This window comes from Arvicanthis niloticus, chromosome 17 (genome assembly GCF_011762505.2).
Source record: "Arvicanthis niloticus isolate mArvNil1 chromosome 17, mArvNil1.pat.X, whole genome shotgun sequence".
Taxonomy (NCBI): domain Eukaryota; kingdom Metazoa; phylum Chordata; class Mammalia; order Rodentia; family Muridae; genus Arvicanthis; species Arvicanthis niloticus.
In genome coordinates this window covers 36761190-36905368 of record NC_047674.1, presented here as the reverse complement: position 1 = coordinate 36905368, position 144179 = coordinate 36761190, and the positions used below count along the sequence as shown (strand labels likewise).

General features: G+C 37.5%; 1 long non-coding RNA gene across 1 annotated transcript; it reads right to left on the bottom strand.

Moving 5' to 3' along the window:
* Positions 1 to 70828: 70828 nt before the first annotated feature.
* On the bottom strand, positions 70829 to 116705 carry LOC143434792 (uncharacterized). The gene is made up of 4 exons (XR_013104552.1): positions 116609 to 116705; positions 115847 to 115907; positions 108674 to 108747; positions 70829 to 70843 (listed from the first exon to the last, which is right to left on the bottom strand). It is a non-coding gene; the product is annotated as an uncharacterized LOC143434792 (long non-coding RNA).
* Positions 116706 to 144179: the final 27474 nt, after the last annotated feature.

The following is a 144179-nucleotide window of genomic DNA, read 5'->3' as shown; positions in this document are numbered from 1 at the left end:
AAACAAAAAAGAACTCAGTCAGCTTCTGAACTTTAAACATTTACTTGATAAATTGGAAAAAGAATCACTTAACATTAATAAGCACTGGTTCTCTTAGCTGTAAAACAATGTGGGCTTAGAGAAAACTCACTGTAAAAAAATCCAGGATTCTTGGCTGACGATACATCTCTGTAGCAGAGTGAATGCCACTGTCTGTCTGTCCATGCTAGTAATAACACTTCTTATATTTTCTCACATGCTGTGATCTGATGTTTCTCTCCTATAGTTGTCAGGCCGGGGACATGAGTTTTGATTTCCATTCAACCTGCACCCTTCAGTCACATACACAGGTGGTCATGATAAATAAGCTCCAGGCCCTAGAAAGATTTACATACTAATAAGGTACTTGAAGGCCAGAGGGTGGAGCCAATTAAGCATTCCTCCTCAGCCCCTCCCCACTCTTCCCCTCCATATTTAACTCAGGTGCAGCCCGTGTTTTATGGGGGGGGCATCCAGATCCATCCACCATCCGCCATGCCAATAAACCCGTTTTGGAAACCCAAAGACTTCCTCATGTGTTGGGGCCACGCCATGAGGATCCATGGAGAGGCCTTTAGTGAGCAGCCAAGCCTAACTTCCAGCTGGAGGAACCCAGGGTGTTCCCAGCCAACAACCCACAGCATGGGATAGGGAACCCTGCAGTTCTCCAGCAGTTTTTACCTACAGCTGGCACACCAACGTGGACTATGAACACCCACAAGTCTACAAGACAGAGTCTACTGTCCTGGCAGAGTCTGCTAAGCAGGTATACTTCCCGTGAGGCTTGGTGACAGAGCTCTACCTTCACAGTGCGCACCACATGTTCCTCGTCTCCATCCTGCTGTGTGTCCAAAGACCCCAAGATGGCAGTCAATCTCAGCACATGGACCTGTCACCATGCACCCCCCCAGTCTCCATCCTGCTGCATGCCCACCTTTGTGACGGCTGGGGCCCAGAATGGAGATTCTCACCAAGAGCCCTGCACCTGCCTCTCTTACCCTGAGACATCCACCCCTGATAAAAGATGACTCGACCAACGTGGGACTCAATCACCCATGCAACCAAGCAAGTACAGTAACCTTTCTTCTGCAGGGTGCCGCCAGAGCCTGTTTCTTCTCCCCTACCCCTCATTTCTCTCGGCTGTGGGCTAGCCAGTTCCACTCCCACATGCCCTCTCGTCTTGGTCCTTCCGTGGCCTCTCAGAGGTCTGAGAGCCCGAGGGCTTGAGACCAGTCAGTCTCTGGTCACCTCCAGGCATCCCCAATCCAAGAGCTCTGCACTCCAGGGAACTTCAGACTGAGTAAAATTTCCCCCACCAAATGGGGCCCACAGTGCCCACCGGTTCGGTGTGGAACCAACTCAATAAAAGCTCCCACACTTCTGCTTCTGCCATGCTGAGCCACAGTTCCAGTCGACTGAGCTGTGACAGACCCACAAGACAACACAGACTTGCCCACGCACGAGCCTACATGTTCCCTAAAGGTGGTAGAGAACATGGGCAGAGCCAGCTCCAAGAGTGCCCCTCCCTCCCCCTGCTGCCCACAAAAAGCCTCTCCACAAAACTCCAGGACAGTGAGTAATCCCCAGCCTAGTTCACAAGACTAGGCAGGCTTCTTTTTGTCTACCCTCTCTCTTTCGCCACATGTTCCTTGCTAGTGTCTTCTCTCTAATTTTTAGCTACCACTAGCTCCTGCCTTAGTTCAAATAGACTAGGTCTCTCTCTTTCTTTCTCCATGTGTTCCTGGTCAACTTCTCTGCTTTAACTCCTCTCTCTTCCTCTTTCTCTCTGTCTCTCTCTCTCTCCACATGCTCTCCAGGTCAAGGGCAAGATGGCTAGCCTCCACTTTGCCCAACCCCCAGCTCCACTGAGAGGGCTCCTTCACAGCTAACAGTTGTCTTTCAAGTTGCAGCGCCTGCTGTGACCCTCCTTCTAAGACTCTTTCCTTAGGTGAGAGATTCCTTTTTCATTTTGAGCTCTCAGGAGTGCAGACTTTAGTCTTTGCACACTGCCTACTAACATAAGTTTCTTTCTCTCTTTCTCTCTCCTACATGTTCTCCAACTCGACAAGATGGTGGCAACTTCCTAATCTTTGCTCTCTGCCCCTCCCCCCCAGGGGTGCCTGCTAGCTTTTCAAGAGCACTGGCTTTAAACTCTAGTCCCCAGTGTTTCTCCCCCCAGGAAGTCACATAGCCTGCTAGCATAGGCTATGTAGGCTTTTCCCCCTTTTCTCTGTCATTTGTGGCCGACTGCAACTATTTAGTTCAGTCGGTTTGCCTGAAAAGCAGCGGGCCCAGGACCCTGCTTGCTCCCTTCCCTACCTCAGCCTTTCTTCCTCTTGGCTAGAAACACCAGGCCGGCCCTGGTTGCCATGTGTCTCTCCCATAGACACAGCCTTTCACTCTTTCTGACTCTTGGCTCTCCTTTCAAACCTATATGTCTCTTTCTCTAAGCTTTCTTCAAAGTTAGCCTTTTTCTCCTTCTCTATATTCAAGATATCTTTAAAAAAAAAAGGGGGGGGGGGTGAATACAGGACCTCTCTGCCAGAGCACCCAGACACCACATGGCAGAGCAAAGCCTTCCCTTCACTGCTTCTAAACCCACCATTACTGCTTCTCCACAACAGGAAGACCTGAAACACCGGTCCTGTTTTTCAAACAAAAATTTTAAACGTTTTTTTTTTTTTTCTCCCTAACAGGACCACCTAAAGCAACAATGTTCGTGTTTTTCAACCAAAACTTTTCTTGTTTTTCGTTTGTTTCCTTTTTTCTCTAACACTCGTGATCTATGTCCAAATTTTTTTTCAACTTTTAAGATTTCTTTAAGGTTCAAAAGTCATCTACTCTACTTCCACAGGTTAAATCAATATGCTGATCACCAGTTTCAGCTTTTAATTTGTAGAGTGAAAAATTATAAAGGCCATTTTATGAAATATGTGTAGATTTTTCGCCTTCCAGAACTCGTAACTGAAAATAAGATTTCAGGCCTTCACATTCCAGGTGAAGGACACTTGCTGGTTTACATTCCCCAAGCATCACCCAAGGCAGGAAGGCATTCCTGACTACAGATAAAGATGCTACCACCTAGGTGGGGCCATAGCCCTATAGCCAGAAAAAGTAAAGATAGTAATCTGAAATGGCAGGATAGGACACAATAGCATGGTGAAAAACACATTTTTGAGAAGAATGAGTGTGCAGAGTGATCTCACATGACTCTAGATCATTTGGGCTAGATTCTCTGCAATGTTCCACTGTTCTTGGTTACCCCTCCTTTGGTCTTCCCAGTGCTATGTTCAAAATTTGTAAAACAACTAATCATGTGTAAGCGTGCGAAAATGCAACCATTCATGTGCAAGCGCTCGAAAATGCCTTCCTCCCCCCCACCCCATGCTATAAAAGACCCTTTAACCCACCACTCGGGGCCAAAAACCCTGCTCTTGGAGCTAAAGAGCTTGTCGTTTTTGACCGCCGGCTCCTCCCCTAATAAACCTCTGCTGATTGCATCCAGGTATGGTTTCTTGTGATTTTTGGGTGGCCGCAATGTCCTAAGACTTGAGGAAGGGTCTCCGGAGCTTGGAGCTCTTCAAATTAACAATTAGTTTCTTTTTACAGACAAACTGTTGCTGCCTATCCCAGATACATAATTAACATGATGCTTTTCTTCTTCAGCCATCCAAAGCAGACTCAAAGGTGCCTTCTAAGACTAAATTTCCTCAAACACCTTTGCTTTTCTAGGATCTCAACAACAGACCATTATGTGCTTGCTCCCAAGTAGCCTAATGCTTGCTACATACCCTTTGCAGACATCCCCCTGCCGGGGTGCTGCTTCCCTGTTGTGATTATCCTATAGGTGCTCCCACAAGTCCAGCAGAGACAATGCCATCTCCTGGAACCTGCCTGTGACACAGCCTTCTTCCAGCCACCTCTTCTGACTGAAGACCCCAGAGATGCATGTTAAGACTCAGACATGCATGCTGAGATCCAGAGACAGGCTGAAGACTCCAGGGACACATGCCAGACCCAGAGACACTCCTACAGAAGACAGATCCAGACCTTCCAGCTACAAACAAACTCTTTTGCCAAAGTCAAATAGCTAAAAGTTACATGTTAGTAAGGAAAACATAATGTCTATTTAGATTGATCAGATGTTATTACCCTCAAACTGTACCACCTGTGTTTATTGTTTCAATGATCCCTTGCCTTCCTAACCCCCACTCCCAGCTCCCCTTACCCTTTGGCTTAATTGTGCCACACCCTATGGCCTTCATAGTGTCTTCTTTTAACCCCCTCACCCAAAATTTTCACTAAAAAGAGTGAGATTTGGGCCATAAAAAGATGGTTTGGTCTCTCCGGTAGAGCGCTGGGTTTGAGATAGCCGAGGACCCAACAGGACATTGCCTGTCAGGGACAGCATATATCTCCCTATGCTCCCAGATTCCAGACTACTCCATGTGGTCCATATCTCTCATTAACACAGAGTTGCCCCTCCTTTTATGAAAGAAAAGAGAGTGGGATGTCGGACCATGGACATGAGGTCTGATCTCCATTCAACCTGCACCCTTCAGTCACATACACAGGTGGTCATGATAAACAAGCCCCAGGCTCTAGAGAGATTTACATACTAAGAAGGTACTTGAAGGCCAGAGAGTGGAGCCAATTAAGCATTTCTCCCCAGCCCCTACCCCCTTTTCCCCTCCCTATTTAACTCAGGTCCACCCTGGGTTTTATGGGGGTGCATCCAGATCCATCAGCCATGCCAGTAAACCCATTTTGGAAACCCAAAGACTTCCTCATGTGTTGGGGCCACGCCATGAGGATCCGTGGAGAGGCCTTTAGTGAGCAGCCAGGCCTAACTTCCAGCTGGAGGAACCCAGGGTGTTCCCAGCCAAGAACCCACAGTGTGGTGTAGGGAACCCTGTTGTTCTCCAGCCATTGTTATCTACATATAGTAATGGTGACTTGCCTCTCCTGAAATATCCCTATTTCTATCAAACGGACCTTAGTCCTGTAGATGTCATTTGTCTTATTTTAACAGGTTACAATGGCAAATTTTCAAATCTATACCCCAAGTCCACACTGACATGTACACAGAGAGAGAGGTATGAATTAGTTATTTCTCTGTATTTTCTTACATGATATAGGTAACCATGCAATAACGTAGAGTAAAATACACATGAGAATCATCAAAGTTATACATTTATATATTAGTGTACATTCTTATTTATATAGTTATTTTCTTCATTTTTTTTACCCTAGGTCTATAGTGTTGTTACAAAGTGATGATTTCTTCCACACTCTTTTGAAGGTTGCATAGATTTTATGTAAAATTCCATTAATCACTGCTTTCTATTGCATAACACGTTACAATATACTTTTACCCTCAATCCTACAGAAGTCTATATTCAGATATAAAAGGAAGACAAAGAGAGCCTCCCCACTAAACAGTGTGTTTGCAATCTCTAGCTGTGATTTCAAAGACATTTCTTTGCAACAGTGTTATATCCCACTAGTTTTAATAGGAAAGGGAAAATTGGTTTACAATATAAACTTTTAAACTTTCTCTTATTTCCATGCCAATTGCTTGCCCCTCACTTGAACCCAACCATCCCCCATTTATTCAAGTGCTTTTGTACTTGTGATTCTTCATCAGAATCAAAGGAGTTTAGCTGGATGAAATTCTACTGTCATATGGGCACAGATTAAAAAGGCCACACACATAAGTGGCAGCAATTCAAAGACTTTCTAATGTGTGGTGTTTTTTTTTTTTTTTTTTTTTTTTTTTTTTCAATCTTAGCTTATTGAACCAAACCACTAAAACATTTTAGATTTCTCTCTAAATTTTGACCTTTACTTGTTCAGTTTCTTTTGTATGTGAGTCATTTTTTTTTTTTTTTGCTCAAGAAATGACATGGTCATTTGGTTCTGACAGTGACCCCTTACTGTTGCTAGTAATGTTCCTCAGCTTTTTCAGACTTTGTGCTTATGTGCAATGTATGAGTTAATGTCGTAATTATAGCCTTGTTTTGGCACTGCTGATTTCAAAACAATTTTTACATACACAAATACCATATTTAGATATCTAATTCTTGTTATTAAAGAAATAAAATAACACAAAGGACAAATAGAGGCATAAGGACAGAATTACCAACAAATAAAAGTTTTAAAAAAAATAACAAGAAACTTTGTTTAATACTTAGGATCAAGCAGCAATAGAGTTGGTAGAAAATATATGCTAAAGACATCTGCCAGAGGCATAAAGTTGGAAAACAAGGTGAATTAATGCTATGCCAGTGTTTTCAGTATGAGTGATATTTACAAAGACACCAATGATAACAAAGGTTGCTTCCTCAAATTTTAGACTTGAAGAGTATGAAAACATTGTGAGACCCAAGCTCCAATGTCAGGGTGAAAGGAAGTCACTACGGGCCAGGGGATTAAAGAGAATGTAATAAATCATAGAAAACTGGGAACTATGTGTTTATTGGCACATACACTGCAAGGCCAGCAGAAAACAGCAAGCACTCAGAGTACATGGCTCACAAAGGACCCAGCATCACAAGTGCAGACCCACACAAAGGCTGCACATAGACACACGCAGACCTACACAGGCTGAAAGCCAAAGACAAAAGGCAAGGGTGAAGGCAAATGATGCATTCTTCTGAGCTCAAGACGACGTGTATTCCTAACCACACAAGGTGGCATTTTGCTGAGAATAATTATAAAATAGACTCCATTGCCGTTTACTTTGGAGTTCCATGAACAGCCACTTTTTGTTGACTCAGAGCCCCCAAGACGTTCAGTATTAGTCATTGTGGCTCATGTCAGATATCCAGGTTAGCTTTATGTTGTCTAAACAGAAGCTGTTCGGGAATGTCTTCTGTTTCTTAACACAGCATGTTATCCCTGAGTATAGAACTCGAGTGCAAAGGTTCTTCTGAAAGCAAAGGCCGTGATATAGAAAGAGGAGCTCAGAAGAGAGAAGGGCCAGATCATCATTTCCCAGCTGTGGGCTCAAGTACACTATCCTCCTTCAATCTACATTCTTCCTTTGTGAAAGGGAGAGAGGCAGAGAAACTATAGGATGGTATTAGACATAGATTGTAATGTAAAAGCAGTGTTCAGCACCATGACTCACCAAATAAAGCCAAAAACAGCCTCAGATGCTATTAATGTTGGAGAGGTGTGAAAAGAGATTAGAAATAGTGAGGGGAAGAAATCAGGAGAAAAATGCAAGGAGCAGAACTTACATTATATGATGATCAATCATCCATGGGCTTTGGAGAAGTAGCAAGAATGCTTAAAAGCCTCTGTTTTAAAACTATTAAGTAGCAGATCCAGTTCTCATAGGCAGACTTTTCTAACTCTGACATTCTAAAAATTGTTTTCCTTTTTTAAAAAGTGTAAAAGATTTAGCTATCTTCAAGCAAAAGATGGAAGAAGAAAAAAGAATGAAAGAAAGAAAGAACAAAAAAAGAAAGAATGAAAGAAAGAAAGAAAGAAAGAAAGAAAGAAAGAAGAAAGGAGGGGGAGGGGAGAAGGGGAAAGGAAAGAAAGGAGGGGGAGAGAAGAAAGAAGGAAGAAAGGGGGAAGGAGAGAGAGAAAGAGAGGGAGGAAGAAAGAAAGAAAGAAAGAAAGAAAGAAAGAAAGAAAGAAAGAAGGAAAAAAAGAAAATGAAAGAAAAGAACAAATGAACGAACTTAGTTTCTTGTTTGGCAAGGAAGGAGCAGCTGTTGTCATTCCCTGACAAGAATAACAAAAACAAACACAGCAACTCTTAATAGATGCACCAGAAAAATGAGACCACAGATCAAATAGCAGCCCTCAAAATGCTATAACTGGATGAATGCGGAGGATATTTCTCTGTGGAAGGTAAGCCCTGAAGATTCAGAAGATCTGAGATGCTGGAGACTCCTTGTGAAAGCAGAAAACTCCAGCTGACACAGCACAGGAGTCTCCACATGCTTCAGGTTTTTGCCCTGGGTTTTGTCAGATCCAACTAGTGAATATCACAGGAGAATCTTTTGACCTTCCTCCAGGGGAAGAAGAAATTAACCATTATGAAATGTATTCTCATTAACAAGCTACCCTCACTAAGGCCTAATTGTTAGGGTTTTATCGAAGTCCAACCTGCTTGAGTGTATTTACCTTCACACGCTCTGAGCATTCTGGCTGTCTAGGAGTGGGTGACAGAGACTTAGAGGGTTTCTAATCCATATAAGACGAATGTTCAGAAGAGAAAGAAGCAGATGGATTTTGAAGCAATAATGGCTGAGAATTTCCACCACTCATGTCAGATACCTGTGGACAAAAGTGTCCAGAAAGATACACTTGTTTGACTACAGGGTGATCAAATTTTCAATGATTCTAAAGAAGGTGGAATGTTGCTGATCCAAGAACTGGTTACAAATTATCCTTGGCTATTTTGAAGTTTTACTAAATATGTGAACTAACATCTTTGTAACTATTAGGTTTGGAATCTTTGGAATCTAAACAAAGTCGTTGCTTCCACTATCCAAAAGACTAAGAATACCATCCCAAAACTTTCTAAGGCCTATGGCTGAGAATTCTTTGACATTCTGTAACCTGTTATTTTCATTGGTACATTTGCAAAGTATTTTGGTTCATAATTTTCTTTACTCTTTATTAGAAAAGTTCATTTAAAAGGACTTCATGAACTACACTGGAAGATGAAATTTCCATGGTTAACCTACATCTATCCAGTTATGGTTATTAATATTTGGTCCAGAATAAACTTTCTCTTATCCCATTTGAGGTGAGAGTTAGAGCTTTGTGGTTTGGTTTGGTTTGGTTTGGTTTGGTTTTCATTGGTCTTGTTGCTTTTATTGATACGTTTCAAGCCTTCATTTTGATTTTTCCCATCACCTAACAATAACTTTTCTTGGTGCCTTTCCTAAGTGTTATAATACAACATACATGCATACACACACAGGTACACGCACATGGACACACACACATGCACATCTGTTTATATGTATACATGTATACATTATATATGAGACAAAATCTGCATATGAGACAGAATATGTAGTTTAGATTTTTTTCTGTTATTGGGTAACCTCAGTTAGTTTTATACGATCTATTTTCCTGGAAATTTTATGATTTCTTTGGAGATGACTAATATTCCACTTATATATGTACTACATTTTCATTATCCTTTTATCTGTTGTCTGACATCTAGGTTTGTTCTATGTCCTAGCTATCATAAATAGAGCAGCAAAAGCCATGGATAAACAAAAATCTATAATGCAGAATATGAAGTTCACTGAGTATCTGAATATGTGCCCAGGAATGAATTAACTGGGTCATATAGTCATTCAATTTTTAATTTTTTAGAGGACACTCCACACTGATTTCTATAGTGGCTGTATTCATTTGCACTCAGGAATGTAACATGGCTTTTAAAAAATCACATTCAGGCACCAAGAAATAAGATATAAATGTGAACATAATATCCAAGAATTCATAGATATGATCAAAAGACCAAACTCAAAGGAGAGAAGAAGAAAATGACTTTGCAAACTAAAAAGCACAGAAAAACTGCTCAATGAAATTATAACAGAAAAGCCTCCCACATTTAGGGAAAGATAAAAACATCTGAGACAGTTAGACCCATAAACACACACGACCAGGAAAAAAAAAAGAACTTATTCAAGAGACATTATCATTAAAATTTCAAAACTACAAAATATTAAAAGTGGAAGGAGAAAATTCCAACTTACACTAATAAAAGAATCATTAACAGAAACTCTAAAAGGCAAGACAGTATGAAGTGAGGAAAACACCTAAAGCCTTGGAGGTAAAAACCTGGCATCAGAATTGTTATATCTGGTAGATGTTTCTCTTGAAAACTATGAGAAAATAATGATAGTTCAGGATAATCACAAATTAAAGTAATTCGTGTCCACTCAATTAGTATTATAGAAGATAATTAAAGTAATTCTACAAAAAGTGGAGGGAAATGGATGGTTAAAATACAAGTACACAGGAAGAAACAAATCTTATAAGAGGAAAAGAATTTATAGGAAATGTAGGAATAAGAAAATAGCAAACATGTCAGACTCAATAAATCAACAAACCCTTAGGATTAATGGAGAAGAATAGTGGGTTGGCCTAATGCTGTTTGTATTCTAATGCTAATTTGGGTCCCCCCCAAACTGCCCCAAAGACAATTTTCCACATAGAGACACTGAGGGACCCTGCCCTTAGCTAATTCTGATTGGTAAATAAAGATGCCAGCAGCTAATAGCTGGGGAAAAAAGACATAGGCAGGATTTAGGTTTCCTGAGCATGGGATCACAAGGAAGAGGAAGAAAAGGCAGGAAAAAGCCGCAATGGAAGAGGAAGAACGTGGGGGAGAGGAGAAAGGAGAGCCACCCTGGGCTAGGTGCCAAGACAACATGTCCCAGAGGGATACCTAGTTTGAGCTAAGAGAGGCCCAGATGAAACATACTAATAACTTGAGCTATGGATAGGAGATAGATTCTAACAGCATTAAGCCAAGATGGAACATAGTATATAGTCAGTGATAATTTAGGGTTATGGATCAAAGGTAGATTCTCTCAGCATGGACGGTAAGCAGTTGCCCAGCTATTGTACTGCTTACAGCATACTTAAGAATATAAAGGCTGTGTGTGTTTCATCTGGGAGCATAAATGGTCAAAGGAGGGAAGTAACCTCATATAGGGATTTTTTTAAATATATTTTTTTACTACAGAGGAGAAAGAAAGAAATGTTATTGAATAAACTAAAAATATAAGGACAATCAGCTGATATATGTAAATTTTAACCCTACAAGTAAATGACTTCAAGTGGCCAATTAAAAGATAGAAGCTAGCTAATTGAATCAAACCACAAAATCCAGCAGGGTTTGTTTAAAAGAAGCACCGAGGTGGCACAGAGTCCCACAAACTGAAGATTAAAAAAACACTGTGTACTGTGCAAGCAGAGGCAGGAACCATACAGGAGAATTTTTTACCTGTTACATATATTAATAAATTGAAGACCTATCAAGAACATACAACTATTATAAACACATACATACTAAATCTTGATGCACTTAATTGTATAAAAGCAAACATCACTAGATACAGAGGTTAGATAGGCCTTCCAGACACATACATATGCACACACACACAACAATAACTTAATCAATGAAGAACTCTGTATTACACTGTGCCATAGACCATGTGAACATTCCAGATACTACAGAGTCCTCGATCCAGCAGTAGGGTAAGACATTCTTCTCATGTATATTTATGTCTTCTTCACTGTTCTTTCATAAATCCTTGGAAAATGTGACCATTTTGCTTCTTAATGAAATTTTAGAATTTAAAAGTCTTGGTCTAGATTAATTTGGAGGACATGTTTTATGATTTGGAGATTATTTGATTTTATTGGCCATGTGAATGTTGATATATAAATTTAATTAATCAAAATGCTATTTGAAGGAATATAAGCATTATAAAGTATATTTTATATATGTTATTGTTCAGGAGCTATTAACCAAATACTACATAGAGTATTTGGGAAGATGTCTAATACATACTTTCATTTAAAGACCCTGATGTTTTGGAATATTTTGGTGTTTTGTTTTATTTTAATTGGAAGAGAAGTAAATTTGGAGTGTGTTCAAATAACAGTGCCTGAAGAGGCTTTTGGAAACAGCAGGGAGGCACTCTATCTAACCCCAATTAGTCTTGTTTCCCATAATCAGGGCAGTTCTGTTTTTCAATATTACCGCTAAAGATGGCAATAATCAAACTTAATATGGTTAGAAAGCAATTCAATAACAAATGTTTATTGTTGATAATTTTCGTTCCCTGTCACAATTTTCATAAAACCTGTCAACTCTGAAAACTATTTCAAGGAGTACGTGAGCTGCAAAGTAGGCAGGTGCATCTGAATTACACAGTAGACATGTTTCCATGAAGCAATGTGAAAGTCAGTTTTGAGCAAATTAAATTCTATTTAGGTTGCACTCCATGTGTAAACTAGTCATCAGAATAATTAAATATCTGGGTATGGACCTAAATAACTTAATTCATTTTTAAATCCATATATGAAGATTATTTTCTCTAAAAAATGTTTTTGAAGACTTGCTGTCTTATTGCTATGAAGAGACATCATGGTTTTGTGACCTATGCAACTCTAATAAAGGAAAACATTTACTTGAGGCTGGCTTACAGTTTCAGAGGTTTATACAATTATAGTCATGGCAAGACTCATGGCAGGAAACATGTAGGCAGATACGGTGCTGGAGAAGGAGCTGAGAGTTCTATATGCAGATCAGCAGGCAGCAGGAAATGAACTGGCTTTGAGCTTTTGAGATCTCAAAGCCCACCCCCAGTCATGCTTCTCCTTCAACAAAGCCACATCCATTCCAAGGCCACATCTTCTAATGGTGTCATCCCTTATGGACCAAGCATTGATACACATGAGTCTATGGGGGCCATTCCTATTCAAATGACCACACTTGTCAATAGTGTGAAGCACTGCAGCTACAAGAAAGGGCCAGTTCCTCATTTCTACAATTTTTCCATGTCCCACTTTAATGATAAAAATATATTTTTACCCATAAGTACTACAAATGGATTATCGGAGGCTAGAGAAGGGAGTGGGGAAAATTGATATTGACTATACAATATAGGCAAGTACAAGGAACTATATAGCTAAACAAATGCTAATGTTGTGTATTAAAATAGGACTAGTGCAGTTGATAATCATTACTTACTATACACATTCATCATATCATTTTATATCTAACAAAAATGTATACAATTATTATGTATCAGTTAAAATTCAAAAGAGAATGAAATGATTGGTTTGAACAAAGGAAGGAGGTACTACACGTGTTTGGGTTTTCTGCTTTGCTTTGCTTTGCTTTGCTTTGCTTTGCTTTGCTTTGCTTTGCTTTGCTTTGCTTTGCTTTGCTTTGCTTTGCTTTGCTTTGTTTTGAGACAAGGTCTCACTATGTAGCCCTGGCTGTTCTAGAACTCAATGTATAGACCTAGCTGGACTCAAATTCGCAGTGCTGGCCTTAAATGCATGTTGCACCACACACAACTAGTATGTCATCATTTGAACTGCATGTGCTTTATAAAGTTCAAAGTGAGTGTGCACAGGTGAATCTGATGCAGATCTTGCTGAGAAGGGATGAAGTAAGAAGTCAATGGAAGATGCTCTGCAAACTCTCATTATCTAGCTTTATATTCCATAACTGTGGTCCTGCTAACCATATTCCTGGAATACACACATATCAGGAAAACTGATCCATGGGATAGGACTGAGGAGTTAAGAAAAAATAAAAATCAAAGAGAAAAAAAAATCAATAGTTCAATACTTTAGCAACAACTCCCACCAGGGCTTCTATCATTGTATTCCTTGACAATACATGGAGCATATTAGTCACCCACTGTTTGCTAAATAAGTGAACCAGTTAGTGACTCCTGATAGAATTGGCGAACATAACACAAAGAGACAATGTCTACCACATAGCTACAGTAGAATCACCAACATTCACATAATTGTGGATTATCTAGTGAGGATCCTGTTTGTTTACAATTCTATTCTCCCTCATTTCTGCTTTCTGTGATTACATCGCTGAATTCCACAGACCATCTTCCTCCAGTATAGAGCTAAATATAACACATTTTTGTAGCGCGCAGCCTCGCCGATAAGGAGCACGCCACACTTCAGGATTCTTCTGACAGCATTTATTAAACAGCTCTCTTAATAGTGAGGTGGAGGAAGGACCCCTAGCTCAGAAAGCCCGCTGCTTAAATAGAGCTTTGTGAGACGTGCAGATCCCTCATTGGCTCAAATCTTTCATCCAATTGTCATACTCTGTTTTCGCGCCATGCGCAGGCGCATTCTCAAGTAAAGCTTCCGTGAAGAACCAGGAAGCAGAAGCCTGCGCCATCTTTTGGCAAATACGGCTCCTCACACATTTTATCCTGTCATATTCTATATGTACATTTATAGACACATATAGTTTATATGGTATATATCAATAGTGCACTTATGTACTCTATTATTAAAAGGTGTTGCATGTACATTTCAGTTCTGCCAAACATTCTGCCCCAGCTCATTAAACCCCAGCAGTGTCATGGGCTTTTCTGTTCACATAAGAACAAACGTTGTCTCATTAATTCATGTTTTCCAATTATATTATTAAAATTCATTTCCTAGAACATCCTAATACTACTAAGGTCAATTTATCTCTTTCATCCTAGAGTAACATATTTACTATATTAACCATCCAATTCAACATTTAGACCAATATCAGGGACCAATCGATAGACTTTAAAATGTAGTGAATAAACAGTTGTGGGAAGTTCACATGCGGAAGGTTATTTGAGAATTCAATCAAGTGAGAATGTTTGGGCTGAGGATTATGAGGAGAACATCTCATACAGAACAGTGTGAACACAAGCAGAAAAAGAACAGGGCTCAGCTTTGCCAGTGGACGTGTGTAGAATCACAGGGGTCCACTGGATTATCTTTCCGCAGCAGCGAAGGGCTTTGAACGCAGTTCTGAGATGATTACTGTTGAACGACATTGATGTGACCATGGTGACAGCTAATAGACACTCCAGGAAGGAGGTCTGTCAAGGAGGTGGTGCCATATTTGAGCTGATGTGTAATGAGAATTTAAATAGGACTAACAGTGGCGGATGGAAAGATACAAAGTTTGATCTAAGGAAGACGTGTCAAGAACCAACCATGAATTTGAGAAGAGATGGCCAGGTAATGATGCTGAGTTTTGAGCCTGGAAGAGTAGGTCCTAAAATAAGAAACCAAGAAACTGGCTGAGGATGGGCATGGGTTGATGGCTCAGAGCACAACCTTGGGAGTCACATACATTTCTGGAATGGTTAAAACAAGAGTCTGCCTAAGAGTTGTCAGGCAGGTAGCTAGAAAGCCAAAGGGCAGCAAGGCCCATGGAAGACTAGGAAGGAAATGTTGACTAAAATAAGACCTTGTGTTAGCATTTCAGAGTTTAAGCATGTGACAGCTAATAAAACATTTGCTAACAAGGCCTCATAGCCTGTGGGAAAACAAACCACTCAATAAACTGCAAAGTCTTGTACTTAAATTCCATTGTGTAGAAAATCAGGAAATAGTAAACTACATGTTACAATATAACTTAAATCAGTTGATCTGAATAAATTTGCTGTCTTAGTTTCTAATGACAGAGGGCCTGAGAGAAATGTCTTCAAAAGAGGAAAGTTTTCCTTACCATGGCTTTTGATTCTGCAGGCTTCACTATAAGCCTGTGATGAAGCAGGATCTTGTGGCATCAGGAGCAAACCTGCTCACCTCATGATGTCCTGCAAACATTAACTAGATACATTGGTCCACTGATGAAGTCACAGTTTTTAACATGCAGTAACTTCTAAAGAGCACCATCATCTAACAAGACAGCTTTTGATACATGCACCTCATGGGGCATTTCAGCTTCAAGCCATCATAATATCTTGTTCACAGATACAACCTCACAAGTTACAGGCAAAATATATTACTAAAAGTAAACTTTCCAATGCTAAATGGCCAGCCCTGAAATTACACACACAAGGATCATTATATGAACTAAACAGGTTGTGAATATGCATCTAGGAACACACACACACACACACACACACACACACACACACACATACCAATAACATTTAGAAAAAAAGAGGCCATGAATTTGAAGCAAGAGAAGGTACATGGGAAGAGTTGGAGGGTGGAAAAAGAAGGGAGGAAAATAATGTAATTATATTATAATCACAAAAATATTAAATACATATTAATGTTCACACAAAAGGAATTAAGTAAATGAGGTATTACACTGTAAAAGACTATTTAAGGAGCACCGCTGGTATAAAACAGTTTGGTGTTTAGAAAGACAGATTTTAGAAAAGTAATTTCAGTGAAAGTATGTTTGTACAATGACTCTTAAACATAGTTACTCATTTCCTCTTATGGACTGCAATCTGAAACATGTTTGCAGGTTATTGTTTGTACCCAAACTGACAGAATAAAAATTCAAACTTGAGACATAGCTAAAGCAGTATAGAGTCTGTCTGTCTGTCTGTCTCTCTCTCTCTCTCTGTGTGTGTCTCTCTCTCTGTCTCTGTCTGTCTGTCTGTCTGTCTCTCTCTCTCTCTCTTTCACACACACATACACACACACACACACAAACAGACACACACACACAGACAGCACATACAGAGAGAAAGAGTAACAGTAACGGAGACAGACAGTATGTTTAAAAATTAAATATACAAGCCACATTTACCACAGACTAAATATGCATCCCTCAGGAGAAAGGGTCCAACAGTCATCTGCAGTCATCTGATAGTTGCCCCAAATGGATTTCCTAGACAGGTGACTAAGATGGCCTTAAACCCTCCCCTCAGCTTGCTGCAACTTTTTACCTTCTTCTTCCAGACTCTAAATTCTTAGGAGGTTTTACTTTAAAGAAAACGTTCCATTGTAAGTGGTTCCCCTGCCCCCTTTGATATGTAAATCATTTTAAAAGCTTCTTGACAGTTTTACAACCTAGAAATGTCTTTCTCAAGGACCTGGGAGTCGTCCCTTTGAAATGCAATCATTAAAAAAGAAAGTGCACCAATCTGGGAGCCTCTGTAGGAGGGTAGGAACCTAGGCTCCAAGGAAGTAGGGCTCTAGATCTTAAACTACCTGATTTTACAAAGACGTTGGGAAAAAAAAGTTTACTTTTCTTTAAAGCCAATTAGGGAATGCAGGTGTCTCTTTACTCCAGTCCTCTCCTACCTCTTTCACCCAAGTGGAACCCAGTCTCTTGCAGATCTAGGAAGTCCTCCACCACTGAGCCACACTTCCCAGCCTTTTTTCACACGCAACTCTTAAAAGTTCTTTCACTTAAAAAAAAAATTGTTGAAATAAGTCTTCCTTTCATGTTTAACTAGGTGTGTATTAACTTTTGCATCAACAATTGCAGGTGTGTAACAAAAAAGAAAGGAAAAAAAATCAGAGAATAACCGAAGTAGAAATTAGTAGCCAGAGACAAGCACACACACACACACACACACACACACACACACACGTGCTGAAGAGGTGGCTCTTGGAGTAGCAGTGCTTCTTGAGAAAGCATGCAAAATGGAGCTTGAATAATCAGCAGCCACACGAAGTGCTAAGCTTGCCTATGCTCATATCTATACTCACAGCACTGGATCACAGCAACAAGCCAACCTGGAAACTCATTTGTCAGAATGCCCAGCAGAAAGACCAACACCTCCTGGTTCATGGAGAGACCTTGTCTCAAGTAAATAAGAAGGAGAGGATTAGAGAAAGGCACCTGGCATCTTCCTGTGACATTTATATTTATGTAGCACATACACGGTCCGCAGTGTGTACATACCCTTCATACTACAACTCTAACCTATCAGTTTAAACCTGCTAGAGAGCTGGAAGCCGGCTGGTGACAGTGTGGGTTCTATCTGCCCCACTCTCAGCATCTTAGCCCACTTTTTCCACTTCATCTTGCTTCTCTACATGCAAAACTGGCAGGACCAGGAAGCCACCAAGCCTGACAAGGGGATAAACAAATGAGAAAGAGAGTAGAAATTAGCTTTTGGGTATAATTAGGCACTAAGTGGGCCCAGGCTGGTGGAAGAGGACAGAGCAGTAATGCCTGTGAAGGTAGGATGCTATGCTAAAATGTCTCTCAAACTCAATATTAGCCTCTGGATCACTCTCAGGCTTTTAAAGGATTCAAAGATACTGAGACATTCTCATCCAGTGGTAGAGAAAGGGCCTTCATTGTGAGACATTTCCCTGGTTGTGAAAGAGACAGACAGGTACGATCTCATCATCTCACGCTATAATTGCTCCCAAGTTCCACAGGTCTTGGGATCTACATAGATCTACATAGGTACCAAAAATATGTGAGCATCAGAGTTTATATTTCAAGGATTTGTGGAACTGGCCATTTAAAATATTTATGGTAAAATATTTGTGGTAGAGCTTGTAACCTTACAAATTATAGCAGTACCACTTCTAAAATTAAAACGTCCATGAGTTATTGAAAGGCTGTAACTATAGGCTATAACAGCAAAGCCCCTATGTATGGAAGTGCCACAAAATTTTTTTGTTGTTTACTGAAATGGAATTTAACCAAGAAAAATTAATTGACTTTGCTTAATATTTGACATATACATCAATATTTATCACACAGTATTTTAAGACTCTAATGAGAATTATAGTTTTATATGTGCAAATATGTAACATTTTCATGTTCTTTCAGAGTGTCTACTGAACCTTAAAATTCACCTAAAATCACAAACTGAAAATTCTTATGCCAAGTCACTTGGACTGATGGGTTCATATTAGAAGCCATGGCTATAGAATTGTGATACTTTGGGTTAGACTGGTGGTTCAATAGTACTTTGATCTCTAAAACTCACATAGTGGCTCATAATTGCCTTTAATACCAGTTTCTGAGGATCCAATGCCCTCTTCTGAAATCTTATTTGACCTCCATTAGACCATGGTATGTACACACACACACACACACACACACACACACACAAAATCAGTGGCAGCAGGCATAACACCCACATACATAGGATTTTTTTTTTTTTAACTTTGTATGCTTACAAAGAAGGACTTCATTGGGGAAAGAGGAAAAGCTTAGAGAGGGTAATGAAGGGAGTGTGAAAAATCATATATATTCAAAATTTCCAAAGACTAAAATAACTTATACTTCCAAACCGAAATTTTTAAAGCTGCATTGAATGTTTAATACATATCAATGTTACTTTTATCAATAAATGCTTATTATTAACTCTGGCTCTTATTTACTTAAATAAAATGCAATCAGAACAGATTAATATGACTTTTTTATATGCAGGTTTTTCTATATTTCAATGGCATATTTTATTAGAACTACCTCTCATAAGAGCACTGCATGAGTCTAGATTTGCCTTGTTGAAATAATATTATTATTATTTAAATCTAAAAGCAAATAAGCTAAATGGAACAGCTCTGTGCAGTAAGCGTCGAATGCTTTCTGTCCTCGATTCTGCCTTTCTCTGTCAACTGTTAACCTATCAAGCCAATGCATTATTTATTTCAATATTGTGTGAAAACTCTTTTAACCTAGTGCATGAACCACTCGAAGAAAGAAGTCTCAGGCTTTTTGTAGGGATTTAGAAGTATCTTTAATTTATGAGTCACTCAATAGAACATGACTTACAAACCAGCTCTGAAATGACAGGACAGAATATAGCAAGCATATGAACTTGACGGCACATGGCTATAACAGTAAAGTATAAATGCTGTAAATGTTTCAGAGCATAGTTTATTATATAAGTCACTAAATATGAATTGCATTCAATCTTTAATAACTTGGAAGAAGACATTCTAAAGCTGGGTCCAACTGATGATTGAGAAAATGACTATTGCCTACGTAAGCAGCATATCTTTTGCTGCTATGAGCTAATTTGAAAATAAAAAGTAGTATTAAAATGTTTACTTAAAAATAAATGCCTTTATAGTCTGGGTCCTCTGTATCCCCGTGCAGCAAGCTCATAAGGATGCACATAAACAGAATTCGTGAGTCTCTTTCTTCCCGGACTGCACATGACTGATGAGCACCAACCTTCAGTCTTCGAAATATGATTGTTTTGTTTCTTTTGAAATGCATGCGTGTGAGTTTTGCCATCAACTACGTAAGGGGTTTAACATTTTTGATACTCTAATAGGTTACCTGTGGGGCAATTTGTCCTTTCCCACGTATTTGCTCCTCTACTTTGAAATAATTTGCAAAAATGGATTCAGCATTCATGAACAAATTTGAGCCATTTAAATCACTTAACCATGTTTAAAATGCCTAAAAGGGCATTTTAGCAATCCAGGGAGCTGAGAAACTTTGAACATTAAATTTCAAGTGAGAATTTATACTGCATGTTGAGGAAAGAAAAAAAAAAAACAGACTAGATTGGCGGTATTTATCTCCCAGTAGCAGAGACATCCATGTTTAAGTGGTGGATTCAGAATGTCTGATTTTTTTTATTTTTATGTTAAAAACAAGAGCAAGAAAAGGGTGGGGTGTTGCTTTTTTATATAAAATGTCAGGACTGGCAGATGACTGGGAAATTGGGAGGCAATTGCGCATTGCAAGAGAAACAAAATAAAACACACAGCAAAAGACGCAAACATAATAGTTTAAAGCCATAAGCAAAGTGATTTTCTGGGCTTTTTCATTTTTAATAGTATATAGAATTGGGAGATATTTTCTTGGGGGGAAAAATGTCCTTTATTTTTATCCACTAAAACAGGTCACAGCCAAAGCAATAGCAGCCCCTGGGGATTTGTCTACTCTGGATCACGTTTTTTTGCTATACTGCCACTCAACAGTCTCTTGGGGAAGGCTGTAGACATAGCTGCTGAGTGCTTGCCTACTGCTAAAGTTGGTACTTGAATTTAAATCTAACAGAGTCAAGCTGGTGTTGGTGCCAAAAAGTTGCTTTGCCTTTCTTATCCAATGACCAACCAAATAATTGAAGTAGAAGTTAGTAATAAAGCAGTGGGGCTATGATGACCATCAAGTTCTGGTTTTGTCTTTTATGGCTGTCACTGTCACAGCACAGTATATGGAAGTCATTTGCTCAAGGGAGTTCCCTAGACTGTGAATAGAGAAAATGTGGGTTTTTTTTTTTTTTTTCTGTCTGTAAAGCATTGGTTTTATTCATAAAAAGCTGGACATTTCAGCCACAACATTAGGATAACAGAGCCGAAAGTTTCCTGAGGTTGTTGCCTTCTCACCTCCTGGAATTTGTCAACCTCTTAAAAGCTTCCCAACAAGTGTAAATAAAATATCTAATAAAAAAATAAAAAAATAAAAACATCTGCATTAAAAAAAAAAAAAAAGATTCCCAACAAATGAATACAAAGACTTGAGCTTCATTTGTATCCTTGCAGTTTAAAAGTGCCCCATAACTTAACACCAAATTCTTTTGCTTTAAAACCAATATATTATATGAAAGGGCACTTAAAAAGTAGCAAAAAAAGGAAAACAGATGTTTCACTTTTCAATTCAAGGCTGGTTTCCTTTGAGTTGTTTGCCTCTTGTCTTTTCTTTATTCTGTTGTTTCTTTTATAGTTTTATTCCTGGGCATCTTGGTTCAATTCAATTTCATGTCACAAATATTTACTGAGTATTTGTATTTTATGTTATCAGATATTTAAGGAAAGTCTATTGAGAAATACCAGCTTGGCGGGCCAATATCAATTTTTACATATATTCTGGCTCAAACAAAACCATCATTTATCTTGTCTCAGTTTGCAGCACTAACTAATTGATGTTGAAAAGAAATGAAAGGATGATAAAACTTGAGTCCATATGGAGTCGAGTTATACTAAAAATCCTTAGAAAGAAAGAATAGAATAGATAGAATAGGCTTTTTTTTTTTTAACTCTCTCTGGGAGACTTGGGAGAGAAGTAGCATGGAGAGCAGCAGTGGAGATGAAAAGAATCCATTCTGAGCCCACCGCAGCACCAATTCAGAATTCTGGAACCCAGTCAGACAGCTGCTAATAGGTCACGGGAGAAGAGATGAGAGACTGCACAAAACTCTTTAGGTGCACTTTCTGAAAACGAGCTATTTGACAAGCAGTACCAATCAGAAAGTCTCCTCGTGCAATGTGTTACTTTGCAGATATTCTCTGTGGTGTCTTTGAAAAGGCATATGCATAACCTATGGAAATGTGTGATCTTTGAGAATTAGAGGTAAACCATCTGACCACATCCCAGGAGGCAAATTACAGGACCAACATCAAGGGTGGAACACTGGCTCTGAAGCAATCTTTGTATTGCCTAATATGTGAATTTGAATAGCAAGAGAAAGAAGGCTCAGTGTTTAGAAATTACTTCAGGAAGAACTTGACAGGTGAGTAGGATTAGAAGGGTCCCTTGTCTTGCATTTAGGGATGGCTACCAAAAGAGATTACTGATAGTGCCAGAGAAAGCAAAGTAAATCTGGAGTGATATCACCATCTTTCTGCATAAAGGGATTCCCAGCTGAATATTCACCAGTTTTCTATTAGATATTTCCCATGCACTGGTATTGGGATGTGATAGGGCATTGAAAACCAGCAGTATGCCCTGACACCATTCCGAAAGCACCTACTCTTCTTACAGAGACTGGAGAAAGAAGATTCACCACCTGTTTATTCATTTGTGGAGTGGAGTCTTATGATTGATTGGTTGAATGCCTCAAGTGATCCTTTATTGTTTCCAGCTGCACCAGCCATAGGCAATTCTGGGGAGGAGTGGACCCGAGACTTGAATGAATAAACTCAGGCATCATTGTGCAGAAGGAACTTGGAAATCCCCTTTCATTTAGTCTTATCTTTATTTTTATGGCACTAATTAAATTTAACCAATTTAAAATGCATAGCATTCTTCTAGGCATTATGAGAGACAAGGTTGAGCAAGAGCTAATTTCTATCTCTAGTTCTCAAGATGTATGAGGCACTGCATACACAGGATTGATGAATGTCATATATTTTGCAGTAGATTTAAACAAAGCAAAGGGATTCACACACCAGGTACCTGGGTTTGCATGACCTTGATAATTAGAGACAACTTTTGGCAGCCATATTTTACAGCTTTCTAGCTCACTCCTTCTCTAGAATTTCTTCAACAGTACCTGTCAGAGTATAGCTCTTAAAGCTTTGCTTGAAATACTCTCTGATGAAATGATAAACCTTGACAGATCTGGTCAGAGGAGAAGTAACTATTAAATCTCTACATTAGAAAATGTTATTGATATTTGAAGCTATCATTAGAATGACTTAAATACAGAATATGGTCATGTTTAATGTGATCAATGATATATGAACCATGAATACTATTTTATACTTGTAATGTATATTACATTACAAATTAATTAATTAGTACTTAATATACTGTTAAACACTATATAAGCTTGTTCAAAGTGGACTCTGCAAGTGACGAGGGTTTTCCTGTCCCATGCTCCAGTGTTTTATTTATTGTCTAAGGACAAGCTGTCCTTCCCAGCTTTCTGAAGGACCGAGAAAAGAACAGCCTCCAAATATAAGTATTTCCTTGAAGTAAACTAAAGGAGAAAATACTTCCAGTGGAGGTTGCTATTGTTTATTTCATGTTATGGAAATGTCTACCATGGGAAAAAGACCCTAGAAGTTCATCCCTGCAGAGAAGCTGCATTGTGCTGAGAACTCTCACCAGGGACTCCAGAATGACTGCTCCTGCTGGATGATTGCATATGTCCTATTTGATGCTATTACCACTGCTGCTACTTATTCTTTTACTTGGAAACCTCATGGAAAGAGATATTCTGCACCATTAGCAGCGCTCTCAAACATGAATAGCTCACTACTTCCATAGAAGGTTTCCCCAGTCCATTTCTGCTGGATATTTAGTCCCCAATTTGACAATGCTTTACCATCTATCTGTTGCTTCCCTTGACCTGTCATTTAACTATCTATTCTTTTGTTTTGACATATACTTACTAAACTTATGCATTCAAACCCCAAAAGATCATTACTGTAGGCCATTCCCTGAACTACATAGAATACTTCAACAAAGTGATATTTTATTAAAATTTGGAACTAATATCCAACTCAATATCCAAGCATACTAAAATAAAATAAGAAAAAACAAGTTGACTTTCTCTCTATGTAATATTGTTTCATAATTATTCCTTTCCTAAAGTATGTTTTGTATGCTTATATAAAGAGAAAAAAAGATACAAAGCTATGAATTTTAAACTCAGGTTTATTGGGATTAACGTTTAATAAGGCTATACAACCCAATAACAGCAGTCCACTTTCTTAGAGAGAAATTATTATTGCTTGTGATGGTTTGTATGTGTTCAGCCCAGGAAGTTGCACTACAAGAAGGTGTGGCCTGTTTGAGTAGGTGTGTCCCCGTGAGTGTGGGTTTTAATAACCTAGTCCTAGCTGCCTGGAAGTGAGTATTTTGCTAGCAGCCTTCAGATGAAGATGTAGAACTCTCAACTCTTCCTGTACCATACCTGCTTGGATGCTGCCATGCTCCCACCTCGATGATACTGGACTGAATCTCTGAACCTATGAGCCAGCTCCAATTAAATGTTGTTCTTATAAGAGTTGCCTTAATCATGGTGTCTGTTCACAACAGTAGAACCCTAACTAGACATTGCTTTCATTCTAACCATTATTCTTTAATATTACTCTAAGTAACATGCTGAATTAACATTTTAACTCAGCAGATACATCAATGCTTTTATTGACAAATATAAAATTTGAAAAATAACAAATTATATACAATTTCAAAATATTGCTAAATAAAACACTCCAAAAGTTTGTACATAAGTGATTTATTTAAAAAATTACACAGCTTAAATGTGTACATACATAAACACACAATTATTTAAAGAAAAAAATAGGTTCATGGTCTTGTAATGGATTAACAAGCATTTTTTCAGCAAAGCAAGGGAAAGAGTTTTTCTCAATGGCTTGATAATAAGCTCATCTAAAGCTTTCAAGACTCGTCTAACAGTAACAAAAATGGAAACACAATGGGAAAGACACTACTTTTAACATTTGTTATATAACATGATAAATGAAATGATTATACTAAAGTCAATGACATACCACATAGTTTTAACTGTGGTCCAGGAAGGCAGTAATGGAACTGTAGCCATTATAGGATCCAAGAGCAATCACATTCTTGTTGTAATGTTAGTGTAAATAAAGCTATTCTGTTGCTAGGCATATTAAAGCATAGAGAATACATTTATTTATAGAATTTAGCATAATAATAATCAAATAATTATTCATAACTAATGGATCTACAATTCTATACAATTTAAATTTTAGCTATGTGTTCCTGCTTATTAAATACTAATTTATGGGATAGACAGATGGATCAGTAGATAAAAGCACATAATGATCTTCCATAAAATGATGAAATTGCTTAAAAACACATTCCTGAGAATGCATCCCCCTCTTTAAGAAACAGACAGAATGGCAGAAAGATTTACATTTGGTTTGTGTTTTTATTCCAGAAGGGAACCTTAAGAACTAAATTTACTATGGCATGCTAATTTGAGATCAACATTCTATATTATTGGATCAATAAAGTTTGCTATGAAAATATTGAAGCCTATCTAAGAGTAGTTATCATTTATGACTACTTTTGTGTTATAATTTGAAAATATACTTTGTCTTTTACTAATTACTGCAAATTCTTTGTTTGTAAAATTAAATAGTTTTTTTTACCACAATTATATTCAGAAATATATTGCTGATACTTTCGTAAAACCCAAAGACATTTTCTGATATTTTTAGCTATTCTGTAATTGCAAAGTTTACATTGCACATTGTCAAATGATTTGAAGTTGACATTGGACAACCATATATGTGTATATTTGGGATCCTGTGCAGCTGAAGTCTGCAAACATGAGTTAAAAACAGGCAGATTGAGTGAGCCACAGACAGGACATATAAGAGGATCACAAAAGACTGAGTTTAAACCATGTTCAGGATGACTTTTGTAATTCCTAATTTATAATTAAACATCTATAGTTATTTCATCTAATTGGTTTCTTTGCTTTGTGAATATTGGCTTAATCCATTTTCTATTGTTATATTTTATTTTGGGGAGCTCTATTATTGTATTTGTAATTTCAATTCTCTCAAGCTATATATAGTTTGAACACTCATGGGAAATAAGTTTTTGCTCATTGTACTTCTCAATCCCCCACTCCTACCTGATTAGTCGGTTGTTTTAAATCATTTGTTGTCATTCCCAACTTGTTCTTCCTCTTGGTGGGCTTTTCAACTCAGTACAGCACTATCACTTTGCTTAGTACAACGAGCTTTCACTCACTGTGTACTTTATGAAAACACTCTCTTGGAGTTAGTTTAGTTATTTGTTCTTATCTGATGTGAATATCGTCTCTCCTTATTCATAAAACCTTTTTAAAAAATAGAATTACTCTCTCTTGCTTTGTGAAAGAATAATTTTCAAGGTGGCATATAAATTTAACCGTATCAAAGACTTTTGTTTATCAATTAATGAGGAAGCTTGAAACATTGTCCATCCTGTTCAAAGGAAATTTTAAATAACCAAATCCTGGTCGAAGTGTTAAAGAAGCATTTTTCTAAAGTCTAGTCATAATTCCAGTTTCATTCTAGCTCTTTATTTTCTTTCAAGATATTTGAAAACTTTAATGCATAGCTATTCCAAAATGTATTAACATGCCTGAGGGTACCACTATTAACATACCTTAAGCTATAAGCAGGATTCTTTTAGATGTACATAATATCAGAATCAGAGTATTGGCATTTGGACTCATCAGAAGTAAAACTGTTGATATATTGATGTTATGAGAAGTAGTATTAAACTGTGCATTGAATTTTTTTCTTTCTTTTTTTTTGTTTTTTTTTGTTGTTTGTTTGTTTGTTTGTTTTTTCGAGACAGGGTTTCTCTGTGTATCCCTGGCTGTCCTGGAACTCACTCTGTAGACCAGGATGGCCTCGAACTCAGAAATCCGCCTGCCTCTGCCTCCCAAGTGCTGGGATTAAAGGCGTGCGCCATCAACACCTGGCGAATTTTTTTTCTTTCTATGAACAAAAGAGCAACGGGACTGTTATAAATTCCTTTACTGATGCAATAGAATAGGTAGCACACACTAAGCATGTTGATGTCATGCTAAGGAATACTAGCTACTAGTTGAAAAACACCTATTCAGTTTTCCAAGTTGCTACTTAAATCTGTCACTATGAAAACATGACTTGAGATACTGACTAGTAGAGAACATATAGTTTCTAAAACGTTGGTACTTGGTAATTACAACAATCAAGAAAATAATCTTATCACCTTAGGAAAAATAATTAAGAATATCTGTGACTAATTAGATGTTTGGAAAATCTGTACTCTGAATGTTTTAGAGTTTCTATTACTCCGAAGAAACATTGTGACAAAAAAATGGAAGTTGAGGAGTTTATTGAGCTTACACTTCTACATTGCTGTACATCAGCAAAGGAAGTCAGGATAGAAATTCAAACAGCACAGAATCCTAGAGGCAGGAGTTGATGCAGAAGCCATAGATGGGTGCTACTTACTGGCTTGCTCCTCATGGCTTGCTTAGTCTGCTTTCTTATAAAACTCGATCCACCCCCATTGATCACTAGTTGAAAAATGTCTTACAGCTGAATCTCATGGAGACATTTCCTCAACCTAGGCTCTTTCCTCTCTGATGTCTCTAGCTTGTCTTAAGTTGACACACACAAAACCAGCTAGTACAAGTGACCCCTTATCAACTTGACACACAAACATATATTAAGCCACAACCCTTCCTTTCTTATTTATACCCAAGATCTCACCTTAAAACATAAATACATTTAGAAGTCCCACAATTTTTACAAATTCGAACACATTAAAATTTCAGTCTCTTTAAAATATCTAATCCCTTTTAAAATCCAAAGTCTTTTAAATTTAAAAATCTTTCAACTGTAGGATCCAATAAAGTGTATCCTTACTTCAAGAGAGAAAAAATCAGGGCACAGTCACAATCAAAGCAAATCAAAATCAAGCCCATCCAATGTCTAAGATTCACTTGTGTTCTTTTGGACTCCTCCACAGGGATTGAGTCACTTCTCCAACTCTTCCTTTTGTAGCACACACAGCTTATCTAGACTCTGGGTGGCTACACTCCACTGCTGTTGCTGTTCTTGGTAATCATCCCATTGTACCAGCATCTCCAAAACACTGAGGTCTTCTGCTACAACTAGGTTGCACTTTCAGCAATAGCCTCTCATATGCTCTCTTCATGATGCCAACATCAACTTCTTTGCATGACCCCTTCAGTCCTAGGCCTTCAACTTCCTCTGAGGTTGCCTTTCCTGGCTTCTCACAGTGCCAAGCCTCAGATGTTCTCCAAGACCCCTTTATGCTTTCAAAACTAGTACCACCTGTATAACTCTTATACTTTGCCAAGTTCAGCTCCCAGCATGAGGTACAATCTTGGCTATCTGGAACACAGCTTCTTTGATCTCTTACAAAACATTTCCCAGAAATTTTCACCTCAACGATGCTGGCCTATTCTTAATCACCACTAATTTCTTAGCTCCAGTTAACCAGCATCATTGTCCTGCTAATGCAAAGGTTTCACTTTAGTAGTTCCAGTATCTTGTTAATCACAGCTGATTCTTCAGACACAGCTAACCAGAACCACAAAATTAAAGTAAATCAAAGTAGCAAATGGCCTTGATATAGTCTTTAATCTTCCTTCTGAAATGTCACAAGCTGGGCCTCCATCTTGGGCAGTGTTCTCAACATTCTTATTTTAGAAGCTCCTACACAACATCCCACTGAGGTCTCAACACTCAATGGTTCTTCTATCTAAAATTCTAACACCCTTCCACAATCCTCCTGAAAACATGGACAGATCTGTTACAACAATATCCCCACTCCAACTTCTGTATTAGTGAGGGTTCTCTAGAATTATAGAACTTATGAAATACGTCTTGATGGATAGATAGATAGATAGATAGGTAGATAGATAGATAGATGTGATATGATATAGATATAAATGGGATAAAGAGATAGAGATAGAGGTATAATGAATGACTTACAGGCTGCAGTCCAACTAAGCTAACAATGGCCAGCTATGAATGGGAAGTCCAAGAATCTAGTAGTTGTTCAGTCCTACGAAGCTGGGTGTTTCAGCTGGTCGTCCATATAAGCTGTACTTATGAAGAAGTAAATTCCTATGAGTGTACAGACAGAGTGCAAGCAGGTAAAGAATGAACAACCCCTTCCATTGTCCTTAATTAGGCCTCTAGCAGAAAGCATTGTCCAGATTAAGGGTGCCTCAAGATCTGGAGTATAGGTGTGTCTCAATCTGGATTGAAAAAGTGTGTCATCCCATCTCAAGGTCTGGATAGAAAGCTTGCTTCTTGCAGCCTCAAATCCAGATCAAAGACATGATGTCTTCCTGCCTCAAGATCTAGATCATAGATGTGACCTCCTTTCTGGATTGTAGTTGATTCCACATATAGTCAAGTTGACAACCAAGAATAGCCATTACACTCCACTGTAAGTTTTAAAGATTTTTGATGCTTTCTGGTGATATTCATATGGATATAAATGAAGTTGATTGCATGTGGTATAAATAAAAATGTGTCGATATTTAAAAGATACATCCATGTTTGTTATATTTCTCACTGTTGTGACAACGTATCCAACAGAAACAACTTAAGAGAAGGAAATGTTATTTTGGCTTATGAATTATGAAGGAATGCAATCCATCATGTCTGGAAGGCCTAGAAGTAGGAGCATAAAGCAGCTGTTCACATTGCATCCACCATCAGAAAGCAGAGAGAGAGAGAGAGAGAGAGAGAGAGAGAGAGAGAGAGAGAGAGAGAGAGGTTACTCAGATCATTCCTGGGAAATCACTGGGCTTTCATGCACCTTTCATCTCTTTTTGTTCTCTGGTACCCCACTAATAGCATGATGTCTCTTACATGCATGATGGGTCTTTTATTTACTGTTAAGCCAGTCTGAGGACACTTTCAGAGACAGACCCAGATGTATGACTCCTAGCCAATTCCAGACCCATTCAATTTGACAGAAACATTAACCCTAAAATTTAAAGATCTAATGCTTTTTAAATTATCAAAAATACTACAAAACCATCTATGGACAAAATAAAAATAAGTCTTCAAGGTATAAAACACATTGGTAGACTATCAGTGTAGCAGAGTGTGGAATGGCCATTAATGTGGATTCTGCTTCCAAACTCCTACTAAAGCTTAAGGATCATAAGAACTTGGCCAGCTTGTCTAGACTGTTAAAATTGTCCTTCCTCTCTGTGACAGTCTGGGTTTCACAGAGTTCAACCAAAGCAGCCATTCCCAGCAGATACATAGTAAACACGAGAATGCCATGTTTAACATTTAAAATATTGACAAAGTCAATAGGATGATAATGATTTTTATCAGTTTTGTTTTGAAGGCATAACTCCACAATATATCAATATATGTCTTATAGGCTAACCCACAGTGACATTTAAAATGAATTAATCTATAAACATTTGAAAATAAATCTGTTTAAATTCCAATTCAGCCTGGTATGTTGATAATCACCTATAGTCCTAGAAAATGGGAGACTGAAGCAAAAAGACTGCCATGAGTTCAAGACCAGCCTGGAACACACAGAGAGCTCAAGATCCACTTGAACTAAATAGGGAGACCTTGTCTTTAAAAATATCAATTAACCAAAACATATGTCATGTATTTAATAATCTTATTAGGCTTCTCAATAGATTTTAAGTATAAAAATGGATCATTGCTTTAATAAATTTTCATCTTAATACATGCATAGCACAGTCCTACTTATGTCAATTTTAGCCATCAATGTATCTTTGTACCTCTAGGGTGCTCACCAAACATAAAGCTAGACACTTCTCAGGATGATCATATCAGACAGATTTAAAATGGTTTTATTAGTACTTGCTGAATTTTCTGAGTACAATACTATATAATATATGGTATTCATAAATACACATTTACAAAAGCCACTAAGAATAAAATAAAACATAAAGGTAAATGATATGTAAAAATGTTTAAAATGTATAGATACCTATAAGGTCAGTATACACACACACACACACACACACACACACACACGCACACGCACATATACACACACACACATATACACACACACATTTGTGTGTATTTTTATAATCTGCGTGGTTTCTGGATGAGTTTTAATTCAATTGAAAGAATATCTATAAGCTTATGAAACTGATGTCCAAAATTCATTTTAAGTGAAAGAGTAATATGGAAAACATTTTACAATTATTCTTAAATTCATAATGAAAGTCTAATCTTAGAAATGAAATCAAGATATGCAGATATTCATAAAAGCAGAGAAAGAAGGTTCAAAACCTTCCTCAAAGTGAGACCACAAAGAATGAGTTTGGAGGAAAGACAGTAATTCTCAAGTTTCTCTTTGTATCTTCTCTATTCTTTCAGTTTTATATTAAGGACTCATATGATTTAGTGATTATCATAGAAGTAATTTTAACAAACATGAAATAAAAGAGAATAGTTAGATTTCCGTTCAATAATTCTTATTATACAACTGAATATTTAAAAGACATTATTCATTATAGAATTTAATTAGTAAATAATAAAATTTGTTCTGGTAGTTGCTCTCACAACACTATATGACTACTCTTCATCTCCCCAAAAAAATGAAATCACAAAATTTTCAGGAATATGAATGGATTTAAAACATAGTATATTAAGTAAGACCACACAATCTCAGAAAGAAAAAGAAAACTATGTGTTGTTTCTTACATACATAATTTGGCCAATAATATATCTACATATGTAAACAAATATACTATGAGAACAAAATAACATGAAGAAAGAAAAGAGGACTGGGGGCTGGAAAGATAGCTCAGTGGTTAAGAGCACTGGCTGCTCTTCAGACGTCCTGAGTTCAATTCCCAGAAACCACATGGTGGCTCACAACCATCTGTAATGGGATCTGATGCCCTTTTCTGTCTGTCATGCTGGCATACATGCAAATAGAACATTTGTGTAAATAAATAAATCTTTAAAAAGAAAAGAGGACTGGATAACTGTAGAGGCGAGGAAAGACAATAACCAGATGCTAGGAAGGATGTGAAGCTGATTGTTTTTCTAGTTCTAAATCTCATGGAATTTTCATTTTTGGTAGGTCCATAAAATACATTTTATAATAAAAATACAAAATACAACATAACTCCAGAGCTTCTATTTCAAATGGCTAGCCCAAATATATCGAAGTTGATTGAGTTGTACAGTCTTTAGGTCTGGTTATCTTTTGGTGTCTTTGTATGTTTGTGTGTTTGTGTGTGTGTGTGTGTAGTTGTGTGTGTTTTTGTGTGTGTGTGTTTACGTGTGTGTGTGTGCTTACATGTTTAACTTGTAATTTGTTTTTCTATATATATATAATAAAGTTTTTAAAAAAATTAAAGGTCAACAAATTAGAAAAGAGCTAGTAATGTGGCTGAGGTGTAAACGTGCTTGCTATGAAACCCGAAGACCTGAATTCAATCCTTGGAATACACACAGTGAAAGAAGAGTAGTCACTCCTCTAAGTTCTCTTTGACCTCCACTTGTGGACTATGCTAGCCAGGTTTTGTGTCAATTTTACACAAGTGAATTCTTTTAGAAGAGAACCACAGTTGAAAAAAGTGCCCGGATAAGATTGGCCTGTGGGCAAACTTGTACAAGACTTTCTTGATTGATGATTGATGTGGATAAATGCTTCCCACAGAGTGTAATGCCACCCCTGGTCTGGTGTCTTGTTTGGGTGGTACTAGAAACAAGACTGAGCAAGATATGGGGAGCAAACCAGTAAGCATCATTTCTCCAAGGCCTCTGCATCAGCTTCTGGTGCTGTGGAATCTAAATATCAATACTTAGAAGAATAAAATGAGGTCTTTATCAAACAATTCCAAATGTATGAAGGTCTCTATATAAGTCTTGATACTCTTAAATTACTACAGGTATGCAGGGTGCTCTCTTCAACATATGTGCACATAGAGGCTTTATCAATAAGATCTGAGAGGTACAGAAAATAAGACCAACACTTGACAAATGGGACTCCATGAAGGTCAAAAGCTTCTGCAATGTAGTTAAGTGAAAAAGTGGACAAAAGAATAGAAAAAAAAAACTTTGAAAAGAATATAAAATAGCTAAATATCTGACAGAGAATTAGTACTAAAATATATAAAGAATATACTTGCAAAAGCAAAAATAAAATAACAACAAAAAAAATAGCCAACCCAGTTAAAAAATAGTCTGTGGAAGCCAGAGAGAAAGTTTGGAAGTGAAGAGTCCAGGTTCCTCCTCCAGAGAACATAGATTAGTACTCAGACAGTTATAATCCCAGTCCTGGTGATCTGATGCTCTCTTCCAGCCTCCATGGTTATTGCACACATGTAATGTACAGACATACATGCAGGCAAAACATTTATACATGTAAAGTAAAAATAAAAGCTAAAAGTACATTTAAAAAAATGGTCTGTGGGATTGAGCAGAAGTTTCTCAGAAGAATGGGTACATATGCCTAGGCACACTTCAAAAGTATCCAACATCCTTAGTTACCAGGGAGAGTCAAAATAAATCTACACTGAGATTTCATCTCACTCCAGCCAGAGTGGCTAGCAACAAGAAGACAAAATGAGAACAAATTATGTCATCGTTGTGAGGAAAGAGAAGCCCTTTATACACATTTAGTGAGAGTCTAAACTAGAACAGCTGCTTTGAAAATCATTTGGAAGTTTTCTTTAAATATAATTTTAAAAACACAGAAATAAAACAAATTACCATGTTATCCAGTGAAACCCAAAGACTTTATATCCTACTACAGATATACTTGAAGATTCATATTCATGGCTGCTCTAGTCACAATAGGTACAAAATGAAATCAGTTTAATGGCCAGCAACGGATGAATGTATAATGAAAATGTGGGACACATACACAACAAAATTTGTGTTTGCCTGTCAAGCAAAATAAAATAATGATATTTGCAGGTGAATGATTGGGACTGAAAAATACATTGAGGGTAATGATCAAGGCCTAGGAAAATAAATGATGTGTGCTCTCTCTGATAGGTGGAACTTAGCTTTGATCATTTAGTTCTATTTGTTTAAGTCAGTTCTTTTTGTTCAGTTCTATTTGAAGCCGTGAGACTAGGACGATGTTGGGGTGGAGTGACAAGACATTGGGGAGGGTGATACATGAGCAAAAGTGAGATGCAAAGGCGACATAGTGGGTTGAGAATGTTTCAGTCGGAAGGGCTTAGGGGAATGAGGATGATGGGAAGGCAGTCGTGAGGATTAGTCAAACCAGTGTGTTTATGAAAAAGCCATATGAAAACCTGGAGTGTTGTAACCCTAATAAAATAGATACCATCCCTAGATAATGCTGCCCCTAGAAACAATGGCTTACTAAACAGAATCCCTGGTCCTAGGTATGAGATGTTTCCACAGGAGCCGCAGAAGCTCTTCAAACAACTCACAATTCATTTATTTGTTGCAATAAATCTAATAACGCTATTAAAATTCTGTCATAGCTCCCTAAGAAAGGATTATGCTTGTTGATGGAATGTTATTCAGTAAAATATTCATTGACATTAATTACTAATTGTCATTTGTTAGGAGGATGATTTGGGGAAACAATTTCCCTCACATGGTTCTTGGGGAAGGCAGGCTCACAATAAAATACTAATAAGGACATTCTCAAAATATTTTTTTTTACTAATTATAACACAGATATCAGTTCATTCATCCCTATCACGATGGGGTCATCAATCTACACTACTTGTTTGAGCTTTTCTCTTGAGATCTATTTTTAAAATGTATATATATATATACATATACATATATATATATATACATATATATATATATATATATATATATATATATATATCCACCCAAACATTGAAAGAAAAAAAAGGCACATCTGAAACTTGTGTGGCCTGAAATTTAAATTGTTCTACTACATTAAATGTTGAGCTAAAATATAGTTTAATACTATCCTGTGTCATTGAAAATGCATGTAGGTACGTCAATTTATTTGAAAATGTAATGATATAAGCAATTTTATTTGATCAAAGAGCCATTTGGTTAAAACTCAAATCTTGCTTAATTGTTTGATAAAAATATTTGAGTAAAAAGCAAAATGTTATGGCCACTAGGAACTTATAGCTATCAATAGAGCCAAGAAAAAGATGTTAATGTTAAATAGACTTTTCTGGGAGTTATAAATTCTCTAAAGAAGTTCAAACGAGTTCATACTTCATAATTAGGATATAGAAGACAAGTGAACTGGCTAAGCGTGATAGTCCCATCTTCAGGAAATTACTGATCAAGAAGGTAGAGTAATCAAGAAATGAAAACTCTGTATCAGTACTACAGTCTAGCAATAATGGCCTCAGAGTTCCATGTCAACGAGTAATACCATTTTGTAAAGTAAATTTGTACCTAAGAGGACAATAAGATACAGTATTTTGACCACTAGGGATTTTGGTTAACCACTGAAGGTTATGTAAATACATGAAGAAAAGTCTTTCTGTATAACATTCATTACAAAAGAATATGAATGAATGAATTGTCATCAACCTAAAGGTATAAACATGCAGGCAGGGGTATCAGAGTATGCATTTTTAATGTGCTCCTTCAGTCTCTGTGACTTCATGTGTATGTCAGTCATGGAGAGGGCCTTGCTTTCTTGGTATCCCCAATCTCCTCTGGCTCTTACATCCTTTCTGCCTCCTCTTCCACAGTGTCCCCTGAGCCTCAGGGAGATGGATTTGATGGAGATATCCCTATTAGGGCTGAGGGTTCCACGGCGTCTTACTCTCTACATAATGTCTAGCTATGGCTCTCTATTTGTTCTTAACTGCTACAGGAAAAAGCTTCTCTAATGATGGCTGAGCAAGGCAATGATCTATGAATATAGAATGTCATTAGGAGTAATTGTGGTGCTACATTTTTTTTTTTTTTTTTACAATAGTTGTGTTTTGTTTTACTCTAGGTCCCTGGTTTGTCTAGTCTCAGATTCTTGGTCATCAAACAGTATTGGGTATGTTTTCCATCTCATAGAGTGGGCCTTAAGTCTTTGTAACATTTAGCTTCTACAATTCAATTGCAATCCAAAATAAATAAACTCCTAACAGTTGAATTTCATAGTTTATTTAATAAAGGAGACTGACAGTCACTTTAATGAAGGGGTGCTTTAAAACATCAGCTGTGTTGAAGAGAGAATTGTGGAGCAAGGGAAAGTTACAGAGCATCCTGGCTCATTCTAGAAAAACCTGGAAAGTTCTGTGCAAAGTGAGTAGCCAAGAACCTACATGGCCAGGAGTGGGAGGGCGGGAATCGGGAAAAGGGGGACAGACAACGCAGAGGCATGAACTCCAACAGAAGGAAGAAACTGTGGAAATACTTTGTGGTAGAAAGAATGTTGTCTGCTCTTATTGCAATGTTAAGGATTTTTTGGGATCACTTTCACATCCAACAAGACATCTCAGTGGCTTGGGGTAGACCTCTATCAGGGATATATGAAACAAGAGTTGAAAAAAAGTTGTAGCCAATTGAGTACCACTTAAATATTTCTTGCTTTCTCGTCATTATCTAGGAAAAACATTTAGAGTTAAATGGTCTTCTTGCTTACCTCTTTTTGGTTATTTAATCCATATTGCCAACAAGTCTCCTTTTAAAACTTTTAAAATATTTTTTATTTTATGTGTGTGGGTGATTTTACCTGCATGTATGTTTGTGCACCACATAAATACAGTGCCCATGAAGGCCAGAAGAAAGCAAAAGATCTACTAGAGTTACCTGAGCTGGTGAGCCACTGTGTGTATGCTGAGAATCTAACTGAGATACCCTGTTAGAGCAGCCAGTAGTGCTCTTAACATCTAACCAACCACTCTAGTCCCTAGACAAGACCTTTGGAGTGTGAATTGAGGAAAGTTTCTGCATAAAATCCTGGTAAATTAGTTTCCTGTTTAGGTTTTGGTTTTTATGCCATATTTAAGACTTTCTTGAAAATAATAGAATTGGTGAGAAGTCATTTTTTTATACGTTTATCTAAAGTAAACATATAAAGGGTACTTATATTTTTAGAATTTTGTTACAAGATAAAATTTTATATTTTGTTAGGTCACATTTCCTCCTGCTCAATTCATCTTGTGTCCGTAAGACAGAAGACAGTAGCAGAATGAACTCAAATAAGCCTCTTGTTGTGATGAGGTCAATTCAGTATCAGGATAGAAAGTTCTTCTTAAATGAAATGGAGCAGAGATCACAATCCTGTGGGTACATTGTAATTCATGCTCATGCACAGTTTGTCTTTCATTTCAACGAATTTTGAAAGGGATCACATAGAGAGAACTGCTGGTTTTCACAAGAACTATTCTCTTCTGGGAAAGTTCAGGGGGAAAAAAGTCTTGCTTTATGTATATGCTTAAAGTTTCTGAAGTTTAGATTTTCCTAGCACTTTTAGTGTCTGTTCTATGTATCTGTTCTATACAAAAGCTGAGTTTTAGTGCAACATTTCATTTTCTAAAGAACCCCAAGGGCCGTTCATCCAGTTGATTTACGATGTCATCTGCATCCTGTGTAGCCTCTTCCATTTTCCATAGATGCTACCATAGAGCCAACAGTAGTTCCTCAAGATTTATGAAGAAACTGTAAAGGTATCTATATCTATTGCAAATACATGTTATCATCTAACCATGCATATTGATTATTAAACACACGGCAATAAAAAAAAAAAAAAAAAGCATGTGTGACAAGAAATACATTTTCACCTGATCCACACATCCTTACCGGCCATGTGACACATAAGTGTGTCAAGGACAGCTACACTAAAGTTGGAAGTGTCTGATAGTGAGGTAGCAAAAAATCCTAGTTAGTACTACTAAACCTAAATTTATATCAGATAAAATCATGACAAGCCTTTATAAATAAAATTTAATTTTAAAAGCACTGTGAATAGACTGGTTTCTCTGTCCTATTGATCTCTAATTTTTAGGAAATTGTGTGGAGATGTGTAAATAAAGGCTGATCACTTTTATTCATTGTGATGAGCCCATTTTTCTCAGTTGTATGACTGAGGAAATGGAATCTAAAGTTTATTAGAATGCAAAACTGGACTGACATTATTGCTAAAGTGATGGGAGAAAATTTAAGGCTATAGAAAGTATTGATGATTGGCTCCTTTAAACAAAGATACTTACTAGTAACCTACAGAAAATAAAGAGAACTAATAATAATTACATCAGAATTCATCCTTAACTTGTGAGAGATTTCTCAGAAATTCTGCTCAGTGTCATTTTCTGTTCCTGGCCACTTTCCCACACTCTCTGAGTCTCTTGTTTGTCCTCTGCAGTTGCTGACCTCCAAGGTCATTGTGGAAGAATGTCCATTGTGTATTTCCAGCTGTAGTTTTGAGAATAACATTAAATGTCACATGTTTTAGTTTTCTGAAATACATAGAAGATTTCACATTTCCTGTTAGTAACATTCAATAAATTACAGATCTTATGTCATAGGTCTTGATGCAAAAAAGCTGTACAATAATGAGAATTTTTACTTTTTGGGTTTTATGATTTTTAATTGAATACTTTCTTACACAGTATTGTTTGATCATGTCTCTCTTCCTCCAATTCCTCCTAGATCTTCTTGCCTTCCAGACACCAACTTTATGTTCTTTATCTCTCTGTCTTTTAAAACAAACTAACAAAACAAAACAGGAAACACACAAAGCCCAAAAACAAAATGTAGAAACAAAAGACTAAGAAGTACCCAAATCAAGAAAAATGAGATAAAAACTACAAAATATCATTGAACTCTTGTTGTGTTGGCCAAATACTCATGGACATGGGGCCTGCCAGTGAGACTTCAGTAGAGAAAACTACATTTTCTTTTGCCAGAGGGTATCAATTACAGAAACCCTCTTGGTTAGGGATTTGAGGGTTTCCTCTCAGTGCTTGGACACCATCTGGCTTGAACTTGTGAAGGTCATGTGTGTGCTTCTACAGTCTCAGATTTCATGACTTTAGAAGTGTCAGCTATGGGTTGAGTCTTAAATCCAATGGATTTAAGTCTCATGGACTGAGTCTTAAATCCAATCAGAAATTAGTTAGTTACTCCTATATCCTTTGTGTCACTATCACACCAGTGTATCTTGCAGACAGGTCACTGCTGTAGGCTGTATGGTTTGTAGTCGGATTTATCATGCCTTTCTCCTGTGATAGCATGCAGAGTAACTTCCAGTACCATGAAAGCTAGTAAGAAGTGGTGAAGCACATAGTTAAATACCAGTTCAACTTTTCTATGTTTAACTAAATATGTTATTATTAAATGCTGTCTTCATCCATGAAGCCTGACCACCAAATTGTAGAAAGCAATTCATAGTCTTGACAAGACCATGTGATGTTCTGGGGCTTCAATGAAGTCTGGTTTGCCAATGACTGAACTAGATGTAACCTCTTCCTGGTATTGGGTATTTTACCTGGTGGCATAATATGTTTAGTTGGGGCATTGTTTTCCTTATTATTCAGTGACTCCATTTAGATTCTACACACACACACACACACAGAGTACATTTCAATATGTTTTTTGATGTTTTTTTAAACTTAGTTTTCCCTCCACATATTCATCCCTTCACTCTTTGCTTTGAACCCCCTCCCCATTTAACTCTCTTATTCTGGTTTCCCCTTGGTCTCCCTAAAGCAATATATTTTATTTTATTTCCTCTTTGTTCTTTCCTCCTCACTACTCTCTTCCTGGTACCTCTGTGCTGACTTGGATTGTAGGACACATATCAAAGGCTTAAAGCCAACATCTACATATAATATAAAACATACAATATCTGTCTTTGGGATTTGATTCACTTCACTTTAAGTGATGAGTTTTTCTAGCCCCATTTATTACCTGTGGATTTCATTTTTTGAACAGCTGAATAACATTCCTTGTGTGAATGCACATTTTCCACTCATCAGCTGATGAACTTCTAGTCTGTTTTTCATTTCTGGCTAATTATGAATGGAAAAGCAATAAATGTGAATGAGCAAGTACCTCTGTAGCAGAACTGTAGTTCCTTGGGTATATCCATTCCCAAAAGTGGTAGAGTTGGATCTTAAAGTAGATGATTCCCAGCTTTCTGAGGAACTTCCACACTGATTTCTATATTGAAAATACAAGTTTCCATTCCCAGCAGCAGTGGCCATTCTGACTCCTTTAAAATGAAATCTTAAAGTTGTTTTAATTTGCATTTCCTCAATTCCTAACCATGTTGAACATTTTTAGATGTTTCTCAGCAATTTGTTGTCCATTTTCTGAGAAATCATTGTGATGCTCTATACAGCGTTTTAAAACTGAATTTTTGTTTGTTTTCTTAATTTCAGTTATTTAATTTATTTGTATATTTTAGATACTTACATTTTATCAAAGGATAATTAATAAATATATCTTCCTGTTCTGTAAGCTTCTATTAGCCTTTGCTCAAATGATAGTGTCTATACAGAAGTGTTTTAGTATCATGAAGTAACATATGCAGAAAGTCCTTTTCCTTGCCAGTAAGGTCAAGTCTTTTCCCCAATTTCTCGTTTATTAGATTCAGTGTATCTGGGCTTAAGTTGAGATTCTTGATCCATTTGGAATTGAATTTTTTTTACAGAGTGATTTATAAAAGATCAATTTTCATTCTTTTACATGCAGCCGTCCACTTTGACTAGCAACATGTGTTGATAATGATCAGCTCTCTTTTTTTTCCAGTGTTTATTTCTGGCTTAAATGTCAAAAATCAGTTGTCCACTGGTGTGTACATTTATTTCTGGATGATTAATTCAACTTCATCAATGAATGTGTCAGTTTTTGTGCCAATACCATTTTGCTATGGCTCTATGGTACAACCTAAAATCAGGTATGTACATAGCTCCAGCAGCTCTTTTATTATTCAGGATTGTTTAAGCAACCTTGAGGAGTGTGTGTGTGTGTGTGTGTGTGTGTGTGTGTGTATGTGTGTTCATATGAAACTGGAAATTATCCCTTTAAGATCTATGAAGAATTGCATTGGAATTTCGATGGAAATCGAATTAAATCTGTACATTGCTTTCAGTAGGATGGCCATTATTCCTATATTAATCCTACTGATCTATGAGCATGGAGGAAATCTTTTTATCTTTAGATATCTTCTATTTCTTTTTTTGATGTCTTAAAGTCTTTATCATACAATCCTTACATTTGCTTGGTTAGAGTTATGTCAATATATTTTGTATTATTTGAGGCTATTGTAAAAGCTATGGTTTTTTTGTTGTTGTTATTGTTTACTTTTTCAGACTATTTGTCACTGCATGTAGAAAAGCAACTGAATTTTGTGAGTTAATTTTGTATGCAGTACAATTTTGTAATTCTACTTTGCTGAAAGTGTTTATTATTTGTAGGAGTTTCCCAGTGGAATTCTTGGGGTACTTATGTATACCATCATATCATCTACAAATAAAGGCACTTTGACTTCTTCCATCCCAATTTATATCCCCTTAATCACTTATGTTGTCTTCAACTCTTCTAATTAAGAATTCAAGTACTATACTGAGTAGTTATGGGGAGGTAGAAAGTGGACAACTTTGTCTTGTTTCCAGTTTTAAAAAAAATTTCTTTGACTTTCCATTTAATTGATGTTGGCTATGGACTTGCTCTAAATTGCCTTTATTGTATCTACGTATCTCCCTTGTATTTGTAATCTCTCTAAGAATTTTTATCATGAGGGGGTGTTACATTTTTCAAAGGCCTTTTCTGTATCTAATGAGATAATCATGTGTCTTTTTTTTCTTTCAGTTTGTTTATATAATGGATTACATTTACTGATTTATGTACGGTGAACCAAACTTGCATCTCTGGGATGAAACCTACTTGACTACAGTAGATGATTTATTTGATATGTTCTTGTATTCCATTTGAGTATTTTTTGAGAACTTTTCTATGTATGTTCATAAGGAAATTTTATCTGCAATTCTCTTTCTTTGTTGGCTCTATATGTGTTTTATTTTTAAACATTATAATAGTGCTGTCATAAAAAAAAAGTGTTAGGCAATGTTTTTTCCCCCACTCACTTTTGTAGAATAATTTCAGGAGTGTTAGCACTAATTCTTCTTTGAAGGTTGGTAGCATTTGCCCTGAGTTCATACATCCTTTGGCTTCTTTTGCTTGGAAAACAAGGATTGCTTCTATTTCATTAGCATTTACTGATCTGTTTAAATTGCTTCTTTGATCTTGATTTAACTTTAGTAGGTCATATATATCAAGAAACTCACTCATTTCTCTTAAGTATTTCAATTTGGTAAAGTATGTGAACTTTCACTTTTTGAAGCAAGGTATGACTTTTGAACTGTTCTAAACCTAAAAGATATTGAATTTATTACTAAAACATTGTTCTCATATCAATATAGTAAGTTTGGCAGGATTTTCATTTTTGAAAGCTCAATCTTCATCTCTTTAATATTAATTTCTGTAATATTTCTATTAATCCCTCCATCTGATATTTCTTAAATACAGAAAAACTAGACATTAATGTGATGAGACTATAATAGTCAATTCATCGTGATGTACATAAATGCAAGGACCTAAGCTATCCTTCATTGTATGCATATCTACACTTCATATGTAACATATCAATGTATAGCAAATATCAGTACTAACTAGAGAGTATTTTGAAACATAATGTATTACATTTTCACATTAAATATTTGTATTAAAATGCAATTATCTATTGAAATCAAAGTTTGTTCCATTACATAATGATGAAAGAAATGTCAAAATGTACCTATTAATTTATATGTTGGTAGTCTTAGTATTGTCCACAGTGGATGGACAGAGCCCTCTGCTGTTCTTTAACACTGTCTCTATGACGTATATAGCTTGATAAACAAGAACGGTAATTATCAACTTTCTGCTTAATAATGCAGAAATAAAATGATACTTTCTAAGCAAAAACACTTTTATGATTATAAATACACAGTATATGTCCTGAATAATATGACAGTGGACACTACTAGACAACTTTTGATGTCTAAAACATATATTGAAGTGACGGTTTGATGACACAATTTCACATTTGTTTCTCTTAATTGTAAATAAGTTAAAATTGTCCAAATATAATGGCTATTGACAATGTTGCTGCAGGAAAAGCTAATATCTGTAATGTTTCATCTTCTGGTTTATTGATGAGAGCAAAGAGTAGAGGGGTAGTTGACCTTCCATTTTTAAGAAAAGGGAAATGCACAACTGTCAGGCACATCTATAACAAGGAGTGTGAAATGAATTTCATGATGAAGAACTATTAGAAGAGAGAATTTGACAGCAAAGAGAAACAGATGTAGGGAACCCCGTGCACTGATGATATATTATATGGGAATTCAGAGATCATAAACTTCAAGTTATAAGATGTTCAATTATCAGCAAACCACCAGGTATTACTTTCACTTCTAGTGCAAAGAAACAGATAAATAAAAACAGAAGGCATGAAGTAACATGATAGATACATAAAAACAGAAGGCATGAAGTTTGAACAGTAGCAGTACATGCTGTAGAAAGCTTTGAACATTATTCATATTTGTGAATTGGAGATTTCTATATTATCCAGAAATTACTATTGACTGAGCATGGTACTGTTCATCTGTAATATTACCACTCTGGGAAGCTGAAGCAGGAGAATTGTCTCAAATTAGAGGTCATTTTTGGGTGCCTGGTGAGATCCAGTCTCAAAACCGAAACCAAATGTACAAATGATTATCGATTAAGTTGATATTTTTATGATTTAAGAGCATACAACAAAGACCTTCCAATTTTAGCAACTTCCTCTCACATAGGTCTAAACTGTGTATAGTCTCAGGTTTAAGACAAGATTTTGACAGATATACAAGAAGGAAATAGGAAGCAAATGAAAAATATAGGCAAATTGAATATATAAGAATCTGGGTAGAAACCTCCTAATTGATGGATTCAGAGAACACATTGCCATGCAGGACATTTACAGTTAAGAGACATCACAAGTAGCAAATTAAGATCCACAAGTTTCAAGGAAGTAGTTTTCATTAAATGATAGTCTAATGCTCGAGTTGATATTTCACCTATTTACCAGCCTGTTTTTGTGAACCCCAAATCTCTCCATCAGTGGTCTCTCTCATTATTACTATATATTTGATGCCTCCCTTCAAGTGACTCCCTAGAACTACATTTTACTGTAAAAACAATGTTTAAAGACTGAATTTTCTTAATTAACTTCTTAAAATAATTCAGAGCATCTTCAGAACGTAGACTTGTTTGTAGAAGTAAGAAATACACCACTACTGAACTTTTAAAAACAAAGCTAAATGGAGCTCTGCTAACTCCCTCCTTAACAAATTGCACATGACTACATCAAAGCACTGAATTAAAGAGCAGAACAGGCTGAGATCAATTCTTTTACAATTTACCATCTTTGAACTATTCTCTATATAACAGAATTTAGTTATGAAAGACTTTTAAGGCTCTCAAAAGATTTACTAAAAATTTTAATTGAAACTTGTTTCCATGACAGGTACTGGTTTTTAGCCAATGTGCTTGAACTCAATAAATGCTAGACAAAGACTTTTAATACTTTAGACAATTTATTATAATGCTATCATGAGCCAATAAATTCTTGTTTTATGGTATTTAATATAGAATTGTGGCCTAGTCCTTCTCCACTGTTAATTTTATAATAGCTCGTCTAGGTTACAAAGACTGAAAACATGAGAAGTTTTGAGGATAAAGCCCTGTAGCAATTACTATAAAATAGGAAATCACTGGCCTTGTGATTCTCAAGTATCTAGTTATACTTTGTGATTTGAATAAAAATTGATTAAACTCTCACAATTCATAATATGAAGGCTTCCTGTCATTGCAGTGGATCAAGAGGAAACCAATCACTCCCTGAGATTATCTGTCCCTTCTTGCAAAGTCATAAAATAGCAAAGAGCCATTCATTCTCTTCTGGTGATGTAAGCTGGATGGCACTCATGCCTTGCGACAAGTAGAGATTAGCGTGGAGGGTATTCCAGCTCTCCAATTCCCTTGGCAAGTAATATCATAAACTGCAACAGAGATATAATTCCAACTTGACATAGACTCTGTAGAAGAGAAAGTGAACTCTTAGGACAATTATAGAAAGAAATCACTCATGGACAATTCTGTGAATTGCAAGCAAAAAAGCTGTATAGACCCATCCTGATTCAAAGAAAAGGCATAGGACACATAAAAGCAGAACTCCTGGGTATAGGGATGTATGAAACACAAGATCTTCACTGTATCCTCAAAGGTACCTGTTTGTACCTTTGTTTGAGATAGAAAGATAATAGCATTCATTTTTCTACCTCACCATCTTTTATGAATAGTGTCTGTGATATCTAATATTGGCTTTCAACTTGACTACACATGGAATCAACTAAAACGTAAGCCACAGGGCATTCTTATGGGGTCATTTTTTTAAATCAGATTATTAGAAACAGGAAGACATACCCAAATTGTGAGCCACCTTCTGGCTCACAATTTAGATAAACAGACATGGAAAAAGAAAACTTTGCTTTTTGACTGCATGCCCTCATTCTCTATGGCAACTTCATCTATCCAGTTGCTGCAGCATTTGTCTGTATTAGAAATTCTTGAGTTTAAGATGTAGAAAGAATGCTAGCAGCACTGAGAGAATCCTACAAGCATGTGGGGCCAGAATAGTACTACTCAAACATCCAACCTCAGGAGAAACTAGTGAATTCTAAGCCTCTGAAGTGTCAGACAGCCACGGTTGGACTATGTAGACAACATCCTGTAAGCCAATCTAAAAATCCCTTGTACACACACACATACACACACACACACACACACACACATACACACACACACACACACACACACACACACACACACACACACACTTTTCATTCTATTAGTTCTGGTCTTTCAGAGCAGTTGTTCTCAACCTGTGGATCACAAACCATTAAGAAGCCAAAGGACCTTTTCACAGGGGTCGCCTAAGACCATCATAAAACACAGATATTTACATTTCAATTCATAACACTAGCAAAATTACAGTTATGAAGTAGCAACAAATAATTTTATGGTTTGATATTATCACAACATGAGGAACTGTATTAAAGGGTAACAGCGTTGGGAAGATTGAGAATTGCCGCTTTAGACAAAAATGCATAGAAAAGCACCCACTATCCTTAAATATATAGAAGTTCTAGTATCTTTTACTATACATATATCTTGTGCCCAATGCATAAGTTACTACTTTTCAATGCATAGCACCTCATTAAAATATTTAACAAGGGTGTAGTTGACTAGGATGACTAGCTTGATCACCCTTGGGTGAAAATGTCTGAGAGACTCCTGAGACTCCTTGCTAGTTAGGGTTGACTCTTTTAGAGTTTTATAAATGGGAAAGTGAAGCTGGGCAGCACACCTTTAATCCCAGCACTTTGGAGGCAGAGGCAGGCAGATTTCTGAGTTTGAGGCCAGCCTGGTCTACAGAGTGAGTTCCAGGACAGCCAGGGCTATACAGAGAAACCCTATCTCAAAAACAACAACAACGAAAAAAATAAATAAATAAATGGAAAAGTGATAAACGGTTTGAGGCCAGGCTCTGAGACATGCACAGAATTATATAGAGTCATGGACTCTGGGTACAAGCCTTCTCTGTAATATGATAAAGAGATTGAGTTCCATGCCAGCAACAGAGAACTGTTCAGATGATTATATGGTAAAAATATGTGTGTGTTGTTTAAGTCAATGAGAAACACAGCATGTTGTTTACAAGAATATGCTAAAACTTCATCTGCATAATAAAAATGTCACTCATTTCACTGTGTCCTTTAAAGGCTACCTAATGACAGCATTTATTTTATGCTTGTATGACAAGCATCATGATAAATGTTCTTACTCACAATCTCACTAACAATATTTTAAAGATGTAGTTACCTTTTTATATGTTTTTAAGTGAGAGAGAACTTAAAGCATTAGGAGATGAAGTAATTTGTCAAGGTCATGTAATTGCCATGTGATTTTTAATATATCCAAACTTTATTACCCTCCCGGTCTACCCTCCAACTGTTCCACATCCCATATCTTCTTCCCGCTTCCTGTCTCCATGAGGATGTCCCCATTCCCCACTCTACCAGATCTCCCCTCTCCCTGGGGCCTCCAGTCTTTTGAGGGTTAGCTGCATCTTCTCTGACTAAACCCAGACCCAGAAGTCCTCTGCTGTATATGTGTTGGGAGCCTCATATCAGCTGGTGTATGCTGCCTGGTGGGTGGTCCAGTGTCTGAGAGATCCCAGGGGTCTAGGTTAATTGAGATTGCTGGTCCTCCTACAGGATTGCCCTCCTCCTCAGCTTCTTCCAGCTTTCCCCTAATTCCACCACAAGGGTCAGCAGCTTCTGTCCATTGGTTGGTGCAAATATCTGCATCTGACTCTTTCAGCTGCTTGTTGTGGAGGGCAGTCATGATAGATCCCTTTTTGTGAGTGCTTCATAACCTCAGTAAAAAATGTCAGGCCTTGGGTCCTCCCTTTGAGCTGGATCCCACTTTGGGCCTGTTCCTGAACCTTCTTTTCCTCAGACTCCTCTCCATTTCCATCCCTGCAGTTCTTTCAGACAGGAACAATTATGGATCAGAATGTTGACTATGGGATGGCAACCCCCTCCCTCACTTGATTCCTTGTCTTTCTGTTGGAGGTGGGCTCTGTAACTCCACTCTCCCTACGGTTGGGCATTTCATCTAAGGTTTCTCCCTTTGAGTTTTGAGAGTCTCTCACCTCGCAGGTCTCTGGTGCATTCTAGAGGGTTCCCCAAACCTCTTACCTCCTGAGGTTACCAGTTTCCATTCTTTCTGCTGGCCCTCAGGGCTTCAGTCCTGACTTTGCTGGTGACATATGAATATCTCTACTTACCCAGATAAGGCAGTGGTGACAGATCAAAGAAATTATTTCATTCAAGTCGAGTTTAGTGAACCAATACTTTAATCTGGATTATATACAAAAGGATACCTTAGGAGTAACTTACAGGATTCTAGATGACCCCAGACATAACATGGGAATGCCTACTCCACTCCGATGTGGGTACCATCAGAAAAGCTTTTATCACTGAAGTCACCAGCATAATTTGAAGGTAGGTCCACCCCAGCACAAAGCTTATTGCTCATACAAACTTCAGAGCAGTTTGTCCTAAAGTGTCCTGTGACTTTCTTGTGGTTTCAAGATCCACTATATCCTTTCAGCAAGGAACATTTCAATCTGTAGGAAACGATCAACAATCACATCTGACACTTGATAGATTTCCTGCCTCTCACATTGTTTCTCCCAACTCTTCAGCATCCCTGAGATTTGCAGAGAGTAATATAGGTGTTTCAGTGGACACCCTGCCATAGTGCCAGAAAAAGAGTCACTTTTTCTCAGCAGATTCTTTCTTACATCACCAGTGCTAATGGCAGCAGTAATCTATGGATATAAACACAAATGTTTGGAAGACAATTTAACAGTCAGATCACGTTCACCTAACTACACATTAACAGTAGCCACCCACATAAGTCTAAGTCTTCCCCCAGCAAAAAGCTTATCCCTAATATATGCATGCAACAACAGTTAATGAAGGGTGTATAATGACTCTTAGGGGTACAGGTGGAGAGGACTGATTGGCCATAATACAATATCTCATTATCATATGGGCATGGAAAAGAGTGAGTCCTATGCAGCATTTGCAGGAAGAAGATAGATAGATAGATAGATAGATAGATAGATAGATAGATCCCTAATATATGCATGCAACAACAGTTAATGAAGAGGCCACAAATTTGAAGGAGGGCAGAGAGAAGGGTAAATGAAAGGAGGGAGGAGGGCAAAGGGAGAAATGTTGTAACTAGAATCTCAATAAGAAAAAAAATCACTTAATAATTGTTATAACATATTGGAAAGAAAGTGGAATCAGAATGTCATTTAGCAATTCTGGAATTTAGAAGGCATATTCTTATGTATGCTACAAAATGTGTAGGTATGATAAGCTTACTGAACGGGTATGTGTTGAAGATGCTTATGAATTATTATATACTGAAATTCAAAAATGCTAATGTATTAACATGAGAAAAATACATTACATTCTATTGCTTAAAACTCACCAGACTGTAATTGTTAGGTGCAATAAAAAAGCACTTAGAAAGGATATTTTTCATTTCCTGAGGATGACATAGGTCAAAAGTGTTCAATCATAGACATACTTTCTGAACTCCAGAAAGGCAGAAAAACATAACAGTTTCATTTCCAGCTAATTATAAAAAGGGTTTTACACTAAATGCAAGGTTAGTACATTCATTTAGCTGTGTGTTGCCTCTGAAATCACTGACTTTGATGGAATACATTTAAGTTAGTCATCACCCAGAAACAGAACTGAGAATTATGACCCGCAGTAATATTTGATTATTACTTGAGATAATATTTGCCTTAAAACGCCACGTGGAGGTTGCTCAGAACTTTTCTGAGTGCTTGTTTAAAGGGTTTTCATTACCAGATTTAACAATCAGGGGAGAGGAAATTTTATTATATGTTACGATTTTGTTAACACATCATGAGAAAGAGAAATTATATTTTCAAACTATTACTTTAATGATAAAAATATTTATGTGACCTTATAAATGCAAGTTTATTTTTCTAAAATGTTTCAATGTAAGAGCTAAGAGTTCCATTAATGGTCAGAAGGGTCCAGTGGCTTTATTGTCTATGAAAGAATTGTCCCACCTGGAGGAAAGGGAGCCAGCTTACGGCCATGTTGTATTATCATTTTTCTTACCGCTGTGACAAATTCTTGCCAAAAGCTATCTATGGAGAAATTCCATCACAGCAGGGAAGCAAAGTGGCAAGAATATGAGGTAGCTGGACAACTGGTCACATTTCATTTTCAGTCTGGAAACAGAGGCATGAATGTCTGTAACCAGCTCATTCTCTTACCTTTCTTCAAGACCATAGCCTACTGGATGGTGTTACCCACAATTAGAATGGCCCTTCCCTACTAAGTTAATCTCTTTGGAAATAACCTGGACAGACATGCTTAAAAGTAAGTCACCTTGGTGATTCTAAATCCAGTCCAATTAATAGTGAAAATTAACCATCACAGTTGAAGCCATGTGATTCAAGAAAAATAGAAAACACATAATCACAGTGTACTTTGATACTCTTTTCTATACCTCCTTCACACTCTAAGATTTTATGAATGGCATGCTGGTACAGTCACTGTGCCTCATTCTGTGACCCACTACACATTAAAAAGTCACTGGCTGCTTTTCTAATGCACAAGCCCATAAAGCTCTGTATACTTTCTTTAAAAAAGGAAACAAAATGTCCAAATTATTTGACTTTCCTTTCCTAAAACTAATCTGAAGCATTTCTTCTCATGAAAACAATCACAATTAGTTCTCTAGTCATTGTAAAATTAATGATCTTTGCTGGCACATAACCAGTTCTCTGATCTGCATGGCACATGGGATTCTCACTGAAACCCAACTCAAACTGTAACAGTATAAGCAGAAACCCTACAACTAGGAGAGCATTGTCTGTATTCATAGACTGTAGACAGAGTTTGTATGAGCAAAAGGATTTATTTTTTCCTTGAATTTCATATGAATTGGTTCTCCACTTGATCATTTATGAAAAGAAAAGTAAAGCATAAATTTATAAATTTATTGTCTCCCTGTTTCTGTTTAACATCCATCAATGTATTCTTTTTTTTAAAAGTACTTTTTAATATAAATATAACGAACAAAGGGCAGAGCATCAAATTTGAGTCTAATTGTAAACCTTGATTCATAGGACTGATATATTCAGCATTGTTGTAGCTTCTGTTGCAACACAGAATATTTTTAAATGCTCAAAAAAATTCCAAATGAGGAAACTAAATGTCAGGAATTGAGGGACTATGAATATAAGCTTATAAAAATAAAGCAAATATATAAATTTTAAGATTTTTTAAAAAAGCTATTTAAATGACAAAATTCACAACTACTGGACGTTTAAACCAAAGACACAAAAATCAAAACACAACATCATCTAGAAGAGGCAACACTGCCACAAAATGTATGCATGTACTATTCAAGATACTAAATGATTACGGCTCCCAGAATTGAAATAGGAAGCCCTTTAAGACAACTGACTGAAATACTACAAATGAAGGGCGTTATAGGTAGGAAGTAATTATTTTTGGCTGAATCTATTTTAGTTGTCATGTATTGGAAATGAATACTAACATAAAATGTCAGCAGGAGGAAACAAGTGTGTGTGGGAAACAGGAAAGCATTGGTAAGGACACCAGACTTGCACAGACTGCATGAGAACAACTCCATCCAAATTCAAGTCCACCTAGTTACCAGTTGTCTGATGTTGCAAATTTCACTTAAAATTTTCAAATATCAATTTGCTTATAAGAATGGGAAAAATAGTACTATATAGCTTAATTTGCTGGGCTAATGTGAGCATAAAATCAAATAAGATAATTCATAAAATAGAGCCACCCAAAACTAAAACACCCCAAACATTATCATCACATACTACTATGCCTTTACCCTCCACACACTGAACAGATTTTTCAGAGGGAAAAAATAAACAAACAAACAACAACAAAACCCAATAAAGACATTCATCTGTAATGTTGAAGCTAAAAGCCCTTCCCAAAGAGAGACATAATCAATGTCTACTTTTTTAGGTTCCAGTGGCAAACTCATACTTTATTCAACCAGAGTTCTTTTTTTATAAACTGAACAGTTCCCAGTTCTTAACTCACTCTGCAGCTGACATAATTTGGAAGATCCTCACTATCCAAAATATTCGCCACATATTTTATTGAATATTTCACCCACCATATACTGTCACAGACACAAGAAAATTATACTCAGTAGTACCTCAGTGACTTAAAAATACTCAAAAATTGAGATTAAAATACATTAAGAAAAGAACACATTCACTTCTCTCGGTTGTTAGATCATTTGGATTGAGGTTATAATTAACTAAATTCCGAGGTCTTTTTACATAAAGTGCCTGAAATTATTTACATTGCTCAGTCACACTGCCAGTTTTTTACCATCCTTGTGATATGTAAACATCCTCAGGAGATTTAAGACATTAAGTGACGTTCTCAATCACTCACGGTGTGCAGTCAATTTCCTCCTTCCTTATAATTTTCTCCTAACCCCTGGCTGAGAGCAGCATGAGAAACAAATTGGAGTTTCCAGAAATGGAGTGGATGACTTTTTAACTTACGAAAGTACCTACAAAGTCATGTCTGAACACAGCTCACAGTCCAGGGGTCAGAGTAAATGAATGTACTGGGCAATGGAGTAAGAAGAGGAACAGGAAAAAGCTAAGGGCATTTGAACAAATGTTATATTTTCTCCATATTTATGTCTTTTCCTTGTTCATAGATTTTAGTAAACATTAATTAGCTATGGCCAGATACTATTACATTCTATATTTTCAAAGAATGTGGAAATGTGACTTTGCTTACTCAGGTAGAATTATAAGAAATAAGTGAATGAAAATAGTTTATTGGTGCTAGAAGTATTTCATGCAAAATAGAGGGCAGAAATAAACTAGACTGTTGTATGAGATGAATGATCCAGAAGAGGAGATAAAGCCATGGACAAGTGTTCATGAATATTGATGCAAGTATGAATATCAATATGAGTTCACATACATGTATAAATATAAACCTTCCTTAGTTGAACAAAAGAACTCAGGGTAAATAATTACAACATATTTCAAAAGATGTTACCAAATCTAAGTATTACAACTTTTTCTCCATGACAAGAAGCCAGATACCCACCACTTAAACAGATTCCATAAGTGCTTCCTCCTCACAGGCCAGCAGCCCTGCTCCTGATCAAATATTTGTAGGATGATCTGTCTCCCTATATATGCTTGGTTTCCTCCCAGTTGGATACAGTGGGAAAGATCTTCATAGCCTACAAGATAGGGAATGCAATGTTACCATTAGTGGCTATCATATAATCTCATATCCACATCCATATTATCTAAGAAGCCCCACTTTTAGTTCTATAACACTCACATTACCATTTGAGTCCATTAAACAGTGACCTGAATGTTCTCCTATAATGTACTTAAGTGATCTACCTTGGTCTACTATGAACTACATACTATCTTTCCATGTAGCACAAAACACACCCACCTCTCCCTGCCTCTGAGGCTCCATCAACCACTGCCTTATTTAGGGTTTTACTGCTGTGAAAAGACACCATGACCAAGGCAACTCTTATAAGGACATTTAATTGAGGCTGGCTTACAGGTTCAGAGGTTCTGTCCATTCTCAAGGCGGGAACATGGAAGCATCTAGGCAGGCATGGTGCAGGAGGAGCTGAGAGTGCTACATCTTCATCTGAAGGTTGCTAGCAGAATACTGGCTTCTAGGCAGCTAGGATGAGGGTCTGAAAGCCCACACTCACAAAGACAAACCCAAGGCCACAACTATTCAAACAGGGCCATGCCTTCTAATAGTGCCACTCCCTGGGCTAAGCATATACAAACCATCACATTTCACTCCCTGGCTCCCCATCGGTTTGTTTAAACATATGAGTCTATGGGGGCCATACCTAAACATAGCATAATGCAAAATATATTTAGTCCGACTTCAAACATCTCCATAGTCTATAGCAGTCTCAACAATGTTAGAAGTCCAAAGTTCAAGTCTCTTCTGAGGTTCATCCAGTCAGTTAACTGTAATCTCCAAAGCAAGACAAGAAACTAGCTGAGTGAACTCCAAACTCTGAATTTCCATGTCTGATGTCAAAGCAGTTTTCAGATCTCTAACTCCTTTTTTGTCTTTGATGGCTGCAACAGACTTTTTTCTCCTGGACTGGTTCCACTCCCTGTTAGCAGCTTTCCTCAGCAGATAGCCCACTGCTCTGGCATTTCAAACATCTTGGGGTCTCCAAGGCAACTTCAATGTTACAGCTTCTTGTTTCAGTGTCTGAGATCCACACATGATCTTCTGGGCTTCTCCAAAGGGCTCTACCCTCTGTAGCACTCTAAGCCAGGGTGTGGATCACTCCACAGCTGCTGCTGTTCTTGGGAATCATCACATGGCACTAGCATCTCCAATACACTGTTGTCTTCTGCTACAACTAAGATTCACAAATAGCCTCTCATAGGCACCTCTTCATGGTGCCAATCCCCAAGTCCTTTGCATGACCTTTTCAGTCCTGGGCCATCAACTGCAACTGAGGCTGCACCTTCACCAATGGCCTTCCATGGCCTCCCACAATGTCAAGCCTCAACAGTTCTTCATGACCCCTTCATGACTTCAAAACTAATACCATCTGGGTGATTCTTAAACATTACCAAGTACTTCTGCAGCACAAGGTACAACCTTGGCAATCTCTGGAACATAGCTATATTGTGCTCTCATAAAACACTTTCCAGATCTCACCTCAGTGATTCTGGTTTCTTCTTAATCACCGTTAATTTCTTAACTCCAGCTAACCAGCATCAATTGTCCCAGTAGTCTCCTCCTCTTGACCATTAAACCATAAAACACATGGCTGAAGCTGCCCAAGTTCTGCTGCTTGCTGGGGATGGAAGGTCTCACCCTTGTTCTATTACATCATCACCAGCTTTCTATTGATCAAGTCCTTCACTGCCTAAGCTTAGCTGTCCTGGAACATGATCTGTAGACTGACTTTTAACTCAGAGAGAGTGTCTCCTAAGAACTTGGATTAAAGGTATGGTCCACCAAGCCTTGACTTAAACTTTTCTTCACCTAGATCTTGCTATATTCTAGGCTGGCCTTGAACCTAGAGATCTGCTTGTCATTGCCACCTGTGATTAAGGCTTGCATTACCTTGCCTGGACCTAAACTTAGCTCCGTGGGATCTTGCCCCAAGGTCACTACTTCCTTAATTCAATTTAATATTCTTGAACACAGGATTCAGCTCAATTTTACTTCTTAGTGCTCCTTTACTACTCAAACCATATGTTTTACATATTAACTTTCTAAGCTTGCTATGCTTGTTCAAAATGCTCTCCATAAAACTTAACCAGAGAACAAAGTCTATGGTGGCCATTTCTGAGACTTCCTTTGTCAATGTAATTAATATAAATCACTTTAACCTAGCCTGAGCTAGACTGTTCAGAGAAGGGCAAAAAGCAGCCACACTCTTGACAAAAATACCACAAAAACAGTCTCTAGGCTACATATTAAAATTCTCCACTAAAACCTCTTTGGCTAAGTCCACATAGCACAAATCATTCTCAGTAACAAAGTTTTTTATGGCCCAACTAGGATAGCCCATTAAACCCCACTTAAAGCATTTTACTGCTTTCCAAATCTAAAGTTCCCAAATCCACATTTTTCCAAGCAAAAGCATAGGCCTATCCCAGCAATACTCCAGTCACTCACTGGTACCAACTTCTGTCTTAGTTAGGGTATTACTGCTGCGAACAAACACTGTGACCAAGGCAACTCTTATAAGGACACCATTTAATTGGTGCTGGCTTATAGGTTCAGAGATTCAGTCCATTATCGTTACAACAGGAACATGGCAGCATCCATGCAGAAATGGTACAGGAGGAATTGAGAGTTCTACATCTTCATCTGAAGGCTCCTGGCAGAATACTGGCTTCTAGGCAGCTAGGATAAGGGTCTGAAAGCCCAAAACTCTACAGTGACACACCTACTCCAACAGGGCCACACCTTCTGATATTGACACTCCCTGAACTGAGTGCATGCAAACCACCACAATCACTCCCCCAGGCTTCCACACTTCAGATTATAATGCTTTGTCAAGTGGTTTCTAAAATCAATTAGTATAAGTAAAATTATCATCTGTCATATAGTCACCTATATGATATATAATAAGGTGCTATGAGAATAAAAATGTTTGATTCAAAAGTATTATTTAAAATATAGATCATAGTTGGTGATTGGAATACTAAAATGTTAGAGATGAAATAGACAGACCCATGCAATTAAATTTGTGACACAACATCACAAAAAAGCATATATATGTGATAAGTCAGATGTAATGAAATATTAATTGTGGGACCTTGGTGGATATGTTACTGTTTATACTCTAAAATTTAACATTTAATAATGTTTAAAACTCCCCAAAATAAAAAACTAAGGACAAATAACTGATCACTGTTAAGCTTAAAATTATCACTCAGGTGGAAGTTTAAACACTTCTGCAGAAAATAATTTCCATACTGTGAGGTACTGATTCTATGAGCAATGAGAGTTCAGAGAAATCGACAGGAACTGACAGATGATGGGGAGCCCATGTTGGAATTTGAAGGATGTAGCATATTACAAGATGACATAGAAGATGGAGAGCTTTCTCAAGTGTGAATGACAGCGTGAGCAAACACAAGGAGAAGGCACAGAAATGCAGGTGTTCAAGAAAGAAATAACCAACGCTGTGAGGATACTCAGTAATAACATCGGTTAAGCTGTATCTGGACTGCTACTATAGATAGAAAAATACTTAGACACTCTCCTTTATATGTTGGTAGTATTTGAATAAAAATGTGGATATAGTGTTTACAAACAAAATTGTCACATAGTCATGTAACATAAGTAATCAGATGAGCGTAGCAATAAAGGGTGCTGCAAAGCCCATATTAAAGTTACACAGAATGCAGTGCAATTGGATGAAAACACTTGGGCCCTCATTTAACACCATGATTATACTGTACTGTAGAAATCAGACACTGTGTTTACAAAAACTGTTCAAATAGCTCATTTCCTGGTATGACATGTAATATCACTTGTTTCAAAATGACAATAAATCAATGGAACTTATTGGAAAGTAGGATTTGCCTGATAATAAAAAATAACTTATCAAGAATATGTGTGTGTGTGCCTACACATACATATACACATAAATATATGTAACAACAAAAACAAAATCAAAGAAAAAGAAGCAAGCACTTGGGGGTGGGGTGGGGAGCCGACAGAAGGCGGATATCATCCTTGCAGCCATCTTGAACCATATACCCTGATAGGAGATTTGAGTACAATAGCCTACAACAGCTGAGCACATTCTGATAACATCTTGCTTTAGATACCCAGGATCTTCCCTTGGGTGTGTGAGACTTAAAGCTGTGATTTAGAGCCGAGGCTTAAGGGTGTGACTTAGAGATCAGATTTAGAGACAAGCCTTAAAGGCATGACTTAAAGGCGTGACGTAGAGGTGTGGCTTAGAAGTGAGACATATAAAAGGCGAGAGGCAGACAGAAGAGTTCAGTACAACTTACAGTACAACTTGGAACTGGGAATTAGGTTAGAGAGTACAAGTTACAGTACAACTTGGAGTAGGAATTAGGCATTGAGGAAGAAGGATTATTAGGTATTAGGCACTTGGAAGAAGAGCACTTGAGAGTTGGAGCTGGAAGAATTATTAGGTATTAGGCACTTGGCACTTAGAGAGTACAACTTGGAATTAGACATTAGGCACTTAGCACTTGGAAGAAGTAACTTGGAACCTGGAGGCACTAGGGACTAGGAACTAGGGACTAGGAATTCAAGACTTGGGACTTGGACTAGGAAGAGAGACTGAAGAATAAACAGGATAGAATCACTCTCTGTCTGGTCTCCATTCCTCACGTCCATCCTCACTCTCTCTCTTGCTGAACCCTGACCCACAGACTGGAGCAGCTTGGGGCAGTGCAGATTTTAACAATTTAGCCCCCAAGGCTTTGGCAATGCGGGTCCAACATTGACAGAGGGGTCCGTGACATTTTGGCCCTCAAGCGTGGGGCAGCTTGGGCCGAAACAGGGGGATATGTGAGGTGGTTCACAGGAGAATAGCTGAAAAAAAATGGAGAAAGAAAAGAAAAGGAAGAAGGTAAATAATTCCATTTCAATTTAAAACATACATAAGAAGAAAGGTGTGAGAAAGCACAAAAATGATGGCATACCCTGGAGTTCAGGCCACTCTCTTCAAAGATAATTTAAAATAGTTCTCACTATCATTTAAAATTTAGACCAAGGAGACAATACATGGAGAAGACCAGTTTATGATTTAGACTACACCTTGAGTAAGGTAGGGCAATGACTTTGAAGGAACTACCCATGAAGATCTAATTCATAAGGACAGTCAGTTTTTCTGAAAAAGTGCCTTAAACTTCATAGAAATAAGTAAGATGAGAGTAGCACCAGTGTACACTATGTTGGATCTTGAAAACCAACTGAGCGAAATCTAATGAAAGGACATTTACTCACATTGGAACAAAATTGTTTTAAATAATTTACAAGTATCTTTATGTTACCATAAACACTTGATATTTATGCAATGAACTTACTACATCACATTTTCAAAGCTCAACTCAAAGCAGATACAGAAACTCATAAGAAGAAATTTGTATATAAATGTAATAGGAATGTATAATCACAAATAAACATGCTGAGAGATGCTGTATATATCATATCATAGGAAAGATATCAAAGATGCAAAGCTACAGAACAATACTAAAGTATATAAAAGGAAAAATGCAATCTGAACTGCAAGGCACAGAGCTCATATAGAAGGAAACATATTTCATCAGAAACAGTCAGGAGAGAGTGGTAAGATTTTCCCCTAATAAATAAACATTACAAGAAACCAATCACTGGGCAAATAGGTGGGACTCCTGGAGGGGAAGAAGAAGAGGGACACAGGAGAAATGAATGGACTTTTGGACAGCAGGAGCAAGGGAAGCAGACAGAGAGTTTCCACTCTGCCCACTTTTATTCAGTAGAGTACTTGAAGTATTGTCAAGCACAATAAGAAAAGAGAGAAGCTGAAATACTGCTTTTCACAAATGATATGATTCTGTAATTACAACACCCTACAGACCCCCCCCCGAAAACCCTTATGTCTAATCAATACTTTTAGTACAGTTGCAACATGTAAAATTACAACACACAATTTAGTAGCTTTTCTTCTTACCAAAACTAAACTTGCTGAGAAATAAATTAAGAAACACATCCATTCACAACAGCAAACAATAAGAAAGAAGGCAGGCAGGCAGGCAGGAAAAAAAAAAGGAAGGAAAGGAAGGAAGGAAGGAAGGAAGGAAGGAAGGAAGGAAGGAAGGAAGGAAGGAAGGAAAGAAGGAAGGAAGAAAGGGAGGGAGGGAGGGAGAGAGGGAGGGAGGGAGGGAGGGAGGGAGGGAGGGAGGGAGGGAGGGAGGGAGGGAGGAAGGGAAGGAGGAAGGGAGGGAAGGAGGAAGGGAGGAAGGAAGGAAGGAAAAGAATAACCCTAAACATATCCCATTCACAGTAGCAAATAAATCAACAGATAGATAGATAGATAGATAGATAGATAGATAGATACATACATACATACATACATACATACATACATAGATAAACAAAAAATAAAAAATAAATAAATAAATAAATAATAAACAAAGTACTTAAGAATAAACCTAACCAAGGAAGTGAAAGATCTTTACCACAACAGTTTTAAGACACTAATAAAGAAATCAAAAAACATAGCTGTCTTAGTTAGGGTTTTAGTACTGTGAACGGACACCATGACCAGTTAATGTTTTATAAAGAACAATATTTTATTGGGGTTGCCTTTATAGGTTCAGAGGTTCAGTCCATTATCATCAAGTCTGGAGCATGGCAGCATCCAGGTAGGCATGGTGCAGGCAGAGCAGAGAGTTCTCCATCTTCATCTGCTATCAGAATACTGGCTCCCAGGAAGCTGGGACAAGGGTCTTAAAGCCCACAGCCACAAGACCACGCCTACTCCAACAAGGCTACACCTCCCATCAGTGCCATTCAATAGTAAATAATGGATAGTTCTGGGCTGGAAGAAATAATATTATAAACACAGTTATATTACCATAAGCAATCTGTCATTTGAGAGACTTGCCAGTGTAGATGAGTAGAAAGGCATCTACACAAAGAACTATAGACAAATAAGAAATACTGAAAGTAGGAGAAATTGTCTTTCTTACCAAATGGTCAGCCATAAAAGCATACATACAAGTAACATTATAAGGGTAAAGTTAATTGTAATTGGGAATGCATCCTTGTCAGAATGGCAATCATCAAAAACAAATGACCACAATGTTGATGAGGATGTAGAGTGAGGAAATATTGTCCACCACTGTTGAGAGCATAAAGTATCTCAGCCACTATGAAAACCATCATGGAAATTATGGAAATTTCTTAGTAAATATATACAACTACAATATGGCCCAGTTCCACATTCTTGGGAATGTACTCAAGAGATGCTAGCAAAGAGATAGTTCCATGCTCTGTTTTGCTGTTATTTTTAAAAAAAAATAGCAAGAAAACTCATTCAGTCTAGATTCTTATCAGTAAGGAATGGATAATGAAAATACGGTATATTGTATATACAATAGGTGATTCCTCAGAAAATTGGACTCAGCTATACCACTCCTGGGCATATACCCAGAAGATGTTCCAACATATAACAAGAACATATGCTTCACTATGCTCATAGCAGCCTTATTTATAATAGCCAGAAGCTGGAAAGAACCCAGATGCTCTTCAACAGAGGAATAGATTAAAAAAAAAAAAAGGTGGTACATTTACACAATGGAATATTACTCAGCTATTAAAAACAGTGAATTCATGAAATTCTTAGGCAAATGGATGGAACTAGAAAATATCATCCTGAGTGAGGTAACCCAATCACAAAAGAATACACATGGTATGCACTCACTGATAAGTGGATATTAGCCCTAAAGTTCAGAATACCCAAGATACAACATACAGGCCACATGAATCTCATGAAGAAGGAAGACCAAAGTGTGGGTGCTAGGTCCTTCTTAGAAGGAGTAAAAAATACTCAAGGGAGCAAATATGGAGACAAAGTGTGGGACAGAAAATGAAGGAGGGGTCATCTGGAGACTGTTCCATTTGGGTATCCATCCCATATGCAGTCATCAAAGGCAGACACTGATGTGGTTGCCAGGAAGTGCATGCTGACCGGAGCCTGATATAGCTGTCTCCTTAGAGGTCTGCCAGAGCAAGATATATACAGAGACAAATCCTCACAGCTAACCATTGAACTGATCATGGGGTTCCCAATGGAGGAGTGAGAGACAGACTGAAGGAGCTGAAAGGGTTTGTGGCCCCATAAGGAGAGCAACAACACCAACCATCCAGAGCTCCCAGGGTCTAAACCACCAGTCTGGGAGGGACCCATGGCTCCAGCTGTATATGTAGAAGAGGTTGGCCTTGTTGGCCATAGGTGGGAGAGGGCGTCCTTGGTCCAGTGAAGGCTGGATGCCCCAGTGTGGGGGAATTCACGGGTGGGGAAGTGGGAGTAAACATGTGGGTGGCGGCACATCTTCGAAGAAGCAGGAGGAGGGGGTATGGGGTAGAGGATTCCTGGGTGGGGGAGAAATGGAGAAAGGGGATCACATCTGAAATGTAAATAAAGTATCCAATAAAAAGTTTATTCAGCCATTAAAAATTATAAAAGTTTTTAAGTATTCATAGTTCAGTACTACTCTTTTTCTTAAAGAAGCTGAAACATATTTTGAATATACTATTTTCATAAACAAGGAGTAGTTTTTCCTAATGTAAATAGAAAGACAACAAACTCTGCTGCATTTACATCTCTTTTCATGAAGACAGAAAAATAGTTTAGACCCTTTCAACTCAAATTTATTCTTCAGAATGAAACTTAGATGTAGACAAGGTATGGCACAAGGTAGAATGTGTCATTTCACCCCATCACCAGATGTTTACAGCAGTGTCTTTTCTTTTTCTTCTTCTTTTTCTTTTTCTTTTTCTTTTTCTTTTTCTTTTTGTTTTTCTTGGGTATTATATTTACATTTCAGATTTTATCGCCTTACCCCACTTCCCTCCTCCACCCAGAAACCTCCTATCCCCTCTCCCCCTCCTCATGCTTCTATGAGGCTGTGCCCCCACCTACCCCCACCCCCACTACCCCCTGCCCACCCTCATATTCCCCCCCACACTCTGTGTTTGTCCTTCATGGGGCCAAGAATCTTCTCTACCACCTATGCCCCAAAAGGCCATCATCCCCTACATATACAGCTATAGTCATGGTTCCCTCCCTATGTGCACCCAGGCTGGTGGTTTAGACCCTGGAGAGCTCTGGTTGGTTGGTATTGTTGCTCTCCGCATGGGGTCATAAACCCTTTCTGTTCCTTCAGTCTTCTCTCTAACTTCTCCATTGTGAAACCCTTGATCATATCAGTGGTTAGCTGTGAGCATTCGTCTCTGTATATATCTTGCTCTGGCAGACTTCTAAGGAGACAGCTATATCAGGCTCCAGTCAGCATGCACTTCCAGCCATCCACATCAGTGTCTAGCTTAGGTGACTATGCATGGGATGGATACCCTGGTGGAATGGTCTCCTGATGGCCCCTCCTTCATTTTCTGTTCCACATTTTGTTTCCATATTTGCTCCCTTGAGTATTTTTGTTACTCCTTCTAAGTAGGACTGAGGCATCCACACTTGGTCTTTCTTCTTCATGAGCTTCATGTGGTCTTCCAGTTGAGTCTTCGCTATTCCAAGCTTTGGGCTAACATCCACTTATCAGTGAGTAAATACCACGTGTGTTCTTTTGTGATTTGGTTAACTCACTCAGGATGATAATTTCTAGATCCATCCATTTATCTAAGAATTTCTCGAATTCATTATTTTTAATAGCTGAGTAATACTCCATTGTGTAAATGTACCACATTTTTTGTAACCACATTTTTTGTATCCATTCCTCGGTTGAGGGACATCTGGGTTCTTTCCAGCTACTGGCTATTATAGATAAGGCTGCTATGAACATAGTGGAGCATATGTCCTTGTTATACGTTGGAGCATCTTCTGGGTGTATGCCCAGGAGTGGTATAGCTGGAACCTCAGGTAATGTTATGTCCAGTTTTCTGAGGAACTTCCAGGCTGATTTTCAGAGTGGTTGTACCAGCTTGCAATCTTCCACCAACAATGGAATCGTGTTTCTCTTTCTCAGCATCCTTGCCAGCAACTACTATCACCAGAGTTTTTAATCTTAGCCATTCTGACTGGTGTGAGGTGGTATCTCAGGATTGTTTTGATTTGCATTTCCCTGATGACTAAGGATGTTGAGCATTTCTTAAGGTGCTTCTTGGCCATTCGAGTTTCCTCTGTTGAGAGTTCTTTGTTTAGCTCTGTACCCCATTTTTAATAGGGTTATTTGGTTGTCTGGAGTATAATTTCTTGAGTTCTTTGTATATCTTGGATATCAGCCCTCTATCGGATGTAGGATTGGTAAAGATCTTTTTCCAATCGGTTGATGGCCGTTTTGTCTTATTGACAATGTCATTTGCCTGACAGAAGCTTTGCAATTTTATGAGGTCCCATTTGTCAATTCTTGATCTTAGAGCATAAGCCATTGGTGTTCTGTTCAGGAACTTTTCCCCTGTGCGTAGGTATTCAAGGGTCTTTCCTACCTTCTCTTCTATTAGTTTCAGTGTATCTGGTTTTAAGTGAAGATCTTTTATGCACTTGGATTTGAGCTTTGTACAAGGAGATAAAAATGGATTAATTTGCATCCTTCTACATGTTGACCTCCAGTTGAACCAGCACCATTTGCTGAAAATGCTGTCCTTTTTCCACAGGATGGTTTTAGCTCCTTTGTCAAAGATCAAGTGATCATAGGTGTGTGGGTTCATTTCTGGATCTTCAATTCTATTCCATTGATCTTCCTGCCTGTCTCTGTACCAATACCATGCAGTTTTTATTACTATTGCCCTGTAGTATAGGTTGAGGTCAGGGATGGTGATTCCCCCAGAAGTTCTTTTATTGTTGAGAATAGTTTTCGCTATCCTGGGTTTTTTGTTATTCCAAATGCATTTGCAAATTGCTCTTTCTATCTCTATGAAGAATTGATTTGGAATTTTGATGGGGATTGCATTGAATCTATAAATTGCTTTTGGCAAGACAGCAATTTTTACTAAATTAATCCTGCCGATCCAGGAGCATGGGAGATCTTTCCATCTTCTGAGATCTTCTTCAATTTCTTTCTTCAGAAACTTGAAGTTCTTGTCATACAGATCTTTCACTTGCTTGGTTAGATTCACTCCAAGGTATTTTATATTATTTGTAACTATTGTGAAGAGTGTCAATTCCCTAATTTCTTTCTCAGCCTGTTTATCCTTTGAATAGAGGAAGGCTACTGATTTATTTGAGTTGATTTTATATCCAGCCATTTTGCTGAAGTTGTTTATCAGGTTTAGGAGTTCTCTGGTGGAACTTTTAGGGTCACTCAAGTATACTTTCATATCATCTGCAAATAGTGAAATTTTGACTTCTTCCTTTCCTATTTATATCCCTTTGACTTCCTTTTGTTGTCTAATCGCTCTAGCTAGGACTTCCAGTACTATATTATATAGGTAAGGTGAGAGTGGGCAGCCTTGTCTAGTCCCTGATCTTAGTGGGATTGCGTCCAGTTTCTCTCCATTTAGTTTGATGTTGGCTACTGGCTTGCTGTATATTGCTTTTACTATGTTTAGGTATGGGCCTTGAATTCCTGATCTTTCCAAGACTTTTAACATGAAGAGATGGTGAATTTTGTCAAATGCTTTCTCAGCATCTAGTGAGATGATTATGTGATTTTTTTTTTTTAGTTTATTTATGTAGTGGATTACATTGATGGATTTCTGAATATTGAACTGTCCCTGCATTCCTGGGATAAAGCCTACTTGATCATGATTGATAATTGTTTTGATGTGTTGTTGGATTCGGTTTGCGAGAATTTTATTGAGTATTTTTGCATCAATATTCATAAAAGAGATTGGTCTGTAGTTTTCTTTCTTTGTTGGGTCTTTGTAAGGTTTAGGTATGAGCGTAATTGTAGCTTCATAGAACAAATTGGGTATTGTTCCTTCTCTTTCTATTCTGTGGAATATCTCGAAGAGAACTGGTATTAGGTCTTCCCGGAATGTCTGATAGAATTCTGCACTAAAACCATTTGGACCTGGACTTTTTTAGTGGGGAGGCTTTTAATGACTGCTGCTATTTCTTTAGGAGATATGTGACTATTTAGATGGTTTATCTGCTCCTGTTTTAATTTTTATACTTGGTATCTGTCTAGAAAATTGTCCATTTCATCCAGATTTTTAAATATTGTTGAGTATAGGCCTTTGTAGTAGGATCTGACAATTTTTTAAATTTCCTCTGTTTCTGTTGTTATGTCTCCCTTTTCAGTTCTGATTTTATTAATTTGAATGCTGTCTCTGCGCCCTTTGGTTAGTCTGGCTAAGGGTTTGTCTATCTTGTTGATTTTCTCAAAGAACCAGCTCCTGGTTTTGTTGTTATTTTGTATAGTTCTTTCTGTTTCTACTTGGTTGATTTCAGCCCTGAGTTTGATTATTTCCTGCCATCTACTCCTCTTGGGTATATTAGCTTCTCTTTGTTCTAACACTTTCAGGTGTGCTGTCAGGTTATTAATGTATGCTCTTTCCATTTTCCTTTTGTGGGCACTTAGAGCTATGAGTTTACCTCTTAGTACTGCTTTCATGGAGTCCCACAAGTTTTGATACGATGTGTCCTCATTTTCATTAAATTCTAAAAAGTCTTTAATTTCTTTCTTTATTCCTTCCTTGAACAAGTCATTATTGAGTAGAGCATTGTTCAGTTTCCACGTGTATGTGGGCTTTCCATTGTTTTTGTTCACATTAAAGATGAGTCTTAGTCCATGGTGGTCTGATAGGGTACAAGGGATAATTTCAATCTTTTTGTATCTGTTGAGGCCTGTTTTGTGACCAAATATATGGTCTATTTTGGAGAAGGTACCATGAGGTGCTGAGAAGAAGGTATATTCTTTTGTTTTAGGATGAAATGTTCTATAGATGTCAGTTAAGTCCAATTGGTTCATAACTTCTGTTAGTTTCATTGTGTCTCAGTTTAGTTTTTGTTTCCATGATCTGTCCATAGCTGAGAGTGGGGTGTTGAAATCTCCCACTATTATTGTGTGAGGTGCAATATATGCTTTAAACTTTAGTAAAATTTTTTTATGTATGTGGGTGCCCTTACATTTGGGGCATAGATGTTCAGAATTGTGAGTTCCTCTTGGTACATTTTTCCTTTGATGAATATGAAGTATCCTTCTTTATCTTTTTTGATTACTTTTGGTTGAAAATTGATTTTATTTGATATTAGAATCACTACTCCAGCTTGTTTCTTGGGATCATTTGCTTGGAAGATTGTTTTCCATCCTTTTACTCTGAGGTACTGTTTGTCTATTTCACAGAGGTGTGTTTCCTGTATGCAGCAAAATTCTGGGTCGTGTTTATGTATCCAGTCTGATAGTCTATGTCTTTTTATTGGAGAATTGAGTCCATTGATATTAAGAGATATTAAGGAAAAATGAATGTTGTTTCCTGTTATTTTTGTTATTGGCGGTAGAGTTATGTTTATGTAGCTATCTTCTTTTAGGGTTATTGGAAGATTACTTTCTCGCTTTTTCTAGGTTGTAGTTTCCCTCCTTGTGTTGTAGTTTTCTACCAATTATCCTTTGAAGTGCTGGATTTGTGGTAAGATATTGTGTAAATTTGGATTTGTCATGGAATATTTTGGTTTCTCCATCAATATTGATTGAGAGTTTTGCTGGGTATAGTAGTCTGGGCTGGCATTTGTGTTCTCTTAGGGTCTGTATGATATCAGTCCAGGATCTTCTGGCTTTTATAGACTCTGGTGAGAAGTCTGGTGTAATTCTTACAGGTGTGCCTTTATATGTTACTTTACCTTTTTCCCTTACTGCTTTTAGTATTTTTTTCTTCGTTTTGTACATTTGATGTTTTGATTATTATGTGGCGGGAGGTATTTCTTTTCTGGTCTAAACTATTTGGAGTTCTGTAGGCTTCTTGTATATTTATGGACATCTCTTTCTGTAGGTTAGGGACGTTTTCCTCTATAATTTTGTTGAGGATATTTACTGCTCCTTTAAGTTGGGAGTCCTCCCCCTCATCTATACCTATTATCCTTAGGTTTGGCCTTCTCATTGTGTCTTGGATTTCCTGTATGTTTTGGGTTAGTAGCTTTTTGCATTTTACATTTTCTTTGACAGTTGTGTCAATGTTTTCCATGGTATCTTCTGCACATGAGATTCTCTCTTCCATCCCTTGTATTCTGTTGGTGATACTTGTGTCTATGACTGCTGATCTTTTTCCTAGGTTTTCTATCTCCAGGGTAGTCTCCCTTTGTGATTTCTTTATTGTTTCTACATCCATTTTTAGATCTTGGATGGTTTTTTTTTTTTAATTCCTTCACCTGTTTGGTTGTTTTTTCTTGCAATTCATTAAAGAATTTTTGTGTTTCCTCTTTAAGGGCTTCTATCTGTCTACCTGTGTTCTCCTTAAATTCTTTGATAGTGTTATTTATGTCCTTCTTAAAGTCCTCTATCATCATGAGAAGTGATTTTAATTCTGAATCCTGCTTTTCCATTGTGATGGGGTGTTCAGGGCTTGCTATGATGGGGGAACTGGGTTCCGATAATGTCATGTAACTTTGGATTCTGTTGCTTATGTTCTTGCACTTGTCTTTCGCCATCTGGTTAACTCTAATGCTACCTGTACTCCTCGCTGTCTCTGACTGAAGCTTCCCTTTCCAGTTATCTTGCTTGTGTCTGATCTCCTCGGGGTCCAGATGTCTCTGTAATCTTCTCCAGCTGTTCTGAGTACAGTGGTACCTCTAGGATGACTCAGGATATGGTGTCTCCTAGGTAGCAGACCAGTTAGGTGTCTACTGTTCTGGGTGTAATGCCTCCTCTAGGATGTCTCAGGCTAATGTGTCCACTGCTCTGAGTGCAGTGGCTCCTCTAGGATGTCTCGGGATATGTTGTCTGTCGCTCTGAGTTCAGTTGTTCCTCTGCCGCTCTGGGTTCAGTGGTACCTTTGCCACTCTGGGTTCAATGGACCCTCTAGGATGTCTTGGGAGTAATCCAGTGTTCACAGGAGCAGACTGGGCAGGAGTCTGCGCCAGGCCTCAGATCCAGGAGAGGGGTAGAAGGGGAGTGCTATTACACAGGGACAGGGTTTGGGGGTCTGCTGGAATCTGAGCGCTCCCTGCACCCAGCTATGGGCATAGGGCAGTACGTGTGTCTTCTTACCTACTGCCCTGGGTTCAGTGGACCCTCTAGGATGTCTTAAGAGGAATCTGGTGTCCACAGGCGCAGACCAGGCAGGGGTCTGCCTCAGGCCTCCCAGCAGTTTCTTTTCTATATCTGCTGATGGACTTAGATATACTGATGGCTGGAGATGATAGATGACAGATGGACAGGGAAGTGAGGATAGATACACAGTAGATAGATAGATAGATAGATAGATAGATAGATAGATACATAGATACATAGATACATAGATACATAGATGATAGATGATAGATGGATAGACAGACAGATAGATAGATGATAAGATGATAGATAGATAGATAGATAGATAGATAGATAGATAGATATGTAGATACATAAGATACGTAGATCATAGGTATATGATGATAGATGAATAAATAGATGGTAGATACACAAATATGTGATAGATGATAGATACATAGATAAAGAGATGATAGAGAGATTAGATAGATAGATAGATAGATAGATAGATAGATAGGGCTAGGGAATGGACAGACACATGCTTTACTTTATATGTGAACTTAACATCTCACTTGAGGAATTCACCACCCATCACCCCTTTGCCATTTTGATATGGAAGAAGTGGAATGTAGTTCTTCAGTTGTGAGTGTTTACTACTGAGCAGTCAAGAGTAAAATTAGACAGCCAATTGCAAGGAACGATACTATTTCTAAAATGCATTACAAACCTGCAAATGAATGAACATATATGCATATATGTATGCCCTATTTATTTGATATTCAGCTATTGTTAATAAAGCACTATCTTGATTAGTAAAATAAAAATGATTTTAAAATGTCCCAACTACTTCAAAATATTCACATTCAACCTTTTAAAGTTCTCAAATGCAAAAAAAAAAAAAAAAAAAAAAAAAAAAAAAAAAAAAAAAAAAATGTTTTGGGCTGTTAAAAAGTAGAGATTAGGCAGAATTTCATTATCATTTAGTAAGTTTGCTTTTAGATACTTTGTTTTAGTGCATTTTAAAAAGAGATTACTTTACCTCTGGCCAAAGATGCTCACCTAGGCATAGACCTGATTCATTCTCCCTCTAAAACTTGCTGGAATAGGAGAAGGGCTTCCTTGGGTGCTCTCACAGGGAGCTGACTGTGTTGAGATTTCCTTTGCAGTGTGTGGATTAGAATTCAAAGGGATTCTTCTGCTAAATATGTCAGTGTTCTACACAAAGCTGATCCCTACAAACTAAAAAAAAAAATCTAAATTTATTCCTTACCTTATTTCACATTTTCAGGAGTTATTTCTATCATTTGGTTTATAATCTCACCTCTCTGGTCTTAACTGTTCACTTCTATCTTTTATTTTCTTCTTCATCTGGAAGCTAAATCAGCTAAACAGTTTGGCACAGTAAATCGCATGTCCTCACTGTGGAGTTCTATCTTGGTTTTGGAAGTAAAAAGTCATATTCTATTAGCAATAGTGAAAGAGGAAAAACAAGCTCTATCTCACTAGCAGGAGGAGAATGTTAAGTACTCTACTATATGTATGATGAGTCTCAAAGAAAAAAAGGCCAAATATATGTCCATAGCTACATTAAGTAACAAATAGGGCTTCATGGGATTATCTAGCTAGAATTGATGCTGAGTTGAAAGACAGAGCTACAAACACATACCCACAGACATCCTGTACTTTATGTGTGAGCTCATGTTCCACTTGAAGAATTCAACTCCCCGTAGCCATTTTGATATTAGTTTTCACTGTATTTCTAACCAGAAAAAAAAGCAACTGCTTTGTATTATTTGGAGGTAACATGAATGGGAAGAAAGCCAGTAAGGATTCAACTTTTAAAATATCTAAAAGCAAACCAAATGAAGCTAATTCACAGTTATTTAATGGTCATGTTTTCAATAAATGAAGCACATGTATGATTAAATGTAGAAAATTAAATGACAGAATTAAAAGAGTATGCATATGGGTATAATTTTGTAGTAGAACTCTTGACTAGCATGAACAATGCCGTTTTAATTGGATATTTTACTTACTTACTTTTCAAATCCCCTCTCCCGGTTTCCCCTCTGCAAACCTCCTATCCCATTCCCCCTCTCCCTGCTTCAGTGCTGGTGCTCCCCCACTCACCTACCCACTCCTGCCTGACCGCCCTAGCATTTCTCTACATTAGGGCATCAAGTCTTCACAGGACCAAGGGCCTCCCCTCCCATTGGTGCCAGATAAGGCCCCTTCAGCTCCTTCAGTCCTTCCCCTAACTCTCCTTTGGGGTCCCTGTGCTCAGTTTGGGGTCACAGTTGGCTGTGAGCATCCACATCTGTATTGGTCAAGATCTGGCAGAGACTCTCAGTAGACAGCTGTATCAGATTCCTGTCAGCAAGCACTTCTTGGCATCCGCAATAGTGTCTGGGTTTGGTATCTGCACTTGGGATAGATCCCCAGGTAGGGTAGTCTCTGGATGGCCTTTCCTTCAGTCTCTGCTCTACCCTTTGCCCCTGTTTTTCCTTTAGACAGGAGCAATTTTGAGTTAAAATTTTGGAAATGGGTGGGTGGCCCCATCCCTCAATTGGGGTGTGGGGGGATGCCTAACCTCTGGATAGGTTCTCCCTCCCCTTTGTGGGGTATATTAGCTAAATGCCATTTTCATGGGTTCCTGGGAGGCTCTTGCTTTCCTAGCATCTGGAACTTTCTGGTTGCTAACCCCAGTTGCCCATCTCCCATTGCTATACACCTCTGATCAATTTCCTGACCATCTCCTCCATCTCCTCCCATACCTGATTCTGCCCCTCTTTTTCCCCCTCTCCCTCTTCTCTTACTCCCAAGTCTCTCCTACCCTCTACTATCCTTGATTATTGTGTTCCCTCTTCTAAGTAGGACTGAAGCATCCACTCTTTGGTCTTCCTTCCTCTTGAGCCTCATGTGTTTCGTGAGTTGTATCATGGGTATTCCATGATCTTTGCCTAATATCCATAAATAGGTGAGTACATACCATGTGTGGTCTTTTGTGACTGAGTTACCTCACTCAGGATGATATTTTCTTGATCCATCCATTTGCCTGAGAATTTCATGAAGTCATTGTTTTAAATAGCTCATCATTGCAAACTAATAAAGAAGATAAAAGAGATGTGTTTTTAAACAACTATGGTTTAAAAGGTGATTTTTTTTTTCAAAAAGATGTTTTAATCATATGTATATGTGTGTGGTTATGTACACATAAGTGTGGGTGCCTTCAGAGACCAGAAGAGGACATCAATTTCCTGGATCTAGAGTTAAATAAACTTGTGAACCATTGGACATGGGTACTTTGAACTGAACCTCTAGATATCTGCAAGAGCAGTTCATTCTCTTAAACACTGAGTCATCTGTATAGCCAGAGCAAGTATTGTTTGTTTGTTTGTTTGTCTGTTTTGATGGGAAAAGTCTTTGAAAACAGTTAAATACTGTGCTAGCTGGTTGACACAAGCTATAGTTATCTGAGAGGAGGGAACCTCAATTGACAAAATGATTCCTTATGATCAAGCTGTAGTCAAGCCTAAAGATCATTTTCTTAATAGTGGTTGATGGAGGATGGTCAAGCCCAGTGATTGATGGGAGAAGGCCTATCCCATTGTGTAAGGTGCCATCCCTGGATTGGTGGCCCTGAATTTTATAAGAAAGCAGGTTGAGCAAGCCATGAAGAGCAAGCCAGTAAGCAACACCCCTTCATGGCTTCTGTATCAGCTCCTGCCTCCAAATTCCTGTTCTGTTTGGATTCCTATCCTGACTTCCTTTGATGATGAACAATAATGCAGGCTTGTAAGCCAAATAAGTCCTGCTGTCCCCAAGTTTCTTTTGGTCATTATGTTACATTATAGCCATCATAATCCTAACCGGAGCAATTACTATTTTGAAAAAAAGAGAGTGATATGAAATATTTATATTTGCAGGGCTTTAAGGACCTCACTACTAAAACTGTACCTCATACCCACGACTGATGAAACCGTACCTGGGTCCAGAGGCTGCAAAAGGTATTTGTAAAATCTTTTATAACAACAACAGACAAGAGGTTTACTGTCTGTTGGTCATTTGTATATTTTTATAGGAAGAGTACTGGGAGCATGTCAGAACTACTGTTTCTATTTCTATGTCCCCATTAGTTATCCATCTCCAAGTTCCTGTAAAGAAGCAGGCAGGATAGAGTGTGCTAGCTTAGCGTACAACCAACTTTCTGAATCTACAGCAAAGCCAACCTAAAATGTACAACAGTGGACTGCAACAAAGCCCAAAAGTAATTTCAGGGCCCACTCTTCCCCTCTCCCTCTGATAGGGAAATAGTTCTGAAGGAATTGCCAAAGACAATTGAGAGTCAAGAGAGTAAAGGCCATATAGGTGGCAGAACCTTTATATACTAAAAAAAAATCTTACCTTTGTTCTTAGCATCTGCTTCAATGTGATGCCAATGTGAATGTTGTGGAAGTGGCAGAAGAGGTAAGCATGTTCTATAAGGGCCATGCAATCTAGATGTCCACATGCTATTCAAGATGGACCCCAGTGGAAATCCATACTTCCTCGTACATTCTAAATAGTGCATATCTATTCATAAGTCCTGAGGTCCTGAGCCCTATTGTAGTGGGGTTTCTATTACACATGATGCTAATTTCATGCCAATATCATCTCTTCCAGGAGTCCTAAACTTTTCTACAAGCAGTTGATGGTTTCAACATCTTTAATTGATGAGTTATTAGGTAGAGATGATATTTTATCATTTAAAATATTTTTAGCATCATATATGGGGCTCTACTTGGCTAACTTAATGACAACATTGTTTTATTTCTATGTATTAACTAGCCAGGTCATTTATTGTATTCATTTGTGTAATTACTATAATTCTGAGACCAACATCACTATATCCTCATTGTATCAATGACAAAACAGAACACCAATATTGCAAAATATTTGATCACACAGTGATCCCAAAAATTGTTGTTTAACTGTAAAAACCTGTTTCTAGTGGTGGGGTGGCTCATTCTTAGCACACACCTTTAATCCCTCTGACTGAAATAAAGACGTGCCCTTACCACTCACCTTTAATCCAAAACAATGAAGGTAAAGTTAGTTTGTAGAAGGAAGCACCCATGTTTGAAGGTGATGTCTAATTGAGTGGCAGACAAAGTGATGAATCAGAGAAAGATTTGACAGCATAGACTATGCCCAACTCTCAGAAGAGACAGGATAGGGAAGCTACTTAAGAGAGTAGTGGAGAGAAAGGAGAGAAAACTTTTACAGGGCAGTTAGTAACAAATAAGACCAGCATTCTCATATTCTTATTTTTATAATTATAAGGCAATTTCCCCTCTAACTCATCACTATATTAAATCATGTGCTCAGTGAACTTTCTAAAGGACAGAAGTTTTTGTAACAGATTTTTCTTTCTTTTTTTTTTCTCATGTATGCTGGTATTTTAAAAACTAAAAGAAAATAATGTACAGGAAAGTTGGCTAGTTTTAAATGCATGAAAACACAGGTAATGCATGGAAAGACTGAAAAATCTAAAACATAAGAAAAGAGAAATGATCATGTTTGCTATAGATTCCATCAGAGATATAAGCCTAATATATTTTTTTCTTTAGATAGCAGCTTGCATCTGGATCCATTAAGCTTCCTAATTGACATGGGGACAGCAGACATTTCAAAGTAAGGAAAATAAAATAGAAGCAATGGCATTTTTATTCCTAATCATTACTTTCTAAGTTTCTTCAGTTTTTACTGCATGCAGGGAAGTTGACACACACCTCATTTTGTTATTGCTTTCTGAACATGTAACAGGCAACTTTGGGGCTTTATGATTTATTGCTTTAAACACTTTTAGTGCCATCTCTGCATCCTCATATCCAGGGTGGGATCAAAGGCATATTTAAAGGAAAACATTTTCTGGATTTCCTTTGTAAAGGGCAAAGCACTTACCATTTTGTCATTCAATGCACTTACTTACCTTTTGCCTCACTGTGTAATGAACAGCACTTAGACCTGCTTTTCAGACCTCCTCAATATGGGCAAACACAATTTTTCTGATCTCAACCAACTTCTACATTTTGATGCTTCACATTTTTGACTTTCCAGTAGCCTGGAGCCATTTTAATCTATGTTCTTTTTAAAAGCTTTGTGGTTTTCATATGTATCATATACAGTGTGTGTGTGTGTGTGTGTGTGTGTGTGTGTGTGTGTGTCTGTGTGTGTGTCTGTGTGTATGTGTGTGTATGTGTGTATGTGTGTGAGAGAGAGAAAGAGAGAGAGAATGAGAAAGACAGAAAAAGAGACAGAGACAAAGAGAGCACAGCAAAAGTACATACTATGATGGAACTACCTAAAACTGTACCATACTTAAAGAACAAAATCCCAGGCACCACTCTAACTCCAAGGGACCAGTATGCTCAGGGACACAGTCACCCAGAATCACAGATTCAGTGCACATGCTTAGTAAATGTCCATAGCAGAATTTACAATGTATCCAAGTGCCTCCTCCCAGGGCTAGTATAAATTTCTTCTATTTACTTTTCATGGAAATCAGTATGGCTGTAGATTCTAATATTTAAGCTTAAATTTTGTATATTTTTCTCATTTTTACATATAACATATTGTAAAATTCCTACACGTTAATATAAAAATATCTGACAAGTCATAAAATTTATCCATTTATAATAACCAAAAAATAATACTTAGAAATAAATTCAAACAAAAAGCTGAAATATCTCTACAATTCAAGCTATAAAATAGTAGTGAAAGAAAATAAAAAAGATACAAATTTATGGGTAAAGTTCCCATTTTCATGGAATAAAAGCATTAGTATTTAGATTTCTAGTTTACTAAAAATGTAAAAAATGACAGTATAAAATTCTTATCAGAATACTAATAATGTTGCTCATTAGACTAGCCAAGTTTTTTTTCTTAAAATGTAAGCAGAACCACAAAGGATACCAACCAGTCAAAGAAATCTTGAGTGAAAGAAGCAAGTTGGATACACCACAGTTTGTACTAGCCAAAACAGCAAAGCACTGGCATAAAAATAGACCCATAGACCAGTATACTGAACAAGTAGTCCAGAAATAAAACCACGATTTTAAGGCTGATGGATGTTTAACAAAAGTTCTAGGGACAGTGGAGAAATGATGGTTTCTACAATAAAAAACCATTTGGGAAAAATTGGATTTCCACACACACATAAGAATTAAATTCAACTCTTGAGTCTTGGTATATAAAAGCTAACTCAAAAATGGGTCAACATCTTAAACAGAAGACCTCAATCCACAGTGCCTTATTTTTAAGCCATTGGAGTAGGTACTTGTCATTTGGAACAATGTGTAGGAAACTGGAGAGCACTGTACTCAGTACCATTTCAGAAAGTATTACATTACATTACTTGTGGGTCTTTGAAGCTGATTTCACAGAAACAGAGATAACAGTGGTTCCCAGAAGCATGTCTGGTTGGAGAAAGAGAGAATGTCTTAGGATTTTTATTGCTGTGAGAGGCACCATGACCAAGGCAACTCTTGGAAAAGACAATGTTTAACTGTAGCTGGCTTACAGGTTCAGAGATTCAGTCCATTATCATCAAGGTGGAAGCATGGCAGCTTCCATGCAGGCATGGTGCAGGAGGAGCTGAGAGTTCTACATCTTCATCTGACTGTAGCTAGGAGAAAACTGATTCTTCTGCACTGGGTGCAGCTTCAAAGCCCACCCCCACACCCACAGCGACACAGTGCCTTCAACAAGGCCACAATTCCTAACAGTACCACTTCCTATTGGCCAAGCATATTCAAACCACCACAAAGAGTAATTTTGGTTCACAGATATAGAATTACCATTACATTATAAGAATAAATTGTAGAGATCGGTTGTATATACTTTGTGACAATATCCTGCATTCTTGAGAATTATCTCTCCACATAAAAATAGCCATAGGAGATCATGTACTTAGCAAGTAGCAAAACTTTAACATTCAGAAAAAATATACAGTAAAAAAATTCCATGCTGTACATAAGTACATAATATATAAGTAACTTTAAAGAAAAATAGTAAAACATTGAAAAACAGGACAAAGTTAAAAAAAAATTTTTTTTGGAAAACATCTTAAAACTACAGAAAACAAAACTAATGTTTTAAAACCAGCAGACTCATTCCAAATATTGCAAGGCATAAAAATTCCACCTAGTATTTCTTTGGAGCCATTTTTACAGTTCACCAACTTTCATCAGATTGAAAACTTTCAGAAGCGATGAGTCCTCAGAGACACAGAGCAAATGAAAATGTGTTTCCACCACAATGCTGCATCTCTAATACATTTCAGTGAGTTCTTCTGCTCGCCCACCTTCTCATGGCAACTTACTCTGGGGCTTCTTCAATCTATCACAAACTTTAAATGAGCAGAACGAGCAGAAACTAAGAAAATTTTCATGCAGATACCCAAATATATCTGGTTTGAACTTAACAATTTACACACTTGTAATTGTCAAATAAAAACTCTAGCGTCAAAATAGACCTCCTAACTTAGAACATCTGATGAGACATTGCCAATTAAGAAAACTTGGCCAGCTCGATGTTACCATATGCCTACCTAGCCTTCTTCTCTTCTGTTTTAGATCAACTAGTTGATATTGCAAGCCCCAAGTAGAAAATACATAAAATATAACTGTAGAACTTAAAAAAAACTTAAAAGCATAAATGTGATTGTTTTATACCTCCGATTCTTAATCTAAAACATATTACCAAGGTGGGGATAAGAACACCTTAAATAACCTAAAAAGAATATCTCTACTAACATTTTCCCTATAAAAGGTATGCATAACTACAATACTGAATGTAATCCTATTCAAGAATTCTTTCCCTTATATTTTTCCAGTGCTTTGGGGTTTGATAAAATACATGTAAATCTGAGACCCTACTATAGTGATATGAAATTTAAATTCTATAATCAGATTCTTAAAACTTTAGTTAATGCCAAGTAATAAAGTATATCTGATTTTTATTGATCAATTGAAGTGAATAAATAACAAGAACATTTGAAATTGTGAAACAACCTAGAATAACAAAATATGTAACTTTTCAAGCTCTTTTCCCCCTCACACCTTAGGTCCTGCCTCACAACATGAAGTTGATGTAGCTATGTCCTAAGTAAATTCCATGACAACAATCTTTACTATTAAAACAATGACATATTTGTGCTCCTGTTAAAATATATTTTAACACCAACAACATATTTTTAATCCCAGTTAGTTTCCAATATGTTTGCAAAAATTCAAAAAAAAAAAAAAAAAAAAAAAAAAAAACACTCAAAATTTCTTGCCAGAAAAAAAAACAGTGAAAGTAAGAGTTTTCTCCAGATATTTTAATTAAAGTCAAATTTCCTAAGCTTCTTCTTGCACTATTACTTTTAGTATCTTTAACAAGTACTTATAGTTTTACTCTTCAAACTTTTCTTCAAGTTCAGGACCATCCCCTAGCTATCTCCACATCATACTTGCTCCCATCTTCAAGAGTACCACTGACTTCTCACAAAAACTTCTGAACTCTAAACTGTGTAGCATCTTTCTCTTGCAACTGGCTCAGTCTGGCTTCCATGATTGTTATCTGAGGTCCATGATTGTTTGGATACGTAAGAGACCACGATGGAGTGACAGTAGCATCCATAATTTGGGCATCAGAGTTATTTTTCTACCTAGGCTGTTCATCTGGTTGCTGGGAGGGCATTTGTAAGTAAAAATGGCGTTGCTTTGAGCAAGAAGTAGTTGTTTCTTCTGAGGTTTAATTTCCTCGCCTGTAAAGTGGGGAAAGTCATTTTTTCCAATAATGGAGATTAAACTTAGAACTCTGCCAATGCTATGTAAGACCTCTTCCACTGATCTACGTCTTTGTCTCACCAGAGTTTCTTAAAAAAAAAAAAAAATTATGTTATTTTGCCTAGGCTGGTTTCCATCTGATGATCTTCCCTTCTGATCTCCCAAGGAGCTGATATTGCCAATCTATGCCACTGAACCTGCAGTGTGTAATAATTCATATTTTATAAAATTGGTTGCTGATGATCATATCTTTAAAGCTGTGGTTTCAGTTCTCAAAGTGGAGTACACAATCAATTAAAATACTTGTTATTATTAAGGGGGCATTTGAAATTTCATCTCAAATGTAAAAAAAAATGGACAATACTTGCAATTTCATATGGCTTAATAGTATAGTTTCATCTCCCAATAATTAGAAGGGTAGTGCCATGTTGTTTTATGTAACTTTATATTACATAAGATATATTAAAAGGATAAAACAAAGATTAAAACCAACATCCCCTGTGGAAGTACTTTAATGTCAAAGTCTTTTGTTACAGATTTGACTCTGAAATGTTTCCGACAGGCTCATTTGTTAAAGATCTTGTGACGGGCTTAAGAGACTGGATTCTGAGGACTCCAATCTCATCAATGGGTTATGATAAAACAATGTCATCACTGGGAGGTGTTCAAACAGGAAGTGGGACCAGTACAGAGAACTTCAGTCCCAGGTGACATGTTCCACAAAGATATGCCTTTCAGATCCTTCTTTTTATTTATTTATTTTTTTTACGTCAGATTCTTGTCTCTCTTTTTGGCATCTCATCTTTCGGGAGGTGATCATTATCCTTCACCACATTCCCGCGGCTGTGACGGGACACTGAGCCTCATCGTAGGCTAATAGTAGTAGGAAAAGCTAAACTCAGGCTGAAACTACTGCCAAAAATAAATCCCTCGACCTTTGACCTTGCTTACATAAGGAGTAGCCCACAAGACATAGCACACTGTTCGGTATGGAGGATGTGGGGAAAAAAAAAAGATATTTCATTGTGACTCTGGAATTTGTTTCACAATTAGGTTTATGTGGACTTTTCAGATGAAGTGGCAGATAAGCATCTAGGAGATCATATTTGTCTCAAAATACTAAATTAAAATATTTGATACTTTATTCCAATGTGATAAGACTATTAATAAAGCTTTTGGCTATTAAAAACTTGAATTAGCTAGTTATAATACTATAAACAGTATTATTGTTTTTATGATGAAAGATGTTCCATCTTGCTATTTTATATACATAATACCATAGCATAAGCAATATATCCTAGATCCATTGCTTTTAAAAGTCTATTCAGCTAAGGCTTATCTATATTGGACTTCCACAAAAATATCAATAGATTAATAGGTCAAATTTAATACTTTTAATAAGTGTTCAAAACCACAGTTGTATCTATCTATTAAAAAGAATGAAAGAAATTTCTATATTTGCAGAAAATGGCAATGACCCTCAGTTATTAAGCCACAAATGATAGGCATTCAAAAATTAACCAAAGAAACCCACCAAAAATCTATTATGTGCTACTCCAGGTTAAGGACAAACTATTGAATTCTCCATGTGGATATCTACATGACTCCACCAATGCCCCATAGCAAATCAAGACTTATCAAAACCAACCAGCTGTTCTCCAATTGATCTCAGGAGATTTCACTCCTGTTAAATGCGCTGTAGTCTTTCTGACAAGAAAACACATAACCAACTGTCAGTCGGTCTCAAATGTCTCAGGCAACTCTATGGTTGCTATTCCATCAACAAGAAAGAGCTTTCTATTTCTGAAAACTCTAGAAATGTCAGCAATATACACTCTTCCTCCTCGGAAGCTGAATCAGGCCAGATCGCCATCAAAAGGAGTTCCTATTTCTCCATTAGCAACTGTCACAGTAACAGTTAAACTAAGTAAAGCTTTAAGATTGTCAGCCAAATAAATAAATATTATATTTTTAAAAATACTTGTGTAAATCAAGGTAACTAACTGATTCATTGACTACCTCGCTTGTCATCCAGATATTTTGGAAGTTAAATAGATTAAAATAAATAACCAAACAACTGAAAAATGTTTTGTTCTGTGAAACAGATGCTAGGAATAAGAACTAATCTCATTTCATTGATAGAAAATGAGGGAACATGTCTCTGATGATTTTCCTTATTCTTGAGAATTTTATATACGTGTACAATGAAATATGGTCATATCTACCCACCATGTGCTCCCTCCAACTCCTCTCATGTTACCACAACCAACCACCTCCCAATATTATGTCATTTTATTATTACTGTTATTACTATGATGATGATGATGATGATGATGATGATGATGATGATGATGACGACTATAACCCACGTAGTCCAGTTGGCCACAATTGTTACATATACAACACTGCCTCTACACTCCAAGGCTCAAGAAACGTCAGAGAAGAGGGTTGGAAAAACAGTAAAGCCAGAGAGAGGATCAGGACATGTTCTGAGATTGTGTCTCCTGATTACTTTCATATAGTTTAAGTCATCATTTACATCAGTCATTTGATCACAAACATATCTGACTACATTTTTACTGCTAATTCAACTTTATTCAAATTTAAACTTTACTGGGGTTCCCAAATTAGAATTTGAGTGTTTATACTATTAATGGTTCCACACAGTTTTAGAAAGTGCCACATTTCAACCCATCTGAATCCATGAAATATTATTCAATAAAGCAATCTATAATGAATATATAACCTAATTACTGATTTTAAAATGGGGTGAAAACTCAGAAATAATGAAAGATGGGAAGGTCATGCAAATCCATAGCAACCTACGATGTCATCCGCATATGCATATATGATCATTGTTTAGTGCTGCCCAATGATTCTCATTCCTTGATTATGATCCTGTAAGGTTGGCCCAAAAGAGATCACATTAATCAAAGCCTTACCTCTTCATTAGAAATATTTCATATTTCTCATATTCTGGGCCTATCTTTTCTCTGTGAACATTTTCTATTTTACATTTCTTAATGTAACTAAAAGCAATCCATCTTGGTTGAAAATAGCAATTCTGCAATAGAACGAGTTGTACATTTTTGTGATACGAACTCAAATACATTACATTTGTCTGAATTGCTATTAATATTCATGACATTTTTGCACTATTTGTTTCCTAGATTGTAGTTAATGCCATTCCCACTTTTCTTCTAAATGTAGCTGAGTAAAAAGCCTAAATTGCTATTTTGTGAAGTGCGCTGAAGTGTTAATGTGCAATGTGGTTAAAAATGACTAATGAAAAAGTTAATAGGGCCTTTTTCCACAGTCTGCTTCCCAAGATGCTCCATCACACGCTGCATTCCTGATGCTCTTCTTGGATTCAGGCGTTACCAAGATATATGTATCATGATCGTCCTTGTAAAATCCATAGGCTAGAGTATCACGAAGAAGGCAATATGAAACCAAATTTCAAAACTCCAATCATCCTGTTACCGATTCAATGGTCTGACTTCATATCAACTGAGTCTCTGCCTCAGCTTCTGAGTGCTTTTTCCTACCTAACACCCCAACATGTCCTGCATCACAAATGGATAGAATTGATTTTATATTTAGATTGCCTTGAATTCAAACTCTAATTTTGACACTGTTCTGAGTAGTCTTCTATAAGACTACTCAAATTTCTTTATCTACACAATTTAGTTAGTAATTATTACAGCATATATTATGATGATGTAGGCAAAACATTAACATCACACTAATTCACTCCTGTAGGAGGCTTACATAATCTCCTATACCACGCCTTACAAGCAAAGCAGGCTCTAGCTTTGTTACTGAAATGCCTAAGAATCTCTTAAACAGCCTCCTACCTCTTCTTCCCCAATGGGACACTTGGTACTCGCCCTCAGTTCACTTGTCTCATTTTTCTGTCCCTCTCAACAGTCCCTTTGCCTTAATTCTAACCTTCTCCAAGACCTCCAAATTAATATTACTACATTTATTTTTTAAAAAACTGACTTTTTAAGATTGATGGAAAAATACATCATTATCTCCATGGATTCTAAGAAAGTTCAAAATTATTATTATTTTAAATATACATCTAGCCATTTTCACACTCTATGATTTGAATAGCTAAAATTCTTGTTTGAAGAGAAAAATATACTACATTTGGTGGTACTTAGAAAAAACTACTGAATATATAAATAATATTCAGGAAACTTGCAAACACTGAGATATTTGCTCTTTCTTATATGTTATTATTCAAACATGAATCATTGTTAATGAATAAATTTACTTTGCTTTAATTTTTTAAAGACTGAATTAAAAACAAGTCAGATTTCAATTGCCAACACAGAGACTCATTTGGAGGACTTTAGATCCTTCATGACCTGAGCTGCAGCTGCATGATCAGATTTCTCTCCCTTGTTCCAGTTTCACAGCCAATATGGTCCTATCATCTTTAAGAGCTTGAGTGTATGCAGATTCCTGTTCTAGATCAGCAGGAAACCAACAACTACTCCTATAATATACCGATCTAGCATGCTTCTCACCTTTCATCACTATGTCATGACCAGGATTTGTGGAGAAGATCAGACTGACTGTGTAAGATCTGTCAAGAACACTTGTTTGGTTATTACAAAGAGAATATGTATAAATCTGAATTTTAGTTCAGAATGTTTTCATATGTGTGTGTATGTATATAAACATAATTGTCTGCATATATGCAAATATGCACATATGTGTATATATAGGCATATATACACACAAATATATATACATGTGTATATATAGCACATATGCCGACAAATATGTGTATACACATGGGCACAAATATATACATACATACATATACATACATGCACATATATACACATATAAAACACTGTCCCACCTATTCCTTCTTCACAAGTTTTGTAACTGTAACTGTTTTTGTTCTCATGATGTGAGATCCTGGCTTGATAATCCTGCCTCTTCTGACTCCTACCCAGTATCACACAGATATTACAGTCTTTTCTATGTTTTGGAGTCACCTCGGTGGCTTCTGGCCACTGTGTTCCATTCCATGCTTACAAGAGATAATTAACCTAGAATGTAACCAGAGCGCGGAAAAGGAATCCCTCAGCTAGGTGGTTCCAGTATGGACACAAGCTTGGTGGCAACTGAGCACAAGTTAAGCAGAATCAGGCCAGGCTGCTCGGGGGCCAGAAAGAACACGTGCAAGTCTTTTGTCTTCTTGAGCTTTGCCTCTTTTGCCTGTGAAGTAGATTTTTCTAGAGACTGATGTAAAACTGGTTCTTTCTAATAACTCATTAATCACTTAGAACCTTGTAGCAATACTGGTAGCCACCACTTTTTCTTGTCCTTGCAACTATGTATCTAATATTTTCAGTTTAATTTACTTTTTCTTGTTTATTTATTTCTTTAGTTATTCTGACACACAGTCTCACTTTGGAGGCCATATTACTCTCACTTGGGTATTATTCCCCCTGCCTCAGCACTGGATTACAAGCATGGACTACCACGCTTTAAATGGGTCAACATTTAGCTGGCTTTAATATATCTCTCAATGGACCCCTAGATCTGGTCTAACACTGAACTAGAAGATGCTTCGGTATACCATTAGGTATTAAAGGCACAAGTAATGATAAACACTGGGGTTCTAGATCCACTTTTATGTCTACTCTCTCTGAAGAATTGGTGTTGACTGATACTCAGTTCATCACTGTTTCAGATGAGCTCAGCCACAGATGAACCGAGCCATGCTGCAAGAACATTTGAAATAGTACTACATTCTGATTTCTTTCTCAGTTATTTCACAGTTGAATATTTATTAAGTCCTAATTTTTTGACTGTCGGTCTACTCACAATTCAATATAAATATGTTCTAATTCCTTCTGCCTTCTAATTATATTAGAATTATTAAATTTATATATCTAATATATGACTCATGATCTTTAAGACCTAGAAAACTTAATTTGTACTATTCTTAATCATTTAACTTATTTTCATTGACTCTCAGCCTTTGGCTAAGATCAAGTGTAAATTCACTTACTTGTCAATCATTTTTTAATAAATTAACCTGTGAAGTGTTTCTAATGTTAATTTAAATACATAAAAATGTATGACAATTTATGAAGGCTTTATAGCCAAGTTACCTCCATTTAAAAAATAATTGAAATCTTTGATATTTTTTAATTTAATTAACATAATAGTTGTTACTTGCTTATAAACTTAGTAATATTTTGTACCAAATGAAAATATAAAAGGATCCCTTGAACATTTATCTAAATTTTGTAGAAAAAAATTCTTGGTACTTTCTCTTTCATCTAACGTGTAAAGGTAAAATATCATCTCTTTCAAGAATTTAGCAGGAAACATTGAATTCTGAACCTATTAGGGTGAAAGGATCCTATCTTACCTAAAGGAAATAGCATTAATATAAATGGGAACAAATCTTAGGACTGTTTTGACTTGTTGTATGAAAACTAGAAAGAAGTAATCAAAATTTTTAAATGGGAAAATATTTAGATAATTATTTCTCCAAAGATGACATATAGATAGCTGTGATATAATAAGAAATTGTAATTCATTCCTTGACCCCAGTTACTGGCACAAAACATTTAAAATTCTTGATGGTCATTAGTCATGAAATTACTAGGTGGCTTTGTTACAATGTCTGGAGTCTTATCTCAAGTTTCTGACATAAAAGCAGCCAAGACTCCCTGGAGGAGGGATGTGCTGGAGATTGAACCAGTCTTCAATAGCCAGTGCGTTAATCATCTCTCCAGGACGGAAATTCCATTGAAACTCCAGACAATAGTTTCCAAAGTTCTCCTGGTTTAGAGAACATGTTGAGAGCCAGAGAGGTTGGTGAGCCAGAGCTGGAAAGGGGCTCTATAGGCTTTGCCCAAGAGTCTGCCTCTATATCTCTTCTAATTGACTGCTCTGTAATAGCATGCATTATAGTTAACAAGGGAAAACAATTTCCCTGAATACTGCATCTGAATACAGGAAAACCCCAGCTACAATTAGCCATGTCAGACAGAAGTGTGAGTACCGGCGAGTGTTCTATGAATGGAGAAGTTGTGGTGGAATGTGGACTAATTCTGGGTGCGTTGTATAAAGTTGAGTGAAACTGTAGGACTTTCAGCCAGTGTCCCCAGAAAAATCAGAGACTACTCAGCACAGAAATTGCAATTGTTGAAATTGTTTTAAGTATATAAGAGCAGTTTTATCCCTTTAATAGCCCTCAAAACACAAAGAGATAATAAAAATCACTAGTCATTTGGTAAGTGTAAGTCAAAACCACATGGTGTACCATGTAACAGCTTCTGAAATAGCAATAATGTCTTAATGTAAAATTTAAAATATGGGTAGAAATGTTGAGAAATGATTACTCCTAATGATTCCTGGCAAAAATATAAAGTGGTATGGTCACTCCTGGAAGCAATGTGATGGTTGTCCATAGAACTAAACACAGAACTGCTACATGGCTCATCAATTCCACTCTTCAATATGAATGCAAAAGATGGAAATTGAAGGCACAAATGTACTGGTATGCCACTGTTTTCCAGAAGGACCGTTCACTGTAGTGAAAACCACGGACAACACAAGACTCTCCGCAAATGTATTACGGTCATACACGTAGATGCCAAGGACCCAAAGAAGGGATGATGTTCTGATAAATTCCACAATGTGGATGAACCTTACAATCTCCATACTGAGAGAAGTCCCCTACAACTTCATATTTATTATTAAACACTAGAAGAGGTAAATTCATAGGAACAGAAATTAGATTAGAGATTATAAGGCAACAACAGAATATAAAAATTTCTTATTATTTAACACTTCCATTTGAGGTAAAGAAAACACTAAGAAATAGACAATGTTGACATTTTTATAACACAATAAAAGCATCTAATGCCACTGAGCTGCACACTTGGAAATAGGTTAATTTTACATGTGTGTGTGTGTGCATGCACACATGTGGGTGTATGAGATGTGTGTGTGTGAGAGAGAGGGTTTGTGTGCTTGTATGTGTGTGAATGTGTGTGTGAGAGAGAAAGGGTGTATGCATGTATGTGTGAAAGTATGTATGTGTGCATGTGTCTATGTGAGTGTCTGTGTGTGTGTCTGTGTGCATGAGTGTTATGAGAGATTGCATGTGTATAGCATGTATGTGTGAGTGTGTGCATGTGTGTGAGTGTGTGTCCATGTGTGTATGTCTGCATAAGTGTGTGTGTGAGTGTGTGTGTGCATGTGTGTGTGCATGTGTGTGTGAGTATGTGTGCATAAGTGTGCGTGTGTGTGTGTGTGCGTGTGTGTGTGTGTATAAAGCTAAATGCGATAACCTATGTCTCATGAGTGGACTTAGGATATCTAAGTGGGAAAAGTGAGGCATAGGCTATCATAAGCTATTGTACACTATGTATACCTCCTTTGATTCTCACAAGGCTTTTCAAGAAGAATAAAAAGAGAGAAAATGGGCTGGAGAGATGGCTCAGTGGTTAAGAGCACTGACTACTCTCTCACAGGTCCTGAGTTCAATTCCCAGCAACCACATGGTGGCTCACAATCATCTGTAATGGGATATGATTTACTCTTCTAGTGTGTGTCTGAAGATAGCTACAGTGTACTCATATAAATAGAAAATAAATAAACCTTTAAAAGAGAGAGAGGAATAGGGAGAAAATGGTTTTAAAAGTATAAAATCATCCAAACTCATTTTTCATAAATTATTGCCAGTAGGGGTAGAAACCCAAACAGTTTGAATGACAGATGATTTAGAAGCATTCCTGTAAAATTCAGAGGATTTGTTTTTAGTAATTATGTTTGTAGAACTTTAGCCTATAAAACCGTCTATTTTAATACTATTCATAGCCAAAAAATCCAAAAAAAAAAAGAATCTATAAAGAGAATGCAGAGATAAATAGAAAATCTCCAAGTAGTGATAGACCAGTGTTTAAGTTAGATTGATGAAGTCATAAGGAATTGTATGTATGTGAATAAGAAACAGGCAGATAGGCAAGTATTGGCTTAAGGTAGGATGAAGTACATAGATATAGCAAGTTAAATTTAACATAAATGTAAAAACTTTTAAATGTACCCATTATAGAAAAAAATGCCATCCCTCGTATCATTCCTCGTATATGTAACAAGACCTATGACTTATCCAGCGGATAAAAAGGAATCTGCTTTCACTTTGTAGGATTTTTCTAGGATTGGAGCGGTAACTCAACAGTTAACAGCATGGGCTGGAATTCAGAGGACACAGTGATATATTTCTAGCACCCAGTCCAGTGACTCAAAACAGCCTGTAACTTCAGCTCCAGAGCATCCAGTGTCTTCCATGGGTACTCTCACACACAAGCCATAAAACACACTTGTTGGCCCCATTTTGACCTTGGTTTGGGCCTTGTGGATAAACCCGAACTTGTCGTTTGAGACCTGTTTTAGTCACTTCCATATGGGAGTGACTCAACAAGACCTGTTTAATCCTGCCTCTGCTCAGCTATTGCTGATGTAGAGCTTTGCCATTGGCCCTGTCAGTCACCCATAGCCTCTGTCACCCTTCCCCGCCCCCTACTTCAGCTCACTCCTTCAAAACCCCTCCTCCCTATGCTCCTATGCTCCGAGTTTACATAAACAAAAGGTTGTTACAGAAAGTTGAGTTCCTGCCTCGACAAGACTCCCAGCCTGGTGTGTTTCTTTGGACCACCGACACTCACTATCCCGCTAAGCTCCAGAGAGACCTGGCAGAACTGGGACCTCTCTCCTCTGGCCTGGACCTGCTGGCTGCAAGGAGCCGACACACATGCATGCACCACACCTAAATAATTTTTACAGAAGTAAACCAGTTTTACTTCACAACATGCATTGTTGGCATTGTTGTTTTAAGGTGCTGGGTTCAAATCCAGGGTGTTGTGCGTGCCAGACAAATATGGTTTTCAACAGTTTCTGCCTGCCAAGATTTCGAAGAGTCCTTTATTGTTAGGACCTGTTTTGTGTGTTTTAAGATGTTTAGCAGTATTTCTGACTTCCGCCTACTAAATGTCAGTACATTCGCATGCTCTATTTTGACAAACAAACATGTTTGCAGACATCACCCAGGGCAAAACTGCCGATCTAGAAACGATCCTCTGAGCAAATTAAAAGACAGGGCAAAACCCAGTACTTGGCATAAGAACAAGGATCATCGATGGTTACCTCTGTGAGAAAAGAATAAGCATCCTCTGGAGGATGGGCAGCAGTGTTGGCAGGGGGTGAAAACTCAAGGGGTGACATAAACTTTCATCCGGATGCAGGATTCCAACTGACGCTGGAAGTTGTTCACGGTCTTTAAATGTGGATTCTCTGGGTAGGGAGAATGGCATGTGTGCCACCAATCTTTCATCTAATATTCCTCCATTCTAAACGTGATTTACTATGTTCTGTATTTATGTTCCGCACTTGTGCAACTGTCTTTTATTTTATTCTTCTGGCATACTGTGAATGAAACCATGCTGTATTCTGACATTTGGGGAGGACAGGACATTAAAGAGCAAAGGAGTGTAACTTACTTATGCTAGGTGCTAGAAAGAAAAAAAAAAAGTCTTCATAGCCTTTCACTTCAATCTCCCAGATGAATCCCTTATATTTAATATCCTTAAAGCAGCCAGTACGTGCTTATGTGTATGTTTGTCAGTCATCACTTTAAGTCCTCCTAGGTTCTGACCAATGTTTACAAACAACAGGAAGTGTTTCTCAGTTCAGAAAATTGCTAAATGAGAATACTAAAGAAGCCTACAGAATTATATTTTCTCATTTGTAGAAACTGCTTTTTTCTCCCCTTTATATTTTCACACTGTAATGAAGACTTTCTTTACTCACTCCAACATGTGATACCCAGGAAATCTCTGACACAGAGAACTACTATAGCTTTCCACAATTCCACCATCAAGACCTCTCACACAAGTGCACACACACACACACACACACACACACACACATATGTAACTAATTTTTTGCATGTGTATTTTTCTCAACAACATTAAGGCTCTAACACTGATTTACACATAATGCAACCCACACTGGAAACGTTACATTTGATATCAAAATGACCTATAGTAGAGAATGTGAACCGTTGAATACTTTTTACCATTTGTTTTCCGGGCACTACTGAACATACATTCACCGTCAAAGGCCTAGCGCTAGCAAATGATAAATGTAATCCCCTTTGCACAGCAACCTAGGAGAAAGCTTTTATTATGCTATCTGAATGGCAGTAAATGCAAATACCAGCTTTTAGACGTTTATAATGGGTTTGGTTGACCATATCCATGTTCCTTATTAAATTAGACTAGCCCTGTAAACTTCTGGAAGAGGGAAGTACGCGACTACTTTGTGATCTGATTCTGTGCCCTCTCCACAAGTGAATTTCCTGTCGAGCCCACACCATTTAGATTATCGGCAAGTGTCTCCGTTCTCCTTCATGGCTGAGTTCCGCTTTCATTATTGAACACCACTGGTATTCAAACATTTGCCTCTTATTTTTCACACTGTTTCATTTGTTATAAAGGATGATTTTTTTTTTTTTCTGTATTTGTTTCACTCGGCTAAACCTTTGATAGCTTAAAGCAATAGAAATGAATTCACTCACTTTTCTAGAAGCCGGAAGCCTGTGTGTGTTTGTAAGCCACACACCTTCCATCAGCTGGGAAGAAATGTCCATTATCTACAGCATCCTTTAGCATTCCTTGACTTATCATATCTCCTAGTATCTGCCCCTTGCTCCCCTGTGAGTCTCAAGTCTCTCTTGTCCTGTGGCCCTGTCTTACATGAACACATGTGATGCCGTTTAAGGACACAATCAGCCTGATATCCTCACTTCAAACTTAGTAGTAACATTCACAAAGAGACATTTGAAAAGCAAAAAGGCCACATTTACACATTCTAAGGATTATGATGTTAGGATATACGGGCGGCTCCATTTTTAAAACATGTATTGCCTATCAGCATATTGAGAACCAAAAACCTTAAAAAAAATCCAGTTTCAATTGACAGATCACTCCAAGATGTTCACAGATTTACAATACTTAGATGGTTCTTAAAACATTGGTTCTTTCACAAAAAAAAAAGTTAATGTAAAATATATTAGGTATACATAAAATAAAAGGAAAGCCAAAAAGAAATACATAAACCAAAAAGCTAAATATATAAGATGACATCACTTTCCTGGAAAATGTTGTCCTGAGCCCAGCCAAGTTTAAAAACTATATTACATCTATAGATTTATTTACTTTCTTAAAGTAATTAAATGTAAATTATACTTTCAGATGAGATCATATGCACACACACAAACACATACACACAGACACACACACAGACACACACACACACATGCACACACCTAATCACAATCCACACATGTTCTCAAATGGCAAAAATTTGGTACCAATATTCAGCAATCATATTGGGGAGTTGGCTGTGTCACAGATCCTTTAATATTCACATTATATCTCATGCAAAATAATTGTGCTCTATGCAATATGGAGAAAATATAAGGGCTTAGAAGAAGATTGCAGTGACTTGGCCAAAGTCACACATTATTAACTAGACATGTCAGATTTGAGTCTGTCCTCAGAAGATCTTGACTGACTGCTCACTATTCCTCGGTAACTATCAGATGTGCAAGAGAATCATTCTTTTACACAGAAAGACAGATCTGCCCTGGGCTTTGGAAATGACAGATAACACATATAGGGAGAGAGAAAGGTCCATCTGACATGAGTGGTTCACAGAAAAGCCTTCTTCTTCACTGACTTTAGTTAAGAACACACCGATTTCATTTGCATTATCCATCACACATGGCTCTCGCTGCAAAGGTTGCTAAAGAGAATCAGGCAGGGACAGTGAGGAGCCGGAGGCAAGGGAGAAGCAGAGTTAGAAAACAAAAATGAAGTACTGTAATAGGACCTGATGTACCCATTACTTTCCTGATGGTTGCAACAAAATGCCAGACAAAAATAACTTAAGAAAGGAATGGTTTGTTTGTTTTAGGGCAGCGTCTTCCTCTGTGTGATGTCATAGTGACACACAGTGAAGCATCTGTTGACCTTGCATCTATACAGAAAGCACCAAAAGATAGATGCTGCTGTTGAATCCCCCCCCTTTTTTTTTTCATTTTTCCTCCTTTGTTCATCCCATGGACTGTTTCTGTTCATATTTAAAGTGGGGCTTCCCACCTCAGTTAACCTAACCAAGAAACTACCTCAGAAGCATTCCAGAGTTTTGTTTCCACCACAATTCTCTAGATGTTGTTAAGTTGATGGTGGAAATTAACCAATGTCCCTGTTTATCAGGACTCGGGAGACTAGAATTAAATGGGATCCTGTGTTACACTTATATGATGTTCTGAACACCTCCAGATCCTTCATATACACTACATAGAGTCCTACAACTACAGAACACATACATTCTTAAATTTGCTCCCAAAGTTCTGCTAGACCTTGTGATTCTGTTCTAGCAACTTTCCTAGAGGCTTGCCACCACTATAGCACCAAAAGCATACCCTTCTCTTTGTTTTCTTATGTGCTATCAACAAGGTCTCAAAGGGGCAATTGCATGGAAGTCTATAGATTTTGCTTTCTGCTCATTTGCTCTACTCATACTGGAGTCTAGTACTAGCAATAGGCACTGTACTGTTGGGGAAAATGCAGGCAGAAGTTAATAGTTGGGAAACGTTAGCATTCAGGAAAGAAAAGAGGGAAGGCACAGGAACAAAGCAGATTTTAAAAAGGTTATGACTCAGGATGTAGTACAGAGGAGATTCTTGGCATTAGAAGAATTAGCTGAGTGTCAACGACAAAAATCCTTTTGAAGGAAAATGAAAAGCTTTTTTTTTAACGTCCCTTAAGCCAAAGAATGAGTTGTTTGCTGCCATAAAAAGGCAGATCTGCTGTTTCGATTAGCAATACCTTAACAATGGTATCATTTCAAGTTTTAGAGTCTTGGTATAGTACCACAGCCGTAACGACAGATTTTGGAAATTATAACTTACAGCTTCAGAATCCAACTCTGAAATTCATAGATAACATGATCTTGAATGTAATAGGCCTGCCTCAACTTCCTCAACTTTAAATTGAAAAAATATTTCTATTTACCTCACGGTGATACTACCTTAGTCAGGCAATTCCTCTCTACCTATAACGGTTCCTTATATGGCAAATGAGGGAACCATCTCTTTTGATTCAAAAGCTTTTTTATTCCTTTGCAACTAAGTTTATTTCCCTAAAAACTTAATTTATGTGATGCTGTATTTTTCTTGCTGTTTAACCTCACGGTAAATGTTACTATACTCTGGCCGTGTCCTGAGACAACATAAATGAACCAACGCTGATTTGAGACTTTATAGATCCTGTTGTGATTTGTTTTCTGCACCAGGTACTGTAAGAGATTCAGATCACCTCAGTGGCTTTTTTTTTTCTTCATTAGTGATGTGGTGGTCTTGTTCTACTTGTAGGACTTTATGTAACATCTGGAAAAATTCCAAACAATTTTAGGGAATTGTGGGAGGTTTTTTTTTTGTTTGTTTTGTTTTGTTCTGTTTTTGTTTTTTGTTTTTGAGGAGCTCTTCTAGCAATGTTTTTTTTTTCTATTTCAAGAGTGTAGAACAAAGAATTTTTCTCGCCACCATGATCATTTATTCAATTAAATTCCTCGAAGTGTTTAAATTAGAAATGATATCATAAAATCCTCACTAAGAAAATGGACTTCAAATTAAAGACTGGATAGTAATTGTCTCAGTCAATAAGCCTAGACAGTAGATATTGGCCAATTTTATTTATTTTTTTGTTTATTTGTTTGCTTGTTGTTTGTTTAGTAGTAGTAGTTGAATTTCTAAGCATTTTTCTATCTAAATTACTTCCAAATTGAAAGTTTGCTTGAGGTAAGAACTAAAACTGACTTTTTATCTTATCTTTTAAGATAGATTAAAGATGAGAAAGCCATGTTTGGAACATTGTATGAAGTCAGAGGAAGAGCAGTATAAAACCCAGAAGCCATAAAGAAAATATTACATCTCAAAATTGGAAATAGATGTTCTTCATCACATAGAATGAATTAAGGTGAAACACAGATCACTTAACCAGTGCAGTAGCTTGCAAGGAAGTATGAATCCAAAGAGGTTATGATCTGAAGCTGAGGCTCAGCTTGCTGACCACACTCAGTCATTTTACACACACACACACATAAGATGTAGACTGGGTAGAATATTTATAGATTGATAGCCTAAGCTAGAAGAATGCTTCTGAAATTTGAATCTCTTAACATCTTTAATCTACTTGTTCTTACTAATTTTAAAGAAAAGCCAGAATTGCTGCATGATCCAATCAACTAAATAATAAAATATTATCTGGGTTTTACATAAATTTTAGTTAAAAACCCACCAGGAAAACCAATTCTCATCACATAGAAACCATGGTAAATACTCAGCAAGGGACCTCTCTACTTTCTGTTTAGTGTCAGAAAATGTTACAGATAAATTTCTCTGTGAAACATGGCTTAAAAATTGACAGGAACATGCACCTCCTCTTTGTAAAGATCACATCATAAGTTCACTTGCAACTTAGTGGCAAATCTCTACATCGGAACCATCAGAACTGCTTGATGGTTAAATTTAATCTGTTCCTTATCTGACTGTATTTTTCCACATGGTCTTTCAACTTGGAAAACGCCATTCTTTCAAAAACTGTATGCATATGAGGTTCAGTGTTGGAGAAGAGGGGCTAAGGAGACAATAAATATACATTTCATGTTTTTTAGATTTTATTTTATATGTATGAATATTTTCCCTGCACTTATGTATGTTTACTGCATGCATACCCGGTGCCTTCAGAGGTCAGAAGATGTCTAATCCTCTGGAATTAAAGATGGTTGTCAGCCACTGTATGGATGTTGGAAACCAAATCTAGATCCTCTGAAAAAACAAAAAGTACCCTTAACTGCTCTCCTGTCTTTTCAGCTCCCCCAAACCAATGTTTTTAACTCCTTTATTATGATGAATTACTCAGAGGATTTTAGACAAATATGCACCATGACTCATCAGTCAAACTGAGCAAGTTAAATTTCAGAAGTGAAGGCTAAAATCAAATGTGATTTGTTATTTGTAAACTGAACATGCATAAGTTTTAAACGAGAAAATTACTGGAATCCGCATTCTCCATCACAGTGTATTGATTCAACACAGAGCATGTGGTAATATAATTACAGGAGTCTCTCTGCTGAATGCCCAAATGAGGTGCTGCTAACAGTGTCACGGGACTCCTGTTAGTTTCTCCATGCCTTTGTTCTAAGGGAATGATTAAAGCTACTAAGAGATGCTCAAGAAACTCAGTAAACTGAAGAGAAACCACTAGTTTTTAAGAATCAGCTCTCAAGAAGGAAAAAAAAAGGAGGTATATGATTGGTACCTCTTTGGTTCCCACCCACCACAATCAACTGAAAGCCATAATACGGAATCTTCAATAGCAACCATAGATAAGTGAACGATGCTAGAAGAGGAGAGAATGGGGTTGGGAGAAGGGAGCTACCTGCATGCATGTTTCAGTTTATATAGCTGCAAAGGTCATCATTATGTGCTTACCAAGTTTTAAAAAAGTTTAAAAGGCTGGGAAGTCTGTGCTATTACATATGAGGACACCACCGGGAGACAAAATCTGCACACATGAATTCAGAAAAAAAAAAAAAAAAAAAAGCACTATTCACGATGGCTAGGTGGATGTTCCCTTAATGACTGTTCTGGTTAATCAAGGGCATAAGTGAGCTCAGGCTTCAGCAAGCGCTAGGGAACGGTAGCCTTTTTTTTTTTTTTTTTGTACAGCACGCTTCACAAGAAAATGTCTTAGTTTTCCCTGTAACTTATTAAATGTGTTCAAGGTTCTACCCACCCCCATTTAGACTAGTTCAAAGGATCTAATATCAAAGATGACTCCATGACTGTAGACCAGAGGTTGAAAGTATTAATGACACTCATTTATTAAAGGTCACATAATGATCCAGAACAAGCTATTTGTATCCAGGCTGCCCAACTCCTAGGTGTTCCATAGAAAAGGGATCCCTCAGGATGCCAGTCACATGGTGGTGTGGCTTTTGTTTGACAAAGCACCTGGCCTGGGTCTTTTCTGCTTGATTATGGCTTTTCATCCTTCTGTCAATTAGGCTGTACTAAGTTACTCTGACAACCAGAGAAAATAAAGCCTGGTTGATCATATATTTAACAGTTCCTTCGATTTACGCACACAGCAAGGACAATCACATTTGATATGTGTGCTGTTAAGGAGAGCTGTTTATCTCTAAACAGTTTCATCTAAATTTCTAACATATAATCTTCGGAATATATTTTCTAGGGTTTCCCTTGTTACAAACAAGGAGCTAAAACAATCACAGTATCAATTAAATCCTAAGTTGGTCTTTGTAGGGACCATATGCTACTCAGCACTTCTGTTTCTGCTATGTACCTTTACTGCCATCTGCTGATGGAGCGTCTCTGGACTGATTCTCCAACCCAGCTATTCTTATAGATATTGCACTACTCAGCAACATCTAGTTAACCATGGCTGGAGATCAGCACTCTTAACAACTGAGCATATTCTATCACAATCCTAAATGCAGCCCAAGATCCTCTTCAAATGAATATCTCAAAAGCAGCACTTACTGTGAATGCTATTATCTTTGGAGCAACTGATGTACATGCATTGGGTAAACATTAATGCTATTTATTATTGGCTAGAAATTCAATAGTTATTAATCTGGAAATCCACTTAACTGCTGTCTTTGATGCCAATGAACATCATAGAGAACTGGTTTTTCATTTAATTTCAGAAGTCTATTTCTGGGAGAGAGAGAGAGAGAGAGAGAGAGAGACAGAGAGAGAGACAGAGAGACAGAGAGACAGAGAGACAGAGAGACAGAGAGACAGAGAGACAGAGAGAGAGACCTGGAAAGAGGAAAGTGGGAAGGAAAGAACAGAGAGAAGAATAAAAAGATGAAAGACAGAAGGATGAAAGAGGGCATGAAGAACAAAGAAGAGCAAAGCTAGAGAACTGTATGAACTTGGTAGGAAGGTGGGGAAAGAAAGGAGAGGGAGAAAAGAAACTTCCTACCAAACTTAAACTCAAACACAGCCTAATCCAAAATAAACAAGCTAACATCATAGCTAGGAAACAATTCAGTCTAACAGAGAGCATTTACATTTCTCACTTGTGAACACATTCAGTGGCAGCACCCATTTCTCAATATTCTCTGCAGACAATTGATACTGTTTTAACCTGACTTCATACTGCAGGTGTCTGTAAATTATGTTCTTCACATTATCCATAAAGTACTGCAATATCCCTTCAAAGTGTTTTAATTTCATTATGATTTAATGTCAATGACTTATATAGTTTCAAGATGTCACAACTCAACAAAGGTACCTGAGAGACAAAGTAATCCATGTCCTGTTTCTATCTAAGAGCCACTTCATTTCTGGGCTTTTGAAATAGACCAAAAGAAAACACAACACAGATATATTCAGATGCTTTTAGCACAAAATAAGCCTGGGATAGGGGGAAAAAAAACAAAGAAGTCAACCCTTCAAACAGTTAAACTTGAAATGTAAAAGATGCTTCCAAGTGAGTTTCTTATTTTTCTTCACTGTGCTTCACACAAATTAAAGACAACTTTCAATTTACATGGCCCTTCAGAGGCAAGGACTAAGTCTTTTCTTTTTGTATTTTTGAATCGAAAAATGTGGATATTCATCTAGATGACTCCATGACATTACACTTTGACATGCCTATTCAGTGTCAAACACATACGTATGATAAGATAAAAATCACAACTCAAAACACAAAAGCCAGCTCAAAGCTCGAGAAATATCTCCCCAGATGAATAAATACACACAGAAAAAAACATGACCTAAAGCTACAGGCTTGCCAAGATACATATCTAGAAATATGGAATCTAAGCTCTTAAAAGCTTTTGTGATGTTGTCCAAAAATATATCTATATATAGATCATAATTTTATATATTATATACATTTAGAGAGTGAAAACCTGACAGATGATGTGATAGCTCTAATAGCTAGAAAGATGATGGATTGAGAGACACATGATAAGTAGATAGATAATAGATTGACAAATGAAAGATGACAAAAAGGTAGGCTACAGGAAGATAAAAATATAAATAGATGATAGATAAATAGATAGATCAATAGATAGATATAGATGATAGATAGAGATATTTAGATAAATAGATAGATAGATGATAGATAGATAGATAGATAGATAGATAGATAGATAGATAGATAATAAAGAGAGAAATAGAGATAGAGTTGATAGAAAGGTAGATTGAGAGACAGGAGAGAAAGAGAGAGTCATAGATTAGTAGGCAGGTATTGCTGGTAGAGATGCTGAGTCAGGTGCTAACCAGGAAGAGAGCAGGATGTATTCAAAGTGTAAGAATCCAAAATGTACCAAAATATGCTCCCACCTCTCTGAATGGAATAGTGGATATCTTTAATAACATGATGGAACTAAACTACCAGCAAACCATGGTCCGAGATTTTAGACAGTGTTCTTATTATGCTGTCAGGGGTTACCATGGTAGAGGAACATGGGAGGACAACAGGAGTGAGAACAGATAAACAAAAATACTTTGAATTCAAAATTAAACTTCTGAGGGTAGTATCAGCACTCACAAAGGAGTCCTGGAGGAACTGTGATAAAAAACATAGTGAAAAATAAATTTCTTTAGGAAAAATATATAATGGGGGGGGAATGTTCAAAATCTTGGAATAAAATTATTCATAGAAATTTACTACTTGGGAATTGGGAACTGGCCCCACAGGTAAAAGCATTTACTAAAAAGGAGGACCTGTGTTTTAGTCCCTTGAATCCACAAAAGTCACATATAGGGACAGGACAAATAACCCAGCTGCTTTTTTTCAGGAACCGGGTTTGATTCTCAGAGCCCACAAAGAGGCTAACAAGTATATAACACCATTCTAGGAGATCTGACATCCTAGTCTGGCCTCCATACTGCACAGACACACATGTTGGCAAAATATTCAAATATAAAATAAAAATATTTTTTAAAAGTCAGATACGATACAATAGTGTGCATCTGTAATCCCCTTCTCCTTACTGGAAGATAAGATACATATACAATAGTGTGTGAATCTGTAATCCCCTTCCTTATCATTTTATATATTATATACATTTAGAGAGTGAAAAATTGACACATATATACAGATGAGAATACATATCCAATAGTATGTGAATCTGTAATCCCCTTCTTCCTGCTAGAAGATGAGATACAGAGGAAGAGGACTCATCAGAAGCTCACAGGGCAGCTGGTCTCAAATATTCATTAACTACAATGAAGGTTTTCTCAGGGTGAAACTTGAAGATGGACAATGGACATGAGGTTATTCTCTGCATTGTGGCACACATATGCTTTTGTTCACACATACACAGAAAGAAAAAGAGAGAGAGAACTGAAGTTGAAGGCTAACATAAACTCTAGTCTGGAGATAGTTGAGGAAGTTAATGATGCCTGAGAAGAATATAAAACAGAAAAATTAAGTTATTTTTATTTTGTTTGGTGTGTGTGTGTGTGTGTGTGTGTGTGTGTGTGTTAGAAATTTAAAGGAAAAATTATAGGTTACTGAAATCGCTAATATAAACTGTAGAATGAATAGATAGATAGATAGATAGATAGATAAGTAGATAGATAGATATCTCCAAAGGTATTATGTCAGGTGATTCAGTTGAGAAATTTCAGAAACTGAAGGAGTATATGACTGTTGAGATCAAATACTAGGTAGAATATAGCAATTAATCCATACCTACCCTCATTGTCACAAAAAAATACTGGATCTTAAAGCTGCCAGAGAATTGAAGTAAATGGCTTCAAACCAAAGGGAGATGGCACAAAAATCAGACTATTTTTAAGTTCTAAAAGCACATTAAAATTCTAGGTATAGTTATACCACCATAGAGAGGTGAAATGAAGCATGATATGACTAATAGTTGACTATCTATGAATACAAGTCATATTAAAATATCATTAGTGAGAAAATATTCATCTATCTGAAAAATATGTATGTGTACCTACTTAACTACATATGCAAGTACCCATGAAGACCAGAGGAGAGTATCAGGTCCCCTGAGCTAAAGTAATGGGTGGTAATGAAGCCATCTGATATGGGGGCTAGAATTGTACCCAGGTCTTCTCCAAGAGCTGCAAGTGCTTTTAACCACTGAGTCATTTTCCCAATCAACAGATTTTTTTTTCTTAAGAGGTAAAATTTAAAAGTATCATACTTCATGGGGAAAATGCAAATTAAAACGACTCTGATATTCCAACTTATATTCATCAGAATGGCTAAGATCAAAAACTCAAGGAATAGCACATGCTGGTGACATTATGAAACAAAGGGGACACTCCTCCATTGCTGCTGGGAGTGCAAACATGTACAACCTCTGGAAATCAATTTGGCAATTTCTTAGAAAATTGGAAATAGTTCTACCTCAAGAGCTAACTATACCACTCCTAAATATATATATACAAAAGATGCTCTACCATTCCACAAAGACACTTGCTCAAATATGTTCATAGCAGCCTTATTTATAATAGCCAGAAACTGGGAACAACCCAGATGTCCCTCAACTGAAGAATGGAAAAGAAAATGTCATTCATTTACATGAATGAATACCCTTAAACAAGAATATCATGAATTTTGCAGACAATTGAGTGGAACTAGGAAATATCATCCTGAGTGAGGTAACCTAGACCCAAAAGGACAAGCATGGAATGTACTCACTTATAAGTGGATATTAGACATAAAGTACAGGATAACCAGGCTATAATCAACAGACCCAAAGAAGCCAAATAACAAGGAGGGCCCAAGATAGTATGGTTAAATCTTTCTTAGAAGGAGAAACTAGATAGTAGACGTCAGTGGAAGGAGGGAACTAAGTAAGAGAGGGGATGGGGAAGAGAGCAGAGAGGGAGGATCAGATGTAGGGAAAGCAGGGGAAAGGCCATGTAGTCGTGGCTGGCCTCTACTTCTCTACTCTCTTTCTCTGCCTCTCTCTGCCTCTACTACCCTCTTAACTCCCCTCCCTATGACCTGAATAAACTCTATTCTATAAAAAAAAATAAATAAAAGCTGGATAGCATTATTAAATCATATGAAACCTTTGGCTTAATTAATCAATCCATTCTTCACTTTTTACATTTTGTGTTTTGGGGGACCCTGAACTTTTAACTTGAATAAAGTTTTTACAAACAAATTGTCATTTCCAGATCAAAACATCTCTGCCTATAATGTTTGACATACCTCAGGATTACAGAGATGAAGAACGAAAATGTCCACACCATTGAGAACATGTCAATTTTATCAAGTATGTGTTTTAAACATAATATAACTCGAGTGTTTGATTTGAATTTCATTACAAGCACTATTAGTAGAAGCAGATGAACACTTCAACATAATTGTGTAATTTATTTTCATAAAAATCTCTTCAGAGATCCCTGTCTAGTCAGCAAATAATTGCTTTATCATGGATTTTAATATTAGCATTGAATGATTTATGTACATTAAAAGAGTGTGATTCTCACTAGCCATTTATGAGCTGAGAGTGGTTATCTCCCTTCTGTGAAGGGAAGAAAGGTTAAGTGGTTTTGCCTAAGATCACTCAGATTGTCAATGGATATTTCAAAATATGATCCTGGAGCCTTTAATTCATTAGACTCAGTTGACCTCCACCATTTCTTGAAAGACATAAAGGTCATACAGTTAGATAAGCCCCTCGAAGATTTATGTGAAATGATGTCTAATTTGTTTCTAGAGAATTTTTCCTTCATACAACACAATTTCATCTACAAACAAACATAGATTACTATAATGATAAATGTAAGGTTCCCCCCTGTGGAAGAGACCGATAGAACTCAAATATAAATTTCCAAAAGACGTGATTGATTGAACTAAGAGACAATAAATGAATCATTGAAAATAACTTATTGAAAAGTAGGAGAAAGTGAAGAAATCAGAGAGCTCCTTTTGTAAAACCCCAGATTTTTTAACAAGCTCTAAATGCAACAAAAGAGATGCCATTTGTTAATGAGTAGTGTGTATCTCCTGAATGTCATCCCTTCCAGCTACAGCATAACTTACGACTACGTGTTACCATGGCTGCAGTAACAATGCAAGTGCTTTCATGGGTCCTTGTAGTAGAGGATTCACACAAATGAAAAACTTCAAGAATGTTCAATGCTGAACAAATAAGAATTAGAATTGACCTCCATCAGCTAGAGCGAAGGGTAATAAAGAGACTTGAGGCAATGCAGTCATTGTTCAAGTCTCATTTAGGCAATGATGTTGTTGAGACACCAGAGCTGCAATTTCCTTGTTATATAGATGCAGATACTTGACATTTTCCTTTGGAACTTAGTGTTCTCTCGATCCCTTCTTTCTTGATGTTCCCTGATCCTCAATGGAGAAGTTGTGTCATGGTTATTCTCTGAATTTTCACTATTTGTGGATTTCTATCATGGTCTCTGACTGTCATAAAAAAAAAAAAAAAAAAGAACCTTCCTTGATCAGAGCTGAGAGCTACACTTATCTGTGAACACAAGGGCGAATATTTAGAATGAAGTTAGAAATTATATTGATTTAGGAAAGTAGCAGCAGTATGTTTTTCTCCTCATTCCAGGACCTCACCAGCCACAGGTGCTGACTGATTTTACTGCACCAAACTCTCTAATTGACAGGGACCTAATTCTAATTAGACAGGTGTTAGTTACCTCCAGGATATAAGTCCCATTCTTTCACCTTTGTGGACATCTGCTTAATGGTTCATAGTCATTACATCTGGCGGGACTATTAGTGGCTTTTCTCCTGGACTACTGGTGGCTTTTCTCCCTTGGGAGTTTGCATAGCATCTTCTTGTACCATTCAAACTAGTCCTCAGGCAGGAAGCTTCCAGGTCAAATCCAGCTCTATTCTAACAAGTCCTGGTTCCCAGGTCTGTCTCCAACAATAGGGTCTTACCTTCAATATCTGGGAGATAACCCAGTGCAAAAGTAACAGCCTGAATTGTTTTGGGAGTCTTTTGAAGTCTGACCAACAACTTGAAAGGGAGTTTCCCATGTTTAGCACTGGGGTTCTGTTAAGCAGTCTATGGCTCTTGGAAGATCTTTACCACCTCCAGCTGACTTGTCAAGAAGGGTCCCACCAGTAAATGAAGAGCTACAGGCAATTAATGACTGCCAAGAAAAGGAAAATCTTTTTCCCCATGAATGGGGCCCCTGATTGATTGTTCAGTACCAAATGGTCCACTCTTAACACTAGATGTACTCAGCAGGTTTTCTCCTGACCCCTGTGTGTGTGTGTGTGTGTGTGTGTGTGTGTGTGTGTGTGTGTGTGTGTGTGCTTGCATGCAACAATAATAATTAAAAAATAAGAAGACATGGGTTTGAAAGAAGGGGGGACGACATAGGTGAAGTTTAACGAGGAGAAAGAAATTATAGAAATACTGTTTTAATGTATTAAATTCTCAAAATGTAATTAAATAATTTATTGGTAAGCTTATATGAGACTTGTATTTATTTCTACATAAAGAACAGATTCATCTTAGTACCTCTGTGTTTTAGAGGACAGACAACAGTGTGGAGATTCAGATTCACATTTTTTCCCACTCTACTAAGTCTACAATGTTATTTAAATAGAATATATGTATATATTACATATACAACAATAATAAAATTGACTTTTAAAGAGAAGAGTGATTCTTTCAATTCCAGAAACGATTCCTGTGTATTACTCAGGATTTTCTAGAGTAGCAGAACCAAGAGAATGGATATATAGACATATATTATGAATTTATTAATTCAGTTTACATTAAAATAGTAGCAACAGCTGACTCACATAGGAGATGCTGAGAAACTGGCAGCTGCTCAGTCCGTGAGGCTTGGTGCCTCAGCAGCCTCACTGTAGTGTTGAAACTGGGGGCATCCTTAGAGAACTACTGGTCTTTAGTCCAGAATAGAAGCCTGGAAACACTGCATCTGATACCAGTGGAGGAGTAAATAGTGAAACAACTCTACAGCAAGAGGGAAGGCCGAACACACAGATGAGAATAATGTCCCTTCCGATATAACCTTTTATTATCTGGTCTTCTATCAGAAAGTGCCACCTACAATGAGAATGGTTCTTCCCACATCAATAAAGACCATCAGCTCACCTCCTCTCCTACAGCTCCCTACTCCGAAGATTGTAATTTGTAGCAAGTTGATATTAAAACTAACTGTGGGATGGTGCTTTCCCGAAAAGCCCCAACTCTTAACATTAAAATTCTTCAATCCTAGGAAAATTGATCAAAAATAAAACTAAAACTCAAGTATGTTTATGCACAAAATTTAGGCAATACAAATAAAGAAAAATAAGAATTAACACTGTCTATTCTCTCAGTCTGCACAGTCACCATCAACACAGTAAATGCATTTCTGATACCTCCATTAAACAAAATTTAAAACAATTCATGTGTTGTTGCTACATGTGGCAAGCACTCAAGTAGTAATCACTTAAATTCTCTTTGAAATTCTAAATAGTTTTAAAAGAATGCCAAGGACTTTAAGGTGTCAACTCTTCCCATCTCATTCTTTCTAGAAAAGACTGATAAATTGTCAATTGTGTACCAACCATTTCCGTCATTGTACAAATTCCCTTAACCTTTCATGTTATCTCTGAAACACAGCATCAACTGTTACATTAGCAGCATGCTATGCGAGCTCTGATAACGGTATCTTGGTGTAATCTCACTGCTCCGGGATATGTAGCCTTTCGTTTCTTATCCTATTTCTATTTCCCTTTGTAGGCCAGAAGGGGAAATTTCTACCTAGGGAGTTTAGCATCATTTAACACTGATATTACTGGTCCAACAGCCTTCCAGACATTTGTAAGGCCACATATCAACTCTAGTTAGCACTTAACACTTATCAATATCTATTTATGCACATAAAGCTCTTTTTTGGAATGTGAGAGGTTTTCAACTTTTTGGAAAGTATTTCAAATCCTGATTGAAAGTCAGAGTCAGGAGAAAAAGAAAATGAAATGTAGTATATGTAGTACAAGGGAAGAAATATATCTTCATCTAAAAATGTCCACACTTGGTTGGGGCCATATTTCAGGATCATTGTGATCTATAAAATGCTTCTTTCACTGAAGAAGTAGTTGCTATCAATGTGTGAAGTTACTATGTTCTTGCCATAAACACATACAATAGTGGTTTCTTCTATTTTAGTTCTATCTACATCACTACTGGCTAGTAGTGCCAAGTTTCCCTATATGGCTGAAATATCTGCAGATAGAAATTTGAAATGGGGATGACACAGAGACCTCCAGTACCATTAAGGAAGGAACATAAATGTACAGTTCCAAACACCAGCTTTGCCCTTGGAACTTCAAAAAATATTAAATTAACCAATTAAGTATATATAATTTTATATAACATGTATGTGTATGTAATTTTATGACACTAAAATATTATTAAATTTGAGAATTATATAATTTTCCTGAACTTAAATATATTGTACATGACTTTTAAATGATAGCTGAAGAACAGAAAATGTTAGTAACTATTAAATATATATTTATCATAAATGCATTAAATATTAAGTCATAAATATTTTACAATGGAAAAGCTGGTTATTCTATAGGATGTGGCAGTTCTTGTGTATAGATATTAAAAAGTCCATTCTCAGTTTTTCAGGTGCCAATCAGCCAGGGAAGATTTGTTTGAAACATTGAAAGAACCCAAGTTAAAACAGGGCAAGTTTCAGAGACCAGGTTATTTGCCAAAATCTTTTTATTCTAATGATGTGGTTGGTTGTCAGGTTCTAATATGACTTCATTGCAAAAAAAATTTAAGATAAAAGAACTTCTGGTACATTCGATCATCACAGAGACTTAATCTGTGTAATTAGAACTCCCAAGTGCTAATTTTGATTCACACTGATGCTGGCAGCATGAGCTGTTCTAATGAATTACAAATTCCACTTTATTCCGTTTGTCCCACATAGATATCTTCATTGCATGTATATGAACTCCCAAATAAGACAGGAGTGGATATTAAGCATTAGCACATACACACTTTCCAATGTGTATAGTCGTACACGTTGTCTCATTTGATATATGAGAATCCAAGAAAACAGCTGTTATCCCTTTGACAGAACTCCAGTACTGAGTAACAGACTCTTCCAAAGCTTTACTGTGGTTAAGAAAAGACATTAATCTCAGGCTTTCTGATTCTCTGGGCTTCTTGTCGCTTTTATCAGACACTGGACTACTTTGCCCTCACCATGCCAGCAGGCTTGAGGCTGATGGAGTGGATTCTTAAGGTAAGAAAAAAAATGTGATTTTGTGTTTTATAAAGTCATGCTGAGATTGGCAAACATTACACCTAAGAATTGGAACACTTGGGTGACAAAACATAGATACATGAAACACCCAATGTTTTGTTAAAAAAAAAAAGTGTAAAACATTTGATTATGATCACATTTTATTAGAGTTATCCTCATCTATTTTATATTGAAAGTGACATAGTTTTCTATAAATATTCTATAATATTTCTATAAAATATTATTAATAATATTTCTACATATTCTTCTGTAAACCTAGAATAAATGAATACTATATTTAATAGGTAGATGTCAACAGTCCAATGTAATTTTTTTGGTTATTTTATTTATTTATATTTCAAATGTCGCCCTCCCCAGTTTCCCCTCCACAAACCCCTTATCCCATCCCTCTTCCCCCCTGCTTCTATGAGGGAGTCCCCCCATCCACTGACTCCCGCCTCACCACCTTAGCATTCCCCTACACTAGGGCATCAAGCCTCCACAGGATCAAGGGACTACTCTCCCACTAATGCCAGATAAAGCCATCCTCTGCTACATATGCAGCTGGAGCCATGGGTCCCTCCATGTGTATTCTCTGGTTGGTCGTTTAGTCCCTGGGAGCTCTGGGGGGTCTGGTTGGTTGATATTTTTCTTCTTCCTATGGGGTTGCATGCCTCTTCAGCTCCTTCAGTCTTTGCCCTAACTCCTCCACTGGGGTCTCTATGCTCAGTATGATAGATGATTGACTGCGAGCATCTGCATCTGTATTGGTCAGGCTCTGACAGAGCCTTTCAGGGTACAGGTAAGTCTCTTTGACATAGATTGCCTTGTCCTCCACTGTGGCTGTATAAAATCCTGTCCACAGCACTGAACAAAACATCCTCACAGAGAGGCCAACATGTGAAAGCAGATGTTTGAGCCAAAATGAAAATAATTTGGATAATTTCAGTGTGGTAAACAAAGAATATATTGCAGGCTCTCAAGAGTCCCAGTGACAATTGGCTGCTGACTCAGTGGAGACAGTAGTGAGTTTCTAAAACTCTTACTTTTTATGTCCCATGTAAGCTGAGAACCCCATAGTCAGTTAGTTACTGCTGCCTCTAACATGAGTTAACCTCAACTCTCAGCTCAGTCACCCTTTCAGAGTCTGTGTGTAAGGGGAGTCTCTCCAGTGAGACCCAAACCCCAGGGATATGTAATAAACAAACCAGCCTGAATGTAAGGTCACTCCATTTACTGCTTTTCAATATTACAGTGACTCAAAATCTAGGTATTTCATAGATAACATACTTTTATCTATTCTTCCCAGTCAGCCACACAACAGCAAAAGTGTACAAGCAATAATCTGTAGTGTGCCGTGTTGCCAAGCTGTGGTGTTTGCTAGGTTGAGTGTGGATTTTGACTTAACAGCATTTCCAATTTTCGATGGGCTTTTTGGAACATAGCCCCTTGTACGTCAAGAAGTACCAGTAAAAGCCTCCTAAAGCCAGTTTTTAACACATGCCCTCTTCCTTTTAAGTTTGTACAGGGCCTTCTCTCAGGAAGGAGACCTGCAGTGGAATCCTATAGTGAATTCTCTTTTGTTACTTCAATGACAGAATGAGTGAAGCGAAAATAGAAACAAATGGACTATTGTGAAGCAGTATTATTTAACTTTAAGAGCCATGGGCTTTGACATAAACTATCAAAAGAAGATTCTAGCATGCGTCCAGCTCACTGATACTCTGTATTTGCCCATGTGCCTATCTTTGCAAAAACCATCATGTTTTTGTATATTTCCATGATGTTACCTAGAGACCTTCACTTGCACTTGAGAGACTGACTTTAGTACTTCTAGGAAATTAGGTCTGCCAACCTCCTTTTGTGGTTTGAATATGGCGTCCCCCAAAGACTCATGTAGTAAATGCTTGGTCCCCAGTAGATGGTGCCTTTATAATACCTCAGGATATAAGTCCTGGAGGGAGGAAGGAAGCCACAGTTACCTTTTATGTCTCTTTCTCCAGTTCCTGGCTGCCCTGATAAGACAATTGTGCCTGCTTCTAACACAAAGGTCTATTTACTTAAGACAGAATTGAGAGTATAAACCAAAACTAAATGTTGAATCAAGTTATCATAGTTTTTAACCCCAGAACTGTGAGATGCTGAGGCATAGGGCATTGCCCCAAGTTCAGTGTCAAGGCTGGGATACATAGGAAGTTTAGGACTAGCCTTGACTATATTAAATCTTGTCTCAAAATGAGAGGCTCTCTGACCTGATTGAGGCCCACACTTAAAATAAACAGATATGGGGGTGCACATCCAAAATCCAGCACTCCTACATCAATATATAAGGTGCAGGTATTAAATACTGCCCAGAACATTAAAGAGCCAACTCGCCTGGAATACAACATTTCACAGGAGCAGAAACAAAAAGGCCTGTAGTGATTTTCTTTACATAAGGGAATCTATCCAATACTCTGATGTTTACATATAATCCAAAAGGAAAAAGCAATAAAAACAACTTCCTACCAAGTAATCCGTGCTCCTTATTATTGTACACATTCACTTCCTCCTCACAGGTCTATTTATTTCCTTGGATTGTTAAGGTCCACATACATCCTCCCCAATAACGAGAAACTCTACAAAACAAAGGCACAATCACGCTTGTCGGATGTAGTTATATTATCTTGATGACTGTGCCTTGATCGTCCGCATCCTTTCTCTGTGCTCTTATCTTGTAAGATCACATCCTGATGTCAGACTCTATTCTCCATAGTCTGATTCACGAGGAGTTATTAGAAAAGACCTGCTTTAAAGACCTGTCTCCTTAGGAATGATTATACACACAAAAAGCAGCTCTTGGATAATTGAGAGTCTGGGGAAAGAAGTCAACCATTTTAATGGTTATCTATGTGCAGTCAGCGGCGGTTGATTTCTCTCTTTTTTTTTTTTTTTTCAGACATTTCAGGGCTCCAGGCAAGCTCAGGCCTTGTATCCAAAGAAACACGAAATTTATCTACTTCCATTGTTTGAATGTTTATGGTCTAATAAATCATAAGTCATCCTATAGCCTTTCCTTCATATCTGCCTACTCATGACAAAAGAAGAGGATGTTATCCCATCCTCTATCAGTTTTGTGCAAAAGTAGCAGAGTTGTCAGAACAGTAGAAAGTTCCCTGTGATCAAAACTAAGATAGAAAAGGTCCTCAGTAAGAAAGGAGCTTCTGATGTACTGAGTTTGAAAGTTCATGATGGAGCCTACAGTGTGTATTAGTGTTACACTTAGCAAGGGAGAGTTGATGCTACCTATCTGGTAAAAAAAAAGGATTGCAAATAGTTTGTTGGAGTCACAAATACAAGATGAGTTAAGATGTGAGGAAGAAAGAATAGGAAAACAGACAGACTCCAGTGATCTATGAGAGTTCTGTTGGTATGCCTTGAAAGTTGTCTCTGGCCCTCCCCTTTACAAATCCAAAGATCGCCGCTCTTTGAGATGTGAGGGGTAACTTCTTGGAGAAAAGAATCGAAAAAGTGTCCCTAGGAGCAGAAATTGATGTATAAACAAAAACAAAAAGAGTTCAAATGTAGGTGACTTTGACCTTCTAGAGTTCATGGTAACACACTGATAGACCCAAGATAAAGCTGGCTGTGCTTCTGAGGGCTGATTCTTAACCACCCACTCTGTTGTAGTGTACAGGTTAAATGAGATGGAGAGGTACAAATCCTTACCTCTTACTGAACTCCTAACCTAATTGTTTGGTTCCAGCTTTCAAATTCTTCCTCTGTTAGCCCGTTCTTCATGCCTGCCAAATACCAGAAAGAATTTTGAAGAAGGAAAGATTGATTTTGGCTTATGAGTTCAGAGGTTGTGGTCAGCTGGAGTCACTATTTCTGGTCCAGGGTGAGGCAGAAGGTTGGGGCTGAAGCTATGGAGCACTCACAAAAAAGGAACCTAACATGACTGCCCTCCAAAAGACCCAACAAGCAGCTGAAAGAGTCAGATGCAGATATGTGCACCCAACCAATCGACCAAACCTGCTGACCCCTGTGGATGAATTAGAGGAAAGCTGGAAGAAGCTGAGGTGGAGGGCAATCCTGTAGGAGGACCAGCAGTCTCAATTAACCTGGAACCCTGAGATCTCTCAAACACTGGACCACCAACCAGGCAGCATACACGAGCTGATATGAGGCCCCCAACACATATACAGCAGAGGACTGCTGGGTCTGAGTTCAGTCAGAAAAGATACACCTAACACTCAAGAGACTGGAGGCCCCAGGGAGTTTGCAGATCTAGTGGGGCAGGGTATGGGAGTGGGGACATCCTTATAAAGACAGGAGGTGGGGAGGAAGTATGAGATGTGGAACAGCAGAAGGGTAGAATAGAAGGGGAATAAAATCTGGAGTGTAAAACAATAAAAAAAATAAGAGATTAAAAATAAAACACCAGGAATATCACCACAGCAGCAGGAAAAGTCGATCAAGTCATCAGCAAAAAGTATCTTTCCAAGTTTTCCCACCTCCTCCAATGAGCCCCCTACCTTCTACTTTCTGCCACCTCCTAGGAGATCCAAGGAACCCATCAAGGGACTAAATCTTTTATGAAGTCAAAGCCCACATGACATAATCACTTCACAAAAGGCTTACTTTGTGCAGTGCTGCTTTGGGAACAAAGAGGTCAGTGACAAGACATTCACTGGGGACATTCAGTGTCTATGTCTTTGCATTTGTGAAGAGTATATTCTGCTCAGTTGCATCTAATCCGAATGTAAATATTTTTAAGACATCAACTCCCAGAGCTCAGAGTTCAGAGAAAGTGGATTTGGGGATCCAAAACCACACCTGTACATGCGTCTACAGACTGTGTGCCTAGCTGGTCTCTCCCTCGGCAGCTCAGTAAAATGTCCACTTTAAGACTCCAATTCTCATTAACACAGTTCACCTATACCATGGCGACAATTCCGTTACATATGTTTCTAAAGGTGCAGTGCGAAGGAGCCCTCGAGAAGCAGTTTCAAGCGGGCAACTGATTTCTCTCATTTTGTCTGATGAGAATAAGCTGTGCATTGAGCGCTGGAGGTGAGAAGTGAATTTCCTTGGCTCTCTGCTCGCTTTACTCTGTACTTCACAGAGGTACATTTCACTGCACAGAAGGGATCCCTGAGAGTTTTATACAATGTGGCCACTTAATGTCAGCAGCATCTGAAACTGAGCTGACAAAAACAGCAAACTGTGGGAGAATTCAGCAATGCTGGAGTTCAGAGAAAGCATCTTAGTCTCCAGCATGATGCCTAAGGGATTTCCAAGGGCAATCTGCGTTCCATCCTCTGTCCATCTTGTATGCAGACACTGGAGCGACTAAGGTGAATTCAGTTCTGTGTTGATATTCAAGTGAGGGCTAAGTAAGGCTCTACTTTACCCAATCTGTTTGTTCGACAAATTGTCTAACAAAACAAGTTGCCTGATGCTGGCCAACACATTCTGGACTCTTTTTGTCACCTCAGAATAAGGGCCCTTTTTTATCTGACTGTTAGAATGAAAAAAAAAAAAAAAAAAAAAACCCAGAGTAAACTCAGCAATTCCACCCTGTATTCACATCTGTTTGTGTATTTTTTGGAGAGAGAAAGGTAATGTCTGATTTTCCAAGCACCATATCTAAGAAACATATATTTTGTTCATATTTTAGGGTACTTAAATGTCGGGAGCCATCTTGAATAGGCTAAGGCTAGCAGGTGGCCTTCCTGAAGGTGGCCCACCATTTTTACATGGTCTTCAATCGGTGAGCTCAATGCCAAGTTTCAAAGAGACTTCATCTTAGAATTGCTTCTTGCATCTGATATGCCTTTCCTTGTCATTATTAAATTAACATAATAATCCTTGGGCCTTAGCACACCGTATTGATCAAATTCCCTGCAGATCAACATAAAGAGTATCTTTCATGAATTAATGCTGTTTACATGAATGAATAATTCTACAGAATTTGTGATTTGTTTCAAATAATTTTAAGAAGAAAATTTCAAGAGACGGTCTTAGTTGCTTTGCTAGAAAGATGTAATAAAGTTAGAATTGAGAGTAGAATGTGCCCACTCCTCAGCATAGTAAGTAAAGACTGCATAATAAGAAATACAATGCACTTTCATAATTACACTAAAAGGAGAAATAGGCTTGGGACAAATTTGTGTTCAAGAAAAATTATATAGGTCCACGGATAAAGTCACAGGTATGCACTTTGATAAGGCAAGACCAGATAAAAGCTGTTGCCTTGAAATTATAATAAGCATATTAAAATGAAACACTGCTTTGAACTTAATGTCAACATCCTTCTGTAACTCCCATTTTATGTAACATTTATCTCTGAGGTAATTTTCTAAAGAACTTTCTGTCTAAGGAGGTATAAAAAAAGCCATAGAAAAGAAAAAGTTCTTTATTGAATGGTTTGGCTTGAGGGGCTCTGCCCCATCCATTCATGCATCCATCCATCCATCTATCCACCCATATGTATATATCTATTTGTCCACATGTATGTGTATAGGTGTATATCTATGTATGTAAGCATGCATGAATACTTATGGAGTGGATGAGACATGTGGTTGGTCCCAACAAAAATGTGAATGTTTAATGTGTAAATGAGAATGTGAATAAAATATAGAGGTATGGATGAATGTATATGGATCTGTGTATTCACCTGTATAAAGCATCTTAATTATTTTCCTTTCCTTCCTCTCTGCTTAACAAAGAGTTAACCAGCCTAGCCAGAGAGGCTTCCTCTGGCTACCTGGACAAAAAACAAAAGGAGCAACAGCAATAATCTTTTACCTAATCACCCCACTATTAACAACAAGTGTCAGTAGACGCAGAGACCTGCAGTTTCTGCCCTCAGAGTAACTTAAAGTCAAGTTAGGTATGATAGAATACAACCCTACTCTTTCTCAAGACCAAGTCTTACTTACCCCTGCACTCTTCCCCCTCACCTGCTGCAGAGAGGACCCAGCCCAGAGCTAAGCTCCAGACACTTGAAATACAATACCATTGCACTAATTTGTTAGGGTTTCTATAACAAAGTAATGCAAAAAGAAAGGCTTAAACTATAAAGTGTATTGTAATTTTTTCAAGTCTGGAAGCTAAAAGTCCAAAACCTTTTAGCTTCTAAAGGCTATGTCTGTTTATTTCCTTTGATGGCTACAAGGAGAAATCTATTCAATATCTCATATCTAGTTTCTCTTGGTTGACTAGCAACCATTCACATTCTCTCCTTCACAGACACATCACCCAGAGAACTGCCTTTCTGTACAGTCTGTGTCTCAACTTTCTCCTTTCACAAGGGCATCGGTCATATTAAATTAGAGTACTATGAAACTCCAATATTGCTTCATCTTCACTAATTATATTTCTAATGATAATTTTCAGTGGTTACATTTCAATGTGTCCATGATTAAAATGTTAATATGTAATTTTAAGGGGGACTTAACTCGATCGCTGATCATAATTATTTAACATGACTTTATATTTGGTCAGTTATCACTAGATCCACCACACATCACCTGATAACATTATATATTAAGAGGTTTTGTTGTGCTTTTTTTTAAAACTGGCTGATTTTGAATTAATCTTCCTTTTTCTAACTCTGAAAATATTAGTCATAACAATGAGCCATACTAATGGGTTCGTGGGCTACATTCAATATGTCCAAGTAAGAGACGAAGTTCTCACTATTGATAAAGCGTGACTATAAAGGACATTGAGACCCATCATGTTCATTGTCGGGACCTTAGTTAGAGCCACAATGGCATTTGGATCGGCATCAGCATTAGCCCCCATATTGCGTGACTCCAAATCCTAAACGCAGCGGAAGCCAGCAGCACCGTTTACTGGGTGATTAAAATGAAATGTCTCGAACTTTTGCATTTTCATGTTCACCACTCGGGTGATGTGCACAAGAGGAAATACTGATTTGCTCTGAGAAATAGATGTAACAATAAGCACAGTGACAAGAGATTCCCAGACTGAGAATAACTATGTGTCTTCAGATTCATTCCAATCCACTACTGTTTGTATGTGGGAAATATTGTCCGTTGGTAACTCTGTTGAAGCGTTTGTTACTATTTATTTTGTTGGTTTTACTTAGAAAACTCTGTTTAGATATCTAATACTAAAAATGAAGAAATAGTTACATATAGCTCTAGAGCTTTTTTCTTTTTCTTGCAATTCTACAGACTTTCCCTCCTTGAAGAAAAAAAAAAATCATACTTTATAAACTTAATGAGACCATTATTAAAAATCACTTTTTGTTTTGTTAATATGTCCTAAATGAAATGCATCAACATTGGGAAAGCTTTATTTGGACACTGCTGACCACATTCTCAGATTTCTTCCATCCTCAGAGAAATCATTATTTCAGGATTAAAATCAGGGCAGAGTAGAAGCTAAAATGTGCACAGATTTTACAAATTCAAGAAAAAATGACCAAAAACCATAAAAATATGATCTTTACTAACTTCTGTGTTTTCACAGGACAAGCTGCAAAGCAGTTAATAATGACATTATAAAAGTAAGCCTCTGTACATTATGAAGAAAAATGAAAGAAAAAGTCATGAGAAAAACTCAATATACGCTGTAACGAATGGTTACAAGGTTTCCTATTTGCCTTCCCTAATTATAGAACTAAGGTCATTCTCTTTCTACCTGCAATTTAACAATATATTGATGACCTAGATGTGGTTTTGAGCAGAATTATAATCAGATGTTCTAATGAAAACGCATCGCCACTCACATAGAGAAATTCTTAAATATCAAAATTATTTGTAAGAAATACAAAAAAAAATAGGTGAGCCTGCTAAATTATGTTGTTACCAGTTTTATATTTCTAAAAAAGTGAGAGTACTATCCTTTATTATTAGATGTTTAATAATTTAAAGATAAAATGACAAGATATCAGAGATTTGGTTTAACATTTTTGTCTCGGCAGGAAACGAATGGAATCTGGATGAACTAAGACTAGAATTAAGAAAAGTACTTAAAGATATAAAATAGGAAAGGACAGACTCACCAAACTACTATGTTTGCTTTACATCTGTGCTGTGTAGTTTTATGTCAACTTGACACAAGCTAAAGTCATATGAGGGGAGGGAACCTCAATTAAGAAAAATGCCTCTGTAAGATACAGCTGCACACAAGCCTGGAGGGCATTTGCTTCATTAGCAATTGATAGAGGGTTCAACCCACACCTGGGCTGGTGGTCCTGGGTGTCAGAGAATGGGCAAAACAATGACCCACAGTGAACAATGTCTTAGGGAATTGTGAGAGAGGCTCCAGGAAAAAGGCAGAGGGTCTTTTACCTCAGGAGCATTTTGTCCCTGTTCTTGGATGTGATTCCTGTGACAAACATTTGCATTCATTTTATAAGACCTGCTTGTTCTTGCTGGATGTCAGAATACAGTTATAGAATACACTCTGGTCAGTGTACCCTGAATCTGAATATGGCTTTCTGTTGTGCTTTCATGCTTTTCCGGATATAATCTATACACCATGCCAGGCAATTGTGTTAAAATTGGTCTGTCCCAAGAGAGTTCAGGGAAAGGGCTGCTCTGTTAATATTTAATATGTGCTTCCTTGTGTTTATTTGCATGGTTTTTCTGAACTCAAACAACCTTCTTTGGATCATAACTTTCTTTATTTCCTTTGTATATAAAAGTCCACTAAGACTGAAGTAAGATTGTCTACAGGATTAAACCAGAGTGCACCCCATTCTTTCAGGTCCCAAGTCCAGCAGATAAGTTATGCATGGGTGGATGAAAGTTAATAAGTGGAGCCAGAATCAGGAACCTGAATGAAAAGATACAAGAGGATGTGAGGACACCTGCAGAGGATGCAAGCGAGTATTAAAATGGAGAAAGAATGAAGATAACACATAAATGTGTCTATGAGGGGAGACAGGAGAGATGCCCAGAGGGCCAGGAGAATGAAGACAAATATGCAGCAGTGAGGGGTGGGTGGCGGGGAAGGGGACCTCTAGAACATTCCAGACACCAGGAATGTAAGAGGCTCCCAGGACCTAATGGGGATGACCTTAGCTGAAATACTCAAGAGTAGGGAGATGGAACCTAAAGACCACCTCCAGTAGTTAGACATGGCCCCCCAGTTGAGGCAGGGGCCCACCTACCCTTCATCAAAATTCTTGACCCAGAATTGTTCCTGTCTAAAGGAAATGCAGGGAAAAAAAAGCAGAGCCTGAAAGAAAGGTCATCCAGAGACCAGCCCAACTTTGGATCCATCCCATGTAGAGGCACCAAACCTGACACTATTACTGATGCCATGTTGTACTTGCAGATAGGAGACTTGCATGGCTATCCTCTGAAAGGTTCTACCAGCAGCTGACTGAGACAGATGCAGATACTTACAGCCAACCATTGGACTGTGGTTGGAGACTCCTATGGAAGGGTTAGGGGAAGGACTGAAGGAGGTAAAGAGGATTGCAACCCCATAGGAAGAACAACAGTATCAACTAACTGGATCTCACAGAGCTCCCAGAGGCTAACCCACCAACCAAAGAGAATACATGGGCTAGTCCATGGTCTCCACTACGTATGTAGCGCAGGACTGCTTTGTCTGGTCTCAGTGGGAAAGGATGCACTTAATCCCATAAAAACTTGATGCCCCAGGGAAGGGGAATGCTAGTGGGAGTTAGGTAGGAGTGGGTAGTGGGAGCACACTCTCAGAAGCAAAGGGGAAGTGGAAGGGGTGAAGAACTCATGAAGGGGGACCAGGAAGGGGACAACATTTGGAATGTAAATAAATAAAATAATTAATATAAAATAATTTTTAAAAATTTAAAAGATGAGATCTGAAAGTGATCATTATAATATATCTGACCTTGATGAAGCACATGGAAGATTTGGGGAAACCTACCTGACAAGGCCCTTAGAGAAACTTTCAGTCTGTGAGGACAGGACAGCCACTGACTGACAACCTACAAAAATTGAAGCTGTTAGATCTTCAACAACAACAACAAAAAAGATGTGCAACCTGATGCCCATCTTCACTGCACTTTGTAAAATTATCATGCATATGGCATTTGAAGATTGGGATGCCATACCTTGGCTCATGATCCATGAAGCTATTAGATATAGTTTATTTTCTGCTAAGTTCACTATAATATTTTCTTTCAGCAATAGGAAGGCAACACACTCTGACATACTAGAAAGATATCATAATATTCAACTCAGAGAGGTTAATTTGGGGTTAGTTTTATTTTAGAAAATTACTATTTTGAGATATGTAAGCCAAATCAACACCAACCAAATTAAATCTGTATGCTTCAATTAAAGAACCTCACATTCATTTTAACCTTGGTTATTCAATAGATATTTTAAAAACAAGTTAATCATCATTATCCTAATAGGATAAAAAGAATTCCCCAATTATTCATACTATATATTCATTATCTTATATTTACTTCAACAAACATTGCCCAAAAGTAAACTATTTGTCCACATGATGAAAAAAATGCTGTATTAAACACAAGAGTTTTCAGTGTGTTTTGCAAGTTAGCATCAGTGAGCTTTCCAGCAGCAAGTGCCTGTTGGTCTTCTGTCAACCATATTATGTACTCTGGCCTTTCTTACCTATTTCTGATTCTCCAAGTATAAATAGTGCCTCATAAAAACCCACCTGAATGTCAAATGAGTTGGGCATGCACTGAGTCCTTTTAGATCACATATGCCTTTTATTGCTGTGCACCCATGAGGAAAACATTTCTTTAATATCCTGTGGAAAAAAAATATCCTCAATTTTAATTACTAACACCTGACATCGATATGATAGCCCTTGTATTACTGCATCCAGACCATGTTGGTTCATGACAATGATGACTTCCTTTCAAACTCTTCTCTTGGGTATCCCAATACAATAGAATTATAAAGTCCCCAAATTGAGTAAAATAAATACTTTCTCAGTAGGATCAATGAAAGCCCTGAGTAGACAAAAGTTTAGGATAAGAACACTTGGAGAAGTTGGGGAAGGAGTGAATATAAGCAAAATGCAATATTTTAAATTCTTATATATATGTACAAATACATATGAATGTATATATGTGTATGTGTATATGTATATGAAAATATAGCTATGAGTCCATAGGAAAAACAATCAGAATAAGAATGTTGTCTTTCACTCTTCCTTCTTTTGTGTAAAATCTAATACTAATCACAAATAGAGAATTCTAGCAGTCTGTACAATAACCTCAAAGAAGAAAGACTGGAGGCCAGGAGGGAAATGGCTCAGTCAGTCAAGTAACTGTAGCTCAAGAACAAGGACCTCAGCCCAGATCCCCAGGACCCATGTAACTAATTGGAGATGACAGTATGCTCCTGTAAGGGCAATGCTGGAGCTCAGATCATAAGGACATGGGCAGATCCACAAAGCTCACTGGCCAGACAGCCTAGATAAATTATTGATTAATCTAGCTTCAGGTTCAGTGAAAGGCTTTGCCTCCAAAACAAAAATGATCAAAAAAAAAGATGATGCCAAATATTGACCTACACAGACATATATCCACATTTACACATACACCAATAAGTACATACATACAAGTACATGCACACACGACATCTCATCTACCACACACACACACACCATATATATACAACAAAAATAAGAAAATAAGAAAAATTGAATATAAGAACATAGACTCCTGGTGAAGCTATAAGAAAATCTGGTCCATCAAGAAAAAAAATGGACCAAAATAGAAATCAAAGTGTCACTACTACGAATACTGCCTCCCCCTAACAGATACACACCCTTGCTGGGAAACAATTGCTCTCCTCAAGAACAATGCTGAAGGCTGAAAGCTAACTCCATTCTGACTTGGTCAAGTTGGATCTCCCTTCCCAAAAGTCCTTGGTAATTCATTTCCATCTATACTCCAGGCTAAACCAGAGCTTCCTTTCCTCTCTGTTTGCCTCAATTATGGTAGTGAATATCGGAGATAATCAACGTATAAAGAAAGGCTGTTTATACTCATGTTTTTGTAGACCCCTTCCGTTCTCATTTGGCCCTATACTTTGGTGTTCATAGCAAGTCAGCAAACTATGACAAGTAGTGTCCAGGGGGTCAAACCTGCTGACACCCTAATCTCAGAACCAAAGAGAGAGAGAAGAGGAAACAGCCCTTTCGTTCACTTCAAGTGCTCATCCCAAAAAACTAACCGTAAGGTGATATTAAAAAAAAAAAAAAAAAAGACACTATTATAGAAGTATGCTATAAACAGGAACAGAACCATGAATGAAATCAGTGTTAGACACTGGGGTGCATACAAAAGTTACAATGGAGACTTCTAAGTGAAGTCATCACAGAATTTCAGAGTTTGGTTGCATTAGTTCAATATTTTTAAGTGCTACTCATGTACCATCTATGAAAGCAATCCGCTTGCAGGAAGACATATTTCAGGTTGAACAGAGTTAAGGGGAACAGAGCCTCAGCTGCACTCCTCAGAAAATGTCATTCTGCTTTGACCACCATCGCGTGCTCCTGGACAGGGTCCAGTCTTTTTCGTTTCACTATAAATCTGTGCTAGAATTTCCAAACCCCTGCGGTTGCTCACTTCAGAGAAGCCCAAATTGCATGTAGTGAAATTCAGTTTAGAAAGTGATACAGAAGAGTTATTCTGAGCCTTCGAGTCTCCGCGGACCTTGAACAAGCTGTTTCTAAAAGGGCGCGGGAAGGTTAGCAAATTAAACAGATAATGTTTAAATCACTTTCTCCTTTCTGCACCAGGTGTTCTAAAATAGGTTAAACAATAATTTAAAAGAAGCACCGGGTTTGGGAGGATGAGTTATATGGCCACTGCCCTCAAACTTTATCACTGACGTATGCTAAAGAATTATAGACACTAACTTTAAGCTTTAATCTTACCAGAAGCTAAGTGTGCATGGGTGTGTTCTGTCACAAACTGAAGTCAGTAATTACTGCATGTGAAAGGGTACATTTTCTGTACCACTGACTACTCCAAAGGTTTGATTCCTCACTAACACACACCATTTTCTGATTTAATTTGGTTTCCATTATTGCGGTGAACACCATGACCAGTGACACTACTTCACAGGTAGTAGTCCATAATTGAGGAACTGAAGCAGAAGCCTTGGAAGGATGCTGCTTACTGGCATGCTCTCATACTCACATTCTACCTCTCTTACACAACTCAGGCCCGCCTGACTAGGAATGGTACCGCCCACAGTGGATTGGGAGCAAATACATATATCACTGCTATTCAACCAAAGAAATGAAGATTACATTGCCATTTCACCTAATTAAGCAATCTTCCGGAAAAAAAAAAAAATGTTTCTTACGCTAAGGAACAAACATCCTTCTCAGTAGCCTATGTGAAGAGAAGTCAACTTTGGTTTCGTCTGATCTTTTAAGGATGTTCCCCCTGTTACCATACGGTATATGTGTATTTGTGATTTTTTTTGTTCAAAGGAAACTGTAATTTTTTTCCATTTATTGCAGCATTCAGTGTATAATTCATTTAGCACTTCAAAATGAAGTAGGGAGGAGTCATTCGACCTGATAGTCTGATCACCAGGCCCTCACAAAGGAGAGTCAAGACACCGACACCGTGTCTCGGCCTTTCTGCTTGTTCTGTAACAAGTTACAGAACCCCACAGAATCTTTTCTTGTCATCACTCTCCTTTCCTAGTGTCATGTAGCTAGATATGCCTGCCCACTGAGATCTTGTAGATACTTTTCTGTATCCAGACCGGATTAGCCCTGATCCATTTCAGCAGGCTCAGCCATTCTCCCAAACACAAAGGGGAGGGGCCTATTTCTGAGCATTTTATTGCCATGCATCTAAACAAATAACATCCTCAGAGGTATTAACCCTTCTTAGTTTTGTTTCGTTCTGACGGTTGAAAGCATCTTTGAATTGTTTGTAGAAATTGTCACTTGTAAGATTACACTGGATTGGATTTGGTTAGCAGGCTCAGTGGGCACTCACTCTGCACATGGAAAGTTTTGCTCCTCAAGGACCTTTTCTTCAGAAAGTGCCCACGCTGGAAGCCTTCCTACAGAAGGGATTTTTAGTAAGAGAAGGCGGGTTCCTCCATGTTGGAAGCTGCTTCAACTGCAGTGGGAAGTATGCCAGTGTCTTCAGAACTCTGCCCCATTGTCACTTGCTGGGACCACCGGATATCAAGAGAAGAGAGGCCAGAACCGGGTTCACTGACAGGCTAGTCGTGAAACTTCTCTGAGAGTCCAGCACAAAGACACTGACTTTGTAGGAAGATTTGAAGTAATTCACTTTTAAGAGACCACAAGCCCCTATGTATGATACAGCTTCAGCTTACCTTCAAACCTGCCATATCTGCAAAACCTGTAAAGAGGATTTAAGTGGCCCTTCTCAGGTGTATATTAGTCATGTGAAATAAATCAAAAATAGAGTATGACATAGCATATAAATAAAGGGAGATAAAATGGGTCTCCAAACCTCTCATTTGTATGCAGCCTGCTCTTAAGGGAGAGAGGAAAATCCAACCTTATTTCTATTAAACCATTAAAGCGCATATGACTTTACAACTTTTCCTATCGTTCACCTTGTGTTCACTAATTTAGAACTTAGGCATTTATCTGTACAGTCCACTCATTAAAATCTGTTTGAACTTTATGAAATTGAAGTCTAAACGGAGTTTTTTTTCCTTCTTTCACTGTGGTCAAACGTGTCTGTAAGATCTCTGTACTTTCCATTAATAAACACCATGTATGTTCCATTAAGGTTCACATATTAAAATATACGCTCCACTTTAAGCCTTGTATTTCACATCTAGTTTAGTAGTCATGTCTCCTATCAGATTTGACAAGGCCTCAAGTCTCAGATTAGAGTGAAGAAGAGTCTGTATGGATTCCTTCTTTCTTCCTTTCTGTCCCTTTTCTACCTCTAGTTGAGAGTAACCCAGGCCAGAAGAGATGTTCTGAGCTCATGCAAATATTTTCATGATTTTAGATAGTACATCTACATAGCTTAGCTAGCCTCAAGTTCTGGATCCTTCTGCCTCCATCTTTCTCAACCCCACTTTCAGGATAACAAACACATTCTGCCACACTTAGCTTCAAAGATTTTCTTACTGACAGGTACAATCATGTCTCTGTATCAACAAGCTTTGCTCTCTCTGCAACAGAATGTCTTATTATACATGTGGCCTTACACAAGATTGATCTGAGAGGCCACACCGTGATCCAGTTGCCAAGCATGAAAGATTCTTCAGTTTACTCCTCTTAGTCTAATGCCCCACAGCCCCTTGATTGATGGAATTTTTTCCTTAGACATCAGAGCTGATTTATTCTGCTCTTATGCATAACTTAAGGTGCCCTCGCCCTTGCACATGGCATTTTGTGACCTATAAGCTGTAGTCACCCACAGAGAGAAAAGCAAACCTCAACTATGGCAGAGCTTCACACAAGCAATTCCTCGAGTCGTTCCTAGTGAAAAACAGGAAAGGGTCCTAATCCTTCAAGTTGCCGTGTGATTTGTTGCAATTTCTCCTACCTTTCTCTATATTTTTGCATTATACATAATATATATACATTTCCATTCTTTTGTAATAATAGACCCAAAAAAATCATAGAAGCTTCAAGCCCCTTCAAATCTAGATTCCACCTCAGAGAAATCTCAGATCAGAGACAATCTCATAAGACAGGATTATGACAACCCAATGTCAATGTCTAAGTTACATTTTTAAAGTCATAAATATAACTTAAATATAATTTCAATAATCGTGTGCCAAATATCTTTTTTTTTTTTTTTTTGGTTGTCAGTGAAGAAGCCAGCGTGAAGGTAATGCTAGATCCTTTAAGAGAATTCAAGAGAGGATAAATTGACACTGAAAAAAAAAAATGCTGATACCAGACCCACTAAATTAGAGACAAGACTGGTTAGTAATTTTTGTAAAAAGGAAGAGAAACACAGTGGGAAATAACTCTCACAGCTCTACAGCCCCCAAAAAGCATCAACTTGAAAAACATCCATTGATGAAAATGCCTACATTTGAACAAAGGAAGTAGGGAAGGTATCAAGGAACACACTGAAGAGGACAGAGAGGTAAATTTCAAACGACCTGCACCATTTCTCCACCTACCCCCAGACAGCATAGCAAAGAAGTAATGTCTACCTAGTGAAGAAGAGAGGAACAAGAACAGACCTTTTCCCAGGAGCCTGATTTTGAGTCTATCTCAGACAGCATAGGCTAAACTCACACGATGCCAGAATCCAGATTATTACCTACTGAGTCGCTGGACTTGTACTGGTACCCAGTGGTATCTCACAGCTACAGAAAGACAAGCTCATGTCCTGGCCCTGGGTGTGACTACATGGGCCTTTACATCACAGCTACAGAAAGACATCAGTGGCTATATGGATTACAGTCCATCATGAGACCAGCCTTGGTGGTTAAGGGACTCTAGCCTAACAACACAGTCTCAGCCACAAACATCCTAAGCTTCAATGCCTATTAATATTGCACCAACCACACTAGTCATGGCCTTTGGGAACAGCAGAATTTTCTAAACAGCCGTTCTGCTAAAGCAGTGGTTCTCAAGCTGTAGGTCCTGATTTCCACAGGGATCGCATGTCAGATATTTACATAATGATTCATCACGGTAGAAAAATCACACGTATGAAATAGCAGTGGAATAATATTATGGTTGGGGGTCACCACAACATGAGAAAGTGCATGAGAGGGTCACAGCATTGGGAAGGCTGAGAACCACTGTGCTAAAAAACAAACAACAAAGAACAGGCTAAGATAAAGATAAAGCCGAGGCTGGAATAAAGCCTACTGAATAAATACACGATTCTTCAAACAGATCACTAGTAAGTGACCTAAAGACTTGGAGATAAGATTCAGCTGACTATAATTAGAAATTAGTCTATATATTTTTTAACCTTGCTGGTCCTCTGCCTATATATGATAATTTTCACCTTTATGGTTTTTGTGGGATTCCTGTGCGTACAGATGTGTCTCTGTGTCTATATGTGCTTCTTATGCTTCTTCCTTGGTAAAAAAAAAAACGGTCAAGTGACAGAATTTTATAAATTTCCAGATGCATGTAGATCAAAGGTCTCCAATTACCTTCACTGCAAATAAATCTACTTCACAACATTGTCAGACTCTCAAAGTTCAAAGCAGAGAAATTAATCTGATTTTTTAAAGGGCCAAAAGCTTGACTAGATAGCTCTCAAAGAGAAGTTATACAAGCACCATACAGATTATAGTAGGCCTATAATTCAAATATTCTAAAAGCATAGGCAGGAAGATTACCACAAGTTTAAGGTACTCTTAGTCTACATAGAACATTCCAGGCTGCACAGGTCTACATATTAAGACTATGTTCGAAAGACAAAAGGAAAAATAGAGCAAACAAATGGGCAAGAAGTATTTTTGAAATGTTCAACATCTTAAAAATCAGATAAATGACAATATAAACCACAATAAAAACTCAGTGATGCCGCTTCCAAGATGTCTTCATCCCTGGACTTCAAGGTGACAATGATGCACTTTTTTTATGGAGGGAAGTTAAGATCACTAACATTCCTGCAATTAGGTAGCCACGTACCCATGTTTCCTAAGTACACTTAATAAACTCATTAATTCACACACACACAAACACATACACAAACATACACACATACAAACACACACACACACAAACACACACACACACACAAACACACACACACACACACAAACACCAATGAGGTGGCACCTCAATACAGTAAGAATAGCTATAGATAAAAACACTAAAGATAGCATACTAGCAAGGACTTGGAGAAATGAACACCTGTTCATTATTACAAGCAAAGTGAATTAGCAAATCACTATGGGAAACAGTGTGTTAAAGATGCTTTAAAAGGATTCAAAGTGAAACTACTGTGTGCTCTTGCAATCCAATTGTAGCAATGTATCCAAATAAATTGAATCAGTACCTGGAAGAGACATCTGCACTCCCATGATCAACAAAATACTATTTAATAAGCAAAATAATCTACTTGAGTACCCATCAACTGATTAATGAAGAAAGATGGCATTGTATATAGAGATCATTGAAAACTATTCTGCAAGGCCAGGTCTCAAGGCCCACCCCGTCACCTCAAAACACCAACAAAGAGAACACAATTCTGTCATTTCTTGCAATGTGAAAAATTCTAGTGGATATATTAAGTCAAAGAAGCCAGGAACAGAGAAAGAAATACTTCCGACTTTATTTATACTGTGAATCTTAAGAGAGCTGATCTCATAGCATAACAAAACAGCTATCGGCAGAGTCTGTGTAAGTCGGGGGAATACAAGGTATTGCAATGTGTGTATGATGTCACAGCTAGCTAGGAGGAATAAGATTTGATATACCATTACACAGAACTGTCCTTATACTTAATAATGTTGGATTATGTGTTTCAAAATAGCCATAAGAGAGAATCTTAAATGTTTCACTCTAAGGAAATTATAAATATTTAAAATAAGAAATAGGCCAAATATTTATTTAGTTTTGTGCAATTTATAGTATTTCAATACATACTGTACCCATAAATAAGCATAGGTGTTAATTAAAACTAAAAATATGGAATACTAAATATTGATCCAGTTGAAGACACAGTCTTACAGATTGGTGGTTCTTGACCTGTGGGTCATGACCCCTTTGGAGGTCAAATATCAAATATTCTGTAAATCAGATATTTATATTAAAATTCACAACAATAGCAACATTACAATTATAAAGCAATGAAATAATTTGATGGTTGGTAATCCCTACAACACAAAGCACTGTATTAAAAGGTCAAAGCATTGGAAAAATTGTGCAAACCCCTGAATAATTATATAGTCAATGAGCAAGCTTGTTAAATATATACTCTCAAGTTACAGTAGAGAACCATTTATCTAATTTCTATTTTAAGAATGTCTAAGTACTACTCATTTTTACATTACCAAGAACCAAGCTTTGTGTCCCTACCCAGCTACATTTTCAAAATGCTCAACAAGGAAAAACTAATCATAAGTAAAACAGGACCTTAAAAAAATAGACCAATTTTAATCTTGTAAGTATGTGGAAGTTTTAAATTTTCCCCTTCTCAATGATGTCTATGAATGATCTAACAATAGACATTGGATTGACAAGGAATAAAAATAATTCTATTGAGTGCTTAAACAGATGAGCCACACACACTCTGTGTGAGAGCTTAACATGAAAAAGCTGGCTGAACCTTGTATAAACTTAAAACAGGGATGGAGAGTTTGAACCTCTGGAAGAAGAGACACAGTGCGATACAGGATGTAGAAGTTGCCATTGTAAACATTCTCTGGTATCTGATTAGTCGTCGAGGGTGGGGCTGAAGCTCTCCAATTCAGCTGCTACTCTTCAATAAGAAGTGTAGCAAGACACCATTTGTATTGATAAATCCATATTCTTCAGACAAATGGATAAAAGGCAGAGATGTTTCTGTATCTATTCCTTAAGTGTCTTCAGCTCAACAATTTTGCATTTTTTGTCTCCAAGCTATGATGTGAAGCAAAGACATAAAGCCTATATAAAAAAAAAAAAAAAAAAAAAAAAAAAAAGGAGAGACACAGGCTTATGTTAGATCAGATAAAATGCAACAAAATACTTCAGGATTTGAACTCTTTACACTTGATTTCCATGATCTCCATGTCTGGAAATTATTTTTATGGAGGTCTGTTGAGTGAAAGTAGCACAGGTCCTTAAGATCATTCATCTGCTACCTATATCCTACCAGGAGCACTTGCAGAACCTCTGCTTTCTTAAGCAGTGGAGTGAGCATGGGAATCAGAAATATCAGGAGGTGAAATGGTCTGTGTACTCTTCTGCATACAACCATCTCAAATTTGTAAAATGTTGAGGGATAAAGAAACAAATGTGTTTTGTTTTCATTTATACATACAAAATGCAGTCTTCAGAAAAGAAAAAAAAACAGATCTTAAAATCTCTGCTACTTATCATTTTTATTTCATTTCTTTTCTCCCTCTGTAAGTGCCAGATGTGAAAATGGATTGATATGGGGGCATCCATTCTTACTTGGAGAGAGTGACTGAAGTCGCAGTGTTTCTAGTAGCTTACAAAAGTGGATCACATATTTGGAAAGCATAACTCTTACCAATGTAAGTGTCACAGGGCTCGTGGTAAAGCACAAATGCAGTTTAAATTGATTTTCTAGCCACTTTTAGCACTGCCTGCCTTGTGTGCAGCAACAAGGGGTGAACGTGTGCTCTTACAGGGTAGACAGCATCTGCAAATCGGTTTCATTCATTCACGATTACACAGATAGCTACATTTCAATGAGACCTAATAATATGGAAAAAATAGTGTCATGTAAGCCAATATTTTTTAATTCTCTAAGATTTAAATTTTCAGTTTGACCATTGGAGATGGGGGGAAATCATCATCAGATTCTGCACATTTTTTATGCTGCAGTTATGCACCAAGGTCAAACAAGCAAGGGGGAAAAAAAATCTCATCTTCAATTTTCTCTACCCTTAGGTAATAATACATGGAGAACTCATTTACCCTGATTGATCTTTCTGGGCATAGGAGACCTCTGCAGCTTAAATCCCATCTGGACACCATCTTTTTTCTCTTCTTATACAATGCTGGCAGGCCATGGCTCTGGTTCCCCCTCCCATTCGTGTTCCCTCGCTCTTCTTGTCTCCTCTCTTCCCCTCTCTCTCCCTCCTCCAAGGATCAAATGAAATATGAACTGCTATCATATTTTCCCACCCTTCAGAAAACTACTTATTAGTGGTTTTCGGTGGTGAGCAATGCGTTTAAAGCCTGTTTATTTTGTAATAGAGGCATCCGTTCTTGTTTTGAGTACGTGCATCTTACTGTTGGCAGACTGCATTTGTGCAGGGGAGGAATGGTTGCACAAGTGTACTAATCACTATGATTTTTATGTATAATTAGACGTACCACTGTTAAAGCTGCACGAGACCCTCTGCAAAGGAAGTAAAAGGAAGGCAGAGTTTAAGCTGGAAGCAAGTGAGACAGATTCAAAACCCTTTGGCTTCCTGTTTAAAACAGGGGGTTAAATTTAAGAAGGAAATGATCCAACTTTTTTTAAAAGAAAACTCAGCAATAGACAAAGGTCCCCAACCTTACATTCTGTGCCTGGCCCATTTGCTAGTGTACCATGTACCTTAGCAAAATTGCTGAACCTTTTATTCTACGGAAATGAAGGAAAAATTGCTTCCACCTGCCTGTCTAGCCTCCAGTGATTTGAAGTCAAATGTTAGAACTTGCTAAAAGCTTGGTATATGCCGGCTACAGGAGCAAACTCTGGAAAATAAATTCAAGTATTATTTATTCTTGTTAAAAGAAAGAAGTGACTCCAAGGGTGTATTTATTGTCCAGATGTTAACACTGCTAATTGCAATTCACTTAGCAGTAATTAGGTTCTGTCTCTGTTTCAGAGATGGTATTGTAGCATTGGTCTAGCAATTCTATATCTGAGAAGAGTATTTGAAAATATCTTTCAGAATACATCTTAAGTTTCTATTTCAAGTCTGACGAAGTAAGGACCACATGAGTTACCAATTGTGTTGGTGCAAAAATTGCAATAGAGATTGCCTGGATCCCAGAGGCTGGAGCAGTCAGACAGCTGATCTGCTCCCCTGAGGAAACTGCATCCAGAGGCACCCTAGAGAGGTCATGGACCACAGAGCTGCAGAGCAGGGGACACCTTATCCTGAAGCTTCCTAGAGGAGCAACTACACTCAGAGCAGCAAACACCTAGCTGGTCTACTACCGTGGAGACACCATATTCTGAGATATCCTAGAGGAGCCACTGTACCCAGAAAAGCTGGAGCTCAGGATCATAGAGACATCCGGACGCCAAGGAGTTCTGACACAACTCAAACAAATCAGTAGCCTTCTTATACGCAAAAGATAAACAGGCTGAGAAAGAAATTAGAGAAATGACACCCTTCACAATAGTTGCAAATAATATAAAATATCTTGGAGTGAATCTAACTAAGCAAGTGAAAGATCTGTATGTCAAGAACTTCAAGTCTCTGAAGAAAGAAAACGAAGAAGATCTCAGAAGATGGAAAGATCTCCCATGCTCCTGGATTGGCAGGATTAATATAGTAAAAATGGCCATCTTGCCAAAAGCAATCTATAGATTCAATGCAATCCCCATCAAAATTCCAAATCAATTTTTCATAGAGATAGAAAGAGCAATTTGCAAATTTATTTGGAACAACAAAAAACCCAGGATATCGAGAAGTATTCTCAACAACAAAAGAACTTCTGGGGGAATCACCATCCCTGACCTCAACCTATACTACAGAGCAATAGTAATAAAAACTGCATGGTATTGGTACAGAGACAGGCATGAAGATCAATGGAATAGAACTGAAGAACCAGAAATGAGCCCACATACCTATGGTCACTTGATCTTTGACAAAGGAGCTAAAACCATCCAGTGGAAAACGGACAGCATTTTCAGCAAATGGTGCTGGTTCAACTGGAGGTCAACATGTAGATGGATGCAAATCAATCCATTCTTATTTCCTTGTACAAAACTCAAATCCAAGTGGATAAAAGACCTTCACTTAAAACCAGATACACTGAAACTAATTGAAGAGAAGGTGGGGAAGACTCTTGAGTACCTAGGCACAGGGGAAAAGTTCCTGAACAGAACACCAATGGTTTATGCTCTAAGATCAAGAATTGACAAATGGGAACTCATAAAATTGCAAAGCTTCTGTAAGGCAAAGGACACTGTCAATAAGACAAAACGGCAACCAACAGATTGGGAAAAGATCATTACCAATCCTACATCCAATAGAGGGGTAATATCCGAGATATGCAAAGAACTCAAGAAATTATACTCCAGACAACCAAATAACCCTATTTAAAAATGGGGTACAGAGCTAAACAAAGAATTCTCAACAGAGGAAACTCGAATGGCCGAGAAGCACCTTAAGAAATGCTCAACATCCTTAGTCATCAGGGAAATGCAAATCAAAACAACACTGAGATACCACCTCACACCAATCAGAATGGATAAGATCAAAAACTCAGGTGATAGTAGATGCTGGCGAGGATGTGGAGAAAGAGGAACACTCCTCCATTGTTGGTGGGATTGCAAGCTGGTACAACCACTCTGGAAATCAGTCTGGCGGTTCCTCCGAAAACTGGATATAGCATTACCTGAGGATCCAGCTATACCACTCCTCGGCATATACCCAGAAGATGCTCCAACATATAACAAAGACATATGCTCCACTATGTTCATAGCAGCCTTATTTATAATAGCCAGAAGCTGGAAAGAACCAAGATGTCACTCAACAGAGGAATGGATACAAAATATGTGGTACATTTACACAATGGAGTATTACTCAGCTATTAAAAATAATGAATTCGAGAAATTTTTAGGTAAATGGATGGATCTAGAAATTATCATCCTGAGTGAGTTAACCCAATCACAAAAGAACACACATAATATTTACTCACTGTTAAGCGTATGCTAGCCCAAAAGCTTGGAATAGCAAAGACTCAACCCACAGACCACATGAAGCTCATGAAGAAGGAGGACCAAGAGGGGATGCCTCAGTTCTACTTAGAACGATTAACAAAAATATTCTAGGGAGCAAATATGGAAACAAAACATGGAACAAAAACTGAAGAAGTAGCCATCTGGATACCATTCCACCTGGATATCCATCCCATGTACAGTCACCTAAGCTAGACACTGATGTGGATGGACAGCATGGAAGTGCATGCTGTCAAGAACATGATATAGCTGTCTCCTTAGAGGTCTGCCAGAGACTGACACATTCAGAGGACGATGCTCATAGCTAACCACTGATATGATCAAGTGTTTCCCAATGGAGAAATTAGAGAGAAGACTGAAGGAGCAGAAAGGGTTTGTGACCCCAGGAGAAAAGCAACAATACCAAACAACCAGAGCCCCCTAGGGCCTAAACCACCAACCTGGGAGGATATAGGGAGGGACCCATGACTCCAGCAGTATATGTAGGAGAGGATGTCTTTGTCAGGCATAGGTGGGAGAGAAGATTCTTGGTCCCATGAAAAATGAACACAGAGTGGGGGGGGGTGTTAGTGGGAAGGGGGTAGTGAGGCCACGGGGGGTACGTGGGGGCACAGCCTCATAGAAGCATGAGGAGGGGGGATGGGATAAGGGGTTCCTGGGTGGTGGAGGGAATGGGATAAGGGGATAAAATTTGAAACATAAATATTATAACCAATTTAAAAAAGGGGAAAAAAGAAAAGTTGTTAGAACCAACATCTATAATAAAATTTCAGCCCTCTTTAAAAATTTATCTTATACTAAAACTTGTTTTGATAATTGTACATTGCAGAATACACAGCCTTGGTGTATCTACTCATCAAGCAAACTGAGCAGACCTGCTCAAACCTCCAATGTCCTGGAATTCCATCTGGATGCAGTGAAGACACAGTGTCAGAGGCTTATCAATTTACTCTTCCCCCCACCCCTCTTCTAATATCTCAACACCCATAATCAGCTTGAAGAAGTCAATGAAGAGTCAGCGCCCCTATTCCCTGGGCTTGGGGACTAAAGTGGTTAATATTGGGCTGTCTTTCTAGGGGAAAGTAGTGGTTTTGTTGGAACAGGGAGGATTAGCTAGGATTTATTGCATAGCCATAACCTATTTGTAAAAATATATATATAATTGTTATTAAGATGAAGTTATAATTTCTTAAATGGTACAAAATTTACTTTGATTTCAAATTTAAAGTTTTCATTGGTATGAGCTTCTTATTGATATAAAAGTGAGATGAATATTGATACTCTCATGGGCATTGTGCCTGTATAACACATTTAGGAACACAAGGCTTAGACCCAGTCCTTCTTTAACTTTTTAAACTGATTTGAGATGGTTAGCCTGTGAGTTCAGGGACTATAGCAAATTCATGGCTTGGAATTTATTGTTAGGGTGTTTTCTATATTTTATTTAGAAATAGCTGAGAGGAGTTAACAGACAACAGTCCAGATTACCTTACAGGGATAGTTGGTTTTCAAAATGTCAGATGTCCACAGAACTGACGCTACAAATATTTATATATTAGTGTTCATTTTGATTAGAGACATGTTTGCTCCTGACAGCTTCCTGCCTTGGATTCTAAGAAGAAATTGAGCATCTTTGGAGTTACTCCAGCTGTGGGGAGACAGCCACTAGGCAAGAATTGCCTCTTTCTATCTACAGACAAATTACTGTCCAGAAAAGGACACACTTGCAGAATAGTCGACTGATTATATCTGCCTAGACAGAGTAATCAGCCCTTAATAATTCTGCAGCACTAAGGTCTGTCAGATGATTCTGGGCCAGAAGGTTGAAGATTGGATGCTCCAACGTTTTGTAGTATAGGAACTGTCCATATGTTCAGTGGTCTCTATAAATTGGCTAAGTTTTAGAAGCTATGCTTTGTGCTTCCCATAATTTCAGTTGACGCAGTCATTCTAGATTTCTGATGGGGTTGAAAACCTATAGTCTCATAGACAATCCTGGCTATTCACTTTGAGAGAAAAGATCTGAGTGGATGGTTTTCAGCTGACATTCATTCTAAAGCCAAGAAAAAAGCCAGGTTCAGAACTAAGTGTCTTAGTTAGGAGAGATGACAGAGGTTCTGGTTAGTCAACAAAATGATGGACTGGGTATTAGGACTATCTCATACCTCACTGACACAAATAGGCATAATTATGTTCTAATTGTATTTAGAGAGAAAAGTTTTATTTTAACAGGAAGGGTGATATGTAGGAAGAGCTAAGGGGGAAGGAGTACCGAGAGGAAGAGAAGGAGTAAGGAGAGGAGAAGAAGAAGGAGAGGAGAAGCTAGGTGATGAGAGAGAGAAAGAGAGAGAAAGAGCAGGGGGCATGAAGGCAGATGTTCACGTGTCTCCACCAGTCAAAGATAGTTGATATATCTAGGTTGGGTATCGGGATACACTTCTGATTGAGCAATACCAAACTTATAAAGCCTTTGATTAACATTTTTTAAAAATTGTATAAAAGCAAAAAGGAAAAGGGGGCATGGGATAAGGGTTTTCTAGGGAGGGGAAATGGGGAAAGGGGATGGCATCTGAAATGTAAATAAAATATCCAATAAAATAAATAAATAAATAAATATCGCAATAGAGGCAAGATAAAGCACACTTCTCCGTTTTTCAATCCTGTTGTAAATTCTGAAATGCCCAGCAAATTCACAGTTCACTACTAGTAAAAAGTCACCTTTGTAAATTAAATAATGTGGTAACTGCCCTCAGCAGTTCTGACCTGAAAATTTACACTCATAGCTATATATAAACGTTATGCATTCATTGATGCAGCTTGGTCTAGTAGACAAGAGCTCTGTCGTTGACCTGTCCTCATATGCAAGCATTAGCCAGCTCTGGATCTCACTCCCATCCTCTGTGTCATAGGCTGTAAGCTAGGTTGGGGTTTCCAAACTATCTTTTTGGGAGACACTAATAAGCATTTTCCTTTAATAAAAAAAATAAAAGATGAAAGGGGAGAAACGTTCCCAGGACAAATGAGTAAATCCCACCTGCCCTTGCTCCTGTCTTGATGTCTCACAGTGTCTTTCAGCATCTTAAAGAAGTTGTGGGCTTTTAAAGTTTAATCTTACTTAGAAGCTTAAGTACACTTCAACCTGCTCCCCCATAAAACACCAGGGAGGACGTTTTGTCCAGGTGTGACTGTTAACGCAGATCACAGTCTTAGAAACGGTGTGAAAATACTGGCACAGAATAGATACAAGATCCGTGTAACATTTGTCCTTTGATAGACACATCCATCCTACAACATAGGAAAAGCCTTTTGAGTTAAGTAAACTTTAGTACCAAGAATTCTTTCTTCACACTTGATTCTAGCTGTAATAGGCTCTAACCTATGCTTTCTTCTCCTCTCTCTCCTAGCCTAATACAAACTATGGCAAACGCAACTTTAAGGCAATAAGAAGGGCTAAAATATTCATTTTGACGTGGGAAGTATTTTGGGTGGCAGACTTATGAGATAGGATTGTCCCAGGATACCAACACGACTATTTCTTTTCCTTTTGCTCTCTCAAAAAGGTTCTGGGCTTTTTTTCTTTATTCTTTATCCAGACTAATGTGCACACAGGAACACAAATAAAAAGATGTTCTAGACTTTAATGTGAACCAAAAAAAAATGTTTATGGCATATTTGTTAAATGACATTTTTCCCCCAAGGAGAGAAAAGTAAATTGAGGGAGACACATTAGCAGAGCAAGTAATGTATAAAGTTAGGATTCACTTATGACTCAGGATCAGGTAAGAGAGAAGGAGACTCAGAGTCTAGCTCGTCTTGAGTGCAGAGTACCCATTACTGCATCCAGGTATCTCCACGGAACACGGAAAGAAGGACCTGTTTCAGAATGATGCAGACACGTGGACTCCATATTACTCATTTTTTTTTTCTTACTGTGGCCAAATACCTGGCAAGAAACAATTTAAGGAAACACAGAGTTCATTTTGGTTTATAGAGAGATATGGTCCATCACAACAGAAACAGGAGGCTGGCTGGCTGGCTGGTCACGTACCATTGAAAGTCAGGAAGCAGAGTGTGACTAGGAAGTGTAATCAGGTTATAAATCCTCAAGTTTGCTCTAATGATCTACCATCAAAGCTCCACTTCTGGGGGACATTTCACACTCAAGCCATACCTTTCTGAAAGAGGAGAGCACTGAGCCAACTGAGACTTCTCTTCCCATTTCCCAAAGCAGTGGTCGGCCTCACCCTCAGCTGTAGCTGCTTGTATTACATTTGCTAACCATGCTCCCCAAAAACCATTTGTATGAGAGTGCCTGCTGTAGATTCTGGGAACCTGCCCCCAGTTTGGTTATGACTGTTAAATAAAGATGCTGGGTAGGTCAGACAGACCCAGGATTTGAGAATTTCCTGGGTTTGGGAGAGAGTGAAGGAAGGCAGGAGGGAGATCTGTAATGCCAGAGGAAGGAGGAGACACCATGCCTGAGAATATTGGAGAACAGGGAGGCATAGCCAGCATGTGAAGGAGCCTGAAGAGTGTGGCCCAGTTGGGCAGCCAACTGGGTCTAGGGCAGCCAAGAACATAGGATTTAGTAAATGATAACTCAGGATTATCAGTGGAAGGGGGATTAACTGCATGGACGTTAGAAAGTGGTCCAGTGATTGCCTTGATCAAGGTATATCAGAATATAAAGGCTGTGTGTTTGTCTTTCATTTGGGAACCTTAAGCACTGAGGCAGGTAGCAGGACCACAGTCTGAATTTATATATAAAAAATATTGCTACCCTCAACACTATGTAATGTGAACACAGGAACCTTCCATGATATTCTTTTCACTGAGAATCACCAAGTCTATTCTAATCCTAAACATCCAGGCATCTAAGGGTCTTTCCAATATAATCATTTATAGTCTAGATGCATATTATCTAATAAAGGGACATGATGATGTGAATATATTGAAAAATATTTCTTCATTTTATACTGTGTATCAGTGTAAATCTTACATGTATATGGAACAAATTGGAGGAACCTTACTAAGACAGAACAAATAAAAGCTTTATTGAAAAAGAAATCATCCCCAAATTGGAATCAATCTCTTGGATGTTTTCATGGAAGAGTTCTTTGGTTCTGGGCTCAATTATTCTTGTCTAATTACTATTTTGATTTATTGTTGATCAGTTTTATAACTCTGTAGGGGCGAAAGTTAGCTTATAGAATCTTGTCCAATAGGAATGAGAATAATTTCTTTGCAGAGTGAACGTATACTAAATGTTATAGTTTATAGCCCTGGTAAACATTAACTAATTTTATATCTAATTCAGCAAGGTTGTCTTAATATTGAAGTGAATATGGTCCTTGAATTAATATTGGTATATTACTAATCCCTCATTAGTTTCTAAAATAAACCAAATCTTGAGTTTATTCACGTTATATTTATAATGCACCAGACACACGACTCCCTGGTATAAAATTATTCTTCATCAAGATTATTTTCTACATTCTCACAGCACATATATATAAAGGAAAACTCATGAGAATTATATATGTCCATATAAAGAGACAAACTACATTGTCAACCTTCTTGTCTCAGAACTGACAGGAAGGAAAACTTCTCTGTAGGCAAAATGTGCTCCATCATCCCATAGTTAATCTCTCTTAGACTATAGCTAGCTCCGTGAACAGGAAGTCTGCAGGCCTATATGGGGTCTCTCACTTAGCTTAAAGTTTTCCAGATAGGCCTTGAAATTCTGAAATACCATGCTTGAATTTGTCTTTGTAAGTGAAGCAAGGTAAAATAATAAACATATGCTGTGGATTTAGAAACTTGATTTATATCAAAGCACCTTGATTTATATTAAACCATGTTCTCATCACCTCCCTGCTTCAGCAAGAAAAATTCTGTCCCCTGTTTCTCCCCCATTGCCTCATCAACCAGTATCAAACACTTGCGCAATGACACAGAAGGAGTCAGGGTGGAGTTCACTTACCCCACATGCTAAGCTCCAAGCTGGGTCTCAGGTTGCTGTGAGCACCTGCAGTACACAGGGAGTAGTGTTTGTAGGCTTAGAAGAGAAGGGTGTGAGGTACTATTGCCACTACAAGTAGAGAGAGATGGCAGCAGAGCGTTGTAAAGAGCTGTTTTTCTGGTTTTTCAAATAGAAATTCATTTTGAACTAGGTTCCTGAATTATGTATGCACAGGTCCTCAGGGAAAAGGAAAGTAGTCCCATCGACATCATACTAGGGAGAGCTCTATCCTCATATTTGTAAGATGGTTACTGTAACTTTAGGAAGACTATATTATTATTACTCACAACCTGATTTAGTTCCTAATTATTGCCATATTTTCAGTTTAGTGATACCTGCTTTTTGAACAATATGCATCATAAATGAAATAAAACATCTTCATTCTTCCCTTTAAGCCCAGAGGAAGTCAGAGTGGGGTGTGCCTTAAATTTTATCTTTTAGTGTTATAAATTTTTCTTTCTAAATAAATTCAAACACTAAAACATTTTAAATATTGTTTACTGATATATGTATTTCATATGATAAAATTATCTTTAGACAAAGAAATTTCTGTGTTCAGGGCTTTGAAGTAAATATGCAAAACAAAAATGACTCTGCTAGTCATTTTGCAAGGAAAAGGGTAGAATACTTAAGAGATCATAATTCCGCATACTCAAAAAGAAAAGGACATAAAGGCGCTATGTAATACACAGATGTGAGAGCATATGATGCCCTACTAAAAACCTGTCACCACAGATTTCTTTAGTATCATTAAAACATAAGATGTGTAAGTGTCTGTGTATATCCAACTGTGTGCCTTAATAGCAAGCTCAATCTCAATGCATTTCACCAATGGTAAATACTACGTATTAAAAAGTGCATTTGAGGTATTATAAACCTAGTGTTCACATAGTCCTATCAAGTTGGATTCCAAATAAAACATAAAACTGCTAAGTAAGGAAAAATTCCAATGAAATTTCTGAGCTGCCTAACATGGCTGGCTGGAAACTTGATCGCGGTGAACATCACCCTTTCTGAGCTCGTCTTGGGGAGCTTTGCACTGAACGGAAGAATGGAGCTTATCAAGGGTCATCTGGCAGGAGAGATTTTATTAGAGTTCTGAGAACCGTCTGAAATATTCTGCTGTCACCTTTCTAGCCTTGTGTAAGAGAGGACTGCAGATTTCGGAGCTAATATTCAAACTGAAATTGGAATGAGAAACCAACTTGACATCAAAGGTTTTCCATCCTCCCACGCTTGCTTCTCCTGCTGCAATCTTAGTCCCACAAGTATGCTTAGTTTTTTGTTGTTCGGTTTCTGGAATAAGAAAAAAAATGATTTTACACATTTTCCACACCCCAGCTATGTGTTCTAGAAAGATCTGGATATCCAGCTAAAATTCATATCTCAGGTATAGACAAGTCTGCAAACAAGACCACAATAATGAATAGTTTGTATGTCTTTAAAAATACTTAAGTATAAAATATCACTAATTTATTAAAAGCTAAAGATCTTTTCAAATCTTTGCCTCATAATATTTTTCTGAACACTGACTTTTTTATCAGGCAATTTTTCTAGAAGAAGCAGAGAATGTTAAATTAAATTAGTTCCAAAGAGCAGCTATTAATGTAGAAGACAATCATTGAAAGTATGTTAAAAGGGTTTCTTTTATTAGAATTGCTGAAAGCAGTAAAAATAAATATTTATCATTACACATTAGTAACCCCAGTGTCCAGGTGACACTACAATTTCATATAAGTTTAAACTACGCAGCAAAGCTAAGCAGATCAAACACAGTTTGGTAACTTTTCAAATGTGCTGCTTAAAAGCTGTGTGATTTGAAACAAGTAACCTTTCAAACACTATTTTTTACCTCTCAGATGGATGACAACTGAATACCATCCTCCACCCTGCTGTAAGAAACTAAAATAAAATAACATGTGTCAAAATGCTTTGTAAGACAGACACAGAAACGTAAGAATGTTTCCTTTTACAGGCATAGAGTGTTGTAAAAAAGCACCCAGGCTTCTCTTGATTTGTCTAAGCAGCTTCTTTTGACCCATGGGGATTAATTATAGACTTTCTGTACTTCCAAAATATTTACAGATTTATTTTGATAGTCAGATTTAAAGGAAACACAGCAAGTTGATCAAAACTCCCCACCCCAGCCTCCCAAAATCAAAGCCCTCATTGGATTCACTTGTGTCTAAATCACAGATATGTTTTTGAGACAAATATTGAGTGAGATCAATTCCTGGATCAGTGAGAAACAATATTATCCTTTTTAAAGACATCATGTAGCTCTAGGGATGTTTTGAAGTGATAGAATACTTCATTTAGCATCAAAAGCACTACCTCGGGTTCTCAGATATTCTCCTGACCTGGAGAGGGTAATAATAACAATAACCAAAACAGGTCACTAGTACATTAGTTTCTTGCAGCCCTAACTATATCATCTCAATTAATCTTTGCAGTAACGTTGTGATGTTTGAGCTGTGGTGCTTCCTCTGTATTAGGCAAAGAGACGGCTAAGTATGAAACCCAAGATCACATGACTGCTTGAGAGATGTTTAAAACCTTAGAAAAGCCGGGCGGTGGCGCACGCCTTTAATCCCAGCACTTGGGAGGCAGAGGCAGGCGGATTTCTGAGTTCGAGGCCAGCCTGGTCTACAGAGTGAGTATCAGGACAGCCAGGACTACACAGAGAAACCCTGTCTCGAAGAAAAAAAAAAAAAAAACAAAACAAAAAAAAAAAAAAAACAAAACAAAACAAAACAAAACAAAACAAAATAAAACCTTAGAAAATCCACTTAGCTTTCACCACACACACTACTAATACTGCATGCGGGGGCAAGTGTCCATGAAATGACTTTCGCTATTGCTATTATTTGGGCAGCTATTAGTTTTTGTGACTGATGCAAAACATTTCAATTACGTAATCATTTTAAAGTACATTTGTGACGTAGATCTTACAGCTCCACTGTTACAAAATAGGGAAATTCATGTTCTCAAAAGGTAATATTGTTTGTTTGGCATCACAGACGAGGTATTGAAGGCAACTCAGCTGAGATTTAGCATAACTCTGTGGAACCTTACATTCTACAACCTTTTCAAGGATGGCATGTTGATGTGCTAAATCTGTATGATCCTTTTCACAAAGCAGCCATAACAGTCTCCAGTACAGGTTGTGTCTCCTGGACCACTGCTACTCCTCTGAAGCTCTAGCTTTATGAGATTTCAGAGACTCTCTTCCTCCCCTGTGATTTTACAAAGTTATGCCCCAGAGGTCCAGAAACCAAACTATAGTGCTACATAAATGACTTATTGAAGTTCCACAAAGGTGTGTGTGTAGGGAGGAGGATATACACACACACATACATATATGTATATATGCAAATTTTAGAATTGGAATGGATAAAGGCCTTCACTCATGAACTAATTTTATGTATTTTCATGTCCCTTACAAGAGACATGAAGACAATTTATAGTTAAAGAACCCAGTTCATCGAAGTAAATATATTTTCCATTTTTGAAATGTTCCATCAAAATTGAAAAGAAACACTTAAAAATAAGACGTACAACCTTATGTGAATGTTATCTCTCAGGTTTGGAAATCGGGAATGTAGAATCTTATGTTTGTATGCTTTCACACTGTGCAGCTAGCTGCTACAACAAAAGCTAACAGGGGGCAGAACCATTGCCTTCTGATTCTATGGATAAATAATGCACATGACAGTATACTTTGTATGTACAGTGAGAAACGTACTCTGTAAATACTGAATTTATGAGTAAGAGGATCTGTGATCACTGGAAAGAGGGAAATGTTAAATACATATCTATATTTCCAAGTCCAATTATTATTATTATTATTATTATTATTATTATTATTATTATCATTTCTTATACTCTTGAGATTTGGCTTAGTTATGATTACTATTGCTGGGATGAAACCCCATGACCAAAGCAACTTCAGTGGGACAGGGTTTATTTAGCTTATACTTACATATTACCATTCATAATTGGAGGAAGTCAGGTCAGGAACTCACACAGAACAGGAGCTTGAAGACAGGCGCTGATGCAGAGGCCATGGAAGGGTACTGCTTACTAGCTTACTCGGTTTGCTTTCTTATAGAACCAAGGACCACCAGCCTAGGGCTGACACCAACCACAATGGGCTGGGCCTTCCCATATCAATCACTAGTTTAAAAAATGCCCTATAGCCAGATCTTGTAAAGACATATTCCTAATTGAAATTCCTTCCTCTCTTATGACTCTAGCTTATATCAAGTTGTCATAAGACTAGCCATCACAAGATTACAATATAATGGCATCATTTTCCTCTTCTATTTTCTTCCTCCAAAACTTCCCATATAACCCTCCCTGCTCTCTCTCTCTCTCTCTCTCTCTCTCTCTCTCTCTCTCTCTCTCTCTCTCTCAAATTTATGGCCTATTTTTTCAATTGTTGTTACACGAATATATAGAAATGTACATGTACATGTATATGTATGTGACCTGAATGCCTTTTCCCTGAAGACTAACTTTCACATGCCACGTAAGCATCTAAAGGACAGGAGCAAATAACTATTGAACTATGAACTATGACACCTATGACTACCAGCAATGACAAGCATAGCGCCGTAACCCTAAGAGCAAAGAAGTGTCACATACTTCTGGTAGTAGCTAACAGCTCCCTAATTGGACCTGGGCTGTCTTTTAAAGGCAAGAGATTCTATACGGCCTCAGTAAATAGGTAGAGATTGCAAAGACAAGATACCAGAAGAATCCGACTCATCTCAACAGCAAGAATCTGAAGAGCTAGGCTAAGCAAACATATTCGCCATGGATTTCATTTGTCTTAGAGCCTGACAGTGTCTGTTAGCAAAATGTGACAGTAACAACAGCTCCTTCCTTGATGTTTTTCATTTTTCTATGACTCTATCTACCATAGCCTGAAATTGTCATTTTCCTTGGCTAACTGCTAAATCACAAGCAATAAAGGAGCTGGTTATTGTTTTAATTGTGCTAACAAGAAAAGGCATATGAGAAAAATAATTCACGTTTCACCCTACTTGCCTTCCATTTGTGGATCTGCCATTCTGATTTATCTGAGACTTATGCAGCTCCAGCCTCAGAACTAAATTATATAGTCAGTTTTCAGCTTCAACAAATCCTCTCTGGGTCCTGCTGTGTTTCTTTAATGGCAAGGACTGGTGCCTTCCATCTGTAAGGGTGGCATGTTTTGCATGTGAACAACCACAGGACAAAAAGACCTCTAGCTGGAAGGAACTGCCATTCAATAATACCTTACCCTTCCCTTGTATGTTTGCTTTTATTTCTTGTAAACACTTAGGAGTGGAAATCAGAAAATGATTTAAAAAGAAATCTATTTTTTAAACTATAATATTGGAAAGATGAATGTTTGGTTTGTATGCAAACAGTTGAGAGCAGAATGTCATTGTCTAATATAGATACGGCAAGGGCCTAAGATCTAAGCTATACTATATATAGCTTGGATATATAGCTTGGGAGACAGTAGATTCTTGAGCAGCTGAATGACACAACACCTTTTGCTCTCTTGTTCAATGTCCACTTAGCCTGTTATGAACACAAGTTCATCCTAGATATAGGAGAGTCCACTGAGAATACATAAGTATTTCAGCTGTGTCTCAAATTAAACTAGAGGAAGGAGTCAAAACTCCCACGGAGGGGTGAGGAACTGAATTATTGTCCTTTATATTGGCCTACAGGTAGAAATATATTCTCCTCACAATCTATTTTCCCCCAAATTGGATTTAATCTTCCTTCCACTGAACAGAGTAACAAAAACAATAATAACTTACTGCCACCTGCAGATGGGATTGTTTTTGCAAATGTCTGCTAGGAGCAAGAGAGATAAACCTGGAGTTCAACTAAAGACCTAGAGCTCAGAAAACATAAATCTTACAGCTGTTCGTGTGAAAAGAGATACTTCCTTACCAACAGGAATTTCATTTTGCTTGCAGTTTATGAGATTTAAATGAAATTAAAAACACTGGAAAGGCAGCTTTTCCAAAAGCATATTCTAGTTATTTTCTTCTCATAAAATATTTTTCCCTCTTCCTAATGGCAATGTGTTGTCAAGTACCATATTCTTAGTTTAAAAAAAAAAAAAAAGGAAAAAGACATTCATGCATAAGTTTTGTGCCAGACATTTGCAACATCACTTGTCCCACATCAAGAAATGCTCTGTACCAATCCTATGAATAGGCTCCACTAGGAGCTTAAAGTAGCACTTCCTTATTAGTGTCTCTGCTGTTTGTTTTTAGCTAAAACGGTATTTTTGTCAAAGAGTTGTCATCAAAGGAAATAAGAATAACTCCTATTGATGGAATCAGGACATAGCAGCATCCACAGACCAGCTTGGTAAAATAGAACCAATTCTTTTTTTAAAGCATCTTACTAAGGAGTAAACAAAGAGACAAACATAATCCTGGTTGTAAACTATAAACAACCACATTAATAGGTGAAAAGAAGCTGGTGGATTCTTCATGCTGGATTTTCTGTGGTAATACTGACATCCAGTGCAACGACTACTATTGATAAAAGCCAGCATGTCAACTCTGTGCTCCACTAAAGACACAGACCAACTTATGAAAGAGGTGGGCATAAGTTTTAATAAGAGTAAAGTATCACATCTTACAGCAAATGAAAAAAAAAACTGATAGCAAACCTGGCCTTCTTAATACCTACATGAACAGGAGTAGACATTTCTACTACAAGCACAGCCAACAAAGAGAATGATCTTAATTCCCCAAAGAATCTAGGGATAGGGGGAAAGGCTACCTTCCTATCTAAGGCTTGACCTTGAATAAAAACTAAAACTTTAGTCAGAGTTTTCCAAGAGACAAATAAAATATTACAGCCTATTGCTATTGCCCTGGGTTGTTTCATGGAAGTGGAAGGTGAATCCCTATTGCTGAAGACTCCATGCCCTTTGGACACTGAGCTCAAAGGACATGAGATGAATCTGACCTAAAAGCCTTCTCTCTGAATACTAAGTTTAATGGTACCAGTTGGTGCCATGCAGGCTTTCAAAGGAGAGAAAGAGCCAATAACCCTATGCAACTGTGATGCCTAGGAACCACAACAGCAAACCAGCATGCCACAAGAATCCTGAGAGTGTTCTAGTGGCACACACACACACACACACACACACACACACACCTGTGTAAACAACAGCTCTCTCATTGGACTTAAGAAATCTAGCCAGCTGCCAAGAGCTAATGAAACCATATATCTTAGAGAAAAACCTACAATTGCCACTTTACCAAACCAATACTATCTCTAACTACACTCTAAATATTTACCCCTGTACACACAGGTAAGTGTACTTCACACCCTTCACCAAGAAACAAAAAGGGGGTGGAAAGACTTTAAGAGCCAGAAAGCCAGGGAATTTGCTGTGAGATTATGTCTCCTGGAAACTTCAGAAAAAGCTGTGCCTATGAAGTTTCACCAACATGGCCTTCTAAGCAGCAATTAACAACAATAAAAGGAGAAAGGTCAAGAATTTGAAATACAGCCGGGCGGTGGTGGCGCACCCCTTTAATCCCAGCACTTGGGAGGCAGAGGCAGGCGGATTTCTGAGTTCGAGGACAGCCTGGTCTACAGAGTGAGTTCCAGGTCAGCCAAGGCTATACAGAGAAACCGTATCTTGAAAAACCAAAAAAAAAAAAAAAAAAAAAAAAAAAGAATTTGAAATACATCAAGGAGAGAAAATTACATGAGAGGGTAGGGAGGAAAGAAACGGGAAGTAATTATATTATAATTTTAAAAAGAAATACAAAACAGTAATATAATATTAATTCCAAGTCCTTTTATCATTGGAAGCATATGTAGTATCATCTCCTGAGCAACTACTGAACAAGAATAAAAAGTTGTAAAGTTAAAATATGACCAATGAATTAAAATTATACATTGTATGTTCAATTATTATTCTAATAAGGTTGTGAGAAGGCCTCATAGGAAAGTAGGAATAATATGCATTGTGAATCAGGATTAGAATAGAAGACCAAAATTTAACCCTGTCAGTAACAGATTAGGAGCTCATTGAGGAGATAAATATCATCAGATATTGTATAAACATGCAAGACTCACTTATTTGTAGTCTATAAGAAATGCTACAAGCCGAGCAGTGGTGGCGCACACCTTTAATCCCAGCACTTGGGAAGCAGAGGCAGGTGGATTTCTGAGTTTGAGGCCAGCCTGGTCTACAGAGTGAGTTCCAGGACAGCCAGGGCTACACAGAGAAACCCTGTCTCCGGAAGAAAAAAAAAAAAAAAAGAGAGAGAGATGCCACAGAAATAAATGTGAAGGATAAGCACATAAAGGACAGAGCAAGATATATCATGAAAACATGTAAGAGAGTTATGACCAGATTAGTTCCAAAGATAACAGACTTTGAGAGAAGCACTAGTAGAAATAGATAAAAAAAAAAATCTCACAGATATATGAGTAAATAGACGACAAATGTGTAATAAATTATAAATACCTATATATGTACCCCATCATATGACTTTAAATGATACCATCAAGTACCTTGCTCCCAATCAGAGTTGAATTTAGAAATATTATACAATATTATAGCAATTTGTGTCTAAATTTTCCAGATACTTTATTTTCTTATTAAAATTTATTTTAGGATTTCA